Genomic DNA, 119,341 nt, shown 5'->3' with positions numbered 1-119,341 from the left:
AAAAAAACACAACATTTTTTGGACCATGGCCAACCCAAATGCCCAAACACCCAAACAAGTTAGGCACCTAAATTGGTCATGCTTTCGTCCCTCCAGATGAAAATTCCAGAGCAAGAGTGAGACTTGTCCTTTCTCGTCGGACTCCCCTAATCTGAAACCTAAATATTACAGCTCATTATTTCTGAAGCACTAACTGTCATTATGTTACAACCGTCACCCCACGGAAACAATACTGAATAGGTTTGAGAACATTTTGCAATTGTGGGTTTTACCGACGGATGATTGAAATCGTGCCTGCAATGATCTGAAATAACCACTAGATAGCGATAAAGTGATGACATCGGTTTACCAATTTTCACAAACTCTTAAAGTCAACTATAATTAATTTATAATTGAGGAAGAATCGATTTCCATGTTCTCCACACAGATAAAATTAAACTTATAAAACAGGACAATGTAATTACAGACAAATCACGGGGTGGAGCTTAAAGTGGGTGGAGGAACAAGTTAATTGACAAAAACAAGATACGCCAAGTAAGACTTCACCTTCTGTCACACGTGGAGATCAGATGGAAACTTGCGTCATCTTGCAAAGAAAGCGGAACCTTGCGAACGCCGAGCTGCAGTTGAAGAAGCTGCACGAACTGCAATTGCGACTTGAACTTTACGACAAGCATGAGAAGCAGCAGCCCCCAAAGGCCTGCACGCCAGAACCGTGTGACGTTGAACCACTTGAGGAGCAAGTGGACGTCCAATATGCTGAACCTTTAGCTATGGACGAGGTGGAACTTTTGGACCTGGACACGACTGGATTCTCTGACAATGAAACGTGGTAAGAGTTTGCGCGTTAGAGTGCATTCATTATCTTTATACATTTTCGGCCTAGTGCGCGTATTTTTTCGATTTTTCACATTTTTTTCTGATTTAAAATAAATCGTTTCGATGAATATAATCAAGTTATCAATAGCAACCGGTGGCACACTAGCACTTAGTATCGCAGGCATACCAAAACTTATTTTGAAAAACAGACAAAACACGTTTTCTGTTTTACAGCAAAACTTGTGTGCTTCTTAAATGTTTAGTATTTGCTGTACACTCGATTTAAATGGGCATTGTCTCTTATGTAGCACCTCCTAACGGTAAAAACTTCATTAATTAAATAAACAATATAAAGTCAAAACAATAAGCATACAATACATCCATCCTTTATCTGCACCGCTTATCCTCACTAGGGCCGCGGGGTATGCTGTAGCCCATCCCAGCTATCTTTGAGCAGTGGGCAGGGGACACCCTCAACTGGTTGCCAGCCAGTCCCAGGGCACACGGGGACAGACAATTTGCTCGCTCATTCACACCTAGGGACAATTTGGACCAGCCAATTAACCTGACATGCATGTTTTTAGAATGTGGAAGGAAACCGGAGTGCCCAGAGGAAACCCACGCAAGCACGGGGAGATCATGTAAACTCCACACAGGAGGTTCGATCTCAGAACTGTGCCGCACTTGCGCTAACCACTGCGCCGCCGGGCTGCCTACGCATACAACACATGAAATAGAATTATGCATATGAATGAATGTTTTATTTTGAACGTATTAAAAGCAAAAACAAATGAAAAAGAAAACACAATGTCATCGTACATGTTCAAAAGGGAGTAGGAAGAAGCATATGCTTATTAGATCCTACCCCTTTGACTTCATTAAAAATCATAACTCACAGTTAGCTCTTCTGTGTATTTACATGTAAAAAATAACTCAACAATCTACATATTTACATTGACCTTGTGGATACAGTCTCTTCATTATCATCATCATCACTATCACTACTTCCATCACATTTTTTTACCATCATCATTATCATTGCTATTTTCATATTGTATGATTAGAGTATCTATTAAGACAACATAGTTCTCTTGGGGGCTCATGTTGGAACTGACTGCTATGTGCGTGTGTTGTGCAGCATACAAGTATATTTGGACCTGCAGCAGGACCACCATTCTTGAGTGTCCTGATCCGTGCATTAAAAAGAAAAAGTACAGGAGCTTGAGCCAGATGCCTCCAGCATCAAGCTCCCACTTGTCTGCCCAAACTCTGAGATGTGAAGAATGTCTTTTTTGTGTTCTTTTTAAGATGTATAGCGTTGTGATTGTATCGCCATTTATTTAGTTTTTGTTTGTTTTTTAACCATCCTCGCCACCATATTTATTCACCTCATAGTTTTTGTTTATAAATATTGGTCCAGATTGTGATGGATTTCCATAATATGATGGTGACAGTTATATAATAACAATTTTCAACAATAGCAATAAGCATAGACATATACAATAGTTGATAATGATAACAATATAAATACTTGTTAGGTAAAAAAATTGCATTTTTTTTTTCTTGGATAGCATGAGGTTTACATAAAGGGACCTCACGTAGTTGTCCACCATTTTGCTGCTACAGGTACCCCATAACTCAAAAAGACAAGTCTAAAATGTGAAGTTAAATGGTACGTTTTGGTCACTACAAGTCTGTAGTTTGTATTCTTTCTTGTGCTTTTTAGCACTCATTTTTGGTTGCACCACACATTGACATCCAGTGGTCAAAAGTACACCCTGTCCCTTTAATGTTTTCCCATCCAACAAAAAACTTTTCAAAAGGGTTTTAAATACGATGCTACGGTTCAGTTCAAAAGATATATTCATTTGGTAAGAGTTTTTTTTTTTTTTTTTTTTTCCAATTTAATATGATCAATGGATATTATTTTACTCAAACATTTCAGAACGGGACTGTTAAGGATGGTTTGTTTTGGAAGTTTACCAATGAGAGAGGTATGCTATACCATGCTTGTTGGAAATTTTACATAATTGCTCCCTTATGGAAAAAATGGTTCATACTCTCCTAAAATCAGTCTGTGTCTTCTTGGAGACAGAACGGTGGTGCCTCACACGGACACGGCTTCTTTCAAAAAATTAAAGACTTGACTCATGAATTGCACTCAGACAATTTTGAGACACTGCACACTCCCAGATATGCCAGCCATAATTTTTGGGAAAACACTGATGGGGAGATTTTCGGGGGTAGGATTTTATTTTTGTATGGACAATCGTTGGAAACACAAACATTTTTTTGAAGTGAAAGTTGAAAACGGTTGTTTTGTAAGACTGCTTTATTTGAAGGTTACATTGAAAATTGAAAGAGATAAACAAAATGCTGATTTTTCTTTTTTTTTCCAGGACTAAATTGTGTCTAAAAAAAACTATACCAAATTTACTAATGGTGCTTTGACCCAGGTGGTTAAGAGATCTAAGAATTGTGAACAAGTCTAGATGATCTAATATTTAGCCTAAATGTAACCTCTAAAATGGATAATCTGATACCAGGCTGGTATAGCTTGGTAGATTTGTGTTACCTACATTGTGACCTTTGAATGTCTGTTTAGGAACCGGAGTACAATCAAAACACATATTGATAGAACTTGTGAATGAACGCTATCCATGTGTTTGTGTTTGACAGGTTGTACATGCCCTTCGAAATCAAGAAACACTCTGAGACCTCCCTAACAGCATTGCAATGGTGCCGTCAAGCTCTGGAAAGTCATGAATGGAAGCTAGCTAGGCGTGCCATAAGCCTCCAACTAGAGTCAGGTGTTCTTGTTTATTAATATGTTTATTCATCTTTACCAGAATGTTTCTGCATGTTTGTAACCTTGGCTCCCACTGACTTCCATCTCTGCATATTCACCTTCACTTGCTCGGTTCATTTACTATCCGTGGCTTAAAAAGACTCAGTGGTTTTCTATACGAAACAATGCCTTTTGTTTTTTGTTAGGTCGCCAGTGACCGGCGGTGCTGATACCGCCTTGTTCCTTTCATTGATGCATTTGTCACATCTGAATGAATTTGATATGTATTTAGGTGTAGTTTGGGGTTTTGATACCAAATATTTTAAACACACTTCAGTTTTCATTAGGTATATTATTTTTGTATATGTTCCATAATTCACTGGCCAACAAAATATTTGTTGTCTGCCACTTCACAGCTGATTTAGGGTGAATCTGATTACCCGTATCCAGAAATCATAATGTTTTTCTCAGTGTGGTCAGGATTTTAAGATGGGGCCACAATTCATTTTTATGTTTTTGGTCCAAATGTACTCACGTGAGGAGAATTTGAGAAGGAGTTGGTGGGGGTAAAATGCTGGGTGGGAAAGGTTTTTTTAACTTAGGACTGGATTGACTTTTAAAAGTTTTTTTTTTTCGTTTTTATTCTATGACTTATTTTTTTAGTTTTAATTTGTTTAATTTTGTCTTGTTTGTTCCTTATCATGGCAAAGTGTTCATTAATGTATGCTTTTTGTTTGTATTCGTCTGTGAAAGTTTATTGATGACTCTTTGTACTATACTGTATATAAAAGTTAATATACTTCTGCTTAGTTTTTAATTCTATATTGTTTGTCTTTAATTTGGTTTTTCTAACCACTAAAAGGCCCAAGGTATTACACACCCCATTGTATTTAAAAAAAAAAAAAAATTCTCTGGGTGATAAATGGTAGTCGGCAAATAAAGCTACAGTGTGTGGTTTAGTGTGGAGTGGATATTAGCTTGGATGACATCCCTTGGATGTATTTAGAAGTGCAGGTCATTGTTTGACGTAGTGCTGCCCATTTTCTCTTTTGCTCTTTTTTTAGCTTTGTCTCGCACGTCAGATTAAATTTGTTGGCAGGCCTGATCCGGCTCACATGCCGTAGTTTGCCCACCCCTAAGCTACACGATGCTATCGCACTTTTCTCTGTCTCTTGTTTTCAATCGTACTGAGTCATCTTTGAGAAGATGGCACTATTTGTTTATTTTCAGCTTCCTGTTGGCGTAGTTTAGGATCCAGCCCCCGAAGCGCCCCGACTTTTCCATCCTTAAACACATCGACCGTTGTGTCCTCCATTGGCACATTGGACACAAATTGCACCAATTCGCGGTCACCGGAGACTCACACGCCGACTAAAGGTACACTTGAGGAAATAAGGAAATTAATTTACAGAACCTGATTTTGTTTTGATCTTTTCTAAGTGTCTTCTAAGACGCACCTTCAAACCCCAAGTGGGAGAGCAAAGACTCCCACTTTTATCCCTTTGCTGACCAATGGTAAGCCAAATTCTGTGCCTCTTAGGTAACTACAAGCACCAACTAAAAACCCCAATTTGGCCATACATTTGGAAGTGCTTTGTTTTTAACCCGGTGCGCCTAATGTACCGCAGAATACAAATATCACTTATTGCACAATGGAAATCAGTGTTGTGGCACCGTGGGTAGTATTTGTGTAATGATGAAATAAGCTCTAGTGCCTTTTCATATGTTATCTGTACCAGTGGTGTTCTATTACTAATGTGTCTGTGCTCTGACTGTCACAACTTGGGTTTGATTCCCATTGCATACAATGTTTTGCAATTTGAGTTACTGACATATATTAATGCATTGTGTTAATATGGGCCTGTACATACGATTCAATGTGCCTTACACTCCGGTATATGAAAACTATATGACAAAAGACTATTTTGTTTTCTTGTGGATGTTTCATATAATCCAGTGCATTAATATGATACTCTATTTAGCCATCATTAAAATATTTATTGTTTGTGTTTGCAACTGTATATTGTGCCATTACAAAAAGATCTAAAGTACTCGCATTGTTTATAAAATCCGAAACCAAACTAAACATTGTCAATTTTCACGGAGCGCTGGCAGCAGACAGCAGCGCTCTTGCCCCCTAGTGGTCAGCCTCATGTTTACTTTTTTTAATCCAATATGAAAATAAAGTCCCAATGTGTAATATTTGACCACACTGCACTTTGTTGTCTGATGTGACCGGAGTCATGGCCACAGAGCACAGCGTGGCAGCTGGATGCCAGACAAACATGGTAGTGACCTAAGTGGAGTTTGCACAGTGTAATAAAAATACAAATTTCTTACCCTATGATTTTTTTTCAATGAAAATTAACATTGGTATCTTAGTTCATATATTCTGCCTTTTATTCTATTTTTTTTACTGAATGAACCACTAGGAGGCGCTAAATATTACACACTGTCCCTTTTAGCTTGCAATTGGAAATCGGTACATGTAAAAAAATATTCAAAATATGTATACATTTCAGAACAAAATTAAATATTCAAAATTTCTCTTGACACCAGGCAGCAGACGGCAGCGCTCTCGCCCCCTAGTGGTCCGTGACGTCATTGCTCCTGAGGCGAACGAGGACGATTTGGTCCCTCACGACTACAAACTGCTGGATCTGACTGATGTGCAAGTGATGGCGCGGCTGCAGGAAGAGAGTAGGCTGAATCAAAGTTTTATTTTATTTTTTAATGCCTTGTGGTCGATGTCTAAAGGCCAATTGTGTGTCGTGTCCTTGCTAACTGCAGACCTCAGAGCCCATCGCTATTTTAGCTTCATTAACCCCAGCAGGTGATTGCGTATGTGTGGATGTGTGTGGGCACTGCAGAGGTGGTGACTTGACAAATGACTTGACTTGAGACAGACTTTAGTCAAACAATTGAGTATTGGATTAGAACGTATTCAATTGCTGCAGTTTAAAAGGGCTTGATCAAGGTTTGTAACTAATTCATATGACTTGGGAGTTGACCAGAGATGGGCAAACGAAGTCCTGGAGGGGCAGGCCAATTTTCACGACTGTTACTTCGGAGAATAATAAGACAAAAATACATTCATGTGTTTGAGAAAATGAAAAAAATCCACAACTGTATGTTGGGGTGGGTTTTTCAGGGCGGCAAGTTGTCTTGGATAAAATTTCCCATTCTAGGACAACACTTAAACATAAACAATAATGTAAAATTAAATTTAAATATTTATTCCCCATTCAAAAGTTTACTCAAAATGTTGAAAATATATAAGTCCACCATTGTTTTATATACAATTCCAAAAGTATCAGGTTTTTTAAAGGGACAGTGTGTAATATGTTGTGCCTACTAGTAGTAACTTTTGTTGAGTAAAAAAAAGAAAATATATTCATTTGAAAATTAAGCAAAAGTAACTTATCATCCATACATCCATCATCTGCACCGCTTATCCTCAGTAGGGTCGTGGGGGTGCTGGAGCCCATCCCAGCTATATTCGGGCAGTGAACAGGAGACACCCTGAACTGGTTGCCAACCAATCACAGGTCACCTAGACATACAACTTAATCGCTCATTCACACCTAGGGACAATTTGGACCTGCCAATTAACCTGACATGCATATTTTTGGAATGTGTGGGGAAACCCACACAAGTACGGGGAGAACATGCAAACTCCGTCAGACAGACAGAGGGCGCAAAAAAAGAAATCTGAGAACCAGACTGATCAATTGTTACTTTTTTTCAAAAGGCGTAGTATGTAACGCATTATGGTGTTGAGTGTCTCCAGATGCGTAGTGATGCACGCAAATCTCCAGCCTCACTTTTGGGCGAAAGTGAGACCAAGTATTCTAAATTCGGCGTACCCCTCAGCTCCAAACAATCAACTTAGTGATGGTATCAGCAAACTGCATGCTGCCCCCTACATTATCATACTAAAGGTAATTCTTATAAAAAAACAAAAGATGTAGATCAATTTCTACTGGTTTTACACAGTGGAATCCCTACCTTAGGTTGCTGCCATGTTTGCCTGGCAACTTGCTGCTATGCTGTGCTCTATGGCACTGGTTTTCATTCGCATCAGACTATAAGGATCCTTTTTAGTGGTCAAATATTACACACTGGGGCTTCAAGGTTTTAGTATTGCCTTGGCAAGGGAGTCTAAAATTAATATAGAGTTGTCTGCCATCTACTGGTGGTTTTTCAATTTTACAACTTTACTACAAAGACTGAATTAGTGATCCCTTCAATATTTGAAATCCAACACTTTAATATACTTACTCATTCTTTCTATTTGTATTTGTTTATGTATTTATTTTTAATTTTGGTTTTTACTATCCATCATTCTTCCTCCATTCACACATTTACCTATTTTTTTCGCATATTCATGTATTCACCTGATTTATCCATTTATTTTTATATTCAAATTTATTTTCAGACGTAGTACACAAGTAAGACTTGTCTGCCATCTACTGATAGTTTGGGATTTACAAACCAAATTCAACCATGTTATTCACTTTATATTTGTATTTTCAAATATGTTATAGATTTATTTATTCCTATTCATAGAAATAAGTATTTATCTATCTATCTATCTACCTTGGTCATATCCCTCAAGAGGGGTAAACTCTTGAGGGATATGAACAAGGTCTCATCTCATTAGCCGTACCGCTTATCCTCAGTAGGGTCGCGGGGGGCTGGAGCCCATCCCAGCAATCATCGGGCAGTGGGCAGGGGACACCCTGAACTGGTTGCCAGCCAATCGCAGGGCACACAGGGACAGATAACTCATTCGCTCATTCACACCTAGGGACAATTTGGACCGGCCAATTCACCTGAAATGCATGTCTTTGGAATGTGGGAGGAAACAAGGTTTCCTCACTTAATTTTTAATATAGTTGTGCATCTTTATTTTGATTTTTGGAATATACAGATTTTTTCAGGGAAAACCATATTTTCACTGAATGAAACGGCACACTCTTAAATTTTTGTCAGAATTTTGATTTTTAGATGCGCCCAATAGTCCGGAAAAGACTGTGTTTATTCATATGGTTATGTGTTAATTTATTTGTGAATTCAAGTTATGTTTTCACAACAATATTTTTACATTCAGTTCTTGTTACAAATATTAAATTCAGAATTGTATTAAAGCTAATTTTGTGCTGTTATGTTAAGTAAATGGCATAACCACTCTCACTTCAAGAAATCTGAATGTGATGTTCCCTGCTCAGGGAGCTAAACTAGAACTTGGATTTTGTAATGCCCAACATCCTCTCGTATGCCCCGCCATTCTCTTAACATCTTGGTGACTTGACTTATAAGGGGCATGTAAGTGACTCTATCCCACCTCTGTGCGTTTGCGTGCTTATTCTTCATGACTGGCTTGCGCAGAACTCAGGCAGGATTATGCCAGGACGTCAATCGCGCTAGCCAACCGCCGCAGCCAGAGCGTCACATTCCCTCTCAGCGCTCACCTCGACCCGGAAGACGGAGTGGACGGCGATGGCCGCGTCCCAGAGCGCCACCTTCACCTGCAACCTCGCGGCAACTTCTCCAGCGCCCGAAACTGGCAAAGCTGCAGCTTCCTGTCCACGCATCCACCTCCCGACCCGCTTCATCCCTCCGCAAGCCCGTTGCCTTTCAAACCAGGAGCAGGTGAATGTGACACGCTCCTTTTGGCCTATCACTTAATAATAACTTTCTAAGCCTCTCAAAGAGAGCTTAAAGCACTTCCCAGCAGTGCTTATCAGATCTTGGTTTTAATGGGATGTGAAGAGTGCCGGGAACTTTTAAAAGAGCTCTTGGTGGTACCTTAAGACATTGTAATCAATTTGTTAGATGTAACCCTCAGATGTGAAAGGGGAAAAAATAAAGGTCGTGTGTACATACGTAGATACAATATGTTAGCTATAGTGAAAACACTGTGTTTTTCAACCAGTGCATAATGGTGTGCCGTGATACTCTGTCTAGTGTGCCGTAAGAGATTGACCAATGTTTGCCAAAAAGCATGCCATTGCTCAATACCTTTGCTTTCTTCCAGTGACCAGCCAAGTAACTACCATTTATCTTTAACAGTAGGACGCAGCAGTTTACTTTTTTATTCTCTTTTTATATTTTAATTATCTGTTCACGGGGTAGAACTGTACATTTAATAACCCTTTTTGTTATACAAAGCTATCAAAGATTCCACTGCAATAATTTAAATGAAAGAAGGTAAAATTTTATTGCACATGAATTTGCAGATTTAATTTTTTTTATTACAAAAAATTAACGAAATAGTTAGAATATGGAAAAAAATAATAATTCACTAACTGATATTTTTTTGCTTATTTTAAGTGCATTATAGTTTTCTATACCTATATATTTTTCCTTGTTTTTAATCTTGAAACACGGGTTAGAATATACCGTAGTAAAATCCGAAATTAGAAAAAAAATAAACCAAAATGAGTTACCCATGTTGCCACACGATAATTTAAGATGTAAAAAGGGGACTTGTGTTAAGAAATAATGTGGAAACACTTTAGATAGACTGTGTGCCTCAAGATTTTTAAAACAAAAAAAAAAGTGCCGTGGCTCCAAATACATTGGTCTTGCATATTGTTTTTCAAGTAGTGTGCCATGGCTCTAGTGTGGTGCAGGGAATTGCCTATTTAAAAAAAAACACATGCCATTGTTAGGTGTACTTTCTTTCTGCAACAACAAATAGATACATCGACAGCAACGGATTTCATCATTGATTTGTCATGTTGCGCGCACTCAGCATGTAGATCAATGTAAACAAGAAGGCATTGAATTCCGTTGTGATGTTGAGGGCATATGCTTGATCTAGCAGAAGGCGACTCGAGACGACATTTGGTTTTGCGACTTACTCTTATCTTATGCATCAGATAAGTTCAAGAATTATTTTTGTTAGTAAAAATACTTTTAACTAAAATGATATTTCCCTGCCCTATTGAATACCTTTGCTCAGATTAATGTCTTACAAAAACAAATATGTAAAAGGCACATTTAAGTTGATATTTTTTAATTGATTCATAAATTCAAGAAAATGGAAACGTAGTAAAAGGAAAAGCTAGTATTTTAAAGTAAAATGTTCTTGTTCTGTTGGCAGATAATTGGTCCTAAAATATTAACCGTTTTTTATATCTTCACAGCTAACACTTTATAGAATGCAATATCAAGAAAATATTGTTATTTTAATTTAAGCAACAAAATATTCTCCACTAAAGGAGTTTCAGTAAAAGCACACATTACACGTTTTGGATGAAATGTTCCCCTTTTGTCTCTTTCAGATAAGATGCAGAGGAGTTTTCCTAACCTCTCACCAGATCATGGCGTTCCTCTCTCTTTTCCACTTTGTAACAGCCAAAGTTTTGATTCTCCAGGCAGCCAGTCCCCCAGTGAGTTATCAGTTTTTGTGGTTCAATTTCTCACTTTACTTTCCGTTCTGTCTGTCATTTTCGGGGGCCATTTGACCTAAACAAATATTGCAGGCTAATCTTGCACCCAATTAAACTGATGGTATCCACAAAAATTCAGTCATATTGTTTTTGACCAAGTGTTTTCCTTTAAAGTTATTGTTATTCTTGCAGTGGTTTTATATCAATTGAAAACACTTATTGGTTACAAAACGGTGAACTGCTTTTAATTTGTTCCCGTTTCATTTTATGTTATGATATTGTTAATGGGACATTGTGTCCTAACTAGTCCCCGTTAGGGGTATCAAATCATTAAAGTGCTATTGATTTGAATAATTGGCAAAAATAAATCAAATACAATCAAAAAAAAACATATTTTTTAAATATTCGTAGGTTTTGAAATATCTGTATTTATTTTATATGACTCACCCAGAGGGAGCTATCATAATTGTCCACAATCTTACTGCTATAGGTAACGAAAAACTTAAAAAAGCCTAGACAACAAATGAAAAGTAAAATAGTGCATGTTGGTCATTTTGTCTCCTAAGGATTATTCCTTGTGCTTTGTAACACTTGTTTTTGGTTGCAGTACACAATACATCCGGTAGTCAAATAATACTGTCAAGTCATGTTTATTTGCATAGCCCTTTATCACAAGGAGTCTCAAAGGGCTGAACAGACCACAGATTATTCCCTGATCTAAAACCTACATGAGGTCAAGGAAAAACTCAAAAACCTCAACATGAGGAAAATGAAGAAACCTTGAGAAGGGACCGCACATGAGGTAATCCCCCTTCCAAGATGACCAGGCTGCAACGAATGTTGCAATAACAAATAATACACATAATAAAACCGTTGAAGGGGAAAAAGATGCTATACTATCGAGCATAAATAATCGTTCTGAGTTTCAATGTTGCTGCTATTTAGTAAATTCCAAGATAAAAGGATATCACAGTTTTTATAGGCTAAAAGTAATTTAACTATTCATTCAAAAGGGACAATGATTATGTTTAGACCTCTTAGGTGTCACTGAGTGCTACAAAGCACAAGGAAAAATACTAACTATGCCTTTAGCAAGCTTTTTGGTTCGTCTGGTCCAGGGGTCGGGAACCTATGGCTCGCGAGCCATATATGGCTCTTTCTATGAGTATCTGTGGCTCAGAGACAAATTTGATTGCATGCAAAATTTCTCCATCTTGTTCAAAACTTGAGTTATCCATCCTATTCAGGTACACGCAAAGCCAAACCAAAGCTAAATAATATGGTTTTACTTTGCAGTATATATATAGGGCACGTTTTTCACAAACATTTACAGTCAAGGTGTCACACAAAAAAAGGGGAAAAAAACTCGTTTTGGCTGTACAACGCTAAAGAATCCTTTATATAAAAGTTCACCATATAATCTGTGTTCAGTGTTCAAATACCTTATGATGAATCCACAGAACTGTAAATACGCCAAAACACCGGAAGAGAACTTAGTCATTTGATTGGGTGAGTGGGAGGGATGGGTGGAGCTATGCAAAAAGTGCAAGCACTCCCTCCCATCTCTCGCCCTACGCCGTCTGCACCATAGATAAGCACATCAGGCTCCCTGTTTGCAGAATGTTGTGACGTTTTTACAAAATAACTGCTTACATCTGGTTTTGAAACCAATATGTATGAAAAAAAAGGGTCAAAATGAGTTTAACCGATCTTGAGTAATTGCAAGAAAGACACAAGTTTAAAGTGGTATGTTTGTTGATTTTGGGACACGGGCTCTGGCATTATTCTCTTTTCATAATTTTTATCAAATCATCAAAAATAAATGTGCTGAAGACTAAGCTTTTGTCTGGGGCGCGGGTTTAGCAATTTAGTAAATTTGTCTCATAATATATGGTGTGGCTCTTTCCCAAAATAAAATTAATATTTTTTGCTTTTATGGCTCTTTGAGTCAAAAAGGTTCCCGACCCCTGGTCTGGTCAATCAATAGTGGGTTTTTTTTTTTTTTTTTTTTTTTTTTTTTAATGAATTAAGTTTCTTACCACTAGAAGGTGCTAAATTTGTTAAATCATGTTATCAGTATTTATACTGTAAATAACGAATTATCTTGAACCAATATTTATTATTAATTGCTGCTATCTCAGTTGCTGCCCACTGCCTACTATATTGTGTTCCGTCTTGTAATGTGTAATTTACATATGTTTTGGTAATTGCTCTACCCCTAATTTAAAAAGTAACATTGAATTCAAATGTTACTTTTAAAGTTCTATTTCACTTTAGAATCTTCGAGTGCACTGTATGGGGCAGCATTGAATTTCATTGACACTTTGTGTCATGACAATAAAAGTGTTATATTCTATTGGATAATATTCGATGTCATGTTAAATGAGAGGTCATCAAACGTTTTGAGTTGCGGGCCGCATTGGAGGAAACCGAAAATAGCTGATGTTTTTTATCCAATTGGTTTTGAAACACACAAAATATATAACTATGTTCCTTACAAATGAAAACTATTTAACAGTAATAGAAAAGTATTCTTCTTTTTTTGAAGCAAAAAATGTGATCAATTCCATTGAAAAACTCAATGCAAAGAGGCCCACATCAGAGGTGGTTTATTGCATTGAATGTATTATCTTGATATATTAAATTGATATAAAAAGCATCCACAGAAAAAGGTTGCCATTTATGTGAATGTGGGCCATGAGGGTAATGAAAAAGATAGGCTTTAGGAGGCCAGCCTTAGGAAAATCCCAATCCCCTCTGCCATCACCCTTCTAAACAACAAGCTGTGCTGACCCATCATGTCAACCTGTCGTCATTGTCCTACTTTCATGTTTTTCATTCTGCTATTTTTGTAAAGTAATGCCTGTTGTTTGTACCCCTGATAAGGGGACCAATACATTACATCTGAATCTACACAGGGACATGGGTTAAGAAATCCAGGGGCGTGCAATCGTATTGCCTTAAACGAAGACTTCCATTTCAAATCAAATAACATCTGAATGGGTGTCTGCACAATTGTCTGTTTGATAAGTGGTGGTCAGTATAAACAATTGGTGGAGGGGCATGTGGCTTTGACGACATTCAGTGGACATATCGAAAACTGCAGGTCATTGTTTGACTAAAAGTGGCTTGTTTTTTTTTTCCCATGCTATTCCCAGAATTATCTCGCAGGCCACATTCATTCTGTTGGCGGGCCAGAGACGGTTGGCAAGCCATAGTTTGGTGACCCCTGTTTTAAATGATCAAATTATAACTGCGTTTTGGGATAGTTCTGAACTTTTATCATAAAACCGGTGATAACTGAATTCCCTCATAACTTAAATATCTCTCCCAGTGGTCTCCCCTACCCAGCGGTCCAGCAAAATTCCAAGTATTTGCAGCCCATCTTCAAGGTCACGGCAAGCCCTGAAGGTGGACAGCAGCCCTGCCGCCAGTGGCTCGCCCTTCGCAATGATCTCCAGTTCGCCCGTTGGAAAAAGCAAGATCCCGATGCTCAGTAAATGCACTTCATCTTTCGACTCGTCTCCAAACCTGATTTGTTCCGCCCCTTTTGGTGACGTCACAAGTCCAATCTGCAGGTGTAAAGTAGCCCAGCTGGGGTACAGGTATAGAAATGCAGTCAGGTTATTTTCCATGTGACCATAAAGGTGCGGCATTCTGCTCCTGAGATTCTTTCCATTTATAATTTGTTACGCAAAAGCTTGGAGGGACCACTGACATCATCCTATCACTATAGCTATCCTGCGTTTTTTTTAGTAATGGTATGTTGCTTGTTTTTACTTGTCATGTTACTTTCATTGTTGCTTAGGGAGAGTCACACCTCGTGGTAATCATGCTGCTAACGAAGTCTTTGATAACTTTGTTTTTAAGATATTGTTACATCTTCACATATTTGTATGGATTGTGGTGATAGTTGTTTTAAAAGGTGTTTCAATGTACCTCACCATGTGGTTTAAGGAAGCAACACTAAACTACATACGTATTTATTTCTCACCATGTATAAATTCTGATAGTGTAACTTCTTATTTCACGTCTCCACACAAATTTGAAGTTTCTTGCATGATGTAACCATTAATTTAGAGCACATGTATTTATTACTTTTGAAAGAAATGTTATTAATTTTAATAAATCATTTTAAACCATGCTTGGCTTGTTTTTTTTTTTGTAATGTTCAACATATTCTGTGGTTCACTGGTCATCAAATACATTTAATGTATTATATAATTGTGTGTTCTCTTACCATTGAATCTGTTCAACCAAACTACATACCTGTCAAGCTCCATGCCCTTACAAACTGTCGTATTTTCCCTTACAAAATAATCTTACACCATATTTTTTTCAAACATGTTTATGTAGTTTAACATGTTATATTGTACATGTGTTACACTGTTCTCGTTTGCCCGCGTCCCTGCGTCCTAGACGCATCATTGTTGCTGGGGACGCATCGTGTCAAATAAACATGCGTCCCCGGGACGCAACTTTTTTGACACAAAATTGTCGTTATTACCTTTTGTTATATCATATATATTGTTAATTAACATTTTGTTGTGAGATCCTGAGTTGCTCGACATGAATGAGGTTTATTATTAAAAAAAAAAGTATGGACGTTCTCTGTAGAAGGAAAAAATATATGCAAATATAATTAAGTAAAATAATACATTGTCTTATTCAAATTATTAATTCATTTTCTGCATTAAATTATTGTTAGGAATATACTGATATATACTGATTAAAGGGATAACCACAAACCTGTCTTTTTTTCATTTTATCCTTTTATGCTTCCTTTTTTTCTTAACTTCTTTATACAACATAATTCGTAATATAATGCATCAAAGCAAGTGAGCCGTTTGAGAGCCGGCTCTCTTTAATGAGTTGAGCCAAAAAGCCGGTTTTCTAAAAAGAGACTGACTTCGTTTCACTTTACAACAATCACATGAAATCCGATGTTGAATGATGCATGATGGGAAATCCCCAGGTGGCAGATGCATGCGCACAGTAGCATCAAACTGCTCGATTCGTTTGCAACGAAAAAAACGATACCGAGATAGAGGCTACCACGGCGAACTCCTTTGATTTGATTGATTTGCCGTTTCGTGATAGTCGGTGTATACTGGATGGTACCCATAACTGACAAATTTGCGTTTTTCCATACAGATTTTCTTGTACGTCGTACACGTCTTAAAATGCATAATAAATGCACTTTGTACGGCAAAAACGTACAGGTTGACAGGTATGAAACTATCATAAATTATTTGTATAGCTTCTCAGGCACAGATTGCAACATAACGAGCTGTATAAATACATTCACTGTACTGTATAAGAAAACAAAATCACCTCCTTGTCCCCAACTCTATAACCATGAACGCCAAACGCACACAATGGTTAAAATAAAGTCAAAATGAAATAATTTTAGAAATTTATTTAACAGAAACCATGATAAAGCACAGTCTAAACGTGTAAGAAAAAGGGATCTCTGTGAGGTCGGCTCATCCATAATAAAGAGACTGTGTATTTGTCCATTAGAGGTCGCGCAATTTGGGCTTAATTCTCGGCTGAGAAATCGAGATGTGTCGGCATGTGACGGGCTTGTTCGCAGCCATGATCATTGATTTTTGCAATCCGGAGATGGAATAAGAGCTTGCTCTGTCCACTCCACGCATCGGCCCGGTATTGCAGTACCTCCGGGAACGGTGCATTCGCAATGATCGCAGCAAGGCTTTAAGGCTAGGACCTTAGCTTGGCCTTTTGGCTGAGAGTAAGAGTCCCGGCTCCTAGGCTTTGTAGCGTATTATGAACTGACCGATAACAGATAATGAATAAAGAAGCTAGATCAATAACCCTTAAAAAAATCAGTACGATAATCATTTTTTGTTGCTTTACCATAACAACCAAGGCCAGTCTTTAAGTTGTAAATATTTTGTGGCTATTTATCCTGACGGCCTGCTATCTTATTATTCTCTTTCAAGTCATAATCAAATTATAAATATAGGAAATGGGTGACCAGTTTTGCAAGATGTAATTGAGATAATTAACCAATAGGTGGCAATAGTAACATTAAAAATACGTCACTGTACACTACAAACATAACAAAAGAAGAACCGCTTAAACCAGTTTCGCGTATAATTCAACATGGGTGACAAAAGCCAACAAAACTCGAATTGGATGTCACTTCTGCCAGAGGAATTACATGACGTGCCGCTGTGGGATTTGGCAATCCCTGGTAAAGACGAACGTACCATTTTACAGGACTGTACTTTATTTCATATTCTCACATCTTAGTTATCCATCCTCATGCTCGTCAGTTTGTGTACATTTTGTCTCTAAGGGAGCCACGACAGCATGTCTTTTTGTCTGGATGTGTCCTCTCCTGTTGTGGAATCAGAGTCGGAGATCCTCAAAATGATGGACACACTTGCTCCTTGTTTGACACGACACTGCGTGTATCGCTGGGCCACAACGCAGGTACCCATAATAACCAATTATGAAGAAACTACTTTGTGAAATGCATACCCGTCAACCTATACGATTATTAGAATAGAATCAGACAGAACAGAATTGTCATTAATGTCATTGTATTGAGCGTTGTTGGCAACGAGAACAGAGACACTCCATTCTTAATACGATCATATAATAAAGACTTTAAGATTAAAGAATAGGCAAGATATTTACATAGTAGTGCTTGGAGACTGTCTTAAGTTGTTCGAGCATTTTCTTTGTTCATCTTTACAATAGTGAAGTGAAAAGTAGTACAATTACGTTTAGCAGCAACACAATTCCCAAATAAGTCTATTATAAGATATGAATTTAGAGTTTGTTATTGTGAGAGGACTTGCTTTTTCATTTTCATTATTTTCCCTCTTTTGTTTCCTTTTTCATAGCATTTTTCCTAGTTTTCTTTTTTTTCCTGCTTTCCCTCCCCTTTATCATTCCCTTGTATTATTTATATTCTTCTGGCCTTTTAGTTATGTTTCCTTCACTTATATTTTTTTCTTATTTTCTCTTTTTCCCCTTAATTTTCTTTTTTATTCTTAATCTTTTTTTTCTTTTTAGCTTTATTTCTTTCCCAAAAGTGTTTTGTATTATGTTACATAAGTTTAAAATATGGATAAAAGCAACAAAAACAATCTGAAGTGGCTTTTGGGAGCCGAGAGAGCCTTTTTTTTTGTGAACAAAACCGAAAGAGACTCTTTTCGAAGAAAGAAACTTAATTACCATCACTACCCGCTTATTTAAGTGAGGGGAGCTACCTTGTTAGGGTAAATTCTGCAAACATGTAGTACACACCCGGGGACACACAGATGACAGGCAAACGTGCAAGATTGGTAAAATTAATAAGTCTTTTTTTTAACGCTTTTCTTTTTCTTCTCCTGGTTCTTTTTTAGATCCAACTAGCACCTTTCTGCCCTCCATCATACCTGACTCATATAGTTCGCAGTGTTCTGTGTTTATTTTACTGCTGCAGAAAAGAAAAATGGTATGGGACATTGTGTAGATAAATTTTTATTCACCAAAGATATCAAAAATGTATCCCCACTTTTAAAACTGTTATTAAAAAAAATTGTTGACCTTTGTTAGGAGCTATTATTTTAAACAACACTGTATGGTACCTGGGTACTGCACTTTACTCCTGTTAATTCTTCTTTGTCTGTTGCAACCACCTCTTCTGCGCCTCTGTGCTTTTCGTTGTCCCTATATCCTCTCTGTAGAAATGTAAGTTTTTTTTAAAACAAAACCCAAACTTGTTTATTGATTTAATCTCTCCCACGATTGCTTCCAGCTGGTCGGAAATTGATGAGGGTACTTGGCTAGGATAAAACTTGGGCAGACTTAGCGAAAAGCAACTTGTGTCCATCACCATTTCACATTACTTTTTGCTTTCATCGTGAACATGTTTAAGAGGTAATATTGAGGGGGAGGGAGAGTAATCAGATTGAGCCTAAGTATCAACGGTTCTTTCATAAAATCCCTAATCCCCAAAGAAAAATATAAATATTTTAGCGTAACCTGTTCTAGGGCTGAATGATTAACCAAAATCTATTTGAAATACAGATGTGACGTAGAGCGATTATGTTATCGCAAGACACCGCATTTTTTTTTTTCCAAGGATTCATAATTCCTATTTGTAATTTGAGTGATGGAGCGTTTGGCCAACCAGAATTGTCACAGTTCGGTTTTTAACAGCATTGGCCAAACAGAAGCTAGTTTTAATGGCAGTAGGCAATAAAGTTGAGGCAAAGTTTCCAAGCATCGTGCCGGACACCCACGTGTGAGCAGACAACAACCCTAACAAAGCTCCCCAGAAAAGGACGCTGTTAACCTAAGTTTAAAGCATGTAACTATTCTTAAGTACTCACAAATAACTAGCACAAAAATGCTTTTTTCTCCCAAAATAAAAATAAAAATCGCATTCAAATTGCAATACTGGTCTCAAAATTCGCAATTAGGTTTTTTTGTTTTTCAATAACCTGCCCTAACCTGTGCATATTTGCGTCAATCATTGTTTAGAGGTATGGCTTACACATTTGTCACTTTTACTGTTTGATGTTAATTTTACACTTATTTAATAAAGTTTAAAAGTGTTCATAATTGTAAGAGAAATGATGGTTTAAATGTGCCTTTTATACTCTTGTACTTTTACATAGTCTTATACTTTTGTGCTCTTATCTTTATTTTGCCTCCCACATTTCTTTCTTCTTACAGGGACTCATTGTGTTTACCAAGTTTTGGTTTTGGGAGCGTTTGCCTCCCACATCGCAGTGGTTAGCGCATGTGCGGCACAATTCTCAGTTTATGAGATCAAACCTCCTGTGTGGAGTTTGCATGTTCTCCCTGTGCTTGCGTGGGTTTCCTCCGGGCACTCTGGTTTCCTCCCACATTCCAAAGACATGCATGTTAGGTTAATTGGCTGGTCCAAATTGTCCCTAGGTGTGAATGAGCGAGCGAATTGTCTGTCCCTGTGTGCCCTGCGATTTGCTGGCAACCAGTTCAAGGTGTCCCCTGCCCACTGCCCAAAGATAGCTGGGATGAGCTCCAGCACCCCTACTGAAGATAAGCGGTGCAGATAATGGACGGATGGATGGATGCCTCCCACATTCCAAGTCTGCTCGGGAGACACACAGACGCATTGTGTTTAGAAAGTTTCACTATCCTTATATAATAAATGAGCACATTTATTATACTCGCACGCCATCTAGCGACCAACATTATACACTGCATATAAATATGTTATTCCTGTCTAAACCAATCAGATTTGATTAATGTGTCCATATAAACTAATCAGATATGTAGTTTAATTCTTGTGTTTTACAATAAATAAGCCTTCTGCTAGAGGAGGACTGTGTTCCTCTTTGAGCCGATTCTAGAAGCACCCACCTCTGATGGAAAGGGCTATCAAAAACTTAAATTTCCGACTCTGAGTGTGTTCTTTTCCTCTTTCTACTACAATATCAAGTTTTAACCTTGACAATAATAATATTTTTATGACCTTCTCTTATCACACAGCAAGCTGCTCTCAGTCAACAGTGCAACCTCGGAATTCGCTTCTTGGACCTGCGGATTGCTAAGAAACCAAAGGACAGCAAGTTGTTATTTTTTGCACATGGTATCTACACTTGGATTACCGTGAAGGTACTGTACATGTTTAACAATATTAAAACATTCCAAATCAAAGTTTCCTATTCCTTTTACAAATCTTTACAGGTGTTTGGAAATACAGTGTAATAAGTCTACATACTTTTAGGTAAATAAAAATGTAATCAATGCAAAAAAAAATTAAGTTCGGTGTTAACTTGTCACTATGGAATTTTGATATTGTAGTAGGCTATACTGGCCTTTTTATTCTAACAGACTTGTATATTTTGTTCATAATTTTGTCTGCTTGCATTGGTAGGAAGTACTGGATGAGCTGGCCACCTGGCTGGATGCACATCCTAAAGAAATCATAATTGTTTGCTGCACACATTTCAGCTGTCTCACTCTGGCTGACCACACTAAGCTTGTGGATTATATCAAATCGCTGTTTGGACACAAACTCTGCTCTTCACAGGTAACACACTAATGAACAGCTTTGTGTTGGTAATTTCTGTTCACTCTACTTAAAATATGATTAGATTTTAGCTGTGGTCGTGCGGTTCGATGATTCTTTCCTTGAGGATATAAATCTGATTGTAAATTTGAAATTTTAGAGCTAAAAATTCAGTAAAGATTATGTTGTAAATTAAGTACAAATATCTTCTAGTGGAAAATGTTGTGGTCCTGACTCCCCAGTATATGTACGGTATGTATCAAAGTATTTTTTTGTAATGCAAGAAAGCATATCTGCCATGAACAATACCTTTTCAAATTTAAAATAGTACTTTAGAATAACAAAAACAGACTAACTAAAATACTATATTTTCAATTCCAAGATTAACAAGGACAGCAAACTAGTACAAATATTATTTAGATTAAGCTAAACAATCCAATTTGGGAGACTTTTCTCCTACTTGAGGTTTTTGTTTTTGCTTCATAGTATTTTTTGTTACAAATACAGAAAGCAAACTAAGACAAGAAATATTCAAATAACCAAATTACTTGCTAGGGGAATCTCTGAGAATTTTTTTCTACAAAAAAGAAACATTTTGCTGATACTAGTCGACCAGGCTAGCTGTTTTGATTAGTGAAAAATCCATGTATGATGGGATAGCGTTTAAAATAATCAGAACTATAAATAATTGACAAACTTCAATAATGCATATGTTTCTACAATTTTGGGTTAAAGGAGAGTGTGTATCATTTAGCACCTCCTAGTTGTAAAAAAAAAAAACCATTAAAGAATATTGATTTTTTTTTTTAAATTGGCAAAAATACATTAAGTAGAATATAAATGTGCATTTTATAAAATGATCGTAGGTGGACAAATGTGCATTTATTTTCCCGAACATTAGCCTCACCTGGCGAGAGTAGACATAATTGTCTGTCATCTTGGTACTATGGGTACCCAAAAACCTGTCAAATGTTGTTTCAAAACTTGAGAAGAAAAATTGTTCAGTTTGGTCACATAGTCACTTACCGACAAGCAGGTAGGTTCCCTGCATGGCTGTCGCCCTTATTGGTGTCTGAGTATGTGTGTGTGAATGGGTCAGCGTGAAGCACGATGTAAAGCGTGCCAGGAGGTCTTCACTGACTGAAAAGCATTAAGTAAATGCAGACCATATACCATTTGGAGTCTAGTTTGTATTTTATCTTGTGCTTGTAAGCATTCGCTGTCGGTTGCACTACACTATACAGCGACATCAAGTAGTCAAATAATACACTGTCCCTTTAAACAGACAATAATAAAGCTCTGTAGTTTGTATTGTTTCCTGTTATAGTATCACTCATTTTTGGTTGCACTCGGCATACCAGCGACATCTAGTGGTCAAATAGTTTACACGGTTTCTTTAAAAAAATAAATAAAACGATGGTCTTTTTGCACAGGATTTTCCCACCTTGCGATCCTGTTGGTCAAAACATCAGCAGGTCATAGTTTCCTACGACAACCAAAAGATGATACAGGATCACCCTGAACTGTGGACTGAAATACCGTACAGGTAAAAGGCTTACTGTAAGGACATTCCAGACGCCAACCCCCAGACGCCAACCCCCGCCCAGCAAAATGTACTCTTAACACATTTCTGTAGGTATGCCGATAGCACCGATCCAAAAAAGGTCATTTCTTACTTGGAGGCTCAGAAGGAAAAAGGAAGACCATGTAATATGGATCTCTGACCCAAAAAGTTGCTATTGCCTTAGTGAATCAACCCATGTGACTAATGGTTACCGATGTCTCTGATTTCAGCTGGGTTTTACGTCAGTGGTTTGAACCTGACAGAAAACATTGCTTTCATCCTCCTCCACCCATTCCAAAACATGAGGACCGTTACTGCCGAGGCTCTCGGCGTGCTGCTAGGCTGGGTGGCAGAACAACGGCCGGGACCCGAAATGGAACGCGTCAACATTATCTGCTGCGATTTTGTCGACGTTACGGACTTCTGTGAATGCGTGATTGGCCTGAATTACAAATGCTGTGCAGACACAAAAAAAAGTCGCTAAGGTATCTGTATCTTGCGATGTTTAATTTTTTTATGGCACATTATGTATTATTTAGTGCAGAAGTGGGCAAACTACAGCCCGCGGAAGGGATTTTTTACGGCCAAAGCTCAAAGAAGCTCAAGAGAAACATAAGCGCCATCATGTCAGACAACCTGCAGTTTTAAATATGTCCACTATTTTTGAAATTCTTAGTCAAAAATTTTAATTTGTATTACATAACATGAGGCTTACATAGAGTCCACTAATATGCTACCACAGGTTGGGCAAAAAATGAAAAGGAAAAATATTGCATTTTTATCACAACTCCCAGTGTGTGTGTTAGCATTCGTTTTTTTTTGTTTTTTCACTACACGATAGTGACATCCAGGGAAAAAACATGGGAAACAAGGAAGGTTGTTGCCTTTAAACTTTGAATTTTCCATTTATTGCTCTAAGTTACCTCTAATTATTTCATTTTCATAGTATGTATTGTATTAAAAAAATATATATTTTTACCGTTATTTAATAAATTATTCAGAACAATACTTTTCGAATAATGGTGTGATATTTAAATGTGAAAATCATCTAAAATGGAAGATTTTTTTAAAGATATTTTTTTACCGAGGTTGGAAAAATAAACGCTGCTTTTGTTATTTTACAAAAGAATGTCTATCTATCCATCTACCTTGGTCATATCCCTCAAGAGGGGTGACCGACAGCAAGACAAACACAATAACAAAGAAATTTTAAAAAGGGAAAAAAAAAGCAAAAAACACAAACATTTTTGGACCATGGCCAACACAAATGCCCAAACACCCAAACAAGTTAAGCACCTCGGCACCCAGGTTGGTCATGCTTTCAAAATGGGACGCAAGAAAGCAGCCATGTCACTCGGGTCAGGGTGACACAACACACTCTTTTGTGCAACAGCAGGGCCCGACAGCTTTCACTGGTTTACCCCTGCTGCATCATACAGGTGCGCTGCCCATCCCCTTAGAACGTGTCCAAACATCCCACTATCCTTTTACAACACCTCTCCACTCATTCCTATCACCAACAAGAGCTCTAGCTTCCGCTAGATTTAGACCTCTTTCCCGCAGTGCACTCATAACACCATCCATCCACGTCAATCGGGGCCTTCCTCATGGTCTCCTTCCATTTACTTCTGCTCAGTAGATCCTCTTCAACAATCACTTCTCATCCATCCTCTCCATGTGTCCAAACCAATTAATCAGTCAATATAGATTTAGCGCCTCCTAGTGGTAAAACAAATGCGATAATACACCAACAATGATTTAAACGTGTATTAATTTGTACCCAAAAAACCTCAAAAAAGCTTGCAAAAAATAAATTAAAATAAACTGTCTGCTCTAGTCACTTTTTGCCTTTTCTACCTTTTGCTTGTTGGACTCGTTTTTGTTTGCACTACAGTATACAGTGAAATCTAGCGGTCAAATAATACAGTGTCCCAGGCAAAGAAAAAGCTCAGTACTTTGCAATGAAGTTTTCTTTAAAAAAAAAAATCCATCCTATGGCAAAATAGGAACAACTTAAAATGAGAAAAATTAACATTCCATTCAGTTCTTATCTGTATTTGTATTTTACTGTATTTCTACATTCCTCCTGTCTCACATCGATTTTAATTTCAAATGATGCTTCATAAATAATCGAATCGTTATCTGTACAACCAACACCACATTAAATGCTAAATTGCATTCAGCCTTGCATAAATACTATTTTTCTAAGCTCAGCATTCAGCAATGAAACTCGAAGTATCGCAAAAACGTATCAAAAGATATCATGGAAAACAGGTTAATAGTTTAATAGTGACTGATGAAATATTTCATGTACAGTATTCACCGATTTGAGCAGACTTCATGGAATGAAAGATTGGATGAAAGCGGTGCCAAAGACCTAAAAAGGCAGAACATGTTGTACAACATTTTATGGGGTTTTGCCTCACAATTTGCCCTTCACCTGTCTACCAACCAACCACTCAATCGTTCTCTTGTTGCTGCAGTTTGTTTCGGGAAAACCAAATCCATCTCCTCATTTCATCTGCCCAAAGTCCCACACACAGGGGCTCATTTCTTCTTCCTTTCCTGCGTGCTGGTAAACCACTGGTCCAGCAGCTTCTTACTGTAATAAATCTGCCAGGCGTGCACCTGCACGGAAACCACGATCACCAAATACATAATCATCACGGCCGGGAAGCCAAAAATGAAACGGTAGGCTTTTCCGTGACGATAAAGCTGCTGGCCGACGGGGAACATTTCCATGCTTCCGTAGATGAGCGGCGCTACCGAGAAGAGTCCGGCGCTGATCATGGAGATGACCAGGTAGCTGATGTTGTTACGCGGCATGGCCATGAAGCTGCAGATGGTGGGAACAGCGCTGAGGAGGTACGGGTACTCCCATTGGTACGGTGAGGCGATGGTTTTGTGGGATACCAAACCCAAATGGCTTAAAGTCACCTGACACGATAGCACACGCATCTATAGTCGACAGCCCTCGAAAATAGACGAATGAAGTCTTACCTGAGCTGCCATCAGCACCCAGACCAGCAAGTGGACAATGTTGAGTTTACGCATTTCAGACTTTAGAGCCACGCTGTTGATAATAATTAAAATCGAATTAAAAAAAAAAAAAAAAAAATCACATAACAACGGTGCATGCCATACCTCATTTGATAGTGTGAGGCTACGCGTTCCCTGTGTTCAAAATCGCTGCCGTCCGTGCCCGTCGCACGTGGTCCAGCTCGCGAGGCCATGGTTCAGTTCTATGTGACAAAACAGACCAAAGCAGTGGACGAGAAGTCAGGGGAAGCAATTGCTCCGCCTCACCTGTTATAATAGAAATCTAAATTATTAAAAAAAGATTAAATGGTTTAATGTACTCCGTTAAAGTTCATTCACCTTAAACTTCACAAAGTTTAAATGTTAAAATGCTCTGAATTTTCACATTAAATTATTAGTACACTAAAGATGTAATGTTCTGAGTAAATTCAGATTAAGGCACACAATTGTCATGCCGCATGGCAGAGGGCGATAGACAAGTCCTGCTTTGGTGCACACTTTAGACCCACCCACCCATCCATCGCTTATCCTCAGTAGGGTGGCGGGGGTGCTGGAGCCCATCCCAGCTATATTCAGGCAGTGGGCAGGGGACACCCTCAACTGGTTGCCAGCCAGTCGCAGGGCACCACTTTAGACCGAAATAACAGAATTAGGGATAGTGTTAACAAGCTAACAGTAAGGTGACGATCAGACAGGCGGCACTCAGTATTTGGTCATCATGATAGGTCAATTTTTAGTTTCAAAAGGACGCACTTCAGTATTTTGGACACAATTTGGGTTTACACCGAGCGATAGGGGTAAGCAGTAAGGAGCGGTGTGCAAACTTTATTTCAAGAAGGTACCATTTTTCCTCGTCTGAGCATCTCATTTTTGCACTTTATTACTGAAAAGTTGAGTCAAAAGCCTTACTTACGACCTGTTACCTCACCTGTGCAGTGTTCCTCAAAAGGTCTTACCCTAACAGTCTGAAATCCTGCAATGTTGCAGTTGTTTTGATAAAAAGAACAGGATGTTAAGTTAACAATGATTTCTTGACCGTTGAATGGTTCTCCTTTATTACGGTATGGTGGGTTGGTTGGTTGAATCCCTTTACCAGCATTTCCTATGGTGTATCTCTGGCAAGTACAACTTGGTGGCGCCCATCCCTCTCCAGGCCAATATACACTAAAGTAATATTCAGCTCAAATTATAGTAGTAGGTAATGCAGTATAGGATTTTTTTATTTTTTTTTTTACAATATATTCGCCAATCGTGTTTATAGTGTGACGATCGTCTCCAACAAATCTAATTGTGACAACCCTAAAGACAAACGTTTTTCCATGCTATTGCTTTCTTAAGCGCTTTGGGAAGTCTTGACTTGAAAAGGGCTATATAAATGCAGATCATTTCATTTTATTCTTGATCTGCCAATCAAAAGATGAATAAGACGAAGGTTCAGAACCAGAATAGATGTGATCAGATCAGTATGTATTAAAAACTCCATAAATGTCAGGTCTGAAAGTGATTCAAGAAGCGACATGTGAAGTTAAATTGGCCAGAATCGCCTTATCGGTGCTCTATCTTTTTACTAAGTGATGCTGAGCCCTATTAATTGTGACAGCATCACATATCTCTGTATATGCACACAAAGACGCAAAACTCAGTAAATGTGTTGGAATAATTCGTACCTGTCAACCTGGACGTTTTTGCCGCACAAAGTACGTTTATTATGCATTTTAAGACGTGTACGACGTACAAGGAAATCTGTACGGAAAAACACAAATTTGTCAATTATGGGTACCATCCGGTAAACACTGACTATCACAAAACGGCAAACCAATCAAGTCTAATGAGTTTGCCACGGTATCCTCTATCTCGGTATCGTTATTTTAGTTGCAAACGAAGCGAGCGGTTTGATGCTACTGTGCGCATGCGTCTGCTGCTTGGGGATTTCTCATCATCCATCATTCCGAAAACAAACATGGTGTAAGATTATTTTGTAAGGGAAAATACGACAGTTTGTACGGGCATGCAGCCGTGGAGGTTGACAGGTATGAATAATTGTAAATAGTCGCAGGGGAACACCTTTAAACAGGGGCACCATTAGTTTTATAATGCTGTTTTACATGCGGATTTTAATGAACTCACACCTACAAACTTTACTTTTTATGCACGGTTTCATTTATTGTGACTTTCACCTGTAACCGACATAGGGCAACGTCTACAAAACAGCTTAATGGCTAAAACCTGGGCTTGAACCAAACATTTAGCGAAGTTGATAATCAGGCATTTTTCAAGAGTTGAAAAGTGAAATAGTCGTATCAGCACTTACATGATAATTGCAGACGTTTGTAAATTCCTCGGAGTATGATACGTATGGAAACGCAGTCCGGGTGCGGAAAAGAAAGCGTTGGGCATGTATGCATCATCGATATCTGTGATTGGTCAAACCGACTTCTTTTTGTGTCTTCTTTGAGCGTCAACAAACTTAATAGAGCATTACCACCATCTGCTGTTCTGATACTGTTATTGCTTTGCCTGAACGCAAAAAATGCTACTGTCTTAATGGGGTATTTTTAGATTAATATTTTCAAAAGTAAAACGCCCAAATAGGCACCTAATTATGCTAAAAGGAAGCCAATTGCAGCGTTTAAATTAGCCAACTGTTTGAAATTCAGGAGCATCACAATGATTCATTTACAAAAGACGTCATCTTGAGGTCAAAAGGAAGACTTTTGGGGTTACCGACAGCGCAATCATGTTGACAAATACTTCATAAAAGCTGACAGGTTGACAGGGACATATAGTTTTATATACAGGAATTTGCTTTTGTCGCGTTTTTTCTTCTTTTTTCCATTCATTGCACCCTTTAACTCTTAATGGATTTGAGATTTTCTTTCCATAATGAAATGGAAATCATCATTAATCTGAGTCCCCAATCTAATTCTCAAGTGTACTAAAACGTATTTCAAAGCGGTATCATGAAACCCAAACTCTTATTTTGAAACTCTGAATCTACTTTCAAAAAACCCTTCATTAAAACCCAAGACATTTAAATCCCAATCGATTTCTAAACTGCAGTATGAAACACCAACCCTGTTTGAAAGCACTCAATTGAAACTCTAATGCCTATTTTGAAACCCCAAATATTTTTCGAAATCGTATATTGGAACGCTAGACTTTCAAACCCTAATCTTACCGTAAAGTGTAGTTTAAAACTGAACCCCAACTCTACTCAAAATGATTCCATTGAAACCTCTTAACGTGCTTTTAAAACCCTTAATCTACCTGACAGACGATGTAATCCTGGTCACTAATATTCCCCATTTACAGTAACCTACCTGATCATGTTTATGGTTGTGGATTTGACCTACAGTCAAGCCACATAAAATCATTTGGGTTCGCTATCTCGATTCTTTAAATTTACTTTTAGTAATGTCAACACTGCTCTGGAACCATAAACCCTTTTTTTTAAACCCTGCATCTACTTTTAAACCCCAGATCAAAACATTAATCAAACTTTAAAACCTCAATCCAATTGTTAACTGTGGTTTAAAACCCTTTTATTCTAAAACCCAAAACCCTATTTTAAACCCCAAATGTACTTTGAAATCCCACATCAAAACCTTGATAAAACCCTAATCTACTTCTGAATTGTAATTTAAAACTCCAACCTGAGTTGACAGCACTTATAGCAACAATTCTCTACAATTCCTACATTTACTTTTGCCAGAGACCTTAATCATAAATTTAGATGACTTTACATGCTCAGTAGCTCACCTAGTTATGTTTTTGTTTCTCACACAAAGGGTTGGGGATTCTATCAATCAAGGCTTCCGAATACAGTATCCTTATTGCTTCAATTATGTAAACTGTAAACCTGACCATAAATCTACTTTGACACCCTCTTTTTAGGTATAACAATAATATTCCACAAACAGTTTTAAAAGAAACACATTTCTAAAAAATATAAATGTAAACAGAACCTACATTTACTACTGTACCGTATATGGATATAAACAACAACAAGGTTACAGGAAGACAGTTTTATTTCGCGATTGTTGGACAGTGTTTATTTTTGTTTCCAATGTTGTGGTACTCAGACTATAGTGAAAAAGACAATGCAGCACATATATACATTCATCCATTATCTCCACCGCTAATCCTCAGTAGGGTCGCTGGAGCACATTGTAGCCATCTTCGGGCAGTGGGCAGGGAACACCCTGAACTGGCTGCCAGCCTGTCGTAGGGCACACAGAGACATGCAACCACTCGCTTATTCACACCTATGGACAATTTGGACCGGACAATTATCCTGACATGCATTTTTTTGGAATGTGGAAGGAAACCCGAGTGCCCGGATGAAACGCACGCAGGCACGGGGAGAACATGCAAATTCCACAAGGGGAGGCTGCGGTAGCTGGACTTGAACCCTGTACCCCTGCACCGTGGGGCTGCGTGCTAGCCACCCAGCCGCTGTGCGGCTCGTATATACATTCAGTATTTCAAAAAGAAAAAAATAACGAAGCATGTTTTAATTCTATATTCCACATATAATTAGTTTACTGTTTAAACTTTGCTCTTGCTATTTTTATTTTTAACAAAAAAACATACTGTACCCTTTGTTGTGCATTTACAGCATATGTTACTTATTTGGATTAGAAAAAAAGGACTACGCAGTATAAATTAAAACGTATCTGTGTATTGATTTTATTATGTCGAGGGATAAGAGTATCTGCAAGAAAAAAGTAAACAATAGTACTTACTGTCATTTTATCTATCTTCTTTGTCATGAGAATAGTAAAAAATACAAATAAAGATACTACAACTGACACAAGACTGACATAGTTATGTTAAAGAGATTAATATGTTGCCAGAGGACATTCAAAAATCTTGTGATGTATTATTTCTTGCATTTTTGTTGTTTCCTATTAGGATGAGTACAATAAATGTCCAGAAAAAGTGGCATGAACATACTGACTAGCATAAAGTCCTGCTGCCTGTTCAGACGGCAGTTGTACATGCACCGTGTCTGCCTGCTGCAAAGGAAGCACAGCGCTACCCGATGCCTGATCCAGCAAGCCCTTGCTGCACTCATCGTAAGTGTACAGCATGGGTTCTTTGTTCCTCATCAGTGCCACCCACACGTTACTCCCTTTGCAGTGGACGTGGTAGGAAAAGTAGTAAACCCCTGGCACACTGCACGTAAAGACACCATTTTCAGGACTGTAGTCATGATTGCTGTTCTGCAGAACTTTGTCAAAAATGACAGGAGAACCAACAAGAGGAAATGAATCAGTGAGCTTTGCAGTAAAAGCTGGTGCTTCCATAGCATTTTCACCAATGTAGCCACTGTTTCTTGACTTTTTGTACGCAAGTTTTTGACTACTGTATTTACCGTGAACGGGGAGGATTTGACCAAGTTCATGATTTATTGAAGGGAGTCCTGGAGGACCAGGAGGTCCAGGTTGCCCTGGTTGTCCAGGAGGTCCCTGAGGTCCACTTGGACCAGGGTTACCCCTAGAACCCATCAGACCAGTTGGTCCAGGTATTCCCTTGCCAGGATAGCCTGGTACACCGGGCAACCCGGTTTCTCCTTTTCTACCAGGAATTCCAGGAGGTCCAATTGGCCCACTCTGTCCTGCAAGTCCAGGGATTCCCTTTGGTCCTTGATTGCCTTTATCACCCGGTTGGCCTACCTCTCCTCTTGGCCCATGTAATCCTGTTGTCCCTGGTGCGCCAAATAACCCTCTGTTGCCTGGCTCCCCTTTGGGGCCTGTTGGTCCTGTAAATCCTCTCAGTCCTGGTGGCCCTACCTCACCTTCAAAGCCTGGCTTTCCTTGATGGCCTCGTAACCCCATATCTCCTTTTAATCCAGGATTTCCTTTAGGTCCACCATCACCACCTTCACCTTTTTGCCCAGGGAAACCAATACTACCTGAGGGCCCCATTGGTCCAGGTGGACCAGGGCTGCCACTAGAACCTGCAGGACCAAAAACACCCGGAAGGCCTTCATGACCTATTTCTCCTTTTGGGCCTGGTGATCCAGGAAGACCATGGTGTCCTTTTTGACCCTTGTGTCCCAGAAAGCCTTGTTTGCCATAACCCGGCAAACCTGGAATTCCTGGTAATCCCGGGAAGCCTGGTTCACCTTTTCCTCCAGGAAGCCCTGGTTGACCTGTAAAGCCGTCTTTCCCTGGTTTTCCTATTCCAGATAATCCCGGTAGACCTGGTTGGCCTTTATCACCAGGTGGTCCTGATGGTCCTGGCTCACCCCGAAGACCATCTATTCCAGGCATTCCTGGCTGCCCTGGAAGACCATTGACACCAGGTTTTCCAATGCCAGGGAGCCCCGCTTGTCCGGGTGGGCCCGGTGGCCCGCTCGGTCCTTTCAATCCGGAGTACCCCGGAATAGCCAGTCCTTTTTCTCCTCTGGGTCCTTGTTGGCCTGGGAGACCAGGGTGACCTCTTTGACCTGGATCCCCTTGAGGACCAACTTGTCCCTGAAGACCTTGAACCCCTACCTTTGAAATTCCAGGAAGACCAGGTGGACCTGGAAGCCCTTGTGCACCAGGAAGTCCATTTGGTCCTTCATGACCATTAAGTCCTGGCTCTCCTTTTGACCCCTGGAGACCAGATCCTCCTGCTTTTCCAGGGAATCCTGGTGGTCCTGGTTCACCTATTCCTGGATATCCTCGGGGACCAGAAGGACCAGTTTTTCCTGGTAATCCTTGCAATCCCTTTCCTGGAAGCCCTGGGGGTCCTTGAGGTCCTGGTGGGCCCTGAACACCAGGAGGTCCAATGCGAAAACCTTGTCCACCAGAGCTAGACGGAGGTGGACCTTCGGCTCCTCTAAAAGTTGGTCCTACAAAACAATGGATATTTGGTTGTAACAGGTAGAAACAAGAGAAAAGATGAAAACATGATCTTTACTTCTGGAATTGTTTTCTAAAAAACATGGACAAAATTTAAGACCTTTGCTTTCTGTCAGTAGTCGTTCTTTGCCCAACTCCAAAGGCAGCTGGGGAAACTCCATGCTGTGCTGTTGCTGCAATGGCATCTCATTCCCTAAGTAGGGCAGTTGTGGATGGATCTCATCATACTGTGGCAGGGCCTGGTATTGCTGCAAAGTTGTTTTTCTTCTGGAGAATGAGCCACCACAGGCCAGGTGAAAGGCAGCAATCAGTATATGGATATGATGGAGGATTGCGGGAATCATATTGTACTGTGAAGGAAAATAAACTATATATTCAAGTGAAACCAAGAAATAGCATCAGTTTTCCATGTTAGTGTTTAAACTGGATAATATGTTGTAGTTTGACCTGTCCAGTTAACATCACATGTTACCTTCACTTACTTTCAGAGATTTTCTCCTTTACTGTAAATGTTTTTGTCTACTTCTTAGCCTTACATTAAGCTGCTTCTTAGGCTTGTTTTCATAGTAGGAAGATGGCAGCACATGTTCTCCAGTCAGGTCTTGTCTCTGTCCCCCCAAAAGATTGCCAACATAAAGTTGTGGCACAATCCCATCTAGGTTTACATCTCGTCTCAATACCATGGTTCAGGCCTGGTTGCCAGTAGCGGGTCAAACTGGGAAAGGGGGAAACCTGATGATTTTGAGACGCCACATTTAAAGTTAAGCTATTGAAAATACTGTATTTCACATCCACCACTCATTTTTTGGGGCCTGCCTGGGATCAGCCCGCAGCCTCAGCACAGAAACCCTATGCCTGGCAACTTCGTCCTGCAGATCCAACAGCATCATTAGGCGTTCCCAGGCCAGCCTAGAGGCAGAGTCTCTCCAGCGTGTCCTGGGTCGTCTCCAGAACCCCCTGTTAGTGTTAAATCCCTGTAAGAGGTGTCCATAAGGCAGCACCACCAGATGCCCGAGCAGCCTCGCTGTACTTTTCCTCAACGATTCACAAACAAAATAAAACTTTTCTAAATAGCCCGAAGACTTGATTTCGCTTCCATCCATCCTTTTTCTGTGCTGCTTCTCCTCACTAAGGTCACGGGGGTTGCTGGAACCTATCCCAGTTGTCTTCAAGCAGTGAGCAGGATAGACCCTTAACTGGTTGCTAGCCAGTCACAGGAAATTGATTACTCATTGTCCATTAAATTTTACAAGTTTCAGTTCCCAATTAGGAATAAGATAATTACAGTTATGAGATGATATATGTTCTAGGAGTTGTTTGAGGCATTCCATTTGAGTTAAGACTGAATGGACATATTTAAAATCTCCATTTATTTGAAAAACTGAAATTGACTTCTTTGAAATGTCTTTAGACCTGAGACACATGTAAGAGCTCATTTTAAATCCAAACCGTGACTACAAAAAGACCGACTTTATCTGAATCAAGCTCAGTTGATTTACTAAACAGGACCGTCTCAGTGTTGTGATACAGTCGTGTACTTTCTGTACAGCAATTAAAAAAAAAAACATTTCATACTATCTTAATTAGTTACAAATCAACCAAGATATTATAAGACTTTTACTCTTTTGTCATTGCTGATCATAGTTTTTCCCTGTGGTGATGGGCCCTCTTCTCGTGAGAGGTAAGAGAATTCTCCCAACGTGGTCCGCTTCGTGTCGTAAGAGGAGACTAAAGTGGAGGGAGCGAGGGGACTGGGGATCCTCTTCTTTTTATCTCTACTCTCTAAGAGACAGCAAGGCAAAGAAAGGGGGGCGGGAGACCAAAGGGTCTCGCAAACCCTAGTTATAGGGTCACTAAATGTGAGAGGATGTGGTAAAGCGACTGAGTGGAAGAAAGAGGAGGTCAGAGGGATGATGACTAAAAGGAAGGTTGATGTGTTAGCCTTGAGTGAAAAAAAGATGAAAGGAAAGGAAGAAGTACAGCTTGGAGGTATGTATGGTAGAAAGTCTGGAGTTACGGGTGGGCATGCTAGAGAAGTAGTGGCTGTGCTTGTGAGTAAGAAAGCAAAGGAAAAACTGGTGGAGCGGAAAGAGATATCTTCCAGATTGATGTGGGTGAGGTCAAAGTGGGGTTTTAGAAGTATGGATGTTTATAAGTGCATATGGACCTGGTTCAGAAAGAAGTGCTGAGGAGAGAGAGGAGTTCCGGAAGGATTTGACCGACTGTGTGCCAACTGCGAAAGAAGGGTGGAAAGTGTTAGTACTAAGTGACCTGAATGCCAGAGATGGAACGGTTGAAAACGTGATTGGTAGATATGGAGTACCAGGAAGAAATGAGAGTGGGAAGAAATTGATTGAGTTATGCGTGGAAATTGAGTTGGTGATTGGAAATACATTGTTCAAAAAGAGGGACGTGAATACGTATACTTTTGTCAGAGTGGATGTTGGACAGAGCACTGATAGATTATGTAGTGGTTAGGAAAGGGATTTTAAGTAGATTGTTGGATGTGCATGTTTACAGAGGTGAAATGAGTAGTATCATTTTTATGTGGAAGGAAAACTAAAAATAGATGGATCGCGGAGGGCTAGTTATAAGAAGAGTGTGAGGGAAGAGGTGAAAACATCAGAGCTGAATAAGGCAGAAAAGGAAAGAGAGTTTGAAGAGAGGATAGGGGAAGAGTATGAATGGATTAGTAGAAGAGAAATGGAGAGTGTAGAAATGGAATCGAAGTGGTTTAAAGAGGCAGTGTTGAGGAGTGCAAAAGAAGTGTGTGGAATGAGAAAAGTTGGTAGAGGTATTAGGAAAGGCAGTGAATGGTGGAATGATGAGGTAGAGAGCCTGTGACAGAAAAGAGACGTGCCTTTGAGGAGTGGCTGCAATATAAGAGTGGTGATGAGTATGAAAGGTATAAAGTGAAGAAAAGGTTGGTAAAAGCGGCAGTGGAAGCAGCAAAAAGGAAAGCATATGATGAACGGTGTCGGAATATAGGCTTGAACTTTGAGGAAAGGAGAAAAGTATTCTGGAAAGAAGTGAGAAGAGTAAGAAAGAGCGTTTTGGGAAAGGAAGAGAAAGTGAAAGATAAGGATGGTAGATTGTTGGTTAGCAGTAGTGCAGTCAGGATGAGATGGGCAGAGTATTTTGAGGAGTTGCTAAATGTGGAGGATGGGAGAGAAGTGAGAGTCTAGGCGATCGATGCTATGGAGAGAATGCCCGTGTTAGGTGATTTAAATGTGAAGCCTGTGGAAACATGGGAGGTGCAAGAGGCAGTGACCGAAATGAAAGGGTGGAAGGCGCCTGGGTTGAATGGTTGCACTGCTAAATGCACAGCTATGAGTGACTGGTTAGTACGCTTGTGGAATGTATGCTTTTTAAGTGGTGTGGTTCCTGTTGACTGGTGTAGTGCATGTGTGGTGCAATTGTATAAGGGTAAAGGTGATAAGTATGAATGTAGCAATTCAAGAGGTTTCAATTTTTTTTTATGTGCCGGGTAAGCTTTATGGAAGAGTCTTTATTAAGAGAGTGAGAGAAAGAACGAATGAGGTGCTGATGGAGGAGCAGAGTGGTTTCAGGAAAGGAAGAGGATGTGTGGATCAGGTGTTTGCAGTACGACAGGTGTGCGAGAAATATTTTGCAAAATGTAAGGGTGTTTATTTGGCTTTCATGGCCTTGGAAAAGGCGTATGATAGAGTTGATAGAGAGGCGTTGTGGCAAGTGATGGTAATGTATAGAGTGGGTGGAAAGTTGTTGGAAGCATTGAAGAGTTTTTATGTGAACAGCAGAGCATGTGTAAGAGTAGGGAGTGAGACAAGTGAGTGATTCCCTGTGTTGACTGGTGTGAGACAGGGGTGTGTGATGTCACCATGGCTGTTTAATATGTACATGGATGGCGTGGTGAGAGATGTGAATGCAAGAGTATTTGGCAGAGGTGTAGAGATGATGGATAACAGTGGAACGGTGTGGTAGGTAAGTCAGTTATTGTTTGCAGATGACACAGCGCTTGTGGCTGATTCTGAGGAAACATTGAGAAGGTTGGTAATGGAGTTTGGAAGAGTATGTGATAGGTGTAAGTTATGTGTGAATGTTGGGAAGAGTAAGGTGATGAAGTGTTCACATGGTGGAGTGGGCATGGCGTTAGAAATAAGGTTGCATGGACAGGTGCTGGAAGAAGCAGAACTCTTTAGGTACTTGGGTTGTGATGTGGCTGCAGTTGGTGGAATGGAGTGCGAGGTATTGCACAGAGTGTATCAAGGAAGCAAGGTTTTGGGTGCTCTGAGGAGAGTGATGAACATGTTGAAGCTAATCTACAGAGCAGAAGTCAATGGAAGGAGACCAAGAGGAAGGCCGCGATTGACGTGGATGGATGGTGTTATGAGTGCACTGCAGGAAAGAGGTCTAAATCTAGTGGAAGCTAGAGCTCTTGTTGGTGATAGGAACGAGTGGAGAGGTGTTGTAAAAGGATAGTGGGATGTTTGGACGCGTTCTAAGGAATGGGCAGGGCATGTGTATGATGCGGCAGGGGTAAACTAGTGAAAGCTGTCGGGCCCTGCTGTTGAAAGAAAGAGTGTGTTGTGTCACCCTGACCCGAGTGATATGGCCGCTTTCTTGTGTCCCGTTTTATCTGGAGGGACGAAAGCATGACCAACTTAGGTGCCGAGGTGCTTAACTTGTTTGGGTGTTCGGGCATTTGGGTTCGCCATGGTCCAAAAATATTTGTGTGTGTTTATGTGATTTTCTTTCCCTATTTTATTTTCTTGGTTATTATATGTGTTTGTCTTGCTTTTGGTCACCCCCCTTGAGGGATATGACCAAGGTATATCGATAGAATGATCATAGTTGACAGCCTAGTTAGTAGTAGACTTTTTTATGATATTCTAATATTTTGAGACAGAATATTTGAGTTTTGCCTGCCTCCCTTTCAATGAAACTATGAAATGCAAAGTATTGTGAGTATATAGCTTGAAAGGTAAGTAGGGTGCCACCAATATCAACCAACCAACCAACCAACCAACCAGCCAGCCAGCCAGCCAGCCAGCCAGCCAGCCAACCAACCAACCAAAAATAAGACATTTATATGAAACCTGCACAAAAAGGTATTTGTGATGTACATATTACATATAGTATAGGGAGAAAAATCATCAATACAATAAGGAAAATCAGCTCCCAGTGGGGCAAGATTTGTTAGTTTTAAATATATATTAAATAGAAAAATACTAAACCACTAACATATTAACAATAAAAATATACAGTTATTCAAGTTTAAAATGATATCTGATAGTAATCACTTGTAAATGGCTGTAAGATAAATTATTATTTTTCATTGCATTGGGGAAAAAAACATTCCCATTTTTCTGCTTGAAAATCAAGGATGTTTTAAGTATTTTAAATTGCTTTTGGAAGGGGTTTGGATTTATTCAAAAGGGTCTTGAATCTGACTGTTCAGGGCTCTTGATTGAATCATTGCCGTATTTTTTTTAACCTGATTGGTGATTATTTATGATAAGCATCATTGCTCCCTTTTTTGTGTCACTATACATCAGTATAAATCTTAATAGTACCTCCCGTGTATTTTGGACCCGTAGCTGTCTCAAGTAGTCAGAAAACTAGCAGAGGTGAAAGGCAGGTGAAGCAGACTCCATCCCCATCAACTCAGCATTATCATTGCAATGATAATAACTTCAAATGTGTAAAATACAAAACCGAGATTACACATTTTGAGACCAAAACTGCAAGAGATTAACATTGTATGCAGAAACAATTGGGATACCAGAGACAGTTGGCAGCAACACAACTGCAGAGGCAGACAGACCCTGGCAAGGCGCTTGGATCAAAAAGCACATTCCCTCCGTGCTACATCAACACTTCCTATCCAGAAGGCAGGAGCAAGAAAAAGCAAATACTATACTTTAAAAAGCAACCAAAAAGTCAGGGCCTGTTCAGAAAAGTGCCTGGTCCCCATTGTGTTTCCAACAATAACTCAGTCATGTGGTTAAGATAATGCGTATAAACCTTTTGGATGGTCTGACGCACATCATTACATTTTTTTTCTTAATAATCAATGACGGCATGGACAGAGACAAGTTACGTTAGGACACAAAGTTGGTGGGGACAGAGACAGTCAAAGGGACAAACAGTCATGATGCAGAAATATTTGTTATACACCAGACTATTGTCAGAAAGTCCTGACAAACATTTGCAATTCAGGATGACAAAGGAGCTGTTTTCCTTTCTTTTTTTCTATGATTAGTCCATTATGTTTTGGAATGCTGCAGCGAAATATGACAATGGACATGACCAAAAAAAGAAAAATTGGCCATGCACGCTCCTCTTACCTTCTCACGGGTTGCTGCTACTCTGCAGGACGGATGCATCACACCGCTTTGATGCCGTGGAGGCTTTTGTGTGTAAGAGGGAGGAGCCAGACATGCAGAAGATGGAGCCCAAACAGTGGAAGAGAAGAACCCCGTGATCTGATCCAAGGAGACTACAGGCTGCAAAACGAAAATACTTAATTCTGACAAAATTCCAATCAAAGACTGGTTGATCCTTCAACAATGTCCCTAAAATTAGATAAAATATATGCCTAAAGACGTATCTTACTGATGTAGCTCATAATTATCTCAGTACAGCAGCATGCATAGATGGACAATACAATGTAAAGAGTTCATAGTCCTTTTGAGAGGTTTTCTTAAATGATTATATGAAAGCAGGGGTCCCAAAACTTTTTCCCGTGAGGGACAATAACTTTTCCCTTCTCTGATGTGGGTCCGGGGTCAGTTTGTAACAGAAACATTGTGACAATTGCAGGCGTGCCTAAATGAAAGAAAATACAATAGAATAGAATATACCTTTATTGTCATTGTTATAAAATGGGTTGAACGTATTGTCACAATGAAAATGGATGTGGCACTCCAGTTTCACATTCAACAGTGAGGATAAAAGAAAACAAAGAAGATAAAGGAACAAAGAAGATACGGTTATAATTTACACAATATAAAGGAACAAAGAAGATAAAGGTTATAATTTACACAATATATACACAAGAAATGTGGGCATGTTGGATATTACGTACAGTTTTGGGATCGTATTAGTTTCTTCAAAAGCCAGAATCAAAAACCCTTCTGAAATCTTCACAGAACAAAATTCAGAAAACAAATGATAATACTATTAATGAAATAAATAAGTAGTACGCTGAACGTTGGGTCAGCATTCTGTTTTGCAATGTCTACAAATGATGAAACAATGTCAGAAAACTTGCATTGAATACTATGCTTGAATTCAACCACCTAAAGTGATTGAAATGCATTATGTATTAGCTCCTAGGTGAAAGCTGGTGTGATAGGACTACCGTCAGTGAGAAAAAATGACATTCCGGGTTATCCTTATGACCCTCCCAGGACGCCGGCGTGGGAACTAAGACATTGCTCACACCTGAGGTTCAGTTCTGTGGAAACCAGTGATTGGGCAGGAAAAAAACTGAGAAAGAGACCAGAAAAAAATTGTGTGGCAAGAGACAAGCCAGGGGCAAGTAAGACTTGCTTACAAGAAAGTCTCACTTCGCAAAAAAACAACGGCTCAAGGAAAAACTCAAAAACCTCAACATTGGGAAAATTAAGAAATCTTGAGACGGGACCGCACATGAGGTAATCCCCCTTCCAGGATGACCAGGTTGCAATGGATGTTGCAATAACAAATAATACACAGATATTATCAACATGAAATATAGGTCATTCATAAGCTATATAAAAGTGTGTTTTAAGCCTAGATGTGAACACTGAGGTTGCAGATCGAATCTCAGGGGAAAGGGCATTCAACAACACCGGGGCCCGAATGGAGAACGCTCTTGATCCTGTGGTTTTCTTCTTGGCTCTTGGGATCACTAGTAGACCAGCATTTTCAGAACTAAAACAAATAAGGAGCTAAAATGTATGTAAAAAGTGATGATTGCTGTCCTTCCTTAACTGTTGAACAAGGGTTGGAAACTGGCAAATTTTGTATAATAGACTCCCATTATATCAATGCAATCTCCCACTAATTTGCACTTCATATTTTGCGGTCTCTGTGCATCACAGATCGCAGCTCAAATATTCCACGATCTATTATCTTCAGTCACTTATTGCTGCGAGCGGGAGCCAGCGAAGCGCATTTAGGTCCGGCCTGGCAGCTCTTTTTTGCAGTTCTGTCTACCAAAAGTTGAACTGCGCTTGTGCAGCTGCAATCCATTATTCCCGATCAAGTATTACTTAGAGCAAAGCCCTTTTTTATGGTTCAGGCTGCTGAAACGTAATATTGTGGCCTGCCTAAACTGAACTGCACTCTTTTGCCTGCAATCCAATATCCGCAGTTGAGTTTTTTTTCTTCCTAAGAATAGCACCTGTGCAGTGGCGATCTATTATCCTTGGTTGTCTATCGCTGCGAGCGGGGTCCGACAGAGCACATGTTGAAAATGGGGGATTTACGGATTCTCGCATATCGCATGGGGTTCTGGTCTCCATAAATCAAAACAAACGAGAGATTACAGTACATTTCTTTAAGCATTTGTAAAGGTCTTAAAATACTGATAAAATGTGCTTGGAAAAAAAGTCGAAAGTCGAAAATCTCTCTACAACACTGAATTCTTAAATCTGTAAGGAAATTGGGAAAAAAAGATAAAACCAGTTCATTGCAAGCCAGATTTAAAATCTCACAATTAATGTTGAACTTTAGCTCAACTTCTTGCTTATTTCAAAGTGTCAAATCCCACTCAACAGCTGGTTCCTATTGAACTAATACTTTTTTTTTTCTCTACTTTTTTCCCCTTCAACTTCTGAAAAAACAAACGGACGAATTGCAGTTATTTTCAAGGCAAACAGAAGCAGTAGATACATTTGAATGTCTAAAAAAACCCAATCCATCGCAAACAGTTATTTATTGTCAGTATAACACGTGAAATGCACAAAAAAAAATCAACATTTTTCTCTGGCAGGCGATTTAATAGTGTGATAATGAAATAAAAACCAATACCTTTTCGTACGTCATCTATACCAGTGGTAAGAGTTTGGCATTCTCCCCACCTTGAGCAGTGGTGTTTGTGAGATCAGATTTGAGTCTCTGAAAAATAGATATGTTTTTTTAACTTGTGTAGTTTCCAACAATGGCAGCACGGCAGCGCAGTGGTTAGCGCGTGTGCGGCACAGTTCTGAGGTCGTGGGTTCAAATCCAGCTACCGGCCTTACTGTGTGGAGTTTGCATGTTCTCCCCGTGCCTTGCGTGGGTTTCCTCCGGGCACTCCGGTTTCCTCCCACATCCCAAAGACATGCATTTCATGTGAATTGGCCAGTCCAAATTGTCCCTAGGTGTGACTGAGCAAGTGAGTTGTCTGTCCCTGTGTGCCCTGCGATTGGCTGGCAACCAGTTCAGGGTGTCCCCTGCCCACTGCCCAGAGATGGCTGGGATGGGCTCCAGCCCCCCCGCGACCCTAATAAGAATAAGCGGTACGGCTGATGAGATGAGAGATGAGTTTCCAACAATGCTCAGTGAATTATACATTAAATGGACAGCTTAAATCATGGTACCAAGTTCCACTTTTAAATTCCTATAAGGTTTTTATTGTTCCAAAATGATGTCTTTCAACTGCTACTGGTCCCTGTTCCGGCGGTGAAGGACAAAGACCCTCATGCGTCCCCGTCCCATAAATCTTCTTCAATAATTAAATCTTAACAAGACAATGCTATTTTGAGACGATCAACAAGCTAACTGGGAATTTCTTTTATAAGACCATTGCCCAAGTCCTCACCCTTGAGCATGGCACGAAAGCCCCCTACTGACATCCTACAGTTGGGTTCAACGAGTTTTCCCTGGGTGGAAAAATAAGGATTGGTTTTTTCTGGCCGTTAGATCGGGGAAGATAGGGAAATTCTGACATCACCAAAATGTCAGCTGGTTAACACTGAAGGGAAACATGTGGAGGAATTTAGCTACAAGGTCAGCGAGGAAATCATCAGATTGTATTTCACAGTTATTACGTTGTCTTGCTGTTCTTCTGTCTGCTACTTTCTCTGCAAATTCAACTTTAAGACAAACCAAAGAAAACGGAATGCATGTTCGGCCCAAACCAGGCCAGTGGAAAAGAACTTCAACTGTACTAAAATATGAAAACAAAAACATTACAATCTTTGTAGTGGACTGAAACAGTGCATAAAACAATCAAGGTTAAAAACTATACAGCACTTGGTGCCTGGACACATTTTTTTCTATTGTCTTTTTTTAATAACCGAATAGTGTTATGCGTGAAAGTATCTAAAGACAGATTAACTAACCAAGATTGGTGTTGTTGGACTATTGCCACAATGTGAATTATCCCTTTGTCACGAGGAGGAGCGGACCAGAACGGAGGCAGGAAGGGAGAACTCAATTGCGTTGACGATCAAAACTTTTATTTAGTAAAATAAAAGTCGTCCAAAACTCAAGGACAAGACAGAACAAACAGGCTTTAACTAAAAACGTGCAAACACAGGTTTCTTCCGACTCAAACAAAACAGGACAGAGCAAACAGAACGGGAGATGCAGACAGAAAATGCAAATCAGAAAATGCAATGAGCCAGCACCCGCAAAACCCACAACCCACCCTTAAGTAGCACACACGTAAGTTGGCTGATCTGCTTCAGCTGGTGCCCAGGGGGCGGGGCCAGCCTGTTGCCATGGCGACCATGCTGGACATGACACCCTTAGAACCTTTACTAAGGAAACAATAAGATGACTCCAATTTCCAACCAGAAAACAAGAAATGGGTGCTTCCAATTAAAAGTTGTAATGTGTTTTTTTTGGAGTACACATTAGCTTTAGGGCAGCACGGAGGCGCAGTGGTTAGCGCGTGTACGGCACAGTTCTAAGGTCTTCGGAACCTCCTGTGTGGGTTCAAATCCAGCTACCGGACTTCCTGTGTGGACTTTGTATGTTCTACCCGTGCTTCGGGCACTCCGGTTTCCTCCCACATTCCAAAGACATGCATTTCTGGTGGATTGGCCGGTCCAAATTGTCCCTAGGTGTGAATGAGCGAGCGGGTTGTCTCCCTGTGTGCCTTGCGATTGGCTGGCAACCAGTTCAGGGTGTCCCCTGCCCACTGCCTGATGATTGCTGGGATGGGCTCCAGCACCCCCGCGACCCTACTGAGGATAAGCGGTGCAGCTAATGAGATGAGATGAGACATTAGCTCTACTTACTGTGGCTGTTAAAATTCAACGTGTCCTCCAATTTTGTTCCGTAGCATACTGCAATCCCTCGCTACTTTGTGCTTAGCGACCTGGGTGCTTCGCGTATTGAAAAATATTCCACGATCTATTATCCTGATTGCATATAGCTGCAAGCAGGCGTAGGCTCTTTTTTTTCTGGTGTGTCCACCAAAAAGTCAACAGCACTCGTTTCGGCTGCGATCTGTTATCTTCGATTGCAAACTGCTGCGAGCAGGGGCCGACAGAACTAATTTTTGCTCTGACCTGGTAGCTCGGTTCTGTCGACCAATAAATGAATGGCACTCGTTCGGCTGCAATCCATTATCCCCAAGCAAGGGCCAACACAGCGAGTTTTTGTCGTACCTGGCGGCTCCTTTTTGCCGTTCTGTCCACCCAAAAGTTAATTGTATTTATGCAGCTGTGATTTATTATACCCAATTTCATACTGTTGCAAGCGGAGGCCAGCAAAGCTAATTTTTTGGTCAAACCTGGCAGTTCATTGTTGCCGTTCTTTCCACTAGTAATTGAACTGCATTCGTGCTGCCATGATCCATTATCCCCAATCACATGTTGCTGTGGGAGGAGGCTGACAGAGCTTATTTTTGGTTGAACTTGGGGGTTATTTTCTGCTGTTCCGTCCACCAAAAAGTGAACTGCACCTGTCCTGCCACGTTTTACTATCCCTGATTTCAAATTGCTACAAGCGGGACCCGGCTTAACACACGTTTTTTTTTTTTTTTACCAAAGAATGAACTGCATTTATGTTGCCATGATCCATTATCCCCAATGCTATGTCGGGGGCTGACACAGTGCATTTTCAGCCTGACTTGGCGATTCTTTTTTTGCCATTCTGTCCATTATAGAGTGAACTGCACTTAGGCAGCCGCAATCCATTATCCCTGATTGCATATTACTGTGAACGGGGACCGTCAGCGCAGACTTCTCTTAGACCTGACGGTGTTGTTTTTTGCCGTTACTGTATGTGCGTCATGGAAGACAAAAAGGGAAAAAAGAGCATACTTCGATGATCAGTATATCATATCTTATTTTGAAGGTGTGTCACAGACAGCTAATAAACAGGTAGTGGCAAAGAGTTGACCCCAAAAAATAAGTAGAATAAGACTCCCATCTAAAAAAAAATCTGAATTATAGAAAGCAAGCCTGACAGGAAATTGAAGGTCAGTCTGTTCTGCTTTGAGAAAGTGAGAGTTCTCTTTTCCTCCGCCAAGACATCAGGTTTTTACTGGCGTCCGGCACCTCCGATTGCACGCAGACTATGTTGACAATGTCAGCCGACATGAACTCACGGTGAAGGATCACTGAAGCTTGCGGAGACTGAGTAAAGGCCTAGCAGCATGGCGGAAGTTCATTGTCGTTCTTAGGATTTTCAAAGCAGTGTGAAAGTCTGTTTTCTCAAGTGCTTTTTGGGAAAATTCCTACTTTGATTTACAACTACCGGCAAGTTGGACGCAGTTAAAGAGCTTCTGTAACCAGATAAGTCGGAAGCAGATATTGACCAGGAATAATGTAAGCATGCCACATTTCCACATCGATTAGGCATACAAAAGTATAATGGATGCTCTATAGTGCAGTCTACTCTTTGTGTGTGTGCATGTATGTTGTGGTTGTTGTCAGTTGAATATAGTAGAGGACACCATGCGAATGTCCAAGGGGGGAAGAGTCTTTATTGTATATCAGGGGTGGGTAAACATTTTGAGTTTTATACACACACACATAATATATATATATATATATATATGCCAGTAGAGAGTATTAAATTTGCTACCTCTGTGTTAAGACCAGAACAGAGACAGGAACCACTTGCATACGTTTCTTTCAGTTTTATTGGGAAGAAGGGAAAAGATTGCACACACGATCCGGTGATCGCTGGGAGCAGGTTGCTCTGAACGCGGAAGTAGTACTTTTGTGGCGAGCGATGGCGGTGTCGGGAGCGGAAAAAACAAGTCAGTAGCCGGGACAGGAGAGCAAAAAACGTGGTCGAGATCAGAAAATGGGTCGTTGCCGGGAAACAGGCGGGAGCCAAAACAGGAGTGAGTCAGGGTCGAAAAGCTTGCCTAGCGTAAGCTGAGGTTCGGATATGGACTGACAACCAGTGACAGAAAGACGGGGGTTTAAATAGTGACAAGGAGCCAATCAGAGTCCGAGGCAGTTGGCGCCAAAGGAGTGGGCACAGGTGCCTCGAATCAGTAATCATGAAACTCTGCAATATTTGAGGAAAAAAGATCTCATGAGCCAATCATTTTTTTCTCATTTGCATTTACCTATGTTTCATTGTCTATTTGTTTATAAAGTGACAATTTCTTCCGTTTCTTTTTGACCACTCTAAGTATAAACATAAATATATTCATTTACAAATAGATACTTTAACCGTCACATTTTTAACACTAAATTTGATTGCCAAGACCCATCGCAGTAGGGCAACTTCGGAAGTGATTTATTGCATAAAATTAATTATTATGATAAATAAAATTGATTTAAAAAAAGCAAATATAAAAAAATGTTGTAATAACAGACATTCGAATGATGGCCATAAGCGCAATGAAGAATGTAGTTTTTTTATGGGGGTACAAAAAGGCACACAATCTAAGGAATCCAGGTCAAGATGATTTAGATGCTTTAGACACCGCATCTTTGATTTATGTTTTAAAGGAGCTGTGCGGAATTTGGAACATTGTCACTCTCTGCCGGCATCTCCTGGCTGGTGTCATAAATGCTTCCTCAGTCATCTCATTCATGATGCGCGTGCAAGTTCGTGCGTTCCTGAGGCACACTCTGATAAACTCTACTCTTTTAAGACACAGTAGAAAATAAAGCATGAGTGCTCTATGAACGCACGGCCCCCTCTGTATACCTACAGAAAACTTTTAATAACGCTGTGAGATCACAAAAATACACTATGTTTACATCTTGAATGATCACTCATCCTAAACACGTGATCAACACACATTGAAGCATTTCCAATAATGGTATGAAGGGGACAGTAATGTATGCTGATGGTGCTGATCTCAAACGGCATCTAGTTAATGGCGTCTCCTTAATAGCGTCTCTTCTGCTGGGCTTCACAGCCGATGTGAGAAAACAGATGAAGCAAATGAACTCTCAGCTTGCTCTAATTTTCAGGCTGATCGTAGACGCTTGGGCTACTGATTACTTAAAAAAATATTACCACACTTTCAATGATACGTAGTTTTTACTCCTTCGTGTGCTTGGTAGCATCCTTTTTAGGTTGCATTACACAATACTGCAACATTTAGTGGTCAAATACTACACAGTGTCCCTGATTAAAATGATCAGAAATATTTTCCAAAACAACAAATATACTTACATTTTAACATATTTCCACAACAATAATTGGGTCCAAAAGAACCCAATTTTGGTCCAGGGGCCCACTACTGTTAATGATAAATATAAAGAGGCGTGGGGAGTAATGGACTACTTGTAATGGGACCCAGGTGGATGGTCTAGCTCCAGCTTGGACTACTTGTAATGGGACCCAGGTGGATGGTCTAGCTCCAGCTGGTGTTACACATTTGTTTTATACATTTTTGTGTTTTGTTGTTGTTATTTTACCTCATCTGCAAAATAGATGATAAATGTCAGTCTCACACGACACCATTTACTTGTTGACATTAAGGGTGATTCATTGAGCAAGTCTCATTTTCCCCTCAGGTCCCTTTAACATTTAAATACAAAATAACATTGCCATCAATTGGTAGGTTTCAAGAATCAATTAACAAATCACCATAACTGTTCCTACCAAAACAACTCACCTTGTGTTAATTGGTATCAAAATATACATATTTACATCACAGTACACTCTTTAACAGTCCAGCAGAACATAGCATACCTCACTCTGTTGCTTATGCTAACGGACGACTCACTCGTACTATTTCACTTTTTGTAAACACATCACAAACAACCTTTACAAACATATTTTCACATATTATCCTCCTCGCAGTAAGTGTGTTACCAGTATATACATCTCACCTGCAAAATAGATGATAAATGTCAGTCTCACACGACACCATTTACTTGTTGACATTAAGGATGATTTATTGAGCAAGTCTCATTTAATCACGTGAGGTCCCGTGAGACTTGGCCCAAGTATCCTTCTCTGACCTGTGAGACTATGTTACCTAGTGGTGATATACTGGTACTTCACTTACTTTTTCTGCTTTACAAAACTCAATGCCCTTAAAAATACTAATACACTTCCCCTAACAGTCAAATACGGATTAAACAACATAAAAAGCCCAAAATATAACATTTTAACTAGTCAAAAACCCTTGTTGCGCCACAATGGGGTTACGTAATCATGATACAAATACATGTAATTATATTACATTACAGTTACATAGCATAAGAAACAAATTACAGGTATACTTTGAAAAAAATGATTACTTTGCACTATTACAATTCTATTTAAAAACAGGAGACAACATTGAAATTCTGAGTGCGTTGTTGTGTTTCTTTTTTTTTTTAAATAATTGTCCTCATTCGCAATATCTGTGCCTGGTCGTGCCTCTCTCTTTCTGGGATGGGCTTAAGGGACCTGACTGGATAAATGGATGTAAAGACACAATGTGAGTTTTTGTTTGTTTGTTTGTTTTAATTGTCGATGAAAAGCATCCGTTCACTAAAGATGCAGCATTCTAGGAAGTTAGGGTGATGTGCGAAGCCGCACCCAATTCGAGCTAAGGAGGACTCAGGGTGCAGGTCTGCCTGTTCGCCGCTAGAGTTCAACAAAGTGGTGAAATTGAGTGTCGTGAGGGTTTTAAAGGTTTTTGTTCGACAAATTAAAAAGGACTAACACTAATCATCTCCCAAGTGTTCAATGAGCTGACAGCTTGACGAGTTCACTCTAACAAACTAATAATAACTAACGATATCCTTCGTTTTATATATATTACACCTCAAAAAATGTGTCAGATGGTTATATAACTGAAATATTGCCAGCCTTTTAGCATTTTAATATTGCTATACTTTTTATGCTATTATTTATAAAGTATACATTTTATGCTATTATATATATATATATATATATATATATATATATATATATATATATATATATATATATATCTCATCTCATCTCATTAGCCGTACCGCTTATATTCAGTAGGGTCGCGGGGGGCTGGAGCCCATCCCAGCAATCATCGGGCAGTGGGCAGGGGACACTCTGAACTGGTTGCCAGCCAATCGCAGGGCACACAGGAACAGACAACTCATTCGCTCATTCACACCTAGGGACAATTTGGACCGGCCAATTCACCTGAAATGCATGTCTTTGGAATGTGGGAGGAAACCGGAGTGCCCGGAGGAAACCCACGCAAGCATAAATATATATATATATATATATATATATATATATATATATATATATATATATATAAATATATATATATTTTTTTTTTTTTTTTTTACAGTACATGAAAAATATTACAGCACGGCGGCACAGTGGTTAGCGCTTGTGCGGCACAGTTCATGTCATGGGAACCTGTCGTGGGTTCAAATCCAGCTCCAGACTTCCTGTGCGGAGTTTGTATGTTCTCCCCGTGCTTGCGTGGGTTTCCTCCGGGCACTCCGGTTTCCTCTCGCGTTCCAAAAACATGCATTTCAGGTGAATTGGCCGGTCCAAATTGTCCCTAGGTGTGAATGAGCGAATGAGTTGTCTGTCCCTGTGTGCCCTGCGATTGGCTGGCAACCAGTTGAGGGTGTCCCCTGCCCACTGCCCGGAGATGGCTGGGATGGGCTCCAGCCCCCCCGCGACCCTAATGAGGATAAGCGGTACGGCTGATGAGATGAGATGAAAAATATTAGTTAATAATTAAAAAAGTGAACATTTTATTACTGTACTTTAAATATTCTGGTTCTTTGGAAAGAGGTCAAAATTAAAAAAAGAATAATTTGGCTGGTAGTTATCAAGTTTTAAAATTAATGGATCAGACCTTGATGCATAAATGCAAAGATGTCAATTCTGTTTGGAAAATTGAAATATTTTACTCACCATATTGATGATATAGGGGCGGCAGTGGCTCAGGAGGTAGAGCGCTCGTCTTGGGATCAAGAGATCGCAATTCGAATCCTGGCTCCTCCGTGTTACATGTCGAAATGTCCTTGGGTAAGACACTGAACCCCTAATACTCCCAATAAGCAGGTTAGCGCCTTACATGGCTGCACGGCCGCTATTGGGAAATGTGAAGCACAATGTAAAGCGCTTTTGGGAAGTCTTGACTATAAATGCAGATCATTTCATTTCATTTCATTTCATATATTCATTGTTTTAGATCTTTGCATTCTCAGAAAAGTCTAAAATGCATTAATGGAACAGTGTGTATTATTAAACGCCTCATAGTGGTCAACAAACTTAATTCGTTAAAAAAAGATTATATTGATATAAATCATCAGCAAAAATGAAATGAAATGAAATGAAATGATCTGCATTTATATAGCGCTTTTCAAGTCAATGACTTCCCAAAGCGCTTTACAGTGTGCTTCACATTTCCCAATAGCGGCCGTGCAGCCATGTAAGGCGCTAACCTGCTTATTGGGGGTATTAGGGGTTCAGTGTCTTACCCAAGGACACTTCGACATGTAACACGGACAAGCCGGGATTCGAACTGGGATCCCTTGATCCCAAGACGAGCGCTCTACCTCCTGAGCTACTGATCTATTATAAAAATGTGTATTTTTTATAATACTTTGAGGTCAAAGAATTTTCATTTATTTTACATAACTTAAGTCAAACCGAGAGGGAGCTGACATAAGTGTTCCCCATCTGACCGCTACAAGTACCCAAAAAAAACATTTTGTAAAAGGCTGGCAAAAAAAGAAAAATAGTGCGGTTTGGTCGCTTTGAGTCTCCGTAGTCTATGTTCTTCAGTTTGCTTTTTAGCAGTCATTGTCGGTTGCACTATATAATACAGCAGCATCCAATAGTCAAAATATACACACTGCCCCTTTAATTCATTCATAGGCGTGACACATTTTTTGGACACTATATCATTAATTGCTTTCCAACAGGCCATGGCAAATGTCTTATTCATTTATTTACAATATTTTATATACAATAAGAGGCACCTAAAAGCCCTTAATTGACAAGAAATGTAACGGAAAATATCGTGGATAAAATTGGGAACGCAGTGTTACAATTAAAGGATATTGCATACAGTAACTGTTTTGCCATTGAGAAACATACAGAGCTGTCTTTGAGTAGCCCTTTTTTTGGTGGACGTGTTAATTGTTCTTAAAAAAGAAACAAAAGAGAAACAAAAGAGAAGAGCAGAACATCAACGGCAGCTTAGACGACAAATTTCGGATGCTCATTGCAAATTCTCTTTTGTTGGTGCTGTGGACCAATGATTTTCAACCACTGTGCCGCGACACACTAGTGTGCCATGAGAGATCGTCAGGTGTGCCGTGAGAAATTATCCTATGTCCCTTTTAAAATTTAAAATTTCATAAAACATTTATGAATCCTTTTCTGCAAACATAATGTCATTGTCAAGTGTCTGTGCTTTAAAAATTGGGTGTATGATAAATTATATTGTAATTAAACATACTGATCAGTGTCATTTTATAACACTTTTGGTTAGTGGACAATTATTGTCCTTAGGTATGAAATCTATTGTGATTACTGCACATGAATGAATATTTATTTTCATGGTAACTTATTGTAAAAAAATGACATCATCCGGTTTGAAATATTGATACCATGTCTGATCTTAGAACGTATTCATAATTAGCAAGCTGACAGGACTTTTTTGTATTTTGTTTTCAGTTTTTTGGCAACCTGATAAGGGTAATAGGCCATTTTTCGAATAAACAGCAACTACATAAAAAGGAGGATATCGTTCACTAGCTGTCTAGCTATAGAAAAAGGGGATACTTCGGAGTGAGGATAGTACAGTAACTATTTATGAATTAATGAATTGTTTATATTGGTGAAACCAGATGTCATAATGTTCATTTTTATTCTATGAAATCGATTATTTTAATGTAAAGGTTTTTATTCTTTTTTATACAACCCAAACGTTTACTGTAGTTTTAATTCCATAAGCTTTATAGTCTTGCATAGGCAGGGTCTTGTTCACGGGCAAAGGTAGATTAAAACGGGAGATTGACAGCGAGATTGATGCGGCGTCTGCGGACCCGTCGTGGTAAGGAAGAAGCTGAGCCGAAAGGCAAAAAACTCATGATCGAAAGGTCAATCAACGTTCCTACCCACACCTATTGTAACGAACTGTGGATAATGAGAGGAAAAACAAGATCCCAGATACAAGCGGCAGAAAATAGTGTGGCTGGACTCTCCCTACGAGATAAGGTGCGAAGCTCGGTCCTCCAGGAGGAACTCAGTAAAAAGCCGCTGCTCGTCCGCATCGGGAGGAGTCAGCTGAGGTGGCTCAGGCATCTGATAAGGCTTCTTCCTTTCCAGGGCATGTCCCACCGGCAGGAGGGCCCCGAGGAATTCTCAAGACACACTGGAGAGACTAGGGCTGCATCCCATTCTTCTCACTTTCACTCGCTATTTGCCCGAGTCACTCAGTTTTGCGCGTTCACGTGAAAATGGGATGTGTCCCAATACTCTCAAGACAGAGGGAGAAGTGCCCTCAACCCATGACATAACCACTTCAGATCGAGGGATGTCGGTACCTCACTTGGAGCGAAGTGACTACCCAGAAGGCTTTGCGAATTCTCAATATCAAAAAACATGGCTGGAAAGGAACCGCACAAATGTAAGTAGTTTTCCACAATTACGCATGTATTTGTAACGAGATATATTGGGATATCTTAGATGTAAATGCAATAGAAAATGTTATTTTCGCGTTAAAACATGAACATTGCAAAATCGCTACTTTTAACTGCACAAATTTACCGAGGGAGCCGCAAACTACTCTTCACACTCCAAACCGTAGAGTTGGATAACTGCAGAAAATCACGGCTCAGCCTATCCCTGTTTTTATCTTAAACGAGTCGTGCTTTTACATCTACATGGCCAGTCTCTAAAGCAGCATAGTCACAATAACGTCCTGGATATATGCGCTTGTTTACTGCACACAATTTCGGGTGTCGTGTTTTATTTACAATATGATTCTTTCATGTGAGATCAGATTGCATTAGTTTTCATCATGCATCATGAGTAATGTCTCTGAATTTCACGTGGAAATACAGAAGAAACTAATAACTATCACATAGTCCACTGCCTTATCTGTAAACACACATTAAATAAACTAATTACCTTCTTAAAATGTTGTCCAAATGTGGAGACAATTCTAAAGCATATGTGATGCTCGCCAATTGAAGGCTCTTCCAGCCATAAGAATAACATGTCAGGTTTGTGTATCTATTCACTATCAAATAATTATCCAGAACACATCCTATGATTTCGTGTCTCACATCAACTTGTTCAGCATCCTAAACACAGTTGTTTTTGTACAATACACCAGCATTAAGTAATTCTTGTTTTTTCCACCCAACCTAAAGGCCAATGTAGAACGTCCCGTGGAAGAGCCTGCCACCATCACAGCTACCACACCATCCACACCACCGGACACGTCGTCGGCATCTTCCATTCCGGCGCCAAACCCCAAATCATCCAGAAAAAAAGGAAGTACGATACACTCCTTGACTTTTTGAAAGAGAAGTCTACCAGAGTGAAGAAAAGGCAGGAGGAAACTGAGGCCAAAAATGAGCGGTTTCTGATCCTTTTTGGGACGCTCGTGGACAAATTTCCAGAACAGTGACATCTCTGCAATGTTTCCCTTTGTTTTATAAAAGGAAAATATTTTATTAAGAATTCAATAAAGTTCAAGGTTGTGTTTTCCAGTTTTATGGAAGTATTGGTATATTTTTGTTACATTTTGTGAGACATTATTTATTTACTATTATGTATTTCGGCCCAATGTGAGTTTGTTTTTCTTAAAGTAAACTATTATTTAAGCTGGAGTGATTTGTAGTTGTTTTCTGTCCAACAGTCAAATAGTTTACACACAGTATCTCACATCATTATGAAATAAACCACCAAGGTGTTACTCAAAATAAAGACGGTTACTGAATAGTAATGCAGAAAAGCACAGGATGCAAATGTGGGTGTGACTTCCAGAGCCTGAAACATAGCTTTTGGGCAATTTATTCCATATTAACTGTGGACAATTCTGTGTACGGTGGACCTGGGAACACTGAAGACCCGTGACACCACACGGTAGGACAGAGCGTGGGCCAGCCAGTACACGTGGATCAGGACCTCCAGCCATGGTCCTGTTCCCTCTTTCACTAGCTCCTGCAGGGCCCACATGACCTTCTTGCTCAACCTTAAGTCCGGAATGAGTTCTGACTCCATATCGAACCATAAGCACAGGATGGGAACATTCCCGTCCAACCTGTCCATGCTTATGGGATGGCCACTCTGGAACACAACAGATAAGATAAACAATTTGGACATAAATGTGGGCATAGAAAAGAAAAAAACAGCTTTTACTCTGAGGTATGCATCATGAAAAACTATAGAAATGATTTTTTTTTATATCCAATAACTACTCTTTTGAATTAAATTCCTTATGAACTATGGTGTGTGGGTCCTACAGGGAAGTTTGGTGACGATCATGTCAGCTTATGGGTCAGGTGGACTGTTCTTGTGTTTGTTTACTTTTCATCGTGTCACACATTAAAGACCCCTACTATATGTCATAAAATGGCATTAAGATACTAATAAGTAGGTTGTCATGTATGTCTACACAAACATAGGGCATTATGTGAATGTGCGTTGTACGTTAACCCTTACTGTATTTGACCGAACGGGTCATTTTTTTTAATGAGTGGACGTACCTTGTAAAGATGAATTAGTGCTACATAGCGCCGAAGCAGTCTTCAATATCGCGCATATGTCCTCCGTTGATTGGAGACACGGAAAAGGTGAAGAGCTTCCAGGCCATCGGTAATAACACAGCTGTAGCGGGCATTTTTAACGTTGCACGGGCTCTCCAACTGCCACACCACAGGTTAAGACTCAAGTTGTTTACATGTGTTGTTGGCCAATACCTCACTGAGGTCTACAGCCAATTCGTATTACGGCCTTCTACTGGACTGGGGTGGAACCTTGCAAGTCCCGTCCAATTTCTTAGGGGACAATCTTCACTTTGCACTCCACTCATCGAGGGGACTTCCCTATAGAGGGACCTCACTGGAGGGTTCTCAGGGCCAAGTGAGAGGAATGGGATTGGGCCTATGTCTCTAGGCTGGCTTGGAAACACCTCAGGATCCTGTCAGATGAGTTGTATGAAGTGGCCGGTGATAGGGAAGTCTAGGCTTCCTTACTGAGGCTACTGCCCCCGCGTCCCGACCCCAGATAAGCGGAAGATATTGGATGGATGGATGGACCCCTTATACACGAACAAGCAAAATAATGGGCCGATAGAGGATTGGAGGGTTTGGTGGTCGTAATAGCTGCACTAACCATTTTGGCCACCAAAGGGCAATAGAGAACCCACTAAAGCACCTGAAAGCCGTTGTTTATGGATTTTACTGGTTACTATGGTTACCAGTTGCAGACGAAGCCTCCTGATGTGATTAAGATACAGCACATTCATCATCTCGTTGCCATTGTTGTTGATGTATAGTGTACTCCTTTTTTCCACCCCACAAAAAGAAATGGGGAAAACAAAGCTTGATTTTGTTCCGTAATGTTCCTGTTTTTCCACATTCATACTGTGTGTGGAAAACACACACACAAAAAAAATATATATACCGTGGGCTGCTTAAATAAACGGATGGCTTGCCAAGAATGGCACCAGAGTTGTAGTTTGGACACAATTCCTTTACTGTAATAGTCCTCGTAGCATCAGTTCACTCTCCTCAGGGACTGCTGAGGCATTGAGCTACGCTCAAGTGCCATATGGTAGCAGTGTGTGTCTGTGTGTGTGTTTAGCCATGGCTCAAGGTGTCAGAACTCAGGCCGGTTTAAATTTAACTGTCTGATATCTGCTTAGCAGGTCCTCCTCCTCTCTCTCTCTCTCTCTCTCTCTCTCTCTCTCTCTCTCTCTCTCTCTCTCTCTCTCTCTCTCTCTCTCTCTCTCTCTCTCTCTCTCTCTCTCTCTCTCTCTCTCTCTCTCTCTCTCTCTCTTTCCCAACCTCTCTCTCTCTCTATCACACACCCATGCCCAGACGACAGCATGCTCTCACACAATTTGCTAGCTTGCCCGCCTGGATTGTACGAGTACAGGGTTGAGGAGGATACGAAAAAGCGACAATCACTCATTCACCTCTGAGGATAAAGGCGTAATCCAGGCTTCAGGCTGAAGGAACGGCTGGCATCCCTGCAGCATCGCAGCGGTACGGTTAGCGCTTGGTCGCTTAGCTACCAGAGGTAAGACTGGAGGGGTGTGTGCACCCTGGCTGTCATGATCTCCTATAGAAAGGCAAACTGTACAAAACAGCTCTTCATGTGCTTTCATCTGATTGGAGTGACTCTCTTTTACTCGTCAAACTGTCCTGTATTGCGATTGAGGTCCAAATTCATATCTAAAATGAAATGAGCACTTGCAGACTAAGGATGCTGATGGCTGTGGAAAGAGATATTAAGCTGGAAGAAGCCGTCGCCCTGCACATCAAAGCCAGGGCGATAACTCATGCTTGACTCTCCCCTGCATGTTGGCTGCACATAGCAAAGTTTCACGACGGTTTCCCAATTGACTAACATTTGATGATGTGCATAGGTGAAGTTTGAATTTTAAAATCAGAAGAGTTATTAGTTTCCTTTGCAAAATGTTATTAGCTTAGTTCTTTTGACATTTGTGTTGTAACATTTAATTTTCCTCCAATAGTCTATTGGTCAGATCTGCCACACCAAATTAATAATATGGGCAGGCTGTAGTGTGCAGACAATACAATCAAATGCTCTTTTAAAGTATTTTTGAAAAATATATTTCATTATGATTGTTGTTAAATAAAAAAATCAATACTTAAAATGAGCAAAACTGCAATTCCAAATTATTTTAAGCATTATTTTATTACCTCAGGTAGAAAATGTAATTCATGAAATCTTTTTCACTGATTGTATTAATAATGAGTTTCTTATTAATTGTATTTGTCTATAAGTATCATATTTTCAACTAATTTGTGAAATGAGGCAAAAAAATCCCCAATATACTAAAAAGTGCCGTCCACAATTTGGAAATGTTCTCCCCAGTGACGCTATCTTTTAGATTAAATCCTCATTGCAGCCTCTGTCAAGCTCCTTTTGTGGCACGTGCAAGTGCGTGCATTTCTTAGAAGCGCTCGAATAAGTTATTCTTTTTTCATCATTTTTGGGGTATGGGTTGGAATTTGGAACTCTATCGGAAACAGGTATTGTCTTACTTGCACAATTTTCATACTACACCATCAAAAATGCGGGAACAAGCATTAAATCACTTTTCACCACCCGTCCATTTTATAATCAGAGTGAAAAATTAGCTGTGAAATAATTGAATGCAGTATAGAAATCTATTATTATTATATGAATGTCTGTCTCTGAAGTAAACTTATGCAAAGCAAAGACAATTTATGAATCAGGATTATAAATACCATTGGTGCTTATTATTAAATGACCCAAACATAGGTGCATATTCATTCTTGTATACTTCCATTAGAGTATAGAAGTGAAGCGGGATATATAAAACATGTAAATTATAGAACTTGCTCAATTTGTTATCATGATTTCCAAAATTATGGCATGTGGCCCACACTTCAGTGAAAAGCCAGATGTCGTAAAGTAGCTCACAATAGGACAAGTTCTAACCAAACCCGCAATTTGTGGATGGGCCATGTTTTGGGTGGACTAATGGCAAGGCGACCAGCCAGCACCTTCTGCTGCAACTAATCTGCAGACACACCTCGTTTTGGCTACTTCAGCATATCAAAGTGTGAACACTGACTAGTTGACGGATATGATATATGATATGAATATCGGCGACATGTTTTTCTTTAACTTTGTGACACAGCAATTAGCAGCTTATTGATTAGACTACATTGCCTCTAATGCAAATATCTTCATGATCAGATTATTTGTTGCATTTATTTCCTGCTCTACCGTTGACTTGTGGAAAGCTCTGTCTAAAGACAGACTAAAGTCTTAAAGAGGAAATGCTCTTAAGAGATAATATCTAAAGTGCTGAAACGGGTGGAGAAAACTGCGCCTTGCCACTAAAGTAACAGTTTGGGGGTTAGTGGGGCACAGATTGTTCAAGTACTTTGAGCTCTAGGGAGGGAGGATTACGAGGCCTGGTTAAGAGGGTTCGTGTAGAATTTATCCATGACTCCTCTGCACGGACGTTTGCAATAGTTGCAAGACAAAATATAAAAATGTCGACTTTGCTTTCGGCTCGCAGAATAGAATCATTTGTTGTGCGTTGCACCGAGGCAACGGCGGGGTCGGCCGGTCCAAATCAAAGCGTGGACCGGGGGTGGGGGTGGGGGGTTTGGGGTGGGGGGTTTGACAGGAACTTGCCAGGGATCCTGGTATCTGGTTTCACTTACAGGATAGCTGCCACTCAGCTCTGAGAAGGGAGCACTATTTATACTCCGGAAGAAACTCCAGTGTTGTCCAACATTAGCCATGCACTGAGCTTGACCTAACGCAGGAGTCCAAATAAGTCCAATGAAGTTAGCAGTAAACGCTCTCCACTAGAAGGATGGAGCTACAGAAACCATCTGTTCAGTCCTTTTACTTTTTTTTGCAGGGGGAGGAAGTTTTTCAAACCAATTTGGGTCCAAAATAAAATGCCACAACTCTTAGGGAACTGAATCAAATATATTTTATCTTCACACCTATAAGGCACACTGTGTTAATAGGCGCACTCTTTGTAGCTGGTTCTATTTTTCTATTTATTAACATAGATCGCGCACTTGCTCATTGGGCGCGAGTGCCTCGCAACGGCTTTACAACCACAAAGAGAAGCATACAAGTGTGCGTATAAAAAGAAAAAGCAGTGGAAGGAAAGCTGAGCTTGGTTGTGGTTTATCTAAATATTGATTATAAAGTAAAACACAGGGATAAAACTTGTCCGAGTTCATTTTTCAGCATCCTCCACTTGCAGATAATTGATTCATCACTCTTCAATTCTCCTTTGGCTGCTCTGTTTCCATGTTTTTCCACCTAGCTTAGAAATCGACACACCATGGCGGACGAAAACAAGTAAAGCATTCAATGGAGGGAAAGTGAGGTTGGATTTGATTAATATTTGGGGGAAATCTCTTCAGCCTCTGGTCGTACAATAACTTTCAAATTGCTAAATACGCTACGACGTTAGCATGCATGAGCACTTCCGCTAACAATGCATGGCATATGACGTCACGCATCCTTTTCCACGCAAGTTGAATATGAATGAAATGAAATGAAATGATCTGCATTTATATAGCGCTTTTCAAGTCAACACTCAACACTCAACACTATGAACCTATCATTACAATGTGCTCCACATTTCCCAATAGTGGCCTTGAAGCCATGTAAGGCGCTAACCTGCTTATTGGGGATATTAGGGGTTCAGTGTCTTACCCAAGGACACTTCGGCATGTAACACGGACGAGCCGGGATTCGAACTGGGATCCCTTGATCCCTAGACGAGCGCTCTACCTCCTGAGCTATGACCCTTATGGGCGTGAAAATACAGTACGTTCGGCTACTTTTATAGAAAGCAAGCATATTTAAACGGTCAATTCACTATAAATAAAACAGGCATGAAATTTTTCACCGTTCAGCGAAAGTCTTTTTAAACCACTCCTCATTTATATACTAGTATGTACTAAAATCATCCCTAGAGGCTTGATCTTTATTAATTAGCAGCGCCAACGCCTTAAGGATCGTTATTAAAAAAAACAACAAAAAAAACAAAAAACAATTTCAGGTTTTTACATTTTGGCACTAAGGGACCTTGCTTCTGAAAACGAATTTATACATTATGGCACTGAATGAGTTAATGTCTGTTTGAAATTGAGTTCCTTCTCTGGCTTCTGATCAAGGGGGGGTCTTGGTGGGTATCTGGGACTTTCCATGACGCGGCAGAAATTGCCAAGGTGACACATATAACCCAGCGCCCATAAAATCCGATTCTCATATAGTATCTGGCAGCTATTTCTGCAGTGTGCACCCAAGAGGGTCTCAACTTTGCCCGTGAAATTCCGAGCATATGTAGCGTGATTAGATAAAGCGACCCGAGTGAGGGCCGTAAATTTTCACATAATGGCCAACATGCCTCTGACACACCCACTTTTTGTTTTTTTGATTATCAAAGAGACACCTCTACTAAAAAGTCTCTGCAAGGACTTCACCCTTTTATATGCACTAAATCATTTTAACTAAATTGATTACATCAAACTTGTCAGTGTAATAAATTAACTAAACACTAAATATTTTACATTGTTTATGTTTGCTGGTTTTGTTTAGATGTGCTGCCAAAAAATAAACATTAATATTTACAGGATTTGCTGCACGGCGGCACAGTGGTGGGCGCGTGTGTGACTCAGTTCTGAGGTCATGAGATCGAACCTTCCCTGTGTGGAGTTTGCATGTTCTTCCTGTGCTTGCGTGGGTTTCTTATGGGCATTCTGATTTCCTCCTACATTCCAAAAACATGCATGTCAGGTTGATTGGCCGGTCCAAATTGTCCCCAGGTACAAATGAGCGAGTGAGTTGTCTGTCTCTGTGTGCCCTTCAACTGGCTGGCAACCAGTTCAGGGTATCCCCTGCCCACTCCCTGAAGACAGCTCGGATGGGCTCCAGCACCCCCGCGACCCTACTGACGATAAGCGGTGTAGATAGTGGATAGGTGGATGGATTAACATGGTTTCCCGAATTGTTGGAAGCTTTCTTTATTTCGCTACATATTTCTCACCTTTTCTTTTTTTAGTCAATGCTCTTTTTCATTAAATCTGTTGAAAATATTTGAATTTTCAACCACACAGACAAGCATAAATATATCATGCTTATGTATAGAAAGATGTATATTTGTATTCTATTTCTCTATTCTTGTTTAGGTGGAAAAATGTAGCTGCTAATGACACTGCACTATTTGTCATTGTCTTATTGTCCTGTAAATAATTGCCTATTCAGCCTTACATTTTTTGAAAGGTTATTTTTCTTTTTAAGTCTTTCATTACGCATTTGTCCAACTCTAATCTTCTGGTCAACATTGTTCACTACATTATCATCAATGATTAAAAATACCACAATTCTAATTACATTGTTATTTATGGACAATTTCCTGCAGCACATTACACAGGATTTCACAGCACCTTCTCTTGTTGAGAAATGAGGGCACTGCATATATCGAAAATATCCACCCCCGAGCAGAGCAAGAGACAAATTACAACTGTACCATCAGAGTTTGTGTTTCATACATCGGAACTTGGCAAGCAAAGTGGAGCAATTTACAGGTCTCTCCATTGCGCTGCAGGCTGAACTTAGATTTGACAGCAGGGCACTTGACAAGGGGGACTTTCCATGATGCATAGCAAAATCATATGACAGAAAATATTATTTAAATGTTTCATAAAAACTGAATTTTGTATATTTTTGCTCTTTGTATAGGTAAAATAATCATTTTCTCTATGGCAGGGGTGGGGAAACGACGGCCATCAGGCTTTTTCATCCAGCAGGCCAAACCAATATTGACAAAATATAACAACAAGATATGTGGTGATAAATGATACTACAAATAAAAACTGTTTTTTTTTTGTGCGAACTTTGTCCCCAGTGTCCCTTTGTGTGTCTAAATCAAAAATACTACCACAGAAAAGTGCTACAAAACTGAATACCTAATTTAGTGCTTAAAAACAGGAACCTGATATATTGGTTTGCTTTCATTCTGAAAAGAAAAATAATACAATCGAAATACTACAAAAGTATTATTACAGTATTATATACTATACTATACTGTACTATACTATACTATACTATACTATACTATACTATACTATACTATGCTATGCTATGCTATGCTATGCTATGCTATGCTATACTCAACTATGCTATACTATGCTATACGATACGATGCTATACTATACTATACTATACTATACTATACTATACTATACTATACTATACTATACTATACTATACTATACTATACTATGCTATGCTATGCTATACTCAACTATGCTATACTATGCTATACGATACGATACGATACTATACTATACTATACTATACTATACTATACTATACCATACCATACCATACCATACCATACCATACCATACCATACCATACCATACTATACTATACTATACTATACTATACTATACTATACTATACTATACTATACTATACTATACTATACTACACTACACTACACTACACTACACTATACTATACTATGGGGGTTTTTAAGGGTTATTGATCTATCTTCGTTATTCATTATCCATTATCCGTTATCGGTCAGTTCATTATACGCTACAAAGCCTAGGAGCCGGGACACTTACTCTCAGCCAAAAGGCTAAGCTAAGGTCCTAGCCCTATAGCCTTGTTGCGATCATTGCAAATGCACCGTTCCCGGAGGTACTGCAATACCGGGCCGATGCGTGGAGTGGACAGAGCAAGCTCTTACATATCAGCAGAGTGGGGGTTTGGGGTTTTTAAGGGTTATTGATCTATCTTCGTTATTCATTATCCATTATCCGTTATCGGTCAGTTCTTAATACGCTACAAAGCCTAGGAGCCGGGACACTTACTCTCAGCCAAAAGGCCAAGCTAAGGTCCTAGCCCTATAGCCTTGCTGCGATCATTGCAAATGCACCGTTCCCGGAGGTACTGCAATACCGGGCCGATGCATGGAGTGGACAGAGCAAGCTCTTATTCCATCTCCGGAATGCAAAAATCAAAGGCCAAGGATGTCGGTATAGTCCAAGACCCACAGGCCCTGACAATTTACCAATAGGGGGTTTGGGGTTTTTAAGGGTTATTGATCTATCTTCGTTATTCATTATCCATTATCCGTTATCGGTCAGTTCATAATACGCTACAAAACCTAGGAGCCGGGACACTTACTGCAAAACTCACAACTATACTATACTATACTATACTATACTAATATATGTATTAATTGCCTCTAATTGTAAGAGATTCAAAACAAATTTGGCCAAAGTTGTACTTTTGTGTTTGTCCAAACGATTTTACTCAGATATTGTAACCAAAACAGCCATCGGGCCCAACAAAAATGCACTCTGCCGGCCAAGCTCCTGGCAACATTCGGTTGGGTATAACGGGTTGTAAAAGTATTTCTCAACCCACAATGCACTGAGGCCGCGAAGTACATAGTGTGAAGTAGTTAGGAACTTCTGTATCAGTTTTGATTGAGCTGGTAGCATTGGCGTTCCATGGACGTTACAACTACACCTTTAGCTCCATTAGAGATGTGTTGTTTGCAACCAACCGGCTCTTATGAGTTCTTTGAAGTGAAACGTATTTCGAGAATTTGGGTGGGGGAGACGTAATTTTGCCGGCTTCCCCCTGCCAGTCTGGTTATTAGGTCCAACAGTGGCGCAGCGACCAAAAAGGGGTCCAGTCTGGAAGCCTAGACTGAACAGGACTGGGAAAGGGTAGAGGGTGTTTTTTGCTCTTAGGCCAACCCTCGCCTGTCTTTTGTAACGAAACTTAATGTAAAAAGAAATCCGTATAAACACAAGAACTATGATGGGCAACTAATTAAAAGAAAACAAAGGGAGTGAGAATCTCTTCAGAAGCTCTTCCGACATTTTAGCAATGACAGACCAAAATTTGGATCAGGTCGTAATTGGGTACGAGGCAAAAGATCTTACTTCTAGGCTGAAAGTGGCAAGAAAATCTGTTCCTGCTTGCTATTAAATCAACACAAGCGTATTATTTCCTTTTTGACTGTTTCCGCTAAAACTTTGGTAGCTTACCGCCCCTCAGCCACTAAGCCAGTCACACTTTGTGAAACTGGTGTCGTTGCTTACCGCCTGCTCGCTTCTGTTTAGACGTCAACTCAAAATCTGATTGGTTACACCAACTGCTCTCACCAAAACTTATTGTATGAGCCAGAGCCTGCCAATTATATCCTCAAGGCGTCCGGGTAGATTTGTGAGCCTATCAACAAGTAATAGCAAAAATGTGATTGGTTCCTTAAAGGGATACTCACATTCTAAAACATACAAAATGTAAGAAAATAGTACATGTATTTTCCATAATAGCTATACATACGCGTCATTGGTATATTCTAACTACCGTACTTTCTGAGATAATGCATTTTGAAGACTGTTTCCTTTTTGACTTCCTGGGCTCTGCCGTCATGTGAGGAACACCAGGACTCTAGCAACCCAGTCACCGCATTGGCTTACATGTAAATTGAGTTAAGTGAACTGTAAATTGGTAGTAGTGAACTGGCAAAGTGAACACACAGAAAGCTAACAGGGGCTAAACCATTCAGAACACGGCAGGCTAGCTGGCTACTAAAAATATCTAACAGGGAGTGATCAGCGGAAAAATGGGAGGCTGGCCGACTAAAAACATGCGGTAAGCAGCCAGAATAACCAGGAGCCAACAACAACAAAAAACAATTACTGCAACAAACACAAACCCAGCTGGAGGAAAAAAACAATTAGAACGGCAGGCTAGCTAGCTAGCCGACTGCTAACGGGGCTCACCTAGACGCTTTCTCGAAGGTTGCACGCTAACAGGGAGCTATCAGGACCATATTATATCAATTGCCGGACATGCGGAAAAAACACAAAAGGAAAAGTCACAATCACATACCGAAAAGAAGGCGAAGGCAAAAAAAGAACACATGCTGTAAATGAAGGCAGCTAAACTTACCCGACGCAGCCTTTGGTGATCAAAGCATGCAACTCCCCCAGCAATAAGCAAAGTTCTTCTTACTCAAATCAAAATGAGGGCTATAATGAGTACAATCACTGCTTTTTAATGGGATGCGCTATTGTTGTCCAAGGGATATGCGGTCAAACTGTCTACTTTGAAAATTTATTTCATAAGATCCATTGCGGATGGAATATTATGGAACATATCTGGACAATTGCGGGGAGGAACATTACATGTTCTGTAACTAATTGAATAAAAATGCTCTTTTGTAATGCCTTTAAATATGAAATGCACACATCTAGAAGCAGTGTAGCCAGGGGGAAAGCAATAGAAGACAAATTATTTAATAAGTATTGATGGACATGCACGTTGTCAAACATTTCCCAAACTTTCCCTAGTGTTTACTATGTTTGTGTACTGTAATGCTAAATGTAATTTACCCTCGTCATCCTGGAAGCAGGATACCACTTGTGAGGTCCCTTCTCAAGGTTTCTCATTTTCCTCACGCTGAGGTTTTGAGTTATTCCTTGCCTGCATGTTGGTTTAAGATCAGGTAATTGTGTCATTGTAATCCTGTGCAGTCCTTTGAGACCTTTTTGTGATTAGGGGCTATATAAATTTGACTTGACTTGACTTGACTTTAACATGACAGTGCTGTTTTGAGTCTCTTAACACATTGTGGTACAACTTTATTAATCAGCAGGGTGGTGTTTATCATCTAACAAGCCAGACATTTCCCTCAGGAGTCATCCGATCGCAGAACATGTCATCGTTTGTGTGTGTTAACTTTCATTAATCGGTTCTTGGACAGAAGCCTTTGCCACAGAGAGCGTACTCACAAATGACAGCTCACGGGTGGCGTGACCTTTTAATCCTTTCTATGGCTGCTAGCTTTCGTGACACATGGAAGCAAATGAGGTGACAGATTGCTGACTGTCGCATAAATCCGCGTCTTGGCTAATTCTTAATTTGGGGGTGAGGGAGTTGGAATGGGGGGCTAGGCTAAAAGGCTATGAAGCAGGTTGTGTTCAATGTAATCCCCATGCCCAAGGCATAGGCAAACTAAGCGGCTACTTAGGGCCCACTACCACTAGGGGGCCCCAAAGAGCAGTTAACTTTTTTGGAGCCAACTTAGTCCGCATTGTCACTTTCGTTTGTCTCATCTCATCTCATCTCATTGGCTGCACCGCTTATCCTCAGTAGGGTCGCGGGGGTGCTGGAGCCCATCCCAGCAATCATCGGGCAGTGGGCAGGGGACACCTTGAACTTGCCAGCCAATCGCAGGGCACACAGGGACAGACAACTCGCTCGCTCATTCACACCTAGGGACAATTTGGATCGGCCAATCCACCTGAAATGCATGTCTTTGGAATGTGGGAGGAAACCGGAGTGCCCGGAGGAAACCCACGCAAGCACGGGGAGAACATACAAACCCCACACAGTAAGTCCGGTAGCTGGATTTGAACCCACACATGAGATTCCCAAGACCTTAGAACTCGTTTGTCTACAACAAAAACACTTCTACAGAAATACTACAAAAGCTCTACAAAACTAAATAACAAATATTGTGCTTGAAATCAGTGACCTCTTATATTATTTTGCTTGCATTCAGAAAAGAAAAGATAGTATAGAAATACTACAAAAATACTATAATACGAAATACTGCAGAAATATTACCCAAGAATAACCAGAAAAACACAACTACAGTAATATTACAAAAATACTGACAAAATATGACAAAAAACATACTATGTGAATAGTTCAAAAAATATATAAAAATATGACTAAAATACTGCTTTGGAAATACATCAAAACACTTCTACAGAAACACTTAAAAAACAAAATTGTTCATAATACTATAATACAAAACACGAACAGAAACATATTACTACAGAAATACTACTACAGAAGTATTACAACAGAAACACTGCAAAAATACAACTAAAGCGATACTACAAAAAAATCTACGATGGAAATACTACAAAACTACTACAAAAATAAAAATACAGTAATACTTTGCTACAGAAATACTACAGATGTACATCAAAAATTCTACAATAGAAATACTACAAAAAACAACAGAAATAGTACAAAAAATATGAATAAAAAATAGTAATAGTATTTCTACAAAAACACTAAAATCATTAAAGTACTGTAACACTAAAAAAAAAATACCACAGACATATAACAAAACGTCTACTATCGGAATACAACAAAAATACTACAGAAATACTAAGAATTTACTTCTATGGAAAAACTACCCAGTAAACTACTGTAGAAATAATACAAAAATAATACTACCGTAATACTAGAAACAAAAATACTGAACTTCAACAAAAATCCGACTACAAAAATACTAAAGGATTACTTTTTAAAAAGTAAAACTACCATAGCGCTTGAAAGCTAAATATCAAATGAATTGATTAAAATAGGCACCTTATATATTAATTTTGCTTTAATTGTGATCGTTTCAAAACCAATTTGATGAGACTAATCTAATTCAAAAGAACTATACCATGTAAATGTCTTCCTGTATTCTTATTCCCGAATTTTAAAATTGGATCTTTTTCCAAGATTGGCCCATTGGCTTGGGCTTTCAACCAAAATGCGGCCCCGACTCCAAATAGTTGCCCATCCTTGGATTATAACATGGAATGAGTTATAGTATGTATGCAAATTAACAAGTAATAGGGGACCACAAATCTAATTTTGCTTAGAACCACATGAAGGCTCGGGCCGGCTCTGGGGCACGGCCTTTATAATTGAGAACAGTGAGCTTGAGAAAAGTGGCATTGGGAATTGCAATGATTTGAGTGACCATAACAATCGTGTTCAAATTAACCTAAAAAGCATGAAAGGACGATAGCAGCTTCTTAAACTATTTAGGCACTGTGGTGTTATTTTCTATGGACAGCATGGCGGAAGGCAAAAGTGAAAAAACATTTTTTTTCCTTCCTTATTCCTATCCCACAAATTTGTAGTACAAATCTCAACCTGTACGATTTTGCTGTACAAAGTACATTTATTGTGCATTTTAAGGCGTGTACGACGTACAAGAAAATCCGTCCGGAAAAACGCAAATTTGTCAATTATGGGTACCAGCCGGTATTCACCGACTATCACCAAACGGCAAATCAATCAAGTCAAACCAGTTCGGCGCGGAAGCCTCGATCTCGGTATCGTTTTTTTTTTTCCTTGCAAACGAAGCGAGCGGTCTGATGCTACTGCGCGCATGCGTCTGTCGCCTGGGGATTTCGCATTGCATCAATGTGGTAGTTGTGTAGTTAAAGGAAGTCCGTCTCTTTTTAGAGAACCGGCTTTTTCGGCTCAACTCATTAAAGAGAGCCGGCTCTCAAACGGCTCACTTGCTTTGATGTATTATATTACGAATTATTATGTTGTATAAAGAAGTTAAGAAAAAAGGAAGTATAAAAGGAGAAAATGAAAAGAGACAGGTTTGTGGTCATCCCTTTAATCAGTATATTACCAACAATAATTTAATGCAGAAAATGAATTCATAATTTGAATAAGAAAATTTATTATTCTACTTAATCATTTTTGCATGTATTTTTTCCTTCTAAGGTGAACGTCCAAGATACTTAATTGTTTTTATAATAAACCTCATTCATGTCGAGCAACTCAACAAAATGTTAATTAACAATATATATGATATAACGAAAAACATGTAAAATATTACATGTTAAACTACATAAATAAACACGTTTGAAAGAAAAAATATGGTGTAAGATTATTTTGTATTTTGTAAGGGAAAATACGACAGTTTGTAAGAGCATGGAGCCCTGGAGCTTGACAGATATGAAATCAAGTCAAGTCAAGTCACATTTATTTATATAGCCCTTAATCACAAAAATGTCTCAAAGGACTGCACAGGATTACAAAGGACTGCACAGGATTACAATTACAAAATTGCACAATTACCTGATCTTAAATCCTGACTAAGATGCTAGTCAAAAACCTTTTGATTTACACGCTCAAGAGAAGCATGCCCAATTCGAAATGAGCACTTCAGAGGTGGATTTGTAATGTACTGCCCTCTACTGGTTGCATGGTGTAGGCCAGGGATCGCCAACCTTTTTCAAGCTGAGAGCTATTTATTGTTATTAATTGGCGCAAAGGACATCCAGTTTGTAGCGGTGAGCCGTGTAGGACTGCAAGCAATGTTCCCTGTAAGCTTCCACGGGTCTGAGCATTCACACAAGGTCCGTGAGCGCACCCTGGAACAACCGTGGGCAACGTTAATCCGACATGTGGCAACCGAATCAAACATGTCCAAAATCTGTGATCGGATCAAGTGACCTTTTGCTGACTTACTGGGAAACACTAGTGTTACAGATTTTAATAATTTGGTTAATGTAATATTTGGCAAAGGTCACATGGCCCACACATGTAAGTTGTTTTCGCAACTTCTATTACAAGAGATTTCTGTTGTATAATATTAACATTTTGTGGATTTATTTAGTTTGTTGCATGATACAGAACTGCATTTAATCACAGTTTTTGTAGTGGAAGTTCAATGTTGGCAAATAGATTGGCTTGATGTATTTGCTCATTATTTGAATGTAACACAAAAGCGATCAAAGAAACCCCAAAACTGTTTTTTTTTCTTATTTATCTTCTACATTTGTTCTTTATTTTTTCTACTTTTTTTGCTTGTTTTCTTGCCTTTTTTTCTTTTGTTCACTAAATTCATTTTTTATTTTATTATTTGTCTTCGTTTTTTCCCTAGCATTTTTTTCCAATTTACCCCCCTATTTTTCTCTCTTTATCCCTTTTTCTTCTTTTTTCTCTTTTACTCTTATTTTTTACTATTGTTTCTTTTTTCATTTTTGTTCCCCTTTCCTTCTGCTTTATTTTTCCCCATTTTAAGCCATTTTTGTGCATCATGTTCAGTGATGATTGGTAAAATATGGATGAAAGCAACAAAAACTATCTGAGGAGCTATTTTGGAGCAGAAAGAGCCGCTTCCAGGGCAGCACGGCGGCGCAGTGGTTAGCGCATGTGCGGCACAGATCATGTCTTGGGAACCTCCTGCGTGGGTTCAAATCCAGCTCCAGACTTCCTGTGCGGAGTTTGTATGTTCTCCCCGTGCTTGCGTGGGTTTCCTCCGGGCACTCCGGTTTCCTCCCACATTCCAAAAACATGCATTTCAGGTGAATTGGCCGGTCCAAATTGTCCCGAATGTGAATGAGCGAGTGAGTGTGCCCTGCGATTGGCTGGCAACCAGTTCAGGGTGTCCCCTGCCCACTGCCCGATGATTGCTGGGATGGGCTCCAGCACCCCCACGACCCTACTGAGGATAAGCGGTGTTGCTAATGAGATGAGATGAAGAGCCGCTTCCAGATATGAGGTTTGACCAATTATATTACAGCCATTACTTGTTACCAGGCTCAGAAATCTCCCATGAGGCCTTTACAGGTTGATTTGAAGGCCCTTGTAGCATAACATGGGTTTTACGTGTTATATTAAAAATATGTTAACATTTCCTAAAATGTCATGACGTTCCATTTGGATGAGCTGCTCTATTGCTGACTTTTATTTCGTATTATCAACATTGTTCCGATTGAAAAGTCTAGTTAGATTAAGATTTCGTTATAGCAGACGGGATTCATCAATGAGAACCCTGGTTTAGGCAAATGCTTATAATTCCTCGTTACAATGTATTGATTAGAGTTACACACAGAAGGCTTTTGGGGATATACTTAGTTTAGGAATACGATAGGGTGAAGGGTGATTTTCCTTTTCTAATTATATATTTTCTAACTTTTTAAGATATAATTTTACTATAGTTTTACTAAATACCTGTGTTCCCCCACACGACAGTTTAAAATACATATATAGTAAAATGTGAACAATAATATTTATCAATTGTTTATTTTGTGTTGATAAATTCTATTTAAATGTGGTGGCTCATTATTATTATTTTTGCTCATTTTTCCCCTGTTTTATTATATATTAATAGAGTTTTTGTTGCTTTCTATTGCTCATATTTTTTTCTCGTTTTACTATATACTGTGTATACAGAGAGCAGCACGGCGGCGCAGTAGTTAGCGCGTGTGCGGCACAGTTCTGAAGTCATGAGATAGAACCTCTGGTGTGGAGTTTGCATGTTCTCCCCGTGCTTGCGTGGGTTTCCTACAGGCACTCCGATTTCCTCCCACATTCCAAAAACATGCATTTCAGGTTAATTGGCCCTAGGTGTGAATGAGCGAGCGAATTGTCTGTCCCTGTGTGCCTGCGACTGGCTGGCAACCAGTTCAGGGTGTCCCGTGCCCACTGCCCGAAGATAGCTAGGATGGGCTCCAGCACCCCCGTGACCCTACTTAGGATAAGCGGTGCAGATAATAGATGCATGGCTGTAAATACAGATATGTGGATTCTGTGATGTGTGTCCCATTTACTGCTTTCAGCTGCTGTACAAGCATCTTTTGCTGTTTTCGGTCATCTTTTTATCGCATGCGGGCAACGTTTGTCGATGTTTGGATTTTTCGTTTAATATTGTTTACAAATAGTTTCCAACTAGCGATGCACTGAGGCCGTAGTACGAGGAGCGAAGTAGCGGAGGATTAAAGAAGTTGCACTTTTTCTACAGAGAAAGACAAAATAATGCGAGCATTTCTTTACAAGAGTAATTATTTATCAAGGCCGTCCTCGTCTTTGATATGCAAGCCAACACCTGCAGTGTCACAGTCTGAACCCGCTGACCCCCGTAACCAACAATATTACTACGACCCAGCAGCATTCCGGCTTCTCCTTCCCATAATCACCTGTTCCAAAAACGGACCCGGTTACATTGCAACCATACGCAGCCTGCAGCTTACGCCAAGAGAGGAAAACCGATCCAGGATTATAAACGCGATCGTGTGTCGTGACGCGTTGGGGCCCGAATAAGTATTCTCGGGGCTAAACTCAACATGTACAGTCCCGCAGCAGGTTGACTGCTTGCGCGGCATGTTTTGCACATTAACGTTTGCTTTCTCGATATGACAGAAGTTAAGTGCTAAGAAAATCATGTCATGTTTATAATACATTTGTTGAAATGAGTGTCGCATTTTTGTTTGCAATGAAGAGTACTTATCATACCAGGATAGTTACATTTTGACTACTGAACACTTGCAAGGAAGATTGCTTATAATGCCAGGGTTCTATCTTTGAAGTTTTATTGAGTGCTTAAGCACTGTTTGCATCTCAATTCAGTGTAATATTGGGCACTTGCGCAATCTTTGCATCACGGTCATTATTTGCCAATTATGTTGCTTCATTTGAATTCTGCTTTATCTGCTTTTTGTAAATTTGGAGATTTTAATTAAGACATAGGGCTCAGAGGAGCTTTGGAACTGGCTTAATATTTTGCAGCTTGAGAATTTCTCCCTCTTTTGTTCTTCTTATAAGCCTAATAATCATTGGTCTTCGCTCAACACTATGAACCTATCATTACATTTTTTGATGTATAAAGTTTTTTTATAGAGCTTTTGCTACAATTTTTTTGATCCAAACTACAAAAAGGAAACATCTTACCCAATTGGGAGAATATATATATATATATATATATATATATATATATATATATATATATATATATATATATATATATATATATATATATATATATATATATATATATATATATATGTTTTTGAAATACATATACTCCCATTTTCTCCCATCTCAGAGACTTGCAGTTGGAGGACTCATAGAATTATAAAATTAAAATATATTAAATTGTTATATTAATTGAGTGTTCGTTAATTTTTATTTAACTATACAATTTTGGGATTTTCTTTTTTAAAAGATTCCTAATTTTCATATTTAACGTATTACTGTGCTGAGAGTCTGCAGATGCAGCGTGAGGCACGTGATTATCTTGCCTCATGGCAAAAGGCGATAGTGAGGGCAAGGTTTTTGATTTAGCGCTCAACTTATCCCCCCGAAAAAAAAAATATTTTGCAATATTATTCACGAGGTGGCAGTAAGTCAAGCCACCTACTCGTTTTTTTTCTCGTCGCTTGGTCTTTTTTTTTAACTATTGATACTTTTATTTAAAAAGAGCAGCACATAGACTTTATTAAGTTTAAGTTAAGGTAAGACAATAAAACATTTTTTCTATGCTACAGTTTAAGCCAACTTTTAATTTCTAGTATTGTGTAGATCAATTTAATTTTAAGGATTGTTTTTCTATGGTTGGTCAAAAACATTTCTTAAAATTAGCTGAGTTATCTTCCATCTATTATGTAAGAGATTTTTTTTAAAGTGAATTAATCTTAAAATATTTGGCCTGGTGGTTGGCAGGTTAGGATGAGGGTTTTAGGGTTCATGTTAGAGGTTAAGATTTGGATTAACAGTTGGGTTCAATTCATGCTACCAGTCTTCCCCTGTGGAGTTTGCATGTTCTGAATGTGCCTGAATGGCTTTTCTCCGGACTCACCGGTTTCCTCCCACGTACCAAAAACACACTTTGGTGGCTGGTTAGCAAGTCAAAGTTGTCTCTTGGAATTGGTAGTGTCTGTCTTTGTCTGCCCTGTGATTGGCTGGTAGTGGCTGGAAAATTAATTAATGAACATAATAGAAGTAAGGTAAGATATCTTAAAATGTGAAAAAATATATTCAAAATGAGCAACCCGTTGTGCCAACGGGTTAAGATTTTTTTTACTGTGTATATCGATACATATTTGATAAAAATATTTTCACATCTTATTTCCAGGGCAGGTCCTCATCCTCATTCTATCACAGGAAGATTATCAAAAGGTTTAATGTCACCTCACAGAACCCTAAAGTCTGAGCGCCACCTGTTGCTACGGCGACCATTTGCTGTATTGGTAAACACTCCACTCCTCCTTGGCTACGTAATGAAAACCACAGAAGCGAAGCATGCTACTCTGCGGGTGCTGTTATTACAGGCTTATTAGCTGGAGTAAAAACAAACAAACCGTTAAGATCTTGTGGATAGTGTAGTGCCTCTTTATCAGTGGTGGGCATGTTACTTTGAAATTTAGTAATAGTTATTCACTACTTCTTCCAAAAATTAACTTAGTTGGTCACTGAATTACTCTATAGTCAAAGTAACTAGTTACCAGGGAAAGTCACTATTTCCGTTACTTTAAAAAGAAGTTGTACGGCCAAGAATTTTACATTTTTGGAGCAGTATTCGAGTCAGTTGATTAAAGCAGAACAGACAAGTAGTTGTCCTTTTGATTTTTATTGCACCTTGCCAGAAACGGATTCATCCTACACTTGAAGCGCAAAAAAAACAGTAAACAACATGATAAAATCAAAGTCAGCAGTAAACAAAATAAAGTGTGTTCGATAAATAAAATCTAACTCGAACAACCTGAGAAAACTGGTCAAGTAGACATATGCTACTGTATGTAAAGTATTTTCACACATCAAATAACAGTTCAACAATATAAAGTAAGTTTAACACTGCAGTTTCAAATGAATAAATGAAACTCTTACAACCTGAAACACCGGTCAAGTAGAAATAGGCAACTGCACTTCAAATATTTTGTTCAGAACAAAAGTCAACAGTAAAACAACATAAACTGACTATACTTATTCCTCTCTCTCTAAATGATGTTATGTGCTTAATAACATAAGAACTACATTACCCATTATGCCACGTTGTTACTGAGCATGTGCCGTGTGTCCACTAATGTTTACAGTTATGGGTTAGGGTTAGAGGTTAGGGCTTAGGGGTTAGGGTTAGGGTTAGGGTTAGGGTTAGTGTTAGGTTAAGTTCTGATTTATTTGCGAGTGACACAAAAGTAAACACTCGTCCGCTCTAACAAGCTTAATCTCAAATAATTTAATGTAACGCACTGCTTTTTACCGTCAGTAACGGCGGGAAAAAATAATGTTATATTATCCAGTTAATGAAAAAGTAGCAGCATGGCGGCACAGTGGTTAGTGCTTGTGCGGCACAGTTCATGTCATGGGAACCTCCTGCGTGGGTTCAAATCCAGCTCCAGACTTTCTGTGCGGAGTTTGTATGTTCTCCCCGTGCTTGCGTGGGTTTCCTCCGGGCACTCCGGTTTCCCCCCACATTCCAAAAACATGCATTTCAGGTGAATTGGCCGGTCCAAATTGTCCCTAGGTGTGAATGAGCGAATGAGTTGTCTGTCCCTGTGTGCCCTGCGATTGGCTGGCAACCAGTTGAGGGTGTCCCCTGCCCACTGCCCGGAGATGGCTGGGATGGGCTCCAGCCCCCCCGCGACCCTAATGAGGATAAGCGATACGGCTAATGAGATGAGATGAGATGAAAAAGTAATATGGTTACGTAACGCTGTTATTTATAGCAACTTTATTCCCAACACTGCTCTTCATACGAACTTAATACATTTTGGATTGTGCACTTAGCTCGAATTGCTAGTGTAACATCAAAGTAAACCCTAAAATGCTATTAAACTCATGGATGTAAAGAGTCAGCATTTATATAGTGCTTTTCAAGTCGATGAAGGCCTTTCAAAGCGCTTTACAGTGTGCTTCACACTTACCCATTCTCACACATACCGATAGCAGCGTCAGCCATGCAAGGTAACTAACTGCTTATCGGGGGAATTAGGGATTCAGTGTCTTGCTCAGGGACACTTCGACATAAAACACAGAGAAATAAGAGATGTTCGAGAGCGTTCTCCATTCGGGCTCTGGTGGTGTGGAATGCTCTTCCCCCTCATATTCGATCTACAACATCAGTAGAACTCTTTTAATCTAGGCTTAAAACACACTTTTATTGAATAACCTATATTTTATGTTGACAATATCTGTGTATCATTTGTTATTGCAAGATCCATTGCCGCCTGGTCATACTGGAAGGGGATGACCTCATGAGCAGTCCCTTATCACGGTTTCTTCATTTCCTCATGTTGAGGTTTTTGAGTTTCTCCCCGACCTCATGTAGGTTCTAGATCAGGGGATATGGTATAATGATAGTCTGTGGTTTGCAATAATCTGTGGTCTGTGCAGCCCTTTGAGACTCTTTGTGATTAAGCGCTATACAAATAAACATGACTTGACTTGACAATAAGAGCAGCCAAGATTTTTGTCGCAAATACAGCTAGTAAATCGAAATTTTTATGTTGAGAGGTGCTCGTATAAAAAGGTAGCATTGTGTTTTACAGGAAAAACACAATGCAGATTAAATCAGCTGAATAAGGAAATCATCAAAATCAATTATTTGCGTTTTGGGGGCAAAACTGGTCCAAGATTGAGAGGTTGCTCTCAAGGCCACTTTGTGTGCAAAAGTGGTGGCCTTGCAAAGGTCACCGTCTCCGTCTGTTCCTGTTCTCTCTCCTGGCTTGCATTTGATCTCTGTTCTCGCCCTCACTCGCGTCAGAAAATGACGTAAGCTCGAAGCAATGTACTCGGTCATGAATAGAGGTTTATTTTTTTTTAAGCACACCTGCTTCCTCACCTTTCACCCCTGTGACTTTACGAGCAAATGAAAAGTGAAGCATGTTTTTGTTTGATTTTTTTAGGTCGCTTTTGATTTAAGGAGTGGTGGTTGCAATGAGTTAAATGCTAAGAACATAAATGCCTGGGGACCGCATTGCCAGCATGGCTAGCCATATTCTACGTTCTGAACCCATATTCAGCCACATTAAAGAGGCAGTGTGTTTTATTCAACCACTAGATGTCACTGTATTGTGTGATACAACCAAAAACAGTGAAAAGTAAGAGGTAAGAATACAAACACAATTTTTCCTAACTTTTTTGCCAAAGCCTTTCACCAGGTTTTTAGTTTTTCGGGTACTTGTACAAGGAATATGGTGGATACCTATGTCAGGTCCCTCTAGGTGGGCTTCAAGTTATGTAAAATACCATGTTTATGAATTTTTGTTTATTATTTAAAATCATCCATCCATTATCTGCACCCCTTATCCTCCAGCCATCTTCGGGCAGTGGGCAGGGGACACCCTAAACTGGTTCCCAGCCAATTGCAGGGCACACAGAGACAGACAACTCACTCGCTCATTCACACCTAGGGACAATTTGGACCGGCCAATTAACCTGACATGCATGTTTTTGGAAATGGTTGAGGAAACAGGAGTGCCCGGGGAGAACAGGAAGGTTGGTAGCTGGATTTGAACCCATGACTTCAGAACTGTGCCGCACACGCGCTAACCACAGCGCCGCCAGCTGCTGTATGTTTAAAATCAATATTTTTTTTCATATGTTGGTTTGAATACATTTTTTTTTCACACTTTTTTCACACAAAAGTAAATAAAGGATGCAAACAGCTAACTGTTTTGACCGCTAGTTTTACGGACCAAACAGTCAAGTCGAGTCATGTCATGTTTATTTGTATAGCCCTTAATCACAAAGAGTCTCAAAGGACTGTACAGACAACAGATGATTGAAAATCTCATCTCATCTCATTAGCCGTACCGCTTATCCTCACTAGGGTCGCGGGGGGGCTGGAGCCCATCCCAGCCATCTTCGGGCAGTGGGCAGGGGACACCCTGAACTGGTTGCCAGCCAATCGCAGGGCACACGGGGACAGACAACTCATTCGCTCATTCACACCTAGGGACAATTTGGACCGGCCAATTCACCTGAAATGCATGTCTTTGGAATGTGGGAGGAAACCGGAGTGCCCGGAGGAAACCCACGCAAGCACGGGGAGAACATACAAACTCCGCACAGAAAGTCTGGAGCTGGATTTGAACCCACGACAGGTTCCCATGACATGAACTGTGCCGCACAAGCGCTAACCACTGCGCCGCCGTGCTGCCCTGATTGAAAATCACAGACGAATATTACACCATCCCCTGATCTAAAACCTACATGAGGGCAAGGAAAAACTCAAAACCTTGAGAAGAGACCGCGCATTAGGTAATCCCCCTTCGGCGATGACCAGGCTGCAGTGGATGTTCTAATAACAAATAATATACAGATATTGTCAACGTGAAATAGAGGTCATTCATAAGCTATAGATAGAAGTGTGTTTTGAGCCTAGATTCAAACCGTTTCACTGAGGCTGCAGATCGAATCTCAGGGGCAAAGCATTTTACAGCACCAGGGCCCAAAAGGAGAATGCTCTCGAACCTGCAGATTTCTTCTTGTCAAAAAAACAAAGGGTAGACGGGGGCTTCTGAGCTACTACTTCCTTGCGTATTTTCAACATCATCTCATAGAATAAAATCTCACATGCACTTCCAAATGTAAGGAACCCCATTTTTGTCACAATCTCCTAACCCCCCCAATAAATCAATTATTTTTTTAAATTTTTTTTGGCTAAATATTTTCACATTTTAATTTATTCTGGCGTGAGATTGTTTAGGTATGATTTTGTTTAGTTTGATTTAATTTTTTGGAAAATAAAAAACATTTTTTTTAAATCTACTGATATAATAAATGTATTCAGTAAATATTGTTCTTCTTTGACCTATTTTCTATTTTTGTTCATTTATTTTCTAATATATTCTGTACTTTTTCTTTTCTTACTTTTATTTATTTCATCATTCAATCATTTTTTATGGATTAAGTAAGTGTGGCCGTTTTATTATCTAACCTTTTACATGTCATTTGTTTGTTAAATATTGTTTAAATTGATGATTCCATGATTACATTCATATCTTTTTGTCAACATGTTGATTTTTTTTTTAATCTTAACTTTGATATGCAATGTATTAATTAATTATTATTTTAATGAATTATGAAAATAATATATATTTTTCATTTACCCACAACATTGTTTCTGGCCTATATTGGAAACAAAAACTGTTATCTCAGCAATAGCAGACAGGGGATAATCGATCGCAGCCTCAACCATGCATTTGATTTTAAGTCAGCCAGAACTGCATTTACCTACGGACAAAAAGGTGTTATGCTGCCTCCCATTCACAGCAATTGTTTCCACAACCAAACATTCCATTTTAAGTGGGTCAGAATGACAAGCGCCTCCAGGCATAAATGCCCTCTGCTGGTCAACAATATGTGATAGGGGATAATAGATCGCAGGCCCACCACTCCAGTTCATTTTGGGTGAAAATAATGGGATACAGAGCCACCATGCTCGACAAAAATGTGCTCAATGATTACAAATTGCTGCCGCATGAATGTCATTCAATTTAGGTGGAAATAACTTCAAAAAGAGCATGCATGGCAATACTGGATTGGTAATAGATAACAGATGGATGAGTCAAGTTCATATTAGGTGGAAATAACAACAAAAAAGAGCCTGCAGGGTGGACAAAAGTGTGCTCTGCCGCCCCCCCGCTCACAGCAATATGCAATCAGGGATAACAGATCGAAGTACAGTTCACTTTTTGGTGGAAATAATGATTAAAAACAAAAATGTTATGTAAAGGATCGCGGACCTGCAATGCACCGAGGCTGCCTATTTTTAAAAATGAAGTAGCGAGGTTTTATAATCTGGTATTTTGAAAAAAAAACCCGTAAAAATATGACTCTCAGGTGGACTTGGGTCTAGCGATAATGTAATAATTTGAATATACAAGGAGTATTCACCCATGGCTTTGAGATTTTCACAGCAATACGTTCAACACAAATCGACTTCCTTGTCCCCCGTTTGACCCTTTTTACCTTCTGACTATGTGAAATATTTGTGATCCCTCTCAAAGTTTTGTCAGGTGTGTGCCATTCGCACATGCCGAGCTACGATCTTTTTGGGTGCATGCGATGACCCGTTCTATACCCAACGGATGCGGACTTTGTCCCCCGCTGCTGGGAATGAACGACCTCATCATGAAGTTATGTGGCGTCTCACCTCCAGTTTGCTCAAAGCAATCAGTCGAGCGTTCCTCTAACTCATCGGAGGGTCCCAGGCATTGGCCCTGCACGTTACAAAGCGCCGCCGCGTTTATCTCTCGAGTTCAGCCAGTGGTGAAATTGAACTCTGTGGCTGAGAAAAAAAAGACTTTTTTGCAAAACGTAAATTGAAATAAATGTCGTATTTAAGCAATTAGGTTAGATTCATTGCCTGCTAATGGTTTTATAATGCCTCTGAGGCCCTTGCAAATCTCTTTTTTAAGGCTGGACTGAGATAAAAGTGCATAGCAAAGATGATGCAATGCATCTGGCATCCTTGGGATACGGCTTGGTTCCGCTTGAAATGATTTTTTTTTTTTTATAAATTGCTTGGTTACAGTTCATTTCCTTGTTCTATCAATTTATCATGGCTGTGTTCATTACAATCAGCGATTTTCTTAGCTTCCCAGTCACACACCCCAGATCATTTTTCTATTTCCTTTTTTTCCCCAAAGTAATTTATTTGTTGGAACTGGTCTATTTTTAAATAAGACTTGATGGGCCCATAAATATTAAACATATATATTTTAGAAAGGGAAATATGATTATCTTGCAAATGCATCATCTTTTAGATAATCCATCAAATTTGGGAATGTGGATCGTAATTTGAAGCGTTTGTTCACTTTTTGGGGTTGAGTTGAAGACGTATAACGCACAAATATATATTAAAAAAAATCAGGGGATGGTATAATGATATATATATATATATATATATATATATATATGTATATATATATATATATATATATATATATATATATATATATATATATATATATATATCTCATCTCATCAGCCGTACCGCTTATCCTCATTAGGGTCGCGGGGGGGGCTGGAGCCCATCCCAGCCATCTCCGGGCAGTGGGCAGGGGACACCCTCAACTGGTTGCCAGCCAATCGCAGGGCACATGGGGACAGACAACTCATTCGCTCATTCACACCTAGGGACAATTCGGACCGGCCAATTCACCTGAAATGCATGTTTTTGGAACGTGGGAGGAAACCGGAGAACCCGGAGGAAACCCACGCAAGCACGGGGAGAACATACAAACTCCGCACAGGAAGTCTGAAGCTGGATTTGAACCCACGCAGGAGGTTCCCATGACATGAACTGTGCCGCACAAGCGCTAACCACTGCGCCGCCGTGCTGCCCTATATATATATATATATATATATATATATATATATATATATATATATATATATATATATATATATATATATATATATATATATATATATATATATATATATATATATATATATATATATATATATATATATATATATATATATATATATATATATATATATATATATATATATATATATATATATATATATATATATATATATATATATATATATATATATATATATATATATATATATATATATACACACACACACACAACCACATATACAATTCAGTATACATAATTCAGTACTCACATTTTTAAAAATACTGTACATTGGACCATGGCCAACCCAAATGCCCAAACACCCAAACAAGTTAAGCACCTCGGCACCCAAGTTGGCCATGCTTTCGTCCCTCCAGATGAAACGGGACACAGGAAAGCTAACATTTTTGTGTGTTTTTTTGCTCCTTTTCCCCCTTTTTTATTTTCTTTGTTTTTGTATGTGTTTGTCTTGCTGTCGGTCACCCCTCTCGAGAGATATTACCAGGGTTGATAGATAGATAGATAGATAGATAGATAGATAGATAGATAGATAGATAGATAGATAGATAGATAGATAGATAGATAGATAGATAGATAGATAGATAGATAGATAGATAGATAGATAGATAGATAGATAGATAGATAGATAGATAGATAGATAGATAGATAGATAGATAGATAGATAGATAGATAGATAGATAGATAGATAGTATATTAGTACCTGCTAGATGTCAACTTAGGCTGACTGAAAGCTGTCCTGAAAGATATAAATTAAAAAAATATTTATAAAAAGTACGACGTGGGAAACAACTGTGTATATGATGGTGAATTGGATTTTGAAGGACATGAATGAACAAAGTAAATGTTGGTATTGTGTTCATCGTTTACATTGTCAATGAATGAGTTTTAAAATGGCCTCATACATTCAAAAACTTTTGTCACTTATAATGCTCAGTTTGAGCTGAGAATTAGTAAAATAAAATGTTATACAGATTTTTAATCAAAGACACATATACGGCTTATTTCAGCTGAACGGAATGATGTTTGTTATTTATTTTTACAGTTTCACAGTTCATATCTCCTTTAAGGAACAGTGTGTAATATTTAGTGCCTCCCCCTTCAAGCACGTGTGAAGGGAGTAGGGAGAAGAAGAGGGAATTTGGAGCTCGGAATATTTCTTTTATAGGTGTAGGAAGTCCCAGCCAAGAGATGAGGTCTAAGTCACCGGTGAGTTCATGTTGATGCTTTCCACAGTGAAGTTCTCCAACTGATTGATTATAATATGATTAGATTATTGTAACTGTTGATAATAGGCAGCATTTCATTTGGACATGCAGTGAAATAATTCCTTGCTTGAAAATCACACACAAGTACAGATCAATAATCTTTTAATTATAAATGAACACGTTGGGGATCAGACCTTTATTATACTGCTGGAGAGTCTGGTCACTGTGAGTGGAGATGGCTTGGGGCATTGTCTCTACAGGTTTTTTTTTTTCCGCTACCCTACATAAAACAGACAGTACTGGTTTCCATGGTTCACAGTAGCAAAACCAGCTTCATTAGCAGACTCAGATACAGCACTTTCATCATCTGGTTGCCTTTTTAGTGTTAAGCATCATACTGCTCTTCAGAGATGAGCCGGACCTCTGCATTTACAGGCACGGGCGTGCGACAATACTGATACTGTCTTCTAAATCAAGGGGAGGAAACTATTTTAATCGATGACCTCCAAAGTTTCTTTGAATGGAAGAACATTGAAATATTTTTTCATTAGGACTACATTTTTCATATTTGAGTGTCTTCCCATGAAAACATTATCAGTTATGAACACAAATGTGAAGGATGTAATCACTGTAATTAGATCTTTGTAATATCCTGTATTTGTGTTTTTAGGGAAGAAACATGCGCTCTCGTAGCAGCAGCTTGGAAGACGTGACCCATGTGAAGCTGGGCAAAGAAGACGCTTCCGGGCGGCCAGAACGCCGCAATCGCCGCCGCGAGCCGCCAGACGACACCGGCACCGTTCAGCGGAACCACAAAAGCGCCAAGAATGTCAGCGGCGCCGCAAAGGGGGTCCGCAAGGAGAAGGCGAGGGATCTTTCCCGTGATGACCTGGTCTTCTTGTTGAGCTTGCTGGAAGGGGAGCTACAGGTCAGGGTGCAAGATCAGAACGAAGATTTTTTTTAAGGCAAACAAAAACCTACGTTGTGTCCCTCACAGGCCAGGGATGAGGTGATTACCGTGTTGAAAGCAGAAAAAATTGATTTGGCCCTCCTGGAAGCCAAATACGGTTTTGTCACGCCTCCAAAAGTTCTGCAGGCTTTGCAGCGGGACGCCATCCAGGGCAAAGCTGACGGCTTGGAAGAAGATATTTATGAACGGCCCATGGTCGAGGTAAAGATAAAATAAAAAAATTACAAATACTCTATGTCACGAGACAGAGACAGGACCCAGTAGCGTTCGTTTACTCGGTTTTATTGATAAGAGGGAGAGAAGGGGTTGCTTCCACGATCCGAGGATCGACGGACCAAGGGGAGCAGGAGATGCGGAAGTGGATCTTCCGTGTCTAGCGAGAAGGGTCAAAGGCAAGTATTACAAGTCGTTAGCTGGGACTGGAGAGCGAGGGCGGTGTCAAGTTTGGAAACAAGGTCGGAAACAGGACGCAGGCAGGTAGCGGGACAAAATAGGTCAGATAATGGGCAGGCAGAACGGGGCAGAGTCAGGTCCAGAAACATGTTGGCAAGGAGGATTAGGCAGAGAAAAGCAGGGCAGGAACAGAGTCTGACGTAAGGGCTTACTGAGTTGGAGGCAACAGTTCGCATAACGATTTGACAGGGATCTGTTGAAAGCCGGGGGTTTGAAAGGAGTACTTCAGCCAATCAGCTCTCAGGGTTGTTGGCGCCAATTGAGCAGGCACAGGTGCTCTGAATTTGCAATCATGACACTCTATAGAACACTAATAAAATATTTTTTTTCTGTATCAGATTGCTTCTTTTTTTATTCAACTAAATACAAATCTGACAAAAAAAAATACATTGGTAAAATGTTCTGCCATATCAAATTGCTCATTTTCAGTGATATTGTTCTCGTTTTACTGAAGAGAGAAGTTTTTGTTGTATTTTATTAGATGCATATACTTCAGCTTTTTAAGATTCTGCTCTGAAAAATAAATAACCCATTGGTATGAATTCTTTCTCGTTTTCATTTTCTAACAATGTTACTTAAAAAAGTAATTACTTACATGTATTAGTTAATTCATTTAAAATGGAAGTGGTGAATGTGAGTGTGTTCTTGACTATAACCACCTCCTACTAGGGGCATATGGTTTTGACAGACAGACGGACAGACAGACAGACAGACAGACAGGTAAAAGCTGGATATTTTTTTTGGTGTATGTGACCTGTTATTTGTTTGTCAGCTGGACAAGCTGGTGGAGAAGCAGCGGGAGACGTACCGTCGAATGCTTGAGCAACTACTGATGGTAGAGCAGGCCCACAAACAGGCCCTGCACAAGATGGCCGATGAGAAGCGTCACCATGGTGACTTCATGAAGAAAAGTGACGAGTTCACCAACCTTTTGGAGCAAGAGCGCGAGAGGTCAGTGTGCCTTTAACAAAACGCATATTAGCAACACCTTTTCGACTATATACCATTATTTTCGAGGATATTTTCCGTTAATTCTTATGGTAATGCAGCACCCCCTGATGGCTGATAACTTCTATTCTGTTCCATTCTACTCACTTTGTCATATTCTGAAGCGTGCTTGTGTTGATATTCACCTACAATGCACAACTTAATACAGTTACGGTGGCGCCGTACATAGTACATGGGCGCTGAATTTCTCCTTATAGATCTATTCTCCCTGCCCTATAAGCTCGCATCCAAGGCAAATTTACAACTATAAAATAAAATACTGAAATCAGGGAGTCAGCTTATAGCACATACAGTATTTGGTTGTGTGTCACAGGCAGTGTTCCCTCTAAGCTGCGCGCGTGCGCAATTGCGCACTGCTCGCATATTCTCAGCGCACAAGAAAATCTAGCCAGAGCACAAAAATGAGGGCTCAAAATTACTAATTAAGAAGCGACTCAAGTCAAAGGTACAGTGCATGAAGGTAAAAATACATGGGTTCCCCTGACGTTGTGTCCTAAATGAGGTATTTTGAAGTCAGTCGAAGGAGAACGAAGTTGAGTAAAGTTAGTAGTTTGTCGGGGAACCGGCTTCTTCGGCTCGGCTCACTAAAAGGAACCGGCTCTTTCGGGTCCTAAACGGCTCTTCGGGTTGTTTTTGCTTCTTGAATCCCAACATGACCAAATATTATGTAAAAGTATGCAAAAAATGACTTAAAGGAAGGGGGGTATAGAACAAAAAAGAAAAAAATGCCAAAATGAAAAAGTAGTAAAAAGCTGAGAAAAAAAGAAACAAAAGGAAGAGAAAAAAAAGAAGGAAACATTTTGAAAAAAGCCACAAAAAAAGAAAAGAAAGAAATGTAGGAAAAAAGAAAATAGAGAACAAAAAGAAAAAAGTAACAGCTCGGAAAAAATTACACAATGTGATTTTTTTAAAGGAATTTAAAAAAAGTAGAAAAAAACACGGAAAAAAGAAGAAAAAGTTTGTGTTGCATTCAAATAATTTCCAATTATATCAAGTGAATCTTGTTGCCAACATTGTACTTCCACTAAAAAATGTGATTAAGTGCAGTTCTGTATCTTACAACCGACTAAATAAGCCCCCAAAAATGTTAATATTATGTGACAAAATATATCAGGAAATAAAAAGAAATGGATATCTTGTGAAAGAATTGTAAGAACAAATGACGTTTGTAGGCCGTACAACCTTTGCAATAGTACATGAGTCAATTCGTTCAAAAGAGAAAAATAATTTTGCATTGCCGGAAACTCAGCAAAATGTAACTTGATGTCAAGTTTTGGACATGTTTGATCATTAATTATCTTGCCACACTTGGGATTATGGTTGCTCACTGTTGTTTCAAGCGCTGCTCACCAACTTTGTGTGAACGCTCAGACCCGTGGAAAATTAGAGGGAACATTGGTCACAGGTAGCGAATGGTAGGCAAGGCTATGGGATTTGGGACGTAACTTTTACACGAACAACAAACCAACGGGATAAAAATCAGGAAAATGTGAACACAGAAATTATGGGGACAATGTGCTGAAATTTTGGTCGTTTTATTTATAAAATTATTTTTGCAATAACTTGCCTCAAGAAAAAAAAAACATTTTGGTCAATACCCATGAATGAAGAAGGAGATCTTGTATTGGTTTGAAGCCCAGAGACAAAATTTATATTGAGTGTTCCATCTAAGTCTCCGTTTGCTATCTCTCAATCTTTCCCAAGACAAGACATATGAAGGGTTCACTGCTTTGGCAGGTTGGTGAACATTTTTTGTTGTATTTCTTTTATTATGTGGGCATTTTAAAGCAGTTGTAGGGGTAGTCTTTTATGCGAGTATATACGGTAAATTGTGTCTTGCAATACCTGGCCCGTGTAACTTGCTATACCTGGTCCGTGAACCTTGAATTTCCCACCTGGAATGGCGAATGCAGAAAAACGTACGCAGATCTTTCCCTTTGATTGATGGAGGTGGTGGTGTTATTGAGCGATGACCTCATCGGATTCCAACTGATGCAGGAGCAGCAGGGGTGTGGGAGCCAGAATGACAGCAACGTGCTAACTAGCAACAGATGTTTGTTCAAACATGACCTCAGTGTCGAGAGACGAATGCTGAATGGGAAATGATGGCGGGAAGCGCCTTTCATGATTGTCAAGTAGTTGTTTTTTTAAACAAAATAACAAAATATCTGATTAATTCTTAAATGTGATGAAGCGTATATTAATGTCAGTTATTTGAGATATCACTTTTTTTTTAAAAAAGCATGCATTTCTGAAGTCTTGCTATAATAAGGAAATCTTGGGAAATCATAAGAATTGTTGCTAGAAAGGTCGGAAAATATACTAATTAATCTGGATTGTGTAAAACATATTATGAATCCACTTTGGTCGTCATAAACGTGATCATTGCAAAGTAATTTGATGTTACTTTTCAATTTAAAATTATAAACATTATTTTTCCCGGACTATGGGATGCAAAAAAATAGAAATGTTGGAGATTTAGAATTATTCCTTATAATTCAGTGTTCCTCATTGACAGGAAAATACCTTTAATAAAACTGGAAATGCATAATTACAATAAAATGCTACTACATACGGTAACCATTTAGAAACAAAACCAGATTTCTTACGTTCTACGAAATTTTTTTTTTTCCTCATAATGATGTTTTCTCTAATGCAATCCTAGCTCTAGCAGTAGTTTATATTTTATGCACCTTGTAGTCAAGCGCACCTTATTTTTGAAAAATAATTCTCTCAAAGACTAACTTTGAGGGTTCCCCTTATACACTGGGAATTACAGTACTTGAATAATATCCAAAATTGCCTGATCTAGAACATGATCATTTTTCTTGTTTTAAGATTTTTCCAATCATGACAAATATTTCTTAAGACTGACTTGAAAAAAAGATAAAAGAAATACACTCAAACCAAGAAAACTGTTCTGGTTTCGGGATAAGACGTGCTTTTTTTGCTGTGTCAAAATCACCAACAGTAGCTGCAAACACGACAAGACAAGGTCCCCGTCCTCATTTGAACTTGCCAGGCCAGGTTTGCCGTTTATCTCTGAGCAATCCGGCCTAACTGAGGGTGCCGGTGATGACATCACCAGGTTGGAAACATTCTCTGGCGATGACCTCACTGTGCTTGAGGTGCTTATTATCCAGATTTAAGAGCTTCTAATGTATACAATGCGGGCTTTCTTTTTAAAAGAAATGATCCGTGCTCTTGTGCCGTATGCCCTAGCTTACCTAAGATAAATATTGGGACACTAAGCTAAAAAATAGAGATTGGTTTGGTTGTACGCAGGATGACGCTCAAGTGGTAAGTGGTTGAAGCTTCATAATATCAGTCATATTTTTGTGCGTATTTAATTCCCACCTACCAATGAGCATTCAGGTCAAAGATGATTTTTTTTTCTCCTGCACTGACAGTTAATTTTTCACATGTTCAATATTCTTTTGCATTTAGCTAGCATAACTCGTTTGATTTATTGCAGTTTGGCTGTAGACTTAAACTGAGAGCAATAACTAAAACGCTTCTACTGAGTAGTCTGCAAGCAGCAGTGCAATACAACAAATAATACCAGTAGAGGGGGGCCAATAATTGGCAACTTTATACCAACATAACAAAACCAAGAAATAAAGAAGAAAGAAATAGTAATTGGAACCCTAAAATAAAGCAATCCCTCGTTTATTACATTAGAACCCCCGGCGATTTGCAAAAATCCGCAAAGTACACGCCCCCCACTCCTCCCAACTATTGACTATGACCTCCCCCAACCCATTTTCATCATGCATTTTGCTGGCTCCCGCTTGCAGAAAGTCAACTGAGAATAATGGATTACGGCCACATGGGTGCGGTTTATTTTTGTCAGGAAGAATAAAAAAGAGCTGCCACGCAAAACACAAATTTGCTGTCTTAGGCCCCTTTCCCATCAATAGTTGACTGGGGATAAAGGATGAAAGCCAAAACAGTGAAGTTCCTTTTTGGCGGGCCACAGTAGGAGGGCGCTCTGCTGGTCTCTGCTCTTGGCAGTAATTGAATGGGGATAATGGATCGCAGACACAATCCTGTCTTTCATTTTAGCCGGAACGGCACACCTCCAAACAAAATTGCCTACTTCTGGTCCCCACTAGCAGTAATACAGTATCTAACAAGTGCAGTTTGTTCTCAGTGGGAATACAATTACAAAAAAAAAAAAAAAAAAAATTGCCAGGCTCGACAAAAGTGTGCACTGCTGGTCTCCGCTCGGAGCAAGATGCAATCGAAGATAATGAATCGCAGTCGCACTGCTGGACTGAACAGCAAGCAAGAGCTGCCAGGACCTACAAAAATTAATTGTGCCGGCAACTGTTAGCAGCAAAATTGGTGTCGGAAAAAACATATTTTTAGAAATTATATATAAATCCCTGCCTGTAGATCAGGCCTCCCTGACCCGCGGCCCGGGGGCCAATAGCAGTCCCTGAGATAAATGTTTGAGGCTCCCATCTGAATATGAAAAATTCAATGAGCAGCCCATGGGACTTACGGTCATTTATTACTGACTGATTGCTTTGCATATCAATTCCTAATGTTTTTAGTGGAAAATATTAAATATATTTTAGAACAGTGGAATATTTTTTCCCAAACGAACCTCATCCATGCCCTAGTTCCAGCGGACCCTGTGTAAATTAAGTTCGAGGCCGCTGCAGTAGATGGTAGACTTGCATAAAACATCAATCTTCTGTAAAAGGACTTCTTGGTTGTCTTGTTGCTTTCTTCTTTGAGACAAATCCAATCCCTCTGGACTCATAAATCACGTCTCAAAAACGTCAAAGCTCCCTCTGCACAGAGGTCAAACTATTACAGGTTATGTAAAACATTTTGATGGCTGTTGTTTGTTTTACTGATCCATTATAACTAAAATGCCCAATCGTTGACTTGTTTACAGTTTTATTTTAAAAATAAAATCCTGTTTGGACTACCTTGTATTACCTCTCCCATTACCAGGTTATATACTATTAATGAAAAATGAAGTTTCCATGTCTATATTCATAAATTGTACTAAATGCTTTACTGTGGGCTACTTTAAAAAGGATATATGTTTAAGCCTCGTTACTTTATTCCAAATATTATCCCCAAAGTATTCTCCAAATGTATTTTGAGCCTGGCACATATATCACATTCATACCAACTTTCTGGGAAATGACGACTGCAAATTAAGTTTTTGCGGAACTACAGAAGCTTTCACCCAAACATCTCCTTCTATGGGAAAAAAAGGGACTTTTCGAGCAGATGATCGTGGATTACTGGCAGTCATATGCGAGCATACCCTCATACCAATGAAGAGAATAATTTAGACATGCTTCCTCAATGGATCAAAAAGTCTACTTCACCTTCACTCACCAGCAGACCTCGCATAGAAAAATAACTTAATGAAAAGGATAGCCATTTGTAAGGTTTCAGGATGTGTGATGTCAGACAAAAACCAGAAGATTTTTAATACAATTCATTCCCGATTACCTGTTCCTTGTGGGTGCTTTTTAAAATTACAAATAGCTAAAAGCAACCATGCAGCTAGTATGTCATTTAACAGTTCAGCTTTCCTTAAAAGGTACGGACGGAGTCCAGGGAACAAATAGCTTGGAGCTTACGTGAAGGACAGACAAGCTTGACAGACGTAATGGAGTCTCTCAGGAGGTCTCATTTCAACAAAAGTGGCACGATGACATCATGCATGGAGGTAGAGAGGCTTACAGGAAAGTTCTAAATGCGTGATCGTGTGCCTTTTTTTGTTTTCGGTGGACGAGAAGCAGGAGAAAGATTGAACCTTTTATAGTTTTGCAAACCGACTAATGAAATACAGTTACAATACAATTTGAGAAAAAGAAGAATCCATACTTGACCATTACGTTTCCATTCACGAATCCTCTAATGTAATACAGCTGAGCAATAACATGGTTGGTTTACACTCTTACATATACAGACAACCATTTAAGATGTGCTCAGTCCCAAGTGGAAAGTGACCACACAGTGTCTGCATGGAGGTACAGCATATGATCCATTTTCCTGCAGTGAAAAACTCACTATGGCATTGATCTAAACTATTATATTTAATTAATTCTTGTAAGCCATTCTGGTGCGATCAAAATTCTTAATAAGTGGCTCTTTGCTGGCTACCGCTTTTAGCAATAATCGACTGGGGATAATGGATCTCACCCAGGGTGGGTCACAATGGAATGCTTCTGTGGCACAACCTCCACCACCTCCCCTCAAAAAATATGAGCTCAGTCAACTGGTGCCACCTAAAATATGTTATAATCACGTTCATCCATTTATACGTGTCCCTAATTAGATGACTTTTTAAAAATTTTATTTTTTTATTATTATTCAGCCAGTATCAACCATCAACATGATATCTACGGGAAATCATTTTGTCACGCGAAACTATCGACGTGACTCGTCGTCTTCGATCGGCGCCGGGTTTTTAGACCCAACTGCTGTGTTGGGAGTCATTAGGTGACCAAACCCCCCAATTCCAACCCTTAATGCCGAGCGCCAAGCTGGAAGGCAATGGGTAACAATGTTGTAAGTCTTAGGTATGACTCGGCCGAGGCTTGAACCAGCGACCTCCCAGTCTCGGAGCGGGAGCCCTACCATCTAGGCTACCAAGCTGGTTGGCTATGAAAGGAAGTCATTGTTACTTGCGCTGTTTACCTGCCCTACATGGAATTTCTTTGCTTCGACATTCAGTGCACTTGAAGAAACTGTGATGTTTTGTTTCTATTAAACAGTCAGATTCCTCTGGTCCGCACCAGTTTTAGATCACCTTTTCAGTGCCGGTTGAGGCAGATTACTGGGTTCGCGCCGCCGGACGGGGTGGGGAGCACTGTTGCCTCGCCACGGGATCCCGACGGGCACTGCGAAGTTCCCTGGGAAAAGCCCGGTGCGCGTTTGAGGTCACCACCCACACCCATAAAAAAAAACAGCCGCACTGTGCCGCAGTGTTTAAAATGTTGGAAAAAAAATAGTGGCATTGATTTTAGATTTACTTGATCCTCTGATTTTGCAATTAGGATTCACTTCCTGTATATTTTCCTGGTGTTTTTGTCACACAATTGACGGGGAGGTTTTGTGTCTCATTATGTGTCGCCAATCAGGAACTTCAATTGATAGTTGCCTATTGTAAAACCAACACTTTCCAACTCAAGTTTGGGAAGATTAGTAATAAAAGGCTTTCTTTTGTCACATGTTAAGTGTCAAAATATGATTGTCCTGGGTTGACCTGAAACGGTTTTCTGCATATTCAGAGTGAACGCGTTATTGTAGCAAAGGGATTGTTGTTGACAGGTCATAACAGATGAAGGCGCCCTCGGCATGTATGACCTCACTCTTGTGATTTTATCAACAACTAAATGGCTCCATTGCAAACTTGTCGCAAGATCTGGTAATGTCACACGTATAATCTTTGGAATGTCTTCAGTTCTCGGGAAGTGTGAATTGTAGCTTTCAAAAGTGTTCAGCATTAGGCTCGATTCTCAAAATAAATTTAAATGACAGCACACAAGAGCATTTTTTTCTGCATTTGGGGTTGGATCAGGGACTTACTAAAGCCTTGATAGACCAGTGTGTTTAACCAGCGTGCAGGGAAATTCCACAATTGTATCTTTCCACCAAATGATCTCATTGTTCTTTATATTTGCTTTCTTCTAGTGATCAACCAAGTAACTGTAACATTTATCTATGCCAGTAGGTGGCAGCAAATTATTTGTTTTACTTTTACATACTAATTATCCGCTTACGATGAGGTACAGTATGTGTAATAACTTATTTTGTTTGATGAAATAGTTTTAAGAATATGCTGCAAAAATAAATACAATAAAATAAAAATCTTGCACTTATCTCTCTGATTTTAATTTTTTGTTATTTTGCTAAAAAGTAATAAGAAAAAGGGGTTAAAAGAACAGTAAAATAGTTTTGTTCCATGTTTGCTCCTTTTAACGAGTATTGAACTTAAAAATGTGGTAAAAATAAAAAATGGAAGCAAAACACTTAAAAAACTGAAAAACCTTTACTACCTCCTGAGCCACGGTGACCACAAATGTTGAATGTCACGATAAGTAGACAAAAATATTTACAAGGTAGTGCTTGCAGACCGGTCTGAATTGTAAGTAACAATATGGGAATGAAAAATAGTGCAAAAAGTTTAGCGGCAACTGATTCCAAAATAAGTTGATGAATAAGATATGAATACCCATTTTCTTGACGTAGGCAATTGCACAGTTTTTTTTTTTGCTCTTTCAGGGTAGTGATAGATAGATAGATAGATAGATAGATAGATAGATACTTTATTCATCCCCGTAGGGAAATTCACACTTCCAGCAGTCTACCCCGTTGTTTATTAACAGATTAACATGATGCCCGAGGGTGCTTGTAGCGGAGTGGATGACGTCACGCCAGTCCAAAAGTTCGACATCCCTGCGGCAGATGGAAATCTTTTCTTTGTGAAAATCCTGGGATTCACCACCTCGTGCAAGTCCGTCTCCTCTCCGATTCCCCCCGGCTTTCATGTCTCTGTTTAGCGACGTTGAAGCCGGATTTCTCCAGGTGGCTCCGGGTGGCTACACGTTAGCGTCCGGAATGCTAAACGTGAGCCACGTTTCCGCAAAACACAGCAACTGCGCTCCCTGTGCGCTTCGATGTTTTCAAAAAGCACTCGATGATCTTATTTGGTCGTGAGTTCGCATTTACCATGATTACGGATGGTACCGAAGACTTATAACGCCGCTAGCCGCTTCGCTAGCTTCGGCTTTTCTTCCACCATGGGCCCCTTCATCACGCCGGCACGAGAATTCCTCAGGGCAAGGAGTTGAAATACACGCATTTCTTGTGCGTTAAAACCCATGTCCATAGGATAGAAGTAATCCATAGTGTAGTTGTCAGTTGTTGTGATAGCCCTGGGGAAGAAAATGTCTTTGAGACTGTTCGTATATGAATGAATAAACGAATAAAGTAATGTATGAATGAGTGGCCTTTAATGTAATTATCCAATAATATAAGGAAATAATATCCGTGGAACCTGCGAATTTAGCGAGTAGCGCCGAGTAAAGAACGTTAGAAACTATTTGTGTAAAAGAGCCCTAAATATTTTCTCAAAGCCAGATTAGATTTCAGCAAGCTCCGAAAACTGTAAGTAGGAGGAAGTATCAATGTCAACATGTTGACAAGCCGTGGGACCGCCGAAAGAAACCACATGTACAATAATGCCATTTTCTGACGAAACGTCCTACCCTGTCTATACATACTACCGTAGGCTGATCTGAAAGGCATTTTGTTTTCTTTATAATTAAGTAAAATCAGCAACACTGGAACTAAAAATTATCGCAAACAGAACTTTTAATGATAATATAAAATGAGGCATGGAGTGCATACATACACTCGATTACCGTTATCAACAAACACCATGCTAAAAAGTAACCACAGAAAAACACGACAGGCTTAAAAGCTAAGTAAGAAAACAGTATTTTGAAGCATCAGAAGAGTTAAATAAGACTAAATAAAAATTTAAAAAAGTAAGTATTCACTGCTGCACACTGGGCATTGGTAGGATGTTTCGATGGTTAGGAAGGACTTTCAGAACAGTGGTCCACAGGTCATACACAAACTCAGTTTGTTGTAGCCACTAATTACATTATGGATAATGCCGTTAGGTAATTTTTTGTCAGTAACGGGGTAATTAAAACAATTATTTTTTCCGCCGTTCCTATGCCGTAACGGTTACTGACAATCAAACACAGTGTGCCACTTTAAATAAATTGGTGGAATTACCAGCTATAGCGAGTCTACTCTGCTCTGTTCATTTGTCATCCTTGTACGTACGAGAATCGTGCCCCTAGGAGCCAAAACATAGTGTATGTGTGTCAATCATTGTTATTCTTTTATGTTCTTCGGGGTGGCCCACATTCATTTGCTTGTGTATAAAGGTAGCAATGCTTGTATTGTCAGGCAAGTATCTGACGCGGAAAAGCAAAAGGTATTTTGACTGCTACACAAACCTGCGCTACGCTAATCTGCGTTACGCAAAAGCTCGTCTATGCGAAAGCTCATTTGTTATCAACCCTTGGTTTGAGTGTCTTTTGTGTTGAAGAACCAACTTTCTGACACAAGATTTGAGACGCTTCTGTTCCTCAGGCATACGCAACTGATTTGAGAAAGGGAAAGGATAGTCTGGTAGGGTGGATACATGATGGAGGAGGTAAAGAACATCTCATTTGTCTCAGGTTGTTAGATTTGCACTGTAGTGTTGAACACACTTTGTTGTGTATTTTGTTTTTGAACTGTTTACTTTAATATGAAAAAAATATTTGAAGTACAGTAGCATATGTTTACTTAACAAGTTGTCTCACTTGACACTGCTATTTATGCTACAAAGTGAAACTCAATTCATATCGTTTTACTATTAACCTTTGTTGTAAAGAAAATATTTTAAGTTCAGTTGCCAAAGTCAACTTAACCACTTGTCTCTGGGTGTGAGAGTTAGATTTAATCTATTAAACTCACTTAATATTTTTATAATTTGTTGAAATTCTAGTTTAGGATAAATACATTGCTAGTGAGGTGCAATAAATATTACATAGTTATATAAACATAACTACCTGCCTGTTCTACTCTATTTTACTGACTTGAATACTGCTCAGAAATGTGAAATTATTTGACATACAACTTACTTTTAAAGTAACACAAATCGTTACTTTCCCTGGTAGTTATTTTAACTATTAAGTAATTAATTTACTAACTCAGTTGCTTTTTGGAATAAGTAGTTACTTACTGTAACCTAAATCTTTAAAGCAACATCCGCAACACCGGTTGTAGACGATACTCCAAAATTCTCATGAATTATAACCGGGGCGTGGTGTACTTGGATTAAGAGCCAAGGCAAGAGGCGAAACGCCGTCCCTCCATCGTGCTCTCTAATTTAATGTAAGTATAGCACTAGCTCATTCCAGAAAAAATCTCTTTTTTTCCAAACAAAAATCTCATGAGCTCACATTTTATGAAGCCAAACATGACATCCGACTTCTCGCTTAAGTGCAAAACCAATTTAACGGCCATTCCCTCACTAGCTGGGCGTCGTTTTTAGCCCAGTTAAACTCAAACAAAGTTAGTTGGCAAGTTGAAGTAAAGGAATGCTAAAAAATAAGAGGAGGGCTTAGTGAAGAAAGTGAGAGGAGAAAAAATACGAAACTCTGAGTGGTTCTGTGAACTGGCACCAGATGTCAGCCAACTGTTGCGCTCTGTCATTGAGGCGTGACTGGCCAAGGCTGTTGACGGTGACATCACTAAGATGCTTCCGCTCTTTATGTGAATTATGCAAGTGACTTTGTCTTTCTTGGACATAAAGGTCTTTTTTCTGGTAACTATGAATTAGTGGTCATGGTCTGTGCGGTCTAGATCAGGTCAAAAATGGAACAACCCACTACTTGGATCCATTTTATGCAATTTTATGGGTTATCTGTCACAAAATGACACAATTTCTTGGCCTGTTTCAGACAAAAGGGTTGTTGTGGAGATTGTCACTATTTTTGTAGCTTTTTTAGCGAGGCTCCCTAGAAGGAGCCGGAGTTCTGCTGAAAAAACCTACCCTGTCGAGACGTCCTACCATAGGCTGATCTGACGGCCATTTTATTTTCTTCATAATCAAGTAAAGCCAGCAACATTCGATTTTAGAATCATTGTAAACTTTTAATGGGTCTTAGAATGCATACAAACACTGTATGATTAACAGAGTCAACCAACCATGCTTAGAAGCTATCACGCCAAATTTAAAAGCTACGTCAGAAAAAAGTATGTTGAAGCATTGAAAGAGTCAATTAAAGCGAAATTCTCCCCGTGCTTGCGTGGGTTTCCTCCGGCACTCAGGTTTCCTCCCACATTCCAAAAACATGCATTTCAGGTGAATTGGCGGGTCCAAATTCTCCCCAGGTGTGAATGAGCGAGCAAATTGTCTGTCCCTGTGTGCCCTGTGACTGTCAGGCAACCAGTTCAGGGTGTTCACTGCCCACTACACGAAGATAGCTGGGATGGGCTCCAGCACCCCCGCGACCCTACTGAGGATAAGCGGTACAGATAATGGATGGATGGATGGATAAAAACAAACATTTTATGTATTCACCACTTTCAACTTTCAAAGGAACATATGACAGGTAGAACAAAAACCTGCACATTTACCAGGGAATCGCTAACAGCAATGTTGAAGCAATTTTTAAAAACCAAGTTTTAAAAACAAATGAAACATGTTTGTGTTTCTCTGTAATGCAATCTAATATTTGATGTTGTGATAAAAAGACAAAATGTTAACTTTAAACAAAAATGACTGAATTATTGGGGTGATTTTATTTAAAAACGAACTAGTTTTGGGGATATTTAATAGCATTATTTTTAATATTTCCGCAGTATTATTTTTGCTACATCCATTGAAGCTTGGTCATCCTAGAAGGGGAATTACCTCATGTGCGGTCCCTTTTCAAGGTTTCTGCACTTTCCTCATGTTGAGGTTTTTGAGTTTTTCCTTGCCCTCATGTAGGTTTTAGATCAGGAGTTGGTGAAATGATAATATGCTGTTTGCAATAATCTGTGGTCTGTGCAGCGCATTGAGACTCCTTGTGATTAAGGTCTTACAAATAAACATGACTTGACTTTACTTGACAAACTACACCATCATCTAGTGTTTAAAACAAAACAAAGCATTTTGGTTAGGTTAAGTGTAATATTACCGTTTTTGGTAGTAATATAAAAAAGAACACTTTTTATGGATATGTTTTGTATAGAAGCATATACCAAAATATCTAATTTTGTATAGTACAAGACAACACAATGTTTTAAGATGAAACGATCCACTTATTTTTATTGCACTATTGTTACAATGCACTATTCTTCATTGCCTTATTGTCATATCTTAGGCCAGTTTTTTATCAGTATGTTGCAATTATTGTGTTCCTGGCCTATTCATCATGATAGTCTTTTATCTCTTTTCCCTTCAAAGTATTTCTATGTAACATGTTTTACCCTAGAGTGCCATGTCTTATATCGTTGCATGCACAGTGTGTCACAACATTAATATCAATAACAATAAACGCAATTCTAATTCAATTTTTAATTCTAATGTTATGAGGTTGTTCAAACAAACAAAACTCAAGAAGCTTTTTGGTTGTAATGTTAACAAAACATAAGACTTTCTTGAGACGAGGGATTTGTTTTGTATATAGACCAGGACATCTTGTTTTCTTTTGTTCAAAACAAAACAACTCATATTAGAAGGTGGTTAAAAATAAACCCAGTAGGGCAGTGTACTGGTCCAACGATTGACCTAAAATGGGTTATTGTTGACCGAACTTTTTTCAGAGCAAATAGATGATCGGGCCCCCCCTTTGGTTTTCATTGTATCTGCTACAAAGGAAAGGTACCAGTGCTATGGCTAATAAAGTACCAGACTCTCTCTGGGTGACTTTTGGATAGTACCCTAATGTCAAGCATCACTCAGATGAGGTGACCTAAAATTGGCCTCATCCCATTTAGATGCTCCAGGGAATGATGTCACTATGACTGCACAACACAAACTCTCACCATGTCATAAGTTCCACCTCAAATATTTGGGTTGAAAACTGCCTGTCATTTTCATTCCTCAGCAATGGTTATGTGACAGGCAGAAAGACCTACTGCAGAGGTTGGCATCAGGCTACTTATAGGTGTACAAGGTCACCCTAAGAACTATTGGAGTTCCGTTTGAGGGGTTTGTTCCAAATATTGGGTAAAAGGCTTGAGACATAATAGGAGCACATTTTTCATTTTTCATTGATGAATGCACGGTTGGTAGGTCCTTACTAGGGATGCACCTAAATGAAAATTGGTGGTCAAAACTTAAAAAATGGGAAATGTAAAACGCTAGGCCGGAAAATGAAACCAAACAAAAAAATCAAAAATCAATTAATACCTGCACTGACTTGCTAAAAAACTATTAAATGATAAATAATTGATAGTATTGTCACTCACATGCTGGTGCCGCGTCAAGCAAAGATCCGGCTAATCTTAGAAGAGCCAGATGACGCTTTACATAAAAAAACAACGGATGATGAAGGTGCTGTAGTTGAGTCAGACCATTAGACTTCTCCTGCTACTGGTAACCATCAAAACCAGTATTTTCTGTTTCTGGTGGTGAAGAAAACGCATGCCTCCCTGAAAAAAAACGACCTAGAAAGGAATGGCTTTTCTTGCCCAAAAAACACCACAGGAAGTGGTGCCACTATGACACAGGCGGTTGAGGAATCCGTGAACATTTTTTTTTATCAGATGCTAATTGTTTTTGTTTTATTAATTGAATTATCATAAAACAAGAAAAGGGGAATTCAAGGGCTTTAAATAAATACATTCACACATTAAGTGATACATGCATGTAAAACTGTCGAGGGGTCTTAAATGCAAATAACATAATCAAGTTAATTATACTTTGAATAAATAGCTGGTTAAAATTAAAAATATAGTTAATATAATATAGTTTTTAGCGGTAAACTTGACAACCTCACTCTCCCCTGTTACATAGTACATATTTTTGCGGCATTTTAGCTATTAGTGGACAGGACATAGTGACAAGAAAACGGGACAAGGGGATGATGCAAAGATAATGATGGTGCTGTACTCGTTTCAGTCTAATGCAACAAACGTGCCACACTTAATTGCCATAATGAAATAATAATAATATTGATGAACATAACAATAATAGGGGCTGCACGGCGGCGCAGTGGTTAGCGCGTGAGCGGCATAGTTCTAAGGTCTTGGGAACCTCTTGTGCGGGTTCAAATCCAGCTACCAGACTTCCTGTGCGTAGTTTGTATGTTTTCCCTGTGCTTGCGTGGGTTTCCTCCCACATTCCAAAGACATGCATTTCAGGTTAATTGGCCGGTCCAAATTGTCCCCAGGTGTGAACGAGCGAGAGATTTCTCTGTCCCTGTGTGCCCTGCGATTGGCTGGCAACCAGTTCAGGGTGTCCCCTGCCCACTTCCCGATGATTGCTGGGATGGGCTCCAGCACCCCCGCGACCCTACTGAGGATAAGCGGTGCAGCTAATGAGATGAAATGAGATGAGATAATAATAATAATAATAATGATAATAATAATTATACATGAAATTCTCCTCTTACATACTGTAGCTTAACACCAACTGATTGGCTTGTAGAATAAATGTACTGAATGTTGTATACGAATTACAACTGCTGAACTGTAATGTTAGCAGGGGTCAGGAACTTTTTTGACCCAAAGAGCCATATAAGCAATGATATTTAGATTTTTTTAAATAGAGCCACACCATATAATTCAAGACAAAATACAACAACACCGCCAAACCCACTTTCCAGACAAAAGCTAATCAATCCTTCAACACATTTTATTTCACTGTGTGATGTTAGATGGTGTTGAAAATGAATGAAAGTCTATGAAATAATAATTATAACAGAGCCAGGGTCCTCTATCAATATAAATATATCACTTAAAATTGGTCTCCCTTACCCAGTTAGCGTTGAGGCTCATTTTGACTGACATTTTTGTCCTACATAATGGTTTCAAAACACAGTGCACGCAAATTATTTTGTAAAAATGTAACAAAACACTGAAATTGAGAGTACCAACGTATCTACCTTCAGTGCAGACGGTGTTGGGCAAAGTAGAAAGAGTGCTGGCGCGCTGTGTATAGATTACCCATTCCTACACCTCACCCAGCCAAATGGCTCTATATTTTTTGCAAGAGCTTCAAGGGTAAAACGTATGTTTTTGGTTAAAGCTTGTTCTGTAGCTTTTCACTAAAAAAGCCTCAACAAAGAACATACATTGTTAAATGAGCTTCTCTATAAGGGATTATTTAGTGATTTACAGCCACATCAGGGAATGTTGGTATGACACCTTGAACTCTAAACTGTAGTTTCAATTGTGTCCTATATATACTGGACTGAACCCTTTAACCATTAAGATTGTCTCGGTTTTGCATGTGTGAAAATCGGCTCTGCTTAAGTAATGTATTGATGAATTGCACACATTTTATTTTATATCCGAGCAATCTGTACTCTTGTAACTTGTAACAATATCGTTACTTTGGAAGCCTTATTTTGGTTTTGTTCTTTTAGTTTTTTGCACTTTTGCTAATTTTCGGTAGAAAATTTGATGCATTGGTGGTCGTTACCTCATGAAAACTGTTCTAATTGTTCTTCCCTTGAATCATACCAAGATAATGAAAAATCCACAACCTAGTTTTAGCTTTAAACAGTCTCAATTACTTTTATAAACTATTATTTTCCCTAGTGGAAAGTCACCAGCAAAGGTTTTTTATTTATAGGATTGTAGAACAAGTCATCCATTTTAAAAGCGTTTTTTAAGCTTTTTCTTTGGCATGTAATGGACTTGACTGATGCCTGTGCAGAACCGCTTGGATGCAAGCCACTAATGTGTACTTTCTTTCGAGAGACGGATACCGTGGAGCTAGCAAGCTCATCAAATCTGTGCAGGAATTGGACACGGCAGTGGAAAACAATTTCTTTTACTGCAGCTCCCTGCCAAGCTGTTAAGTGGCCAGCGGCAAAAAAGGAACAAACTTGGACTCAAGTAAAACAAATCTTTTGAATTCACACTAGTTGCTAGAAAGCACCCATTAATTGCTTTAGGGGATCAAAATAATAAAAATAAAGGATGACTGGTGCTTATCTATCCTAAAGCTACCATGTCAGAATGTTCAGGTTAAAGTGAATGGACTGACTTCAAAGTTAAAAGTGGTCAAGAGTTGGGGTGATATGTTTGGAAGAAGCTTGTAGTCCCATGACAGTTTGATATAGTTATATTCAATTCTTGGAGAATAGAGAAAATTAAGGTTAGACATATCAGGTGTGAAAAGTATTTAAATTTGTAAATTTCAGTGTATAAGAATCCCTGTCTAAAAAAAAATACTAAAAATAATATCCAAATTCAAATTTAACGTTACATCCGCATGTGTAGTCAGGGTAGGCAGGTGAGCCAACGCCTGTCATCATGGAAACATAACATTAAATAAATATTGAATTAGAAATATATTAAATGGTTATAAGTATTCAATGTCAAAGCTCTTTTTTATTTAACTTCACTTTTTTTCCGGCTGAACTTTCATCTTAAATTATGAATATAATTAAACTAATTAGTATGCAACTGTGCTGAGCGTCTGCAGTCAGGATTAAGGCAAGCGTTTTTCTTGCCTCATGGCAAAGGGAAATAGTAAGACAAATAATTCTGATCACAACAGAATTGTGATTGTATTAGCAAGCTAACGGCAAGTCAAGCAAAACAGTATTTTTTTTTTTAGTTGCATGGATTTTTTTTCTATAATTGAGGATAATCGATCTATTAATGCCTTCCTTCATTTAAAAGGAGCAGTTTATAATGCTTGTGCTGAGCGTCTACAGGTGCAGAGTGAGACACATTATTCTCTTGCCTTATGGCAGAGGGTCTTAATGAAACCAAAGATTCTAATTTGGTCCACATTTCAGCACCGAATAATTAATTTCTCAAAATGATAGACAAGATGTAGGTTCATTTATTTGGAAATCTGACTGTGCCTCAGTAGACGCGAACCTCACCGCTTACGATACCAACGGTATCACGATAACACTGTATGTAACATCCCACATGCCGACATTTCTTGTGTAAATACCATGTAAATTATAACTATAGCCTTATCCCCTTGTTTTAACCTTATCTTCTCTGTTCCTTTATCTTCTTGGCTCATACCTCACTGTGAATGTGTAAAACTGGAGTGTCATGCCCAATTTCGTTGTCACAATATGTTAACCCATTTTGTAACAATGACAATAAAGGTACATTCTATTCTATTCTATTCTATTGGTAATATCCGAGATACCAACAAAAAAAAGCTTGCTCTGATTGATATCCATTTACACAGGATCAATTGCTTTTCCTCCATTTTCCAGTCTATAAGGCGCACCTTCAAAATAGCCATTTTTGAAGTCGTTTTTATGTCCAAGATGCACTGGACTATTAGGCACAAAATAAATAAATAAATAAATAAATAAATAAATAAATAAATAAACAAATATATAAATAAATAAATCAGAAATGATAAGCATATGTAGTAGTATTTCACTGTAATGATGCATTCCCAAACTTGATCTATCATATTTCTGCTCACAAGGTGCACTGTTGAGTTTCATGCAAATTTGGGGGTCTTTAAGTGTAGCTTGTAGTCCAGAAAATACTGTACTCAAACGTGCCTGGATGTTCTACAGTTTGGGTTGTTTCAAAGAATATGAGCCAGTCCGTTTAGTATAAAAAACACAACTCTTTATTTTATTTTATGAAAAATTCCCCATTTTTTGTTGAATGTTTTTGTACAAAATAACTTTTTTAAGGGGGCGTTCGGTCAAATAGAATCATGTATTGGTTGGTCCGTTTTATATCCAAACCTGAGCTTTTTTCAACCCAATTGTTTTTATAGTGTAGCTAGCCTTTGTTGTGGCAAAGCAAAGCTTTACGTACGTCAGTTGGTATAATAGGCAAAAGTGTGGCACAGCTCTTTCCTGTGAGACAACCGTCATTATGACTAGCTTCTCCAGTAAAACGGGGCCTTAGGTGAGTAAATTATCGACTACACAGTATAATTCAAACCTTGTGTACAAAGGTGTAGAATTGCCTCATGAGCACTCCATGACAGGACCACACAAGCCGCTCGATAAGAAAATAAATTGGAAACGAATTCTGCTTGCCACATTTATTTAGCAAGAAAACTTTAAAAAAAGAAACCACTTTGGCAATAAAGGAAGAATGAAAGATCACATTGGGATGGCAGAAAAAATAAAACAAAACATTTGGCCATGATTACAGGCGGATGATGACGTGTCAGGTGATAAGCGTCGTCTGCCCATTTCAAGATGTAAAACAGGCATGAGCATGCACCTTACTGTGACACCACATAATTACGTCTTCAAAGTAGATGAGGACCGAAAGTATCATCATTTTTTTTAATTCCTACATTGAAACAAATGAAGAGAGAATACTTTTCTGATCAACTAACAAAAACATTGTTACATTCATATGCACCATATTTTCCTGATTATAATGTGCACCTAAAGAAAATGCAACTAAGAATTAGAGCTCTGTATGGACCAGAAATACGGTAATTAAAATCGTAAGTTTATGGTTACAACTAAATGTGCGGTACGCATATGAGAATGAATCAATAATTTGACTTGTGGAACCATTTTCCCAAATTTGTGTTCCCTCAAATTTATGAAATATTTTATGTTTTAAATGATGTCAGGTCGTTTTTCTTAATTCAAACAAGTTTCACTTCCATGTGCTTTATGTCAAGTCAAGTCAAGTCATTTTTATTTGTATAGCCCTTAATAACAAAGAGTCTTAAAGGGCTGCACAGGTTATTGCAAACCACAGACTATTATTACATATTATTATTACACCATCCCCTGGTCTAAAACCTACATGAGGGCAAGGAAAAACTCAAAAATCTCAACTTGAGGAAAATGAAGAAACCTTGAGAAGAGACCGCACACGTGGTAATCCCTCTTACAGGGTGACCAGGCTGCAATGGATGTTGCAATAACAAATAATACACAGATATTGTCAACAAAAAACATAGGTTATTCATATGCTATAGAGTAGAAGTGTGTTTTAAGCTTATGTGTGAAATACATTTTTCACAAGGGAATATTTTTGAGGGTGCCCCTTTTTATCAGGTGTGCCTTATAGAGCTTCTCCATGTGAATGGATGGTTTTTATGCCGCAGAATATTTTGGAAAGAAAGAGTTGCCAGTGGATGTCACAGTCTGTTTTATTTACCCACTAGTAGTCACTACAGCTTAGCGTAATCTTACATAAGTGCTACAAGAAAGAATTCAAACTATGGAGACTCAAAGTGACCAAACTACACCATCCATTCATTATCTGCACCGCTTATCCTCAGTAGGGTCGTGAGGGTGCTGAAGCACATCCCGGATATCTCCGGGATGTGGGCAGGGGCCACTGAACTGGTTGCCAGCCAGTTGCAGGGCACACAGAGACAGGCAACTCACTCGCTCATTCACACCTAAGAACAATTTGGACCGGCCAGTTAACCTGACATGCATGTTTTTGGAATGTGGGAGGAAATCGGAATGCCCGTAAGAAACCCACGCAAGCACAGGAAGAACATGCAAACTCCACACGGGAAGGCTGTTAGCTGAATTTGAACACATGACCTCAGAGCTGTGCCACGGACACGCTAACCACTCAGCTGCCGTGCTGCCCCAAACTGCTCCATTTTTCTTTTAATTTTATCAAATGGCAATTTTATAAAATAGAAAAGACATATAACAATTCAAATGATTTCCACTACTGTTCATTTAACCCATGGAAAGTCATGCAAACTAGAAAGTGAAGAAAATAGCATGGTAACACAAATTTAAGTCCAAATGATTGAAATGTTTGATTCAATAGTTTTTTTTTGTTTTTTTTCTGATTTTTTACTATAATTTTCTATGAAAATGTTTACCTGATATAGGGAAATTCACTGTTGAATTGTATATTTATTATTGAAAGGAGCTAAAGATTCTTTAAGCGTTTCTAAATACACTTAAAGGCTATCTTTTAATTTTGTAATTTTCAGTCCGGACGCTAACCATTCATTTCCAACCACTAGGGTTAAAAAGCAAAGTTTAGAAGCAAATTTTGTGGTTAGAAAGACATCCATGCACATTCGTGAACTTGATTTTGACTCATTCAATACCTCAATGTTTAAATGTTTTCAGAAGCATTATCCCTCTGCACGAAAATGTAAAACACATTAAGTATCAAGCCTCTGAGAATGATTTCAGTATGATAAATGACCATTAAATGGCAGGAATGGGGTTTATCCAATCTTTGTCCGCACATTGAGGAAGCTCAACATCATAGTGTTGCTTCCTGTATCGAGCAAATGAGGCATCCCTGTATGGCAAGTAGGCAAAGTGAAGCAGTCTGGTTAGAGTCACAAGATATGGACAAATACTGGCAATTAACTCTTTAACATAACTTTTTACCTTTCAAAATAAGATGACAAAGTCCCATCTTCATCATCTGGTCAGAGAGAGATGATGTTTTGTGTACGTCCACAGGAATGTGGTCACCATGATGACTGAAAGTTATTGCATGCATGAGTTCAGTTTTCTTGCAAAAGTGCCTTTGTGTTTATAAAAAGCATTGTTTGTTGTTGTTTGGTGTTATCACAAATGCGAAAAAAACTAAATGAAACCAAAAAGCACCCAAATAAAAGTTCTGCTTGAAATGCATCCTTTCACAAAAGCTGTTTTTCTCAGAAGTTGTCTTGGAAACAAGTATTTTCAATAAACTTGGAAAAATTCAACGGTTGTTTGGTAAATAATGATAAAAGCTAAAAACCTATTTTTGTTTCTAATGAAATATGATCGTTGAAGGTTTCATTTGACATGTTCTATGCCTATACAGCTACAAAACTAAGTTTTCTGTAGGCCTTCAAAAATGAGTCAAAGTTGCAAAGATTTGAGAAAAAAAAACGTCTGGCCGTGAATGAGTTAAATAAAATGTCATCGGGGCTTGTGTTTCCTCAAATATTCTCCGGTTGATAAATGGCTAATAAATGTCTCCTCTCAACATTGTTTCGTGTGACGGATTTAATTTGTTGGCAGGCCTGACTGCTAGACACCCCTTTTTTAAGGGAATTAACAAAATAGGGACCTTACCAAAGAACAGCAAGGAGTATTTGTACTTTAGTTCCCAGGACAGTTAAATGGGAAGCCAATGTGTCATCACGCACACACGCACTCGACGTCTGGTACTCACATGACGCCAGTAAGCGAGAACATCCCCTTTTTTGTGAGCGTGTGCAATCCAAAGTTCCATAAAAGGCCATGCTGATGATGTCATGGTACACATGCAAAGGGAGCAGAGGACATCCTTTAATGTTTGGTTGGGCTGCAGGAATGTTACTCAGAGAGCAGAGCGCGGGATGGATGGCAAAATAACTCACAGCGGGAGCTTTGCTGCAGGTAGGCTTGCTTATCTTCGTTCCATTTCTAGAATCTTTAGCAAAACTTTGCTGGTTTTGGGCCGGGATGATAGCTGTTGAAGATGGAGCACTTCTGAGAATTCGCTTGGAAGCATGTCAACAATTAGAATGAGAATCTTTATTGTCATTGTTTACAACATAGTGTACTTTTTTCCTGCGATTACACGTGACACTCCAGAATAAAAATGCAACAGAGACATAAAAGAGAAAAAAAAGATAGAGAACTTTAGGATGAATAGGCAAAAGTATTTTCAATTGTGTACAATCATGTTTAATTTTATCGTATCCTAGCTTTAAACTTCTTTTATCAACATTGTACACCAGAGTTGCAAAGAAATGTCATTGGCATTTTCATATTAATGATAAAATAAAAAGCATTTTGTATCTGGAAAATAATGCTGGAGAAATTGTCACCCAATCCTAAATCCATTGCACCCTGGTCATCCTGGAAGGGGGATTACCACTTGTGAGGCCCCTTCTCTAGGTTTCTTATTTTCCTCGTGCTAAGTGTTTTCTTGCCCGCATGTTGGTTTAAGATCAGGGGGTGGTGTAATTGTAACCCAAGCAGTCCTTTGAGACATTTTGTGATTGAGGGCTATACAAATAAATGTGATTTGACTTGACTGGCCTAAGTTTAAGGATGAAACGTAGAGAAGTGACATTTAGAAGCAACACCCATTGAGAAATACCAATTTTTCTATATAGGCAAATATATTTAGATTTTCTTTACAGTCGTGTGCGCCTCTTTAGTTTGGTGATGGCCCTGGGAAAAAAACAGTTTCTGAGTTGTCCAGTTCTTATTTTAAATGACCTGTAGCGTCAGCCAGAGGGCAGTAAGTCAAAGGGGGTGGTAATCGACGTGATTAGGGGTCCTTTGTATAGCAAGGCAGCAATGTTCTCCAGATGGGGCAGAGAGCAGCCGATTGTTTTCTGGACTGTGTTGATGACTCTCTGTAAGGTTTTTCTGTGTGCATGCAACCATGCTCCCAGCATACCACAATGTGACAACGTGATGACATGACTATATTAGAATTCAAACATAATAACTCTAAAAAAAGTGGATTAAAATTAAAAAATAATATATATTGAATATCGATGCGTAAAAAAACCCCATTAAAATCAGCTCAATTCAGTATAGTGCGATATAAATGCAGACCATTTAGATTTATTACTGAGTAAAATACGGCAACTATAGTTAAGAGTTTGACAACAGTAATTTTGATTGAACATTCGTCGAAAAATGAAGTACAACATAATAAAATGCTGACGAGAAAATGATTGTTGCTTTTTTTTAATCTAAGTGGATTCTGTGTGTTTTTAGTTTTCTCCGACATCTCATGCTAGCTATTATCATTTGAGTCTAAATAGTCAAGAGATGTATTTGATTCGATAGTCTTTCGTGTCCTTGACACCATAGTGAACATTAAACATGGCTTTCCAGGCTAAACACATACTGTAGACATAAAGGAGAAACATAAAAGAAATATCAGGGTAAATAGGCAAATATTTTGCAAGTAACTGCTTGGAGACTGGCCTAGGTTTTACCATAGTGCAATGAAAAATAGTGCCATTGTGAAACATCGTTGCATCTTTATGTGTCCCAAAAATATGTAAATGCATTGGAAAGACTGACTATGGTCTTTTTATACCCCGAATTCTAAAAAACGTTTGTTATTTTTTCATTTTTATTCACTACTTTTTGACTGTCTTTTTTATTTGCATCCTTCAAAATTTTAATTATTACATAACTATTAAATAAAAAAAATAAAAAAAAATAGTGGTTGAATTAATATAATAAATTTGAAAAAAATAACAAACTGAATGAAGAGTAATTGTAGGTAAATAAAATAAGTAAATATCTATATTTAAAAAGGTTAAAACTAATGAATAAAAACAGTGCCACAAAAAAGTATTTACCCCCGTTCTTATTTTTCTATATTTTGCACATTTATCACTCACAAAGGTTTCAGATCATCACACCAATTTTAATATCACACAGAGACATCCATCCATCCATCCATTATCTGCACCGCTTATCCTCTGTAGGGTCGCGGGAACACAGTGACAGCCTAAGGAAATTGAAATGCAATGTTGAAATTTTGATTCTATTTATTAAGGCAGAAGAAAATTAAAACCGATCTGGCCCTATGTAAAAAAGTAATTGCCCCCTGAACCTAATAGCGAGTTGGGCCACCTTTGGCAGTGATAACAGGAATAAAACGTACACGATTGGTTTCAATATCTAAAATCTTTGTCAGTGACAAATATGGAACAACCTGAATTCAGGAAGGAAGACAATTCTTTTTCATGGCACTATATATGGTATCTGAATTTGATACATATTTGAAATGTATATTATTAATAATAATTTATCGTGAAAAGTCTTTAGACTGTCAAGGGCAAGGAAGATAAGCTCCGGCTTTTCCCGGCCAGCCTTTTTTTTTTTATTAAGTTTTTCTCAATTCTTATTATAACATTTTTGATTTTGAAATCAATGCTGGAAGTGTCTTTTGAAATTATTTGGCACAGTGATTCATAGGGGTGTTTTTTTAAAAAGTGCTGTAGAAGCTAAACCCTCAAATGTTTCTATCAGATATCAAAATACATTACTTTTCTTTTCAACATGTATACATTCAACTAGAAGGAAAGTATATATCAAAAAATGTTTCAGAAATTTTCACTAGGGAAGTCACAAGTTACCCACCTTGCAGTGCTTGATTTGTGCAACACAACCAATCAATGAACCAACTTGTTGCCAAAACTTTTAATCATCAATTATAAACGATTAGATCGATTCGCTGTTGCATGAAATGTGGTGCTTTTACAATAGTCTTAAATGTTGGGGCACTTAACACATTGTAACCCGTTGAATGGATGACAAAGAATTACTTGTTGAAAAGTTTATAGGTTAGTAGACGCTTGAAATAAGGAGATACTATGTATATTTCAAAATTCAAGATGGCGGCGCCCCTGTTCGGCTTCGGCTACATCGGCTCGCTACAGTTTTTTACACTTCGGCCATAAGACCCAGACTTCGACTCAGTTTTGGCGGCGCACAAAATCGGCTCAAACTGCAGATTAATATACGATCGCAGTTTTTTTTGCTGGATATGCGATCATCCGCTCATCAAGCGCACGGTGCTACGACCACTCGGGAGTGTTTATTAGCCACGGACTTCTATGTCAACAAGACCCAGCGGCCTACAAAGCAGCGAAGCAGAGTGGCAAGAGAGTGGCGTGACCTGACGAGGAAGCGAGGTTGTCGGGCCGGGCTAACCGCTAGGCTAAAGGCTAAACCCTTCAAAACGCCTCTCCCATCCATTTTCCTCTCCAACGTTCGCTCTCTGGACAATAAACTGGACCATTTAACGACTGGAAGTGGCATCGAACCGCGAGATGACGAACTGCTGCGCTAAAATTCTGACGAAGACATGGTTAATCTTATCTATCCCGGCTGACGCTCAAGGAAACTGTGCGGGTCAGATGTATCGACATTTCGTTCTGTATACAGGTGTACACGAATGTCAATAACGTAAATCTGAATCTGAATCTGAATCTGATTTACATTTTGAATTTTAACTTGCAAGGTAAAAAGGAGACAACTAAAAAAAAAAAACACTCAAGATGCGAAAATTCCATCTATTCTAAAGGCCCATCACCTGAGCCCCATTCTTTTCATTACATCTCTTACATTTAAAAAGCAGGGTGCGGGATGTTAAAGAATAGCACCATTATTGGCCAAAGGTAACAATGATGATTAACAGGGCATAACAAACTAACGAACAGCCCTGACATTAATCCAATTTCCTTTTCAGGTGTCCAACAGAACAAACAGGACTACATTCTTGATTGTAAGCAAGCAAAACAAACTTACCATTTGTGTACTTCTTTTTCAGGCTGAAGCTGTTAATTGACCAAGAAAAGGCTTACCAAGAACGAAAAGACCAGGAGTACGACAAAAAAGTAACAGCTTTGAAAGAGGAGCTGACAAAGGTCAAATCCTTTGCATTGATGGTTGTCGAAGAACAGCAGCGACTCAACGAGCAGCTTACTCAACAGACGACAAAGGTCCAACAGCTGAGCACCACGACCTCCCAGGTCCAAGCAGAGCTCAGCTTAACTACCACAAACCTGCAAGAAGAGGAACATAAGGTGTGCCGTCTGGAGGCAGAGCTTCGTGATTGCACAAGTCGACACCATCAAGAGCAGGAGGCCATGATGGCCAAGCTGACAAACGAGGATGTGCAGAATCGGCAGCTGCGTCAGAAGCTGTCTGCTCTCAGCCGGCAGCTGGATGAACGTGAGGACACCAACAAGACGCTGCGAAGAGCAGAGGAGGAACTGCACGAGATGCGAGACAAGATCAGCAGAGGCGAATGCGGGAACTCCAGCCTCCTGTCCGAGCTGGAAGAGTTACGGAAAAGAGTGCTTGAAATGGAGGGAAAGGATGAGGAATTGATCCGCATGGAGGAGCACTGCAGGGAACTCAATAAAAAACTGGAGAGAGAAGCCTGTCAAGGTGACACTTTAAAGACTGAAGTTGACAAACTTAATCACAGAATTATTGACTTAGAAAAACTTGAGGAAGCCTTCAGCGACAGCAAACAGGAATGCACTTCACTAAGAACTAACCTTGAGAGGGAAAAGACTGTATCGAAGGCACTTTCTGGTGAATTGGAAGCCTTGAAAGCTCAAGTTAAAGATCTTGAGAGTGCTGAGGGACAGCTAGAAAAGTCAGAGTTGGCACTTAAACAGGACCTTACCAAGTTAAAGACTCTGACGGTCATGCTAGTTGATGAAAGGAAGGCCATGACAGAGAAACTCAAGCAAATGGAAAACAAGGTACAAAACAGCACTGGGAAACTTCACGTGGAGCAGGAAAAAGTCTCTTCAGTCACAGAAAAGCTCATCGAAGAGAGCAAGAAAGCCTTGAAGTCCAAAGCTGAGCTGGAGCAGAAGGTGTGTGACTCCAAGAGAGAGCGAGATGATCTCAAGGTCAAACTAAGGGAAGAGGAGGAGAAAAACATTCATTTGGAGTCAAAAATCACCACGCTGAAAAAACGGTTGCAGTCACTAGAGACTATAGAAAGAGACTACATAAAGAGCAAAGTCAAAGAGGAGCATGTGAAAACACCCTTAGCTAATCGATTCCAACAAGAAGACAACAAAGTCAAAGATTTGACCCAGGAGGTCGAGCGTCTTCGACGAAAACTCAAAGACATTAAAGTGGAAGATAACGATCCGATAAAAAAAGACGTGCTGGAATCCTTGGAAAAGAAATTTACAAACGAGCAGGAAAAAGCCAAAGGTTTGATGAACCAGCTCGAAACATCCAGAAAAGAACTTTCAACCTACCAACTGGCTGAAAAGAATGACTCGAATCAAGACCACGTTTTGTTCAAACGACTGAAAGATGAGGAGGCCAAGTCGAGTCATTTGGCACAGGAAGTTGCGGCTCTCAAAGAAAAGGTCCACGAATATATGGGACAAGAGGAGTCCGTATGCCGCCTGCAGTTGGACCAAACCTCTTTGCGAAAGAAGCTCACCCAGCAAGAAGTCAGAAACAAAGAACTAGGCAGGGAGATGGAGACAATCACACGTGAGCTTGAACGGTATCGAAAGTTTAGCAAAAGTCTGCGCCCTGGCATGAATGGAAGGCGCTTTTCGGATTTGAACCTTGCGACCAAAGAAGTCCAAACGGAGCCCCATAACCTTTTGACGGCGGTCCCAATAGAGCATGTCACGCTCAACGGGAAGCTTCATGATACGAGTGAATCTGGTGACAACGAAATTCACAGTAAATGTTTCACCCCCCTCAAAAATAACCTCAATAACCTCAATAACAACATGAGGAGAGTCCCATGTGCTAAATTAAACGAAGGCCCTCATCAGCGGAACAGCAAACTGCAACCACGCTCAAACGGTAACTTTGTACAGGCCGGAGACGTAGTACTGACCAACAGTCCTAGGCAACCGCTCCAAATTAAAGTCAACCCGGAGCACGGACGCAACACGCCGATGCTCGAAATCACAAGCCCGACCACGGAGAAAGCTCCATCCTTTACCAGCACTGCCATCATACCAACAAGCGGTGGCCCTCCCAAACAGAGAATAACCATCATCCAAAACACAGCAATTTCTCCAAAAGCCAAATGCAGAGCTTCCCCAAGGTCTTGCTCACCGGATCGAGTCCTCTCCCCTTTCAGCATGGTGACCAACCCCAGATCTCTGACCCCAGACTCTTGCAGCTCACTGAGCCCCGATAGAGCATTGTCCCCAATCCAAATAGTTTCCGTCACAACAGGCACCCCTGAGCGGAACGTCCCGGCTGAGTCGGCGGAGGTAGCCGGAGGGCACGCAGTCTTCCGCGTAACACCTGAGCACCAGAACGGCTGGCGAGTTCACAGGTCCAACAGCTCCGGCCAAAATATTATCACCACAGAGGACAACAAAATCCATATTCACTTGGGAGGAGCCTTCGTACAAAATATCAGCTCTCCGGTGCCCCGTGAGCAGACGCTCACAAACGGCGGCAGTGCAACGTCGAAAAGCAAAAGCAAGGTCACTAGTAGCATCACGATTAAGCCCAACGCCACCGAAACACAACGGCCATCACAGATTACTGTAAGTAATATTTATGACTGACCCTATAACACCGTCCTCCACCTCTCAACTTCCATCCCTTCACCCGTGAGATTTGACCCGAAAACCCTTGACCCTGATCCATTTCCATGTCTTCTTAGACTCAGATTCAGTTTGAATGTTGCTTGGTTTTTCTCAGTCCAATTTTGATTCTGCCTCAAGTCTCAAGTGGATTTAACAGTGTGCACGTACTGTGTTATAATTGATATTGATGTCAACTGAATTAAAGTGTTTCAAGGTTGTCATTCATGTTGACCCGCCTCATTTATTCACTGAATGGAGCATGTTTTGATTGTGTGCCATTAAAGAAAAACTGTTTGCTCTAAATTGACTTTGAATGCATGTGCAGGTTACCGGTCTTAACTATTGTTGGAGAAGCAAATGCACTTACATTGTTTTCAAACATCAATCCAAATTCAGACAAAGATATCACAATAACCAAGAAACGTTTAAACCTAAAATTACTTAGTAACATCCAGTAAGGGCCCAGTCACACAGCCGTTTGCGGCTGAATCACGGCCAGAAATTTCTGCCTGTGAGGCGGACGCTATTGGACGCTTTGAGGTCGCCATACAAACGAGATACAGAAGTGCTTAACACGCGGTCGGAAATTCATGCGCGGTTGGCAGCGCGAAAAAGTTTTGCGCTGCTCAATACTTTGGAGCGCGGGTACACAGCCTCTCACGGGCGTATCGAGGCTGAATCACGGCCAGAAATTTCTGGCCGTGAAGCAGACGCTGTTGGGCGCTGTTGGACGCTTTGAGACCGCCATATAGACGAGATACAGCAGTGCTTTACTCGCGGTCGGAAATTCACACGCGGTTGGCTGCGCGAAAAAGTTTTGAGCTGCTCAAAACTTTGAGCACGTGTTAACCGCGGGCTGCACACGAGGTAATGACGCGGAAATGACGCGGAACGACGTGCTCTGGCCGCGGCCAGGGCGTGGTTACACATGGGTAGGACGGGAAATTTCAGCGGGTAATCGTGGGTGGAGCGTGGTAATAGCATGTTCTGCGCCTGTATCGCGGTGTTATTACGTGAAATTAGCGTGTTACGCGTGTGACGCCTTTCTCCGCGTATATACAGCGCGATTTGCCGAGCACACGTCAGTTGTGCTCGAGACGTCAAGGGGTGAACATGAATCCCCGTCACCGTAGTGACCTCATCTTAATCCATTTTTATTTCTTGACATTTATTTTCATTTCATAACAAGATAATAAAATAAAAATGAAAAACTATTACAATAATAACATATTGGCTTCTTCGGTGCCAGAGCTTGAAATCTTGATCTTCACGGGACTGTGTCTTGAGCGGTTATGATTTCTACAGCCCGGTGTTGCGTAGGAATCGGATTTGGGCACAACACCGGCTCGGGAGCTTTTATACCCGTGGTCCACACGAGAAAATGACGCGGAAATGACGCGATGAGGAAGCGGAACAGTCGCCAGCGTCTGTTTTGCGGGCATTCCACCGATGAACAGCGGGTTGGCCAATTTTGCGCATTTTCCATTGCGGGCAACCACGGGCAAAAAAAAAACGCTAAATTTTACCCGCGATACAAACGCAAACGGCTGTGTGACCGGGCCCAAAGTCACTGATTTGGCCAATAAGAATTATTTAGAAATTCAAAACATCTATGTTTGTCTTCTACTGCATCAGATTTGTGAGTATGGTTTATAAAATATATAAAATATTGATGTTGAAAAACAGCATTGTAATTTTTCTTTCTATGATTCTGATGCAGGTATTTTGTGTTTTCTGGAAAATTCCAGTTTAGTTTATAGAATCTTTATCCTCAAATCAGATGGAGATAGTTGGTGACTCAATCTGATCTTATCCTAATGGAATATCTAGAGCAGTGTTTCTTAAAATATTTTGAGCCAAGGAACAAATTTTTTATAAATGAAAAATCTTGAGGCATATCATCATCGAACATGTTTGAAAAGTCATTCCGAGCACAGATTCAAGTTTTTTTTTTTTTTAAATCTTAAATTATCACGTTACCTAAATTGACAGTATTAGTTATTTTTCCATTCATTAGTGGTCACCTTGGCTTAAAAAGTAATAAAGAGATTAGTTTTAATCGTGATCTTTAAATCAGAAAAATGATAAACCACTGTTGACAACTATATTTGTAAAACTTGGAGAAAAAGAACAACTAATACGACAAAAAGTAACTAGCAGAATGAGATCATTTTTTTGTTTGTTTTTGGAATTTAGACTCAAGCGTCTTCTTTAAACAACATTAGTGACAGAGAACGCCTAAGCATACTATATAGTTTGTCTTTTTAACAAATTGTCTTATTTTACTGGAGATATATTTTATTGTTAAGCACAAAAACATAAGTAATAGAGGAGACCAATTAATCTTAATAATTTTTCTGTAATTTGGATTTTACTTTATTTTTCACCTATTTTTCACATTTTATTATATTTAATCTCTTTTTTTTTAGGGAAACGACAACAAAAAACATGATCCACTAGTGGGAAAAAATATGTCTGACTAACTTCTAACTTTTTTCCAGTTTTATTATTTAGTAAAATAAAATGATTAAAAAAATCAGCAAATTATTTTATTTACAAACTGATTACACATTGACATAGTAAAAAAAAACTTTGTTAAACAATTCTATTCAATTGCAGTTTTGATAAATGGTAATATGATATGAATGTGAACTTTATGAAAAAGCAAGAAAATAAGAAGTAATAAAGGAAATAATTTAGAATCTAGTGACGTTTGATTATAACTGCCTCGTTTTATGTCAAATGGATGTGAATTTCTGGTCAGATGAGTATTCAAATTGTAAGTTGATATTATAGTTCATGTATTTGTCTTTATTATTCAAATCAATATTGTTTGTAACCAATAAAGTCGTTGGGGCACCACTTGCTGTGGTGTGTCTTGGCTTGTCCAACCCTCTCCTGGACGTTTTTTTGGGGTAGGGGTTTGGTCTTCAACATGAAACATACTGGTTTCATGGTTACTAGTGGCAGGAGAAACCCCTTACTCTGACTCAGACACAGCACTTTCGTCATCTGTTCGGTGCTGGGGTTTTTTTTTGTATTAAGTATTATATCGCGCTTTGGAGATGAGGTGGATGTTTGCATTGATGGGTTCCAAATGGGCTCAGACATTATGTCCATTTTCATGATATTGTTGTGAATTATTTTTTTTTCCTTCTTTACTCCCTAAATTCCAACGCATCCCATTCTAGTAGTGTGTCCTATTTTCAGTATTTGGCGAAACAAGTTTGCAATTGATAAGAAAAAATAAAAAGGCAGCTTAGTACAGTTGTTCAACCCCAGACCCTGGCGACGTTCTAATCAGGCATGAAATTAAACAATTGTACTCGAGGAAGGTATCTCAGCTGAAGAAACTGGATCCTTCGTAAGTCTGTGCAAGAAGTGATGCATGCTGGACAAGATGCCATTCATTAGTGCGATGTCTGAGAAAACGGAGCAGCTGTCCGTGACTCACATCCGATCAGTCGTACAAACGCTACTCAACAGCTGTGCGGAAACTTCCTGAGTGTCTGAAACGGCAGTTCGACCAATAAAAGCCCGATAACGCACATCAACGAATGTTTTCCTAGCATTCCGCATCACATTTCACGTGGACATGCAGGCGCCATGAATGTGACCGCTACCCTGTACAGGCATCAAAATAAAGCCCCTGTTTGGTTGCTATGGGGACAATAAGCAGAAGCTGACCTCCCGTTGTGGCAATGCTATGGCAAAGAAGAATATAGAATCGCAAAAATCAAGTACAGTAGGCCCCTGGGGTAGAACATTAATCGATTCTGAGATGGCCATCGCAAGGTGATATTGTTGTGTGGCTAAGGATGAAAACTCATGGTAATTATTTAATGCATTTCAAACCCCCGTTTCCCAGGTAAAAATATTACAACTGTAAGTAAATAATAAACATTAGTAATACAATAGTGTATATTAGGTACTACTAATAAGTAATATATGTGTTTGTGTGATAGGTCTAAACTTTAGTTGACACTTAACATGAGGAGAAAAGACATAAATGAATTTTGAACTTGCAAGGACAGTGAGAGAAACTTTCAGATAAGAAAGTCCAACCTGTTGCCGGGCCCTTTCTTTTTTGTAAATCTCCTTGGTTACAACATTAGATCTGCCGAAAAGGGTGTGGAAATTGAAGAACGGTGACATGATTGGCCGATAGTGATAATGATGTTATAGTCAAAACAATGAACTACATTGTGCAAAAATAGTCAAAATAATCAACCGGCTTCCTATGAAATCTCCTTTGCAAGAGTCCAATATTAAAAAAGAAAAAAAAATATTAATTGAAAGAAAAAAACAAGATTTATTTCAACTATAAGAAAAAAATACATGGACTATCATACAAACGCGTATTCTTAAAAGTACTTGCAGCTGAGAAATTAGCATTTATTTTACATAACATGAGTCGTATCATTATCCGCCATCTTGCTGCTACAGGTACTCCAAAATCTCTAAAAATGAAATAAAATTGGTTGCTTTGGCCACATTGAGTCCCCGTAGTATTTTGCCTTGTGTTTTTAGCACTCTTTTTTGTTTCACTATACCATACAGCGACATTTAGTGGTCAAATAATACACACTGTCACTTTCTTGAAAAAAATCACACCTTCCTATCGCAGCCTCTGAATGATGAATGTTAATGCACATTGATTAAACTTAGAGAACCCGAAGACTGTATCCTTTTTGGGCATTTTTCCAAACACTTATAAATTCCAAAATGTATAAAAAGGAAGGTTTTACTGTCTTTGGCTCCATCTAAAGGTCATTTTTGTGCCTTCATTCAACTTTTGTAATATTTTTCAGCTGTTCTTTGCAGTCAACGGGCCTGAAATGATTTTCTCTTATCTCTGTGCATTCTCCAGATAGCTCAAGAAGCATTCCGTCGCCCAGGGCCGACCCGGATCCCAAAACCAAAGGGCTGCACAACCGCAAAAGGGACAGTCGGCAACGGGGTCCTCCAGATGAGGAGCCAATCAATGAACAATCCTCTCAACGGTGGCAAAGAGATTCAGAGAAGCAGCAACAACAACCCAAATCTGGCCAACCGAAGGCTTTAGTTTAATGTCATGGCTTAGTAATAAATGAATGACCGATGTTGAGCTTTGTCCAGCTGAAAACTAATGACTGTAGAAGAAACTAAGCATTTATAATAGCTGCTTTTGTTCACAATGTCAACATGACTGCAACCAAGGTGATAGGAAGGCTACCTGTGAAAAAATGTGAGGTATTTGTGTGTGTTTTTTATCAGTTCAAGACGGTTATTTCGTTTAATAATTAGCATAAACAATAACCGAAACGTAGCCAAATTCAAAATATGTCTTTCTTTCCTTCTGGTTCAATAAAGACCTTTTTTACTGTGATACTATGGCACCTTTTCTAACTATATGTTACAGCCTCATCCTAAAGCAGGATTTATATTGTAAGTTGATTTCTTTGATTCTCTTCTACCATTTTGTATGGTAAATAAGGGGGTTGTATTCAAAATTTGGGAAAAAAAAACTTTGATTCGATCAATCTTCTTCTGTAACAACACATCGTAAAAAAAAAACCTTCAGGATGCGATGTATGTTGTACAGTGTTCTCTTGATCTTTGCAGTCATCCGTTTCTAACCATTCTAACCAACTACTGGGTTACGAGACTAGACGAGTAAGACAAGCGCTTGAGCAAAGAATTTCATCCCAATAAAAAAGTAGAAAATATTAATTGCCTGTGAATGCAGAACGAAGCAGAGTGCATGTCGCAAGAGCGTTAACAACATGGCTGACAATTTATATACCAGGGCGGCTATAAAAACAACAGAACTTGAACACAAACAGCACACCTTAGATCGAAAGGAAAGAAAAGTTGAATGCGGAAACGTTTGTTTGTTTAAAGGGACAGTGTGAAATATTTAGTGCCTTCTACATGTACAAAAACTTGTATTCAGTTAAAATAAAACAACAACGTTATTTTGAATAATAAACAAAATACATTAACGATCATACCAATGTTATTTTTTATAAAAAAGCATACGTCATAAAATGTGTATTTATTTTACATAGTGGAATCCAAACCTATTAGTTGCCGCCATGTTTGTCTGGCGTCTTTTCCTGCTACGCAGTGCTCTTGGTACTGGTTTTCGTTTACATTAGACAACATTGCCATCTAGTGGTGAAATATTACACATTGGGGCCTTAATGGCATCACTCATGCTTGACTCCTGATCGGATTTCGGATTGGGGTTATTTGTTTGTCACAAGACATTGTGGCAACCCCAGGTCTCATCCTACAGGACAGCCCATATTGGGTGGAATGACTTCCCCTTTCCTGTTAGGTGGGTTGGTGAACCACCGTTGCCTTCCAGAACACGGCCTGCAATCAATCTGCTCCAGGGAGTGGTCACCCCTGAGGCCACTCTGCTAACAGCCCTGGAAGCCGTATTTAAAGACAGTTCTGCAGAAAGAAAGGAGGATCACCAGGCTTGTG

General features: G+C 39.3%; 5 protein-coding genes and 2 pseudogenes across 8 annotated transcripts; 4 read left to right on the top strand and 3 right to left on the bottom strand.

Annotated features, from left to right (window-relative positions):
* Positions 1–508: 508 nt before the first annotated feature.
* Positions 509–15,151, top strand: LOC148370198 (uncharacterized). The gene is made up of 8 exons (XM_088332601.1): positions 509–832; positions 3,499–3,629; positions 4,838–4,984; positions 5,048–5,122; positions 6,167–6,307; positions 8,999–9,262; positions 10,900–11,007; positions 14,342–15,151. The coding sequence occupies exons 1-8, from the start codon at positions 570–572 to the stop codon at positions 14,644–14,646; spliced, it is 1,434 nt and encodes a 477-aa protein (XP_088188727.1). The 5' UTR covers positions 509–569; the 3' UTR covers positions 14,647–15,151.
* A 1,396-nt stretch (positions 15,152–16,547) lies between these two features.
* Positions 16,548–16,708, top strand: LOC148370197 (U2 spliceosomal RNA; annotated as a pseudogene).
* A 399-nt stretch (positions 16,709–17,107) lies between these two features.
* LOC148370196 (PI-PLC X domain-containing protein 1) lies at positions 17,108–24,091 on the top strand. 2 transcript variants are annotated; one of them, XM_088332595.1, is made up of 7 exons: positions 17,108–17,227; positions 17,310–17,469; positions 20,509–20,634; positions 20,897–21,052; positions 22,465–22,577; positions 22,668–22,738; positions 22,826–24,091. In XM_088332595.1, the coding sequence occupies exons 2-7, from the start codon at positions 17,347–17,349 to the stop codon at positions 23,077–23,079; spliced, it is 843 nt and encodes a 280-aa protein (XP_088188721.1). In that variant the 5' UTR covers positions 17,108–17,227; positions 17,310–17,346; the 3' UTR covers positions 23,080–24,091. The 2 variants fall into 2 exon arrangements, with proteins under 2 accessions (XP_088188721.1, XP_088188722.1); XM_088332596.1 differs by having other exon boundaries at positions 17,131–17,227; positions 17,333–17,469.
* Positions 24,092–24,856: 765 nt separating this feature from the next.
* On the bottom strand, positions 24,857–28,068 carry jagn1b (jagunal homolog 1b). Of its 2 annotated transcripts, none has more exons than XM_088330080.1 (4): positions 27,946–28,068; positions 25,740–25,837; positions 25,596–25,668; positions 24,857–25,532 (listed from the first exon to the last, which is right to left on the bottom strand). In XM_088330080.1, the coding sequence occupies exons 2-4, from the start codon at positions 25,826–25,828 to the stop codon at positions 25,143–25,145; spliced, it is 552 nt and encodes a 183-aa protein (XP_088186206.1). In that variant the 5' UTR covers positions 25,829–25,837; positions 27,946–28,068; the 3' UTR covers positions 24,857–25,142. The 2 variants fall into 2 exon arrangements, with proteins under 2 accessions (XP_088186206.1, XP_088186208.1); XM_088330082.1 differs by having other exon boundaries at positions 25,740–25,901; positions 27,946–28,039.
* A 1,576-nt stretch (positions 28,069–29,644) lies between these two features.
* LOC148370194 (uncharacterized) lies at positions 29,645–38,869 on the bottom strand. 2 transcript variants are annotated; one of them, XM_088330078.1, is made up of 3 exons: positions 38,818–38,869; positions 32,589–32,838; positions 29,645–32,478 (listed from the first exon to the last, which is right to left on the bottom strand). In XM_088330078.1, exons 1-3 carry the CDS (start codon positions 38,854–38,856, stop codon positions 30,545–30,547), a joined length of 2,223 nt encoding a protein of 740 aa, XP_088186204.1. In that variant the 5' UTR covers positions 38,857–38,869; the 3' UTR covers positions 29,645–30,544. The 2 variants fall into 2 exon arrangements, with proteins under 2 accessions (XP_088186204.1, XP_088186205.1); XM_088330079.1 differs by lacking the exon at positions 38,818–38,869 and adding an exon at positions 34,656–34,716.
* Positions 38,870–55,864: 16,995 nt separating this feature from the next.
* On the top strand, positions 55,865–118,261 carry filip1l (filamin A interacting protein 1-like). Its single transcript, XM_088332597.1, has 6 exons — positions 55,865–56,077; positions 82,384–82,641; positions 82,711–82,884; positions 83,909–84,087; positions 110,098–112,825; positions 117,738–118,261. The coding sequence occupies exons 2-6, from the start codon at positions 82,393–82,395 to the stop codon at positions 117,930–117,932; spliced, it is 3,525 nt and encodes a 1,174-aa protein (XP_088188723.1). The 5' UTR covers positions 55,865–56,077; positions 82,384–82,392; the 3' UTR covers positions 117,933–118,261.
* On the bottom strand, positions 62,473–62,616 carry LOC148370193 (U2 spliceosomal RNA; annotated as a pseudogene).
* Positions 118,262–119,341: the final 1,080 nt, after the last annotated feature.

The sequence above is a fragment of the Urocampus carinirostris genome, chromosome 3 (assembly GCF_059441175.1).
Source record: "Urocampus carinirostris isolate Australia breed hairy pipefish chromosome 3, RoL_Ucar_1.0, whole genome shotgun sequence".
Lineage (NCBI taxonomy): Eukaryota > Metazoa > Chordata > Actinopteri > Syngnathiformes > Syngnathidae > Urocampus > Urocampus carinirostris.
This window is presented reverse-complemented; position numbering and strand designations above follow the sequence as displayed.

Coding starts and splice junctions, on each gene's coding strand:
- LOC148370198 (XM_088332601.1), top strand. CDS start 570: ATGGAAACTTGCGTCATCTTGCAAAGAAAGCGGAACCTTGCGAACGCC. Junction 3,630..4,837: donor AAGCCTCCAACTAGAGTCAG/GTGTTCTTGTTT, acceptor GTTTATTTTCAG/CTTCCTGTTGGCGTAGTTTA. Junction 4,985..5,047: donor GACTCACACGCCGACTAAAG/GTACACTTGAGG, acceptor ATCTTTTCTAAG/TGTCTTCTAAGACGCACCTT.
- LOC148370196 (XM_088332596.1), top strand. CDS start 17,137: ATGGGTGACAAAAGCCAACAAAACTCGAATTGGATGTCACTTCTGCCA. Junction 17,228..17,332: donor GTGGGATTTGGCAATCCCTG/GTAAAGACGAAC, acceptor TTTGTCTCTAAG/GGAGCCACGACAGCATGTCT. Junction 21,053..22,464: donor ACAAACTCTGCTCTTCACAG/GTAACACACTAA, acceptor CTTTTTGCACAG/GATTTTCCCACCTTGCGATC.
- jagn1b (XM_088330080.1), bottom strand. CDS start 25,828: ATGGCCTCGCGAGCTGGACCACGTGCGACGGGCACGGACGGCAGCGAT. Junction 25,669..25,739: donor GCCTCACACTATCAAATGAG/GTATGGCATGCA, acceptor TATTATCAACAG/CGTGGCTCTAAAGTCTGAAA. Junction 25,533..25,595: donor GGGTGCTGATGGCAGCTCAG/GTAAGACTTCAT, acceptor CTATCGTGTCAG/GTGACTTTAAGCCATTTGGG.
- LOC148370194 (XM_088330078.1), bottom strand. CDS start 38,856: ATGCATCCGTCCTGCAGAGTAGCAGCAACCCGTGAGAAG. Junction 32,839..38,817: donor TAGCAGCAACCCGTGAGAAG/GTAAGAGGAGCG, acceptor TTTCCTTCACAG/TACAATATGATTCCCGCAAT. Junction 32,479..32,588: donor ACTACTGACAGAAAGCAAAG/GTCTTAAATTTT, acceptor ATTGTTTTGTAG/GACCAACTTTTAGAGGAGCC.
- filip1l (XM_088332597.1), top strand. CDS start 82,393: ATGCGCTCTCGTAGCAGCAGCTTGGAAGACGTGACCCATGTGAAGCTG. Junction 82,885..83,908: donor ATGAACGGCCCATGGTCGAG/GTAAAGATAAAA, acceptor TTTGTTTGTCAG/CTGGACAAGCTGGTGGAGAA. Junction 84,088..110,097: donor TTGGAGCAAGAGCGCGAGAG/GTCAGTGTGCCT, acceptor CTTCTTTTTCAG/GCTGAAGCTGTTAATTGACC.